At 45.1% G+C, this 143,495-nt stretch overlaps 2 protein-coding genes across 5 annotated transcripts; both read left to right on the forward strand.

Annotated features, from left to right (window-relative positions):
- Positions 1-4,037: 4,037 nt before the first annotated feature.
- On the forward strand, positions 4,038-20,228 carry HTATIP2 (HIV-1 Tat interactive protein 2). 3 transcript variants are annotated; one of them, XM_084801171.1, is made up of 6 exons: positions 4,038-4,154; positions 4,615-4,810; positions 7,045-7,152; positions 16,687-16,824; positions 18,659-18,720; positions 19,511-20,228. In XM_084801171.1, the coding sequence occupies exons 2-6, from the start codon at positions 4,616-4,618 to the stop codon at positions 19,734-19,736; spliced, it is 729 nt and encodes a 242-aa protein (XP_084657297.1). In that variant the 5' UTR covers positions 4,038-4,154; position 4,615; the 3' UTR covers positions 19,737-20,228. The 3 variants fall into 3 exon arrangements, with proteins under 3 accessions (XP_084657297.1, XP_084657298.1, XP_084657296.1); XM_084801172.1 differs by having other exon boundaries at positions 4,137-4,154; positions 4,560-4,810; XM_084801170.1 differs by lacking the exon at positions 4,038-4,154 and adding an exon at positions 4,161-4,327.
- Positions 20,229-23,919: 3,691 nt separating this feature from the next.
- On the forward strand, positions 23,920-109,719 carry PRMT3 (protein arginine methyltransferase 3). 2 transcript variants are annotated; one of them, XM_084771972.1, is made up of 16 exons: positions 23,920-24,069; positions 24,150-24,276; positions 25,484-25,566; positions 26,508-26,557; positions 27,333-27,435; positions 31,289-31,448; positions 32,699-32,840; positions 38,939-39,004; positions 45,993-46,114; positions 53,605-53,704; positions 66,824-66,902; positions 75,721-75,908; positions 77,662-77,748; positions 98,782-98,832; positions 99,024-99,111; positions 108,858-109,719. In XM_084771972.1, the coding sequence occupies exons 1-16, from the start codon at positions 24,042-24,044 to the stop codon at positions 108,965-108,967; spliced, it is 1,584 nt and encodes a 527-aa protein (XP_084628098.1). In that variant the 5' UTR covers positions 23,920-24,041; the 3' UTR covers positions 108,968-109,719. The 2 variants fall into 2 exon arrangements, with proteins under 2 accessions (XP_084628098.1, XP_084628099.1); XM_084771973.1 differs by lacking the exons at positions 98,782-98,832; positions 99,024-99,111; positions 108,858-109,719 and adding an exon at positions 90,687-91,020.
- The last annotated feature ends 33,776 nt before the right edge of the window (positions 109,720-143,495 follow it).

Here is a 143,495-nt window from a genome sequence, read left to right on the forward strand (position 1 = left end):
GGGAGGGTGTAAGAATTTCAAATAAAAAACTAGCAAAGTAGCATAAAGCTCTAAATCCTTGCTAAGAGTGTGTTCAGCAGGAAATATGATTCCACCTGTCTTTCTATCCTCCGCGTTTAGCATCCACAGGGCGGACAGAAAGCAGTTCAATGAATGCACACACTCTTTAACAGGACAACTCTTTGCTTTCTGAACCCTCCAACATTGCTTATTTACTTATTACCTACCCCACTCATACTGAAGTTACCAGACTGTAAACTCACACACATAATTGTTCCATTCATTAGCAATCCAGAGAACCAACTGTAAACTTCCTTATAAATAAAAATGAGGCCTTTTCTACCATGCTCCTATCCCAGAGAACAAACATTTCCACCTTCTCTGGCGCCCTCTGGTGGTTGGTATCTGCAATTACTCTGGAGCAGCTGAGGCAGGACTGAATCTGTTTCCTGCATACAAGGGCACCAGAGCTTACACACACTGCAGGCCCTGGAGAACTGGCTTTCCGGCCTGAACACCAGCTAGTCAGAGTCATGTCAGAACTGTGATGGCATCTGCAGCCATTTTCCTGGTTTCTCCCTCATCTGTCTGAATTTCCTTCAGCTCCTTCCTGCCTGTAAAACCTGTGAAATGAATTGTGTCTAATGTGTGTTTCTAAAAAGAATGTCTGTCCCTCCCTTCCCTCCCTCCCTTTCTCCCACCCTCTTTCTGCCTTTCCTCCCTCTGACCTCTTACCCCTCTTCAAAGGATGCTGAAAGTGTTAAATCAGTAATATATACAGTACTAAACAATACTTGGTGTGTGTTATCGCATGTTTTTTAAGTAGAAGACTAGAAGCCCAGTTCCCCTCCAGTCACCATGTGCTCACTCTCCCTAAGCATCTCTCTTTTGAGCTACTATGAGCAAATAGATCCTAAGGACATTCCCTCCTTAGTGACCTCCTTCCCATAATGACACCCCTATCTAATGACACCCCTTCATAGTGACACCCCTCCATAGTGACACCCCTCCATAGTGACACCCTTCCATAGTGACGCCCTTCCATAGTGACACCCTTCCATAGTGACACTCCTCCATAGTGACACCCCTCCTTAGTGACACTCCTCCATAGTGACACCCCTCCATAGTGACTTCTGCTTCCCTAGTGATGCCCCTCCATAGTGACTTCTGCTTCCATAGTGATGTTCTCATATAACTGAGTAGCAAACTCCTCTCAGCATCTTTAAAAGCACCTTGTCCTGGGCTGGAGAGATGGCTCAGTGGTTAAGAATTCATGATGCTCTCCTCCTAGAACATGTCAGATAGCTCATACCTGCTTGTAGCTCCAGCTCCATGGAATCTGATGCCTTCTTTTTGCTTCTTTTGGGCACCCAAACACACATGTCATATACACCAAGAGACACAAACACTTTGGAAACAGCAAACAACAACAACAACAACAACAACAAACCTTTACTGATCCCAAACTAATCAGTCAAATGTTAGCCCAGGCAGCTTTATTTTCTAAAGATTCATTTGTCATTGTTTTCCTAAAGTGACGCGCTGAAGTAGCCAGAACAGAACCCCCTACTGTGTGCTTCAGCGCCCAAGGGCAGTGGGATCACTGCTTGTGGTCATTCTGTGCTTCTGATGAGGAGGAGAATGGATACTTTGTGGGAGATCTGAGGGTTAGGTCATTGTCATCAAAACTTAACCTGTTTACAAGCAGGCTGTGGCTGAGTCTAGTCTACTGGAACAGTGGAACACAACCATGGTATTTTTATTTTTCCTTTCTGTTTACCCCTAAAGGACACCAAAGACAGATAGATACAATTTTACTAAAGTCCAACTTGGTGAGATATTGAGGAATTTTAATCCTTACCTGGCCTTCATTGCGTTTTGTCTTGCTTCCCCAAAGTGGGAAAACTTGTGAGGAAGCAAGTGATTGGCTAAGCCTAGGCCAGGTCTCCATGTGATAACACCTAACCAGCAAGTAAAGGGAAAGGCACATTTCATTTGATTTCTAGATTGAGCGATGGAGCATCAGGCTCGCAGCCCAATTCATCTTTGCTTGGTCACCACTTTCTTGGGGCTGGGAAATGGCTCAGTGGGTAAATATGCTTGCTGGCAAGCCGGAGGTCCTGAGTTTATTCACTCAAACACACATTGAGGAAGGAGAGAACTGAGTCCTGCAATGTGCCCTCTGACCTTCATACACCCAACACTCACGCGTGTGCACACACACACACACAAAACATAGATAGATAGATAGATAGATAGATAGATAGATAGATAAATGCAATTTAAAAAATATCGCAGAGTCACATCATTCTAATCTCTTTGTTTGTTTGTTTGGCTGGTTGGTTTTTGTTTTTTCAAGACAGGGTTTCACTGTGTAGCCTTGGCTGTACTAGACTCTCTCTGGAGACCAGGCTGGCCTCGAACTCACAGCGATCTACTTGCCTCTGTCTCCCCAGTGCTGGGATTAAAGGCGTGCACCACCACGCCCAGCTATTCTCTCATGCACCCAAAACCCAGAGCAGGCCCAGTCTGGATAGCTGTGTTATAACCATTGATACTGTTGTGGTTTGAAGATCAAACCATGGGATGAGGTTTGGAAACTCTTCCTGGCCCAACCATCTAGACGCAGGTGGAAGCAGGACCTGGGCAGGAAGATCAACCTGAAAATTAGTCAAAGGACCCAGCCTAACTTCTGACTTGAGGGAAGAGGATATTGTTAAGAACAAGCAGAAGAAACTTACTCCAAGTACTGCCATTTTGATTTCAGACTCCATTGAATCATAAAGAGAAACTAAGTTTATAAAGTCCCAGGCCCTAGAGGAGCCAGGGACTTGCCAATAGCGGAACAGCTTCTTGTGTAAGGAAACGGTTGTCTGAGTCTAGCCATGTCAGGGACAACCTGTAAGGAGACAGTTGTCTGAGTCCAGACAGCTCAAGGACAACATCTCCAACTTGCTGACAGGGTCATCAAACAAGTTCATGTTCCTGTCCTGAGTGATGGGAACTCCATTGCTCAACTCTTTATGTCAAAATAGGATTGGACAATGCTATGGCTCCCCCCTCTCCCCCCTCACTTTATGGCTTCAGCCTTTAAAATATGCTGCACAATATCCCTTCAAGGTTGCAGTTTAGCTCAGAGTCTGCTCTGCAACCCCCTGACTGATCGGTAGCAGCTTGATTACAATACATTTTTGTCATCTGCATTGACCTGGTATCTGAGTTATGCTGGATTTAAGTGGACCCCACAACAGATACATGTCCTTAAAGAAATAGTTTTGTCGTTCATAGTGGCTTATACGGAGCTAGGCTAGGCTTTTTGTTGTTGTTGTTAACTTTTACTTTACTGACAGATTCATGTGTTTATATATTTTGATTTACTTGCCCCAGCATTCCCTCTCCCACATCTGCTGAGAGCTTCCTTCCAGCATGTTCTCAGCTCTTGAGACAGGAGCTCATCCACTCCAGGCTGCCCTAGAACTCAGAACTCTTTGTTTCCAAGGAGGATGATCCTTCTTCCTCTACCTGCTGGTAATGACGTGCTTGTGCCACCACATCCAATTTACCTAGTGCTGGGCATGGAACCCAGAGCTCCATTCTAACTGAGCTACATGCTACCTCCCCAGCCTGAGAAGGGGCACATTTAAAACAAAATGGTTTATTTATTTTTTATTTTATGTGAGTTGGTGTTTTGCCTGCATGTATGCTTGTGTGAGGGTGCCAGATCATTTGGTGCTAGATTACAGACAGTTGTAAGCAGTCATGTGGGTGCTGAGAATTAAACTCAAGTCCTCTGGAAGAACAGTTTTAACTACTCCAGCCCCAAAGGGGCGCGTTTTTAACCTGGGGTGGATGATACCTTTCAATACATGATGGAAATTACAATTGGGGACATAGAGTCATGTCTGACATGCTTCTTAGCCGAAACCTGAAGGCTCTGTCTCCAGGCGATTTGGAAGAACCGCAGGTAAAGGGTGGGGGTTGGAAGTCTGGGTCTGGGGGTAAGCACAGCCCGGTAACTGACTGCAGCTAGCCCCGGGAGGCGCGGACCCGGCCCGGGGTGCGGCTCCGGAGCAGGGGCGGGTCCAGTGCTCAGCTCCGGCCTTCCGTGGGGGCGGGGCCACGATCACGCTGTCACCCGGAAGAGGCCAAGGCGGGTAGGCAGCCGCTGAGCTAAGGGGAGATTCCACCCTGGAGGAGAGAGGGTCGGGTAGCCGGCAGCAGGCGGAGTGATGCTCCGCCCCACGGTGCTGGGCGCTGTGGTAGCCGCGCTGGTGGCTTCAATGCTCCTGCTGCGGCGTGGGAACGTGGGGTCCGGGGATGGCCCCAGGTAACCCTGGGTAGGGAATGGAGCTGGGTCCTGAAGCTCTGCCCGGGGCAGGTCCGGTTACCATGGAGAGAGAGGGAGACACTTGGGTGCATCTGCCTGGGCACCTGTGAGGTGCTTGGTTTGGCCATCATCAGTAGCCCTGCTGTGACTCAGCACTTTGCCAGGGCTAGGACTGTGTAGAGTGAGCCAGTGTAGAGATAACAACCCTTGTCCCTCCCCCCCAACCGCCCAGGTAAAGACTGTCCCCTTGTACTTTGAGACAGTACCAGTGGGTGTTGTTTCCCCAGCATGGCGGACAAAGAGGCTCTGCCGAAGCTTCGGGAAGACTTCAAGATGCAGAATAAATCTGTCTTTATTTTGGGCGCCAGCGGGGAAACCGGCAGAGTGCTTTTAAAAGAAATCCTGAGACAGAACCTGTTTTCCAAAGTAACTCTCATTGGCCGGAGGAAGCTCGCCTTCGAGGAGGAAGCTTATAAAAATGTGGTGGGTATTTGAGCTGGGGCTAAAAAAGGAATGTAGCCGTGATCGTTTTTTTGCCGAGGGGAAGGTGTCCATGAGCAAAGGCTAACCTTTGCCAAGTGGTGGTGGAGATGGACAAATGATCAAAATTGGGCATGCTTGATCTAGAAGGAGCCCTTCTGGCAAGCCCTGGTTGTCGGCCTGTTTTTAATCCTATAGCGTTCTGCAATGCTGGTCTGGTGTCTGGAACCTAGACTGCGTTGGAGAATGGCGGTCAGAGAAAAAGCGCTGTTCATAATTCCTAGAGTACACTACTTGCTCATTTTGCTCACGTGTGTACTTCACAATATCAGCGTGGGAAAGAGTGACAAGGACAGGTGGAGTTTCTCCCAAGTAGGAATCTGCCCCGCTTGACTCCCCAGGCTTGTGTCTCTAAATGCATATTGCCTTCCTTGTAAGTTACAGCAAGTGGTAATGGCCGACTTCCATCTGGTAATAAAGCCCAAGTATTTTAAGTCGGAACTTCGTGGACGTTCTGTTCTCCAGTAAACAAGAGTTACCTACCAACTGCAGCAAATTAAACAGCGTAGTATGCTGCTGGGACCACAGTGCAATCTCCCATGGGTCCCACAGAGGGATGGTTTGCCAGGTGCGCACACTTGCAAATATATGTCCTTGGTTCCCATGGCTTCCTGGTTGTTTTGTTTAAAAAATGCCAGGTGCTTCAGAACTTTTTGCTTTGTAAGTGAGCCTTGGTGGTGTTTAGAGTCTCTTAACCAGGCTTTATTTTATTTTATTTTATTTTATTTTTTTCTTTAGTGTAGTATATACTGTGCCAGGAAAATCCTCCTGAAGGAACTAAAGGTAGTGTCCCCCACACCCAAGATTTCATTTGGACTCCTGGGGAATGGAGTCTATTGCGAGTTTGCTGGCAATCCTAAACTCTTAGGTATAGACAGCTTAGGTTTGAGGACGGTGCTGCTCTAGCTAGTATAGGCTGGCCTTGAACTTAGTTCCAGAGCCTCTGTTTCTGACAGTGTTGGGATACAGGTAAGTGCCCCCTCTCCTAGCTTGCCTAGCATGTGCCAGTTTTAGCATAGATTGGAAATACCATATAGGAAAAGAAAACGGGGCCAGGATGCAGCACTGTCAGTTGGTAGATGAACAAGGACCCTAACTGGTAGAGGTGGGTGGGTCACAAGTTCAAGGTCAGCCTCAGTTACATAGGAAGTTTAAAGCCACCCTGTCCTTTAGAAAAAGACAGAGAAAAGAGAGAGAGAGAGAAAGGGGGAGAGAAGCAAGGGAGAGAGACAGACAGACAGACAGACACTGACTAAGGAAGGAGGTGGGGAGCTGTGCAACTTCAGAGGCTGACTCAGAGTGTTTGGAAAGAGTCCTAAGAAGATGCCTCTGTCTTAGGTTCCTTCTGGCCGATTCTAATGGATTGAAGGAAAAATTACGATCCAGACATTTCAGCTGAACAAAACTGAGGCATACATGTGATCAACAAGTAGCTACAGGTTTGGAGAGATGGCTCCAAAGTTAAGAGCACTGGCTGCTCTTCCAGAGGATCTGGTTAGATTTCCACCACCCACATAGTGGCTCACAGCCATCTGTTAATTCCAGCTCCAGGGGATCCAGTGACCTCTTCTGGCCACCTCTGACACTACATATATTTGGTGCACAGACATGGATGCAGGCAGAGTCCATACACGTAAAATAAATAAAAAAATAAATAAAAGCTTGGCCACAATTGTATTATCAATAAATATCAGGTTTGAACACAGATCTTTTTTGAGATTTCAATCACCATTCTGTTTCTACATCATACCGGAATGGTTTCCTTCCTGGTAAAGTATAGATTGATTTTTTTTTTCCTTTTCCCAAAAGTGAGATACACATGACCTTGATAGTTGAAATCCAATTCACCCTACTGCATCACATGTTCTGTGGACATACTTGTGCATCACTGATTTCCAGTTCTGATGTGATTGTTTTCATTGCTTGGTACCCAACCCAGGGCCTCCTCGGATGTACCTGGCAAACACTTGGCCACTGAGTTCTATACTCAACTTCAAATTAATTGGGTTTTTGTTTTTGTTTTTGGTTGGTTGGTTGGCTGGTTTTTTTGGTAGGAAAAGGGGGATTTGGCACATTTGTTGTTATGAGCTTAGACTAATAATCATTTTTGTCATTTATTCTTTTCATCTCAAGGAGTGTTTCATCTCTCTTTTAAGTGTATGTCCTTCCTTGTCTAGAATCAAGCAGTGGTGGATTTTGAAAAGCTGGACGAATACGCTTCTGCCTTTCAAGGCCATGATGTTGGATTCTGTTGCCTGGGCACCACCAGAGCAAAAGCTGGAGCGGTGAGTAGGAAATACACCCCTTTCTCTCCTTACTGGCCAGGACTATTGTGGACCTCCTCCTTCCTCTGTTTGAAAGATTTACTTCATTTTATGAGTATGTGTATAGGGGTGTATGTCCTCATGAGTCCAGAAGGGGGCGTCGGTGTTACAGGTGTTTGTGAGCTATTTGACATGGGTACTGGGCCTTCTGCAGAAGCACTTTGAGACCTAACTGCTGAGATGTCTCTGCAGCCTCGTGGGTTCCTTCCTTGCTTACTGTTTTTCTTGGTGGGCATTGCTACTGCAGTGCTTAAATGTAAAATGTGCTTACGATTCCATCTGCTGCCCCATCTGTATTATACACCAAGCATTGCAGATAGGGTCATGGTTTCTTCATAATAGCCTCTGAGTTAAGGCCCGAATACTGCATACGTCACACATATTTATACAATCGAGCCCACGGCAGAGACTATAATCATCACAACATCCCTTGGTTAAGGTTAGCAGCCAACAGCCTCTGGGCAAAAGTAGTTGGCTCACGCTGTGGGTGGTAAGCTTTGTATTTCTTCTCATAAGAAATGGCCTGAAGCCTTTTCTCTCATGCATTTGCTCCAACCTGCTTCCAAAGCCATCCTTTAAAGCTGGGATCTAGATCGTCGGAACCCAGAGGCACGATTCAGTCAGCTCCCCTGATGACTTAGCCATCGGCAGTGACTCAACCCAGGGATGACTCAGCCCTCACTGACGCAAAACTGCTTTAATGCGCATTTTATTTTCTTTTTAACGGTGTACTAAATTGAGTCAGCCCCTACCCAGAAGCCATAGTTTACTGCATAGTTAAAAGTCATGGTTTCTAATAGACATCCTGGACAAACGTTCATATATCTTCTTCAGTTAGCTCTTGAGTATGGTTTATTCCTCAGGCAGGATTTGCTTGCTGGAGTCCACATAGCTATTAAATATGTAGGACATTGATTCTGCCGCGATGATTGTATTAACTGCTTTTTCATCACGGTGACAAGTACCTGATGAAGCAACCGAAGGAAGTTGGGGTCTATTCTGCCTCACAGCTTGAGCCCTCGGTCCAGCTCGGTGGGGAAGGCATGGTGGCTGGAACATGAGGCAGCTTACGTTGTCAGTCAGGAAACAGAAAGATGATGCCAGGGCCCAGTTCACTTTGGGACCTCAGCCCATGGAATGGTGCCACCTGCATTTGGGTTGGGGCTTTTCAGCTCAATTAACTCAATCTAGAACCACCCTACAGACATGCCAGAGGTTTGCTCCCAGGTCAGGTCAAGCTGACAATATTAACCTCTACAGTGACTTACACTAGAGGTGGTTTTTTTGTTTTGTTTTGTTTTTTTGAGATTTTATTTTTATCTTTTAAAGTAAATGTGTGTGTGTGTGTGTGTGTGTGTGTGTGTGTGTGTGTGTGTGTGTGTTCACTTTACCAGTGCTCATGGAGGCCAGAGGTATGGATCTACCTGGAACTGGACTTAGAGGCGGTTGTGAGGCTCCCGGTGTGAGTGCTAGGAATTGAACTCAGGTCCTTTGAAAACACAGTACCTGCCCTTAACCCCCGAGCCAGCTCTTCAGCCCCACTGACAGTAGTTTTTATAAACCAGTAGATTGATGTGGTTCTGAACTGTGGGTTTCTACCAGCAGGGTAGTGGTTGTGTCTCTCCTGGCTTCTTGGTGACAGAGAAGGTAATCCTATAAATGTTTCCAGCTGGGGTGGGCATTAGTTCCTGTGCAGTTCTGCACTTCCCACCTGGAAGCTCAGGGCTACACCTGGATTACCGAGAAACTCGCTTTCCCAAGCATTGCGTTTCTTCCTCTAGAAGGGGTCATGTTACTGCTCAGCTAGTGCAGTCCTTCCTGTCCTAGGTCAGACATAAGAAGCGTGTCGTGTCCTCCAAAAGCACTGAAGAACTTCTGTGTCCGGGACACTGCAGCTTCCAGCTTCAGGCTCCAGCCTGGGTTTGACGATGACTCAGCAAACGTGAACTGCTGCATTAAGCATAGAGTGAGGCAGATAGCTTAAGCTGTTGAGGGGCAGTGCTAAATGTTGCATTGGAACTGCCGTGCCAGATCGCAAGAACCCCAAAGAAGACCACCAGGACCCAATACCGATGCAATACACATGAGGGCCTTTAATTTTTCAGTTCGAACCGGACTCTGATGGTGGTATCCAGAAAGAGCCTCGAACTCTGAGCTAAGGGTAAATTTATAGGTTCCTATGCCTCCCAGCGCTCCAAAGCAGGGGAGCTCCAGCCTGGCAAGCGCCTATTGGCTGAGTAACATAAGGAGGCCTAATATCTAAAGGTGACAGGCTACAGAAAAAGGCTCCAAGATTATCCATGGCTTAGCTTTCTTTGTTCTCTTTGTTCACTACCTTGTCCAGGGAGGTGTCTAGTTTCTTATTAACCCTATCTCCGATGGGCAGGAAGGAATGTGGCCATAAAACTGGGTATCTTATCAACTCTATCTCCAGTGGGTGGAAAGGCTGTTCCTCCCTGTAGCTGGCCAGATTATCTCCTGTAGGTCTATTTCTTAACCTTTGCCCCAGGTGACCCTGAAATCTAATTTTATTTCTTCTGGTATCCCAGAACTAGTTCTAATATATATATGTATTGGGTTTTAGTTTTTGTTTTTTTTTTAAACAAGAGTGGCTCCCACCTACTTTGGAGACCACTCAGTGTCTTTTGTTTGTCTTTAAAATCAGTTTGAAAAGATAAAGGTAATTAATGAATATAGAAGGGGTAAATAGTCTCAGAAATGAGTTAGTGTTAAAGGACCAAGCCAGGGGTGGTGGTGCACACCCAGCACTCAGGAGGCAGAGGCAGAGGCAGAGGCAGGTGGATCACTGTGAGTTCAAGGACAGCCTGGTCTACAAAGTGAGTCCAGGACAGCCAGGGATACACAGAGAAACCCTGTGTCTGAAAACCAAATAAATAAATAAATAAAGTAAGTAAGTAAGTAAGTAAGTAAGTAAGTAAGTAAAGGACCAAGAGATTATTGGCAAGAAGTAAGCTGTTGCTGCCTCTAGAAAGATCTGTGTACAGGGGTGAGGGGTCGGGGTGCACATGCATGCAGGCTCATGTGTTAAGGCGCATATGTGGAGGTCAAAGGACAACTTTTGGGAGTCTCCCACCTTGCCCATGCTTCAGGCTAGCCAGCCTCTAAGCTTCCGGGATATTCTCTCATCTGCCTCCCACCTTGCCTTAGTAATACACTGAGTACCACGCCATCTGGCCTTTTTTTCTGTAGGTTCTAGATGTGGGACTCAGCTCACCAGGTCTTTTAAGGGCTGGTGTGGTGGTAAATTCCTGTGTTCCCAGCACTTGGGGTGGAAGCAGAAGGACCGAGGAGTCCAGGGCTGCATAGAAATGTGAGACTAACCTGGCGTGTGTGAGACTCTGTCGCCAAAGCAGAGAACAGAGACCTTTAAAAAAAAAAAAAAAGCTAATTTGGATTCAGCGTGATATGGTGTCCGGAGGTTGCAGCAGCTTAGTTTAAGGGGTGACAACACGGGTGGCTAGGAGTCACGGTTCAGAGGAGCTTGTGACTCTCTGGGCTCATCCGTGCTGCGCTTCTGGGTTACTAGTCCTCTTTGGAGAGTGACAAGCCAAGTAGTTAATCAGATGGATACCGCAAAGCTGATGCCAGGCCTCATATCTTTCAGCAGCTGTCCGTTACAGGGCTACACCGTCTTTTTGTCTCAACAATCTGAGTTTCCAGTAGAGAAACTTGGAAAACGCTTGGGTGTCTGTTTCAGTGCTCAGATTCTCTCAGTAGCTAGCGAGTCCCCCTATGACCCTTTGTGGGATAGTCTAAGACACCCTGCCCCCTCCCACCCCCACCCCCCAATGAAGTGACATGGGCTAAGCAGTGGCATGTGTGGTCCCACAGCTTTGCCGATGACAAGTCCAAGATCAGGGTGTTAGTGGATCGGTTCCCTGATGGAAGGGCTCTCTTTTAAGCTCCCGCCCTGCCTTCTGATGGTTGCTTTTGCACATGACATTTCCCCTATGTGCATGTGTTGGTGTTCATATTGCCTTGTTTTATGTGGACAGGAGTTGTTGGCATCGCATGAGGGGCCAGCTTGCTCAGGACAGCCTCATCATAAGGAATTCCATTTGCAACGACTCTCTCTCCAAAAGGTTATGTGCAGAGGTTCTAGAGCAAGGACTTAGACTGTCGTTTAACCCATGGATTTCCCTGTGTTCGGATTACCATCAGAGCTCATGCTAGGCAGAAGCCATAGCTTCCTTCAGTTCTTTGGAAAGCAGTTTCTTTCAGCAGTGGCTGCTGAGATGCCAGCCTTCCTTCCACACCCACAGGCCACAGCTGTGTAGCGGGTGTAATGGCTTTCTGACTTGGCCCTAACCCAGACCTGCTGGGTGAGCCCCTCTGAGGTTAGAAGCTTGGAGTCTGTTCTGCAGGTTCCTTGGGAGGGCCCGATGTAGCTGATCTTGCTTCCCTGTGGGACTTGCTTTTGGGAGGCGTGGGGTTATATTCATCTTTTACACCTACTGGTTTCCCAAGCACTGTAGTTCTAATAACCTTGCTTTTCAGCAAGCCATGTGGTCAAGTGAAGGCCACTTCACTTGGAGAACAAATGTACCTTGGAAAGCAAAAATCAAGGATGCTGCTGGAAATAATGCAGTTCCCATGTGTGCAATAGGAGAAGGATTTGATATCGAGTTTGGGTAGTTTCACCCCTTTGTGTGTTTCCCGTTAGCAGGGGACTCTAGCAGTCCAGGTTTGTGGGTACTGTCAACTTCTTGATGCTGTTAAAGTGATTAATGCAGCCACTGCAACGTTTATTAGGTAGGCATCTGTAGACTCTCATGCCTTCTGATTCCAATAATATGCTCTGATAATCCAGCCTGGGTGTTGAGTACCACTTGCATCATTTTTTTTTTTTTTGGTATGGCCTGTGAGCATGTTTTTAAATGCCTGAAAAAGTTATGCCACAGGCAACACAGTAAGTTCAACTTTTAGTGTCTTATAGGTAAAGTTTGGTAGGAACACAGCCAAGTGTGCCGCATCTCATGTGACCCATGGCTGCTTTTGTGTGGTAATAGCAGATCTGTGTTGGTGTTAGCAGAGTCCCTCACAGCCAGCGTATTTGGTCCTGTTGCTCTACAGGATAAAATCTCCATCCCTGTTGCCAAGCATGGTGGTGCACACCTACAATCCTAGCATCCGGGAGGCAGAGGCAGGTGGATCACTGTGAGTTTGAGGCCAGCCTGGTCTATAAAGTGAGTCCAGGACAGCCAGGGCTACACAGAGAAACCCTATGCGGGGGGGCGGGGGGGGGCCGCGGCGGCGGGAAGATCCCCAGCCTTGTTCTGAGTTCCATTGTTTTACTTGATTGGGGTGTGTGTGAAATTGTGAAGTCCTTGATAGTGCCAAGGACCCAGATCACAAGTCCTGTGGGATAACAGGTAGCTCTGTATCCTTGAGTATGGAGGTTGGGTCTAATGACCACACCTCCTTGGCTAGCATGGAGTTCCCTCCCACCTTCAGAGTGGCTGAAAGGAGTGCAGTGATGGGCTCAGGAGTGCCCAGTCGCGGTTTGGCGTGTGTTTCTGTGCTTTTTGTCTAAGAAAGAGCTGTCTCTCATTTCTGTGTATTATCAGCTAGAGAGGCGCCATCCAGGACACACACACACTCGCGGCATTTCAGGCGATACAGCTCTCCGCCTGTCAGCATCTGTTTTTCACTCCGATTTAGGGTTGAACTGAAAAGAGGTGAAGGATAAAGAATCCTAAGCAGAATCACAGCTTATGATTTCTGTAGTGATAGGTCTTTCTCCTCAGGAATGGCCTAGAGACCGTTGGTTGTTCCAGAATGTTCTCTGGTGCTCTCAGTGTGTATCTGTCTGGCATTAGTTAGATTGCTATGGTAAAACACCATGGCCACGGCCATTTATAGAAGGGATTATTTGGGTTTACGGTTCCAGTGTCAGAGTCCATGATAGCAGAGCAGAGGCAGCAGACTGAACCACTTGCAGGAAGCAGAGAGCCCGCTGGGAATTGTGCAAGCTTTGAAACCGCAACGCCTGCTTCCTCCAACACAGCCACATCCCAAACAGTGCCACCAACTAGAGGGGGGTGGGACACTTCTCACTCAAACTATCACACTGACTGACATGAATTGTTCTCGGCCTGTGATCCTCACGCTCGGGAGGTAGAGGCAGGAAGATCAGGACTTAGACATCACCGTTGCCTATGTAGGTGAGTTTGAGACCAGCCTGAGCTACATGAGACCCTATCTCAAGGCGACAAGAATATGACAATAAAGATGGGTTATTCTAGAACCACAGTGTTGCAGTGTTGTTAATTAGTTTTCAGACATTGGTAAAAAATGATTAGAAGATGCACTTTTGTTTGTTTGTTTTATTTTTTTCTGAGACAGGGTTTCTCGGGAACCTCTGTTTCTAGCTGTCCTGGAACTCTCTCTGTAGAGCAGTCCGGCCTCCAACTTACAGAGGTTCACCTGCCTCTGCCTCCGCCGCAGTGCTGGGACTAAAGGCGTGCACCACCACGCCTGGCGAAGATGCATTTTTGTATGTTTGGATTTTAACTGAGTCTATACTCGTGCTGGGGCCCCTGAGCACATGTCTGCCGAGATGCAATCTTTTGCGTCGTTGATCCTGGGAAAGAAGCCTACAGGTGGAAACTTAGTTCTTTACTGTACAAAGTTGCTCCATCTTTGAGTGGGACCCACTGGCTGTGGGATTTGAAGACTCACTAGCACAACAAACTAACACTCTCAGCAGAGAGGCCTGGCTCCTGTGTGGTTAGACAGTGAGGTACAGTGTTTCAGAAACATTGTCTCTAGGATACAGAATGGCCTTTGAAGTTTGTTTTTCAACTGTTTTTTTTGTTTCAGTAGTAGCGAGCAAGAACTGGAATAAGATTAAAGCCAGGTCTTTCCATGTATAAAGAGATTCTTTCTTATGGTACCCCAACCCTCCTGGCATCTCCAGCCAGTCCCAGAGACCTCACCTCAGCTTGTTTTCTGAGTCCTTGGAAGCCATTGACCTTTTTGCTTCAGCGTCTCATTCAGCGGCTAAAAGGCCACGCCGTCAGAGTGAGGGAAGTAAAATTGAAAATTTAGTGCGCTTGGAAAAGTGCGTATTTATAATGAGCTTGAGGGCTCAGAGGATTTGTGAAGTCAGTTGGGATTAACAGCCATTGATTGCTAATCAAACAATATTTAGCTTTGTCCGGAGAAGAGCTCTGGAGAAAGGTGTGGGCACCTTGTCATCAGAGCCCATTGAGTGGGGATGATGGGCTGAGGGCGGTTGGGCGGGGGGGCCACGCGTTGGTGTGGGTGCTGGTCCTTCAAGGAGCTGTTGTCAGTTGCTAGCAGGGCTGTGAAAGGAGGGACGCTGCCAGAGCCTGATGGCTGGAGTGGTATTGATACGCCGCGTCACTGATTAGTCAGCTTGAAAGCGTGCCGTGGTATTTATGTCACTTTAATTTCCATCAAACAATTGGGGGCGACAGCACTCTATTAAGGAGAGGTTGATCCAGAGCTGAAGCCAAATAAATTAGGGTGTCAGTTTAATCAAATTATCCCTCTCCTGGCCCTGGATTAAGGGGGAGAGATAGCGTCGGTCTGGAGGCTTAGGATTGGCTGAGCTGCTCGTATTTTTAAAGAAACTGCTGGAAAGAAAAAGCAATGGAATGCAGAAAGCTGTAATAATCCAAGCATTGTGCTAACACAAGACAAAATTTAGGTTACTAGCCAGCTATGCGTTCTGAATAATACCCCAGTTATTAAAATTGCTTTTAATTAGAAAAAGTGGAGGAAATAAATATAAGAAAGATCCAGTGAGGAACTTTCTCTGCAGTTTTTGGGTTTTCACTGTCTACGCTCAGTATATCTAAAATCTCCACTTAGACAAATCAAGAAATTCAACATTTTCACACTCTTTCTTTCCCTATATAAAGGTTAAGATTTGGTTTGCTTCACTTTTTTTTCCCATTTATTTATTGTGTTTGGAGACATGGTCTTGCCATGTAGCCCCCCTGGCTGGTCTGGAACCTGCTATGAAAACCAAGCCAGCCCGGAACTTGCCCTGATCTTTTTGCCTCAGCTTCCCAAGTGCTGTGACTGCAGGCGAACCCCACCCCACTTGGCTCTCCATGCACTAATTTTAAACCGCAGAAAAAGGAGTTTGAGTTGGCATATAGCTCAAGCCGGCGAGTGGGGTGTTCAGGTCTCATTGTCAAGGTATAAAACACCAAAGATGGTAGATAATGACAGTTCTTTCGTAAAGAAATGAGTTCTGGGCTGCAGAGATGGCTCTGCGGTTAAGTGCTCCTGCAGAGGACCTGGGTTCAGTTCACTTTGGGGAGTGAAAACATGCACCCTTCGATGTGGCTCCAGGGTAACTCTCTCTCCCTTCCCCCCCATTACCCTGTAGATATGTTTTGTTTTTAATTCTTAACTGGGTTTACTTTTTTATTCAGATATTTTTGGGTGAAAATACATTCTGGATTCCCATCACAGACCCTTTGATGTGCTGAATTAAGAATGAATTCTCAACACTGTCCTTCCTTGACTGAACCTTGGGCCACAGGGAGAGGGCGGGTCTCCAACCTTGTTGGTTTTTGTAGCTCAGGCTGTCTTCAGACTCACAGCAGCCCTCCCCAAACATTTAGAAAGTGTGTGTGTGTGTGTGTGTATGTGTGTGTGTGTGTGTGTTAGTGAGCAAGCCAAGCACACTTATGGAGGCCACAATTTGTAGAGCTGGTTCTTTTCTTCCACCTTTACACGGGCTTGGGGATTGAACACAGGTTCAAGGTGGCAAGCACCTTTAACCACTGAGCCATCTTACCTGGGTGGGTCCCTTTCCAACATTTTTTGATCATGCCCTTCACCAGTCTTTAAACAATTGGAAACGCCTTGCCGTAGAGCACCCAGAGAATCTTGTGAAGGCTGCCCCTGAACTGGACATCAGATTTTCCCTTTTCCCAGTGCCTGGGTGTTCCTGTGTGCTGCTTTAGAGACTCCAGCATGGGAGAGAGAGGGGAGAGAGAGGGGGAGAGGAGGGGAGGAGGAAGGAGAGGGAGAGGGAGAGAGAGGGGCTGGAGTTTGGCTCCATGGCAGAGTGTTTGCTTGTCAATGATGAGCAGAGCAATCAGTCAGTCAATCAATCAATGGATAAGTAATAAATAAATAATGAGGAAAAAGGAGGAGCACATGTTACTGAGAACAAGGTTTCCGTCTGGACCTTGCTGTTCCCTCAGCTCTCTGTGGGCCTTGCTTGCTGTTTGGGTTTCACTGCCATCCTCCTGGTATAGTGAGTTTATCTCTGCTGCTGAAGCTGCTGTGTCCATCCAGAGGAAGAGGAGACGGATCACTCTTGGAGCCCTTCCCAGGCTCTGAGGCTGGCTTTTGAGGATGGCTTTGATGCTTTTATTTAGATTCTCCAGTTCTCCTAGGCCTCCCAGCCTGCCACCCTACCCTGGAGAATCGTCTTTAACATGGGCATGGAACATTAGGAAATAACTCATGTCCTTTTGCCCCCAGGAAGGATTCGTCCGTGTTGACCGAGATTATGTGCTGAAGTCTGCAGAGCTGGCGAAAGCGGGAGGGTGCAAACATTTCAACTTGCTGTCCTCCAAGGGCGCCGATAAGTCCAGCAGTTTCTTATACTTACAAGTAAAGGTTTGTGAATGTTCTGTCTTCCGTATACGGAGGGTAATTGACAGTACCAAGTAACCGGTATAATGTTTAAGGAAAACATTAAGCAAATTATATCGAGTATTTTTCAAAGCTGCAGGGACTGTTATGGGAGAAACATACTTAGAAGGCAGGCATGGTGTGAGGATCATCTCTGATGTGTCCGCCATGAACTACTCAGTACGAGGGTGGAGTAGAGGAAACCCCAGCCTTGGATGCCTTCCCTTCCACTTTCCTTGTGGCCAGCACAAGACATGGTTCTTTTGTTGTTGTTGGTGGTGGTTTTTTGTTTTTTGTTTTTTGTTTTTTGGTTTTTTTTGCTGATTTTAACTAGAAGTTTCCCTTCCCTGATGTTGTAAATAGGGCTGTTGCTACTGCAATAGGACAGACCTGGTTCTGTGCGTCTCTGGACAGGGCCCTCTGTCGTCAGTCAGTCCACAGTGCGTGGAGGTTAGCACGCCCCAGACTCCTCAGAGTGAGATGCCTTCGCAGAAACGCATTTGCCTTTTGCTTAAATGCCTCTGTCTGAAGGGGCTTTGGTCTGGTGACCCGAGTCAAAGGCCCATGTTTCAAAGCCCTCCCCTGGGCATAGAGTCGGAGCTTTATAAATGCCAGTCATCTGTTTTGTGCTGTCCTTGCAGACGTCACTCAGGGATCCTTATTCTATATATATATTTATTTTTCCAGGCACGACACTCTGAATTCTTGGCTCCATACTTCATTGCTTTCTATGTCTAGTCCCTTCACTGCCTTGGTCTCCATACTGACTGGGCCTTGAAGAAAATGTCACATTAGTTCCCTTAGCCTCTCTGATTACATGCCTGCTTTGAAAATTCATGGATTTATCATTTAAACCTCTTCTTTTTTTTTTTTTTTTTTTAGATCTGAGTAGGGGATTGCTAATGCTCAGATTGATACAGAGGGTCATCTTCGATCCACTGGGTGGAGGCTCATCTCCTGGCTGCTATATTTTTCTGATGCATTACAGCTGCCTGTACTGTCTATAGGTGACCATGGGTCCAGAGCTCATGGGAGGAAGTGAAAGGGGTTCACCTGATGCTTCATGTACCTGCTCTGGGTCTGTCTTGACATTATTAAATGAGGGGGGCCACACCCTTAGAGAACACTCGCTGTCCCTTCCCTGGAAGCCACCAGCTGTCCACAGCTCCTAAGTTAGTGGAGAGAGTTTGTGAACCCCACCCACCACCACGCTAGAATGTTGGCGGCCCTGCCGTGAGCTGCAGGCAACCACGGCTGCTGAGTTCATGAATGCAGCGGTCCTGTCCTGTCCTGAAGACAGGGCTCGGCTCTACCCTTAACCTCTGCCTCATACAGTCTTTCTTCCCCTGCAATGATCACTGGGCCTTGGGGATTTGGGGGGTGATGTCGATGTCCCATTTGTGGTTGGGCATCCAACTGACACATTGTCCAGTAGCAGATCACTCTCATGGTGGCAGGATTAAATGGCCTCTTCGTTCCTGTCTGTCCATTGGGACTAACTAGTGAGTCTTGAGAGCTGCAGAAGCAGTTTATCTTCAAGCCCAAGTGACTCCCTCTTCCGTCCTTATCTGAGTGCATTGGTCTTAGTCAGACACTGATTTTATTTCTATTTATTTATTTATTTATTTATTTATTTACTTATTTTTGAGATAGGGTTTCTCTGTGTAGCCTTGGCTGTTCTGGACTTGCTTTGTAGACCAGGCTGGCCTTGAACTCACAGAGATTCTCCTGCCTCTGCCTCCCAAGTGCTGGGAATTAAAGGTGTGCACCATGATGCCTGGCGTTTATTTCTCTTTTTAATTTTTCTGAATTTTAACAGGGAGAAGTGGAAGCCAAGGTTGAAGAATTGAAGTTTGACCGCTTGTCAGTGTTTCGGCCGGGGTGAGTTTTATGCTGTCAGGAGTAAGTAGAGAGGCGGGCAGCTTTAGGCATCTGAGAACAGGGTTGGCTAGTGGTGAATTGCTTCTCTGAAGGACCCACCCTTCAGCTTTGAAAAAAGCTTCAGAATCATCTAGAACTTCCTGGAAGTAGTTCCTATATGCGTGCTCCTTACATATTAAATTTTATTCACTTCTTGCTTTTTTGCCTTCATATTTTTATTTTATGTGTATCACTGTTTGTTTGCATGGGATGTCTATGCAACGCATGCACACAGAAGCCAGGAAAGTGCACCAGACCCCTGGGAACTGGAGTTGTCACAGACGGTTGTGAGTGATCGTGTGGGTGCTGAGAATTGAACCCAGCTCCTTTGCATGAGCACCCAGTGTTCTTAAGCACTGAGCCATCTCTCCAGCCCTTCTTTTGTCTCTTTAAAATCCCCTTTATGCACTAAATCTAACTTTACAACCACCACATGAGCCAACTGGAAGTTGGAGGCCTGAGACAAAAGTGTCACCACTTGGGGTGGAGTGTGCTGAGGTGTCCCTCCTTGTTGGCAGTGCCACCTTCTCGATGTGCCCTCACGTGGCCTTGCTTGTGCATATGCAGGAAGTTATCTGGTGTCCTTGCTTCTTGTGAGGTCAGCAGTCCTGTCCTTATAATTACTTTCAGAACCATCTCCAAATGCATTACCTCGGGGGTTAGGCCTTCAGCTAACAGGACTCACACTGAAGTATCCCGTCAGGTCCAAACGCATATGCCATCTCTTCCTCTACTTTTCTCTGCCTTCTAGAGTCCTACTGTGTGACAGGCAAGAGTCTCGTCCAGCAGAATGGCTGGCTAGGAAGTTCTTCAGTTCCCTGCCGCACTCTTGGGCCAGTGGGCACTCTGTGCCTGTGGTGACGGTGGTTAGAGCCATGCTGAACAACCTGGTGAGTCCCGGCAGCGGACAGATGGAACTTCTGGAAAACAAGGCCATCCTTCACCTGGGGGAAGACAGTGGTGTGCCCAAGCTGTGACTGTGATGGAGGACGTTCTCAAAAAACCACAGTGCCTGTCACCAAAGCAGTCATTTTAGGTTCTATAAGAAGTCCCTGTGTAGTCCTTTGCGGTGTCCCCTCTCCTCAGCCTTACAGCCCCAGCAGGGAATGGCAGGTCTCTGCACCAGCTGTTGAGAGCCCGGCTGTTCATATAAGTCGCTTAGGGAGCTTTGGGAGGACAGGGGTGCACCACAAACCTGGGCTTTGTGGGTTGAGGACAGGGCTCTGTGGTTTTCCATGTGCACTGGAGGTCCCAGGGCCCCTGGTTGTGAGACCACCTTTGAAGCACTCCAAGAAAGACACCTGTGCAGAGAGACCTAGCGCTCTTAAGCCAGGCGAGTCTCCAAGCTGCACAGCACTGTGGTTGTGCTGCGTGTAGCTGAGTGAACACTGTGCCTGGACTGCGTGTCAACGCGGAAACTATAGAACAAGCTCCTGTAATTTGCTGAGGAATAAAAGTAAACAGACAAATTCTGGTGCTGTTTCAGTTGCTGATAATCGTGACGGTATTAGTGGGAAGGTGCATCGAAGGCCCTTGAGGGACAGCGGGATGGCGTCATGGTCCCTAACACTGCAGGTGTCTGCATAGTTTTAGGCACTCTGATAATTCTCCAGCAATCCTATAAAGTCATACTGTTGCCCTCAAATCTTTATTTTTTTCATATACATTTCTATTCTTATCCTCATACTGCAGATGGAGAATCTAAGACATCCTATTGTTAAGTGCCTTGCACAAGGGTCTAGAGCTGAAAAGATAAGGCCAGGAAAAGGCAGAGTCAGGATTAACCTTTCTCAGCCTGATCCCATTACTTGTATTTATTTTTAGTTTGTGTGTATGCCGTGTGTGTGTGTGTGTGTGTGTGTGTGTGTGTGTGTGTGTGTGTGTATGCAGGCCAGAAGAGGACATCAGATCCCCTGGACCAGGAGTTATAGATCCACCCATGTGTGTGCTAGGAACTGAACTCAGGTCCTTCTGGAAGAGCAGCAAATGTTCTTAACCATTGTGCCATCTACCTGTTATTTTAAAAGAATATCTTAATTGTTCTATTTTACCAGTAAAGACTCAGGAGCCAGATGCTGGTGTAAAATCCTGCTAGCTCAGAGAGGCAGAGAAAGCACACAGCTGATCTTCCTACTCAGTTCGTGTCCCAGTGGAAAAGGCCTAAAAGGCTCACTAGCTCAGCTCCCAGCCCAGGAGGAAAAGGCCAAAGCCCAAATTGCCAAAGGCTAAGTTGCTGAAGAGCTAAAAAGCTAAAGCTCCTTCTACTTCCACACTCTGTCTTAAATACCCCTCAACTCAAAGTCCCTCCTACTCTTTAATCTGCCAGCTGGTTTCTTGTTCTGCTTCTTGACCTATGTTTAACTTTATTAAATCCTGTGTGCAGAAAGCTCTTGGATTAAAGGTGTGTGCTAGGGCTGGCTGAACCACACCTTAACCACCTGTTTACAATAAACAGAAAGTTCTTGGATTAAAGGTGTGTGCTAGGACTCAACCACGCCCCAATAAAAGACAGGTTTTTACATTTCACACTCTCAGGGATCAAAATGGGATCAAATATCCTACAACATATTCCTAGCCCCTGCAGCTAGTTCCTTTAACTACTTTGTAAAAGTCAGGCCTGGTGGGCTGGTGCATACCTTTAATATATATCAGCACTCGAGAGGCAGAGGCAGGCGGATTTCTGTGAGTTCCAGGTCAGCCTGATCCACAAAGAGAGTTCAGGACAGCCAGGGCTGTTAAACGGAGAAACCCTATGTTGGATTTAAAAAAAAAATTAGCTCATGTTTATATTTCTAGAGGTTTCTGGTTAAATTATTGCATTATGGATGCATAAAACTTAAATTCTTGGGTTTCTCCATTGGCCCAGGCTCCTTACAATGAACTTTAGATAGTGGCTAATCTAAATTTCATGACACCAAACAGTGAAAGACTTGGTGTGGTGTGCTTTTCTATTTGTTTTGTTTTGTGACAGGATCTTGGGTAGCCCAGGCTGGCCTCAAATTCAATAAGTAGTCCAGGATGACCTCCTGGTTCTTCTGCCTCTGCCATCCAAGTGTTGGAATTACAGATGTGCCCCATAATGCCTGGTTTCTATAGTGCTGGGATTGGACCCAGGGCTTCATACATGCTAGGTAAGCAGTTTACCAATGAGCTATGTTTCCAGCCAGAGGCAAGATGCTTTAAACAGGCAGGAAAGGAAAACAGGGAGGGAAGGGTCAGCGTCCCCAGAGGAGTACCATGGTGCTGGTTCCATCCTGGGACGGGTACAATTTAACTTCTGTGCTGGGGGAACCAAGTCACTTGACTTCAGTGACTAAGTCTATTGTCCCACTTACACCTCAGGTTCTGGTGGGCACTGCTGAGTGAATACCATTCCCTATAGTACTGGTGTATGTTCTTCAAAGACAGTGGACAGTGTCACTGTTAAGACTTCCAGAGCAGACTGGGATCTTGCCTTGTGAGCTGCAAGGGGACAGAGTGGGATGCATGCCTGCCTGTAATCCTAGCATTAAGGAGGCTGAGGTAGGAGGATTGTGGTTCAAGGTCAGCCTGGACTACATAGTAAAACCCTGGACTACATAGTCAAAAACAGATGTTTTTCTTCCCTCATGGCTGGACTTGGAGGAGCCTGAATGTGTTTCCATCATAACAGTCTTGGGCTCTGAGAAGTGAAGCAGCCTTTAGGGGTACCCATAAGAATACCCTGAGCTTTATGGGCTCTGAAGGCAGCCAGACTCAGTGGCCAATTTTTAAATTACTCTCTACCATTTCTGCACATCAAACAATCTGGAGAAAATGAGTCCACACTCAGATCTCAAAGAACAAAGTGGAGTGATGTTGGAAGGCTCTATCTTCATGTCTGGGAGAGAGAAATAGTACACCTTTTGTTCTATGATGAGATGTCAGTGTCACAGAAGGTTCTGGCAGCTCACCCTCCAGACTGTCATCGCTGTCGCTGTCAACATCTGGGCATCACTCTGACTCAGCAGGTTCCTTCCACAGAGGAAAATGCACTGGAGAGAAGTTTATGCAAGGAAAGTTGCACTGGCCTGGGCAAAGCCACGCTGTACATTAATTTGTTCAGCAGGTGCTTAAGAAGATGGTGATAAATTAGTGAGCAGTCTGCTAGCCAAGGGAGTCAGTAGGTTTCCAGTGATGTTCTGGAATGTCAAGGAACTTCAGAAGGTAACATTTGATGGGTCAGGGAGGACTGGAGGGAGATCGTCTTCTGCACGTGCCAGTACCCGTACACTCATAAACTCAGCGGCTGTGGCTGTCTCCACGAGATCAAGCCAGGCAACACTCTAACATGGAGGGGCTGGGGATTCCTGAGACCACACTCCTAGCTGAGGAACTATGGACAGTCTATGCTGCCGGAAGAGGGAGTTTTCTTTAAGGACGTGGCCTCTAATTGGTTGGCCACATTCCAGTGATTGTCCCCACACCCAGAGCACATGGACTCTAGAAACTGGAATCTATGTTATTTACTAAAAAAAAAAAAATAACAAAGGCGACGGATGGGGACATTGGGGTGGATGGATCTGAGAGGAGTTAAAGGGTAGAGTGTATGAAAGTCTCAATTGATAGTAAATACTGAAAAAATAAGTGGCGACGCGAGCCATGTCCTGCTGGTGGAGGGGAAAAGGAGAAGCTGCCCACAGAAGAGCTTCAGTGATAAGCAGTACACAGGCTTGGGGAACGTTCATGGTGGGGAGTTGAGCTGAGCTAATGTCAGGCTTCATGCAGGTCTAGCTGGCCATGTCTTCAAACATGCTTCATGCATAGTCCAGCCTCGGGCTGCGGCATGGTGGCATTACCTACCCAGAATTACTGCTGCCCCCCTGACTGAGGGAATTCCATGGTTGGACACTAGGAATATTACAGAGGAAGCAGCCACTCCTAGTAGGGGGTAGGGCTTGGCCTCTTTCAACATCAACAGTGCACACCCATCTGTCAACCTAACAGGTTAATGGGGCTCCCTTGTCGTCCCTGAGTCTCTTAACCTAGCCTGCAGCGGCCACCTCGGCCGCCAGATGGCGCTGCGGCAGGTCGCGCTCAACCTTGCAAGCACTGGCTGCCTCTGCTGCGCATGCGTCCGTGCCGCAGCGGGCGGGGTAGTGTTGCGGGGTTTCTCGCCCCGCCCGCTAGGCCCACGTGACCCGGAAGTGCTCTCCCGCCGGCTGACGACCGGCGGCGTGTAGGTGGCTTCGGGTCTGCGGCGCGCCCGCGCTCGCTCCCAGCTCCGGTGCCGCGCTGTACGGGCGCGCGCTTGGTCGGCGGCCATGTGTTCGCTGGCGGCGGGGAACGGTGGTGGGTTCCCTCGCGTGGGCGGCGGGGCATGGGCAAGGGTGGGCGGGCGCGGGTCCTGGTGCTCACAGTGTGCCCCGCAGGCCACGGCGCCGAGCTGGGGCCGGAGCCCCTGGAGCTGTCCGACAGTGGAGACGACGCCGGCTGGGAGGATGAGGACTCCGAGCCCGTGCACGGCCGGCAGCATACACCCTGCCTGTTCTGTGACAGGTTCGTGCCCGCGTGGGAAGCGCGCCGCGGCGCGAGCGAGCACGTGGCGGGCTGGAGGCCCTGGTCCCCCACGTGATGGCTGATTGACAGGGGCTACTCACGTGGTCCGGGGGGGAGGGCGGAGCCGGGAGCCGTCAACCCTCCCCCCCCCCCCCCCAACCCCTCCACCCCACACACATACACACAGATAGGTACTAAACCAGACCTGGCAATACTGGAGGCTGAGGCAGGAGAGTGGCCACAAATCTCAGACCAGTGTGAGTTACCCAGCTGGACCTTTTCTCAAACAAACAAAAGCCTGAGTCCTAAGTAAGGGATGGAGCCCTCTGTTCCCATGAAAACATTGTCTGGGTGGTTTTAATCCTGTTACTCTGGTAACAGATTTTGGGAGGCCATAGTCTGGAACAGCGCTTCCCTTTCGACCATCCTATCGTTATGACCGTGCCTTCTCATGTACCATTCCGTTGAGCCATTTAAACAGTCCTAACTCACCTCTAAGACTGAGGGAGGAGTTGATGCCCTTTGTACGTAAGGGGCTACAGAACCACCAGTTTGTTCAAGGTCACGAAGCTGCCTTTTATATTCCCAGAACATACCTTCTTTTCACTTAAAGCCCTGCGACTTCTTTTCAAGAAAGTGACTTTGGATATGTGGGCTTGAAAAGGGGGTGATTGACATTGACCAGCTCTGCTGAGCCCCCAGGATCGATGCGTGGTGCTGACTGGTGGCATATTCACGTTCTTAGGTGGCACCTCATTGCAGAGGAGAAGAATGGCTGCGCACACATATTTATTGAGCGTCGTGGTGCAGTGCCCTGTGATAGGCTGCGAGGCATACAGAAGAGGAGGGCAGAGTCTGTGCTGTACATTCTTTTCGTGTCCTTCAGTGTTTAGAGGTTACACACACAAAAAAGTGTTATTCTTCACATTGTAATGCAGGTGCTGTGGGACAACCAAGGTCACTTGAATTCTGGCACTTGGGGAACGTGCCAGCTGTATCGCTGTGTGCTTTGTGTCTAAAAGCATTATGCGCCGCGCCAGTTCTCAGGGAGGAGAGAGACGCTCAAGGAGGGAACTTTTGTGACTTGAGAGAAATAAAATATATCAGAGAGAGCTTTGTTACCCAGAAATGTTTGGGTACATTCAGGGTGTTGGGCATTTTGACCTCTATGGAGACTGTGTCACGAGGCTATTGTTTGTCTCTTCAGGTTGTTCGCATCTGCCGAGGAAACGTTCTCACACTGTAAGTTGGAGCATCAATTTAATATTGATAGTATGGTCCATAAACATGGTGAGTATCTCTTAAAGACAGTTTTGCTTGTTAAGTTTAGGTTCAAATTTTATAATTTCCCAGACCCTTCCTTTTTCTTTGCCTGTGTTTTCCCCAAAGTTGATGTCAGGTGTCTTCCATATTCGTGCTCCACTTCATGTATTGAGTGAGGCAGGGTCTCTTGCCTGACACCCCCTACCCCCACCCCCAGCTCACTGACTCAGCTGGTCTAGCCAGCTTGCTTTCTGCCTCCCAAGCATTGACATTACGAGGCCATCACCTCTGCCTGGCGCTTTAAGTAGCAGTGGCGCCTAGGACTCGAAACCACACCCCCCATGCCTGTCACCTGCGTGCTCTTGTCCATTTTGCCATACAAGTCTGACAGCCTGAGTTTGCCTCCCAGAACTCACACAAAGGCAGAAGACGGCAGCCAGTCTGCAGAGTTGTTCTTTGACCTGCACATGTGCACTGTAACACATGCCCTCACACACACATCACACACCACTCCACATGCATATTATACCCCCAACATATGGTAATAGATACAATTCCTTTTTAATGAAACGGTAAAAAAAAAAAAGCACTTTAAAACTTGTTACCTATGTCTAGTTCTCAGATAAAGTATTTAAAAGCATCACAATTATAGTTTCTAATTTTGTTTTGTTTTGTTTTGTTTTTTGAGACAGGGTTTCTCTGTGTAGCCTTGGCTATCCCGGACTTGCTTTGTAGACCAGGCTGGCCTTGAACTCACAGCAGTCTACCTGCTTCTGTCTCACAAGTACTGGGGTTATAGGTGTGTACCACCACACCTGGTTCAGTTTCTAATTCTTAATACAAAATTCCAAAAAAAAAAGGTAATACTTTAGAGGTCAGAAATACCACATTGGAGGAGCTTTTACAGATAAATTAAAACAAATACATTTTATTTAAATCAGTGAATTATCTTTTCTTCTCCTACTTAGGACTTGAATTTTATGGATACATTAAACTAATCAATTTTATTAGACTTAAGGTAAGTTGGAAACCTAATAATTTTATGTGGAAATTTATGAAGTTCATTGAGACTGCCATTGTGCCGATTATTTAATAAACTATGAGCTGTTGTTTCAAATTTGGCCTTTTTCATATTGTGGGGATTGTGGACATGAGGAAAGAGAGCTACGTGAAGCCCCGGGTAGGTAGAGGAGTCCCCTACTTACTCCTGACATAGTTAACTGAGTTTAATTAGTGCTGTGCAAAAAGCAATGATCAGATCAAAGGAAAACTGTCCGTGTCTCTATAGAGTCTGATAATTTCTGCTCTGACTCCAAGTACTTTGAATGTGCTCTCGATTTTTTTTTTAAGTCACAGCTTATTCTCTTTTTAAAATTTCTATTTTATTTTATGTGTATTAATGTTTTGCCTGCATTCCTGGTGCCTTTGGGAGCCAGAGGGGGACGTTGGTTGTCTGGACCTTGGGTTGCAGATGGTTGTGAGCCACCATGTGGGTGCTGGGAATTGAACCCAGCTCTTCTGTAAGAACAGCTAGTGCTCTTAACCACTCACCCACCTCTCCATCTCACATTGTTTAGTCTTTTTTTCCCAAACATTTTGTTTTTGTCCTGTTTAAATGAATGTTTCCCGCATCAGACAATGTAAGAAGGCACCATTCAAAATGGTGGGTAAGCAGAGGCTCACCAATTTTGAGCAGACTTGAAGGTTTTTTTTGTTGTTTAAGTTCCCATGCCTTTTTAGGGAACTCTGTCGTTGCATACCGTGAATACAGTGTGCTTTATCTTCGTGCCTAGAATCCTACGGCTGAATATATGAATTCCATATACAACCCTGTGCCCTGGGAGAAAGATGAGTACCTGAAGCCAGTGTTGGAAGACGACCTGCTGCTTCAGTTTGGTAAGGTGAACCTTTTCTATCTCCTTTAGCCCGGGGCCATTTGTCACACCAAAGTGCTCTGTGAAATGGTCCTTAGTCGTCCCCCTCCAAGCAGTGATTTTGCTTTCTGTTGTTACCTGGGCGGTAAAACAGTGAATGACTCTGAAAATAACCAGTTTGTAAGTTTTAAGTTGACTGGTGTTCTGGGAGGCCTGATGAAGCTAGCCTGTGTCTTCCTGGCATGTGCTCTTTTTTTCCAGTGTGTCTGTACCGTGGATGCTACCCACCCTCTTGTTACAGTTGTAGGATTGGCTATCGCAGTACCACAGTGCTCAGGCCCACGTAACCCTTTCAGGAACCTATATTCATATACTTTGTCCTATAGCATTGTGCAGATATGTGTTGTTAATTGTTGTTAGTTTCTCTCTGTATCTAATCTATTGATTAGGCTTCATGATGCATATGCAGTATAGTAAGGAAAACACGGTTCCTAGAGGGTTCAGTTTCAGGCCCCCACTGTAGATCCACCCTTCATGGATAAGGGTTTCATCTCTGGAGACCTCAGCAGGCTGTCAGCTTTCACAGAAAGGATTCTGGGTTTGACCCCCGCAGTGCTCCCAGCCTCAACAGGGCTGCATTCTTACCGCCCTCTCGTGCCTGACAAACGTACACAGAGTAGTTTATTACAGCATTGCAGCTTATTTCAAAATATGGGAAGAAGGCCCCTCAGAAGAGAGTGGCTGAGTAAGTTGTGGGCAGCCACACTTGGCGCAGTATAGAGCAGGCATCCCTGGGAGCTCTGCAGAGTGATGGCCAGAACCCAGTGCTTCCCACTCTCCAATGGCTGCTGCTGACCGCTTCTCTTTCCCTTCCAGCTTATAAGATGCACGTCACTGAACAGTGGTGCATATTGATGTTAAATTATTACTGATTTTTGTTATAGCAGAAATTACACCAAGCTTGCCAAATAGCTTGAATTTGGAAACAAAATACAAAGTAGGGATTTGTATCAGTTTTGTGGTTGCTGTGACCAGATACCCAAAAGATGCAATTGAAAGGGGAAAAGGCTTATTGTGGCTGACCACTTGAGAGGATCTCATTCCCCACCGGCAGGGAAGGCATTGTATAAGCATCTGGTCACACTGGGGCTCCACCAGAAAGTCCATAGTGGATAGGAGGTGCGGCTTAGGGTGGGGTTGGAGAGGTGGCACAGAGCTCAAGAACTGGGTTTCCAGCACCCACATGGCCACTCACAACCAATTGTAACTCCAGGTCCAAGGGATAAGATGCCCTCTTTTGGCCTTTGCGGTAACTGCCCACATGTACAGCCTAGCTGACATACACAAGTACAAATAAAGAAAATAAACCTTATTGTCCTCTCCGTAGCCCGCTTTCTGTAATAGGTTCTACCTCCTAAGGGTTCTGCAGCCTTCTGAGCAGTGCAGCAGTTAGGGAGGAGTGTTCAACACTCAAGATGACTGCTCTCTGTGTGAATGGAGGTCAGTGACGCTGCACTGTGAGTTTCCGGTTCAGCTTGGGCTCTGGTCTCCCGGAGAGCAGTGTGTACCAATTAGCCTTTGGGTCCCAATCCTGAAGAAGTGTCCTCACAAGTATCACAACAGAACCTGAGTGGGAGCCAGGCTCTGTCCCCAGTGATGCACAGAGGAGGGCACAGTGTAGGCAGTGTCTGCTGCTTTAGACAGATCTGAAAGGTAATGAAATCTCCTGATTATTCTGGCATTTTGTAAGCCTCACTGGCTCCATCTCTGTTTGCAGGGTTAGTTCTACACTAGAAATTAATGACAAAATTAAGATTACATGGAGTTTTTTTTTTTCTTAAGCTAAGATTTTTGGCTACATCGTAGTATCAGTAATAAAATATTAGTGGCTTGCCTGGGGTGAGTTGCCTTCGGATATATAGAAGTCCTTATCTGTACTCCATCCTTAAGAAATGGCTTGTCTGCCTTATGATAAAGGTGTGATTGTGTGTAACCTTCAGGTGTTCAGGGTTGTGACCCTGTGAAAGTAGACACTGAGAAACGGCTGTTGTATTCAAGCAGATTAGCATCTAGCATTTTACCCACTATTTTTATGTGTGCTGAGAACACTTAAGCTCTGCTGTGTTAGCACATTTCACTAAGGCATTGACTGTAGTCACGTGGGTGAGGTGTTCTGAACATATTTGTCTGAAGTGAAAGCCTGCAGCCCTAGCCTAGGCAGCATAATTCTCTCTGCCTCTGTAAAGTCTGTTTTGTTGTTGTTGTTGTTTCTTTGTTTTTCCCACATAACATTTATAATCATTGTCTGGGTGTTTCACATCATGTACCCCAGTTACAAGACCTTTCCAGTCCTCCCATGTGTACTCCCTACTTGTGACCTCCCCTCCCAAAAGAAGTAAAAAAAAAAAAAAACCAACCCCCCCCCAAAAAAAAACCAACAACAAAAGCCTCAAGTCCACTTTGTGTTCTCTATGTACTCTCTGGAGCATAGTCAAACTCTCGGTGGCCTTTCCCTTAAATTGAGCCAAGCCCTTCCCTCCCACACCTCCACCAGAAGCCCTCAGGTGTGGAGAGCTGCTCTTCAGCATCCCCAGCTCACCTTTTAAGGCTTCTTTGGTAGCTTTCTTTTTCTTTGTCGTTTTTTAATGGGGTTTGGGGGTTAGGGGGTGTTAGGGGGTTAGCCTTCCTTCCTCACAGCTGTGCGTCTGCAGTCAGCCAGTATTACAGCACAAGTAGCCCTGCTCCTCCTAGTCCATGGGAGCACTAATCTGAGCCTCCACACGGTTTCTATCACCGTGGCCTCAGGTGATAGACCACTCACATCAATGTAGTCCCCAGTGGCAGCACGGCTTATAGACATCGATGTGGCTTCAGGCTGCAGCACAGACCCGGGACATCCTCATGGCCTTCGGTAGTAACAGAGGTCATGGACATCAACACAGATCCCAGCTGCAGTAAAACCACAGACCCAGATTTGTCCCTCAGTGGCAGCACGGACCTGGACATCACCATGCCCTCAGGTGGCAGGGCAGGCCACTCACATCAGTGTGGCTCCTCCCCCGCCATGGCAGCATGGTCAACAGATGTGGTGGCTTCAGGCTGCAGCACAGACCGAGAACATCTGCATGGCCCTTGGTGGTAACATGTGCCACAGACATCATCATGGCCCCACCAGGGTTCAGCTGTGCAGTTGAGGGCCTGGCTGGCTCACTTGGCTGCTGCCTCTTCTGCCTTGCAGCCACCCCCGTAAGGTCTATTAGTGAGATTTGCCTTTGCCCTTTAGTGTTGGCAATGTTTTCCTTCACACACTGCCCTCCAGACTCACTTTTGTTGTGCACAGCAGGACTACCCATGAGTGTTTGCACATGCTACTTGCCATTCTGGGGCCAAGGAAACAGGTTGAGAGGTACTTTGTTAGGGTCAATGAGCCTGTGCTGGTAAGGCAGGCATTGAGTTTTCACTGCTCCAATAGATAACTGTATGACTTTGAATTGATCACACAGCTTTTTTGAAATTTGTTTCCCCTGTGTCTGAAATAGGAATAACTATTTGCATCTCAGGTTGTTTTGAGAGCGAGATATGATATAAATGTATGCACAGTTGAACGCTTAATGGTAAACACTAGAGTTTCCTTCTCATGTTTGGTTCAGTGTATTCGTGTGTGCGCATGTTCAGTTTAGCCAGCTAATGAAAAGCAGACTATCATACACCATGAGATCAAATCGAAGGACTTGGACAGCAAGTATGTGAAAAGTGCTTTTAGTAATTTTTCTCACTTGACCATGGTAGACACATAGGCCTGTTTATTTCCAACCTGTTTGTCCCCATTGTGCTGCTGTGAGGTGGCCTAATAATGGAGGCTGTTTACCCTTTAGATGTAGAAGATCTTTCCGAGCCGGTGTCTACTCCTTTCTCATACCCCAATGGCCTCAGCGATAACACATCTGTTGTTGAGAAGTTGAGGCACATGGAGGCACGGGCACTGTCCGCCGAGGCTGCCCTGGCCCGAGCGCGGGAGGATCTTCAGAAGATGAGGTAAGTACTTGTCCAACCAGACCCTGCTTGGGTGGCTCTTTTAGCGTAGTTACTGGCAAGGACACTTGGGACACTAGGCACTCAGTGTAGGTCCTTTAGGAATGTCACAGGCACGCCGTGTTTCAGGGTGTACTGTGTGTAGCATTGCATTTTTACGTGCTTGGAGATAGTTTGCCATTGTTTTCCACATGTTCCTGTTCTCATGTCCTCTTGAGTATCTCTGCTTTTAATATTAACAGCCTTTCAGTTCTCTTGTTTCTACATGGTTTATCCACTTTACTTGTCCTAGTTTGTCATACATGGAAGGATTATTATTATTATTATTATTATTATTATTATTATTATTTTTTTTTTTTTTTTTTTTTTTTAGGTTTTGGGAAAAATACAGTGTCGAAATGTTTTTTAAAAATCCAAACTGTGACAGTAGTGTAGAATTTACCCAAAGAACCAGACAGACAGGGGCAGTTTTTTCCCACTGAGTTAGCATTCTCCAGGAGCCCTTTATATCCTGGGCAGCTTGTTGGTTAGATGTCAGTGTGGAGGTGGGCACAGACCTTCACACGCGCACGTAAGCTGTGTGACAGTACCTGCATTCCTGTCTGACGGCCAGAAAGTCTGGTGCCAGGGAGAGCAAAGTCCAGTCAGGTTCCCAGTTCTTATTTCTGCCTTTGATGCTTGGAAACTTAGTGATCCATCACCAGCTTCATTTTCTGCCCTGTTGCCCTACTCCCTTCTGTATACCTTGTGGACCACTGCCTGGGTGTGAGAGCCAGAGTGGTAGGGGTGACTAACTCAGGCCTGTTTGAAGAGCATTCAGTGTTCTTAAAATGGACAGTCAATGGGCCTCATGGATTTAGATGATAAAAAGGAGTTTTAGAACTATAGGAAAAATACATTTGAATAAAGGAGCACACCTTTAATCCCAGCACTTGGGAGGCAGAGGCAAGTGGATGGATCACTATGAGTTCAAGGCCAGCCTGGTCTACAAAGAGAGTTAGACAGAGAAACCCTGTCTCAAAAAAAAAAAAATATATATATATATATACATACATATATATATATTTTACTGCTTCACATCCAGCAGGGGGCACTGTCGGGAGCTTCAGGTAGAAAAGGATTTAAGATGCTGGGCACATTGCCCCTCCCTACCCCTCCCCTTCCATTCCCCCTCCCCTTCCTCACCCTCTAGCCTTGCCTTTTCTCATGGTCCAATAAATCTGTCTCAAGGGTGTATTTCAAATTGATTACAGACAATTTGCTCAGGACTTTGTGATGAACGTAGATGTCAGAACCTGCTCCTCCATGACTGCCATTGCAGACCTGCAGGAGGACGAGGATGGCGTCTACTTCAGCTCCTATGGGCATTATGGGATTCATGAAGAAATGCTAAAGGTTGGACAGAGCACATATGCATCAAACCTGCCAAAGGGAAACCCCAACAGAATAGGCTCTTTCCTAATAGTCAAGAGTGGTGTGTATGTGTGTGTATGTATGTATGTATGTGTGTGCGCGCGCGCGCGCGCGCGCGCACGTGTGTGTAACTGCTCCTCAGATGAAAAGATTACAGAGGTGTCAGTCCCTGAAAATCCTGTTTAAGTCCATATTCATCTTCCTTATAAAGCCACTTTTTACTTGAAATTGAACACTGAAAAAAACAGCTGCTTATGTTCTGGTCTTCCCAGAAACATCTGAGTTAAGTAGGAATTAATTGGTGCTTGTTTTTTTAACATGAAAAAGAAACTGTTTTAGTTTTTAAAATAGCAATGCTGACTTGGTTTGGGCAAGTACTTACAAAGTTTAATTTAAAATAGTTTCATAGTATTCATGGTATAACTTATAACCCACAAAATCACTGATAATATAGAAATGTTTCATAATGTAGTCAGACCTGATATTTGTATCTGTTTGGTTTTAATAGTCATAGTGGTATTGTCTATATCAGATAGAGGTTGTTTCTAACTGACCTACTGACTGTACATTTTATCACATATTATAGATTAATAGTAAGAATTTTAATTCAGCAAAACTGACTATGCCTAACAAGCATAAAAAAATAGTAGGTTGTAAAATTTATTAAAATTTTAAATGTTTATCTTTTCTTAAAATCAATCAATAAAAATCCTTTTCTAAATCCTCCCTCCAAAGACTTTCTATTTAAAGAAAGCCCAAGGACTTTAAAGCAATGTTGTGCCATTCCTAATGCTGTCACAGTTGCTGTCACCCACGTGATGATGGCATAGCACTGCAGACCATGAGTATCATCCATGAGGGAGTTTGTGTAGAAGACGTCGGTGTGCTTTGTATTTGTGGTGGAGTGCTTTCTGTAAAGGGGCTCATCTAAGCCCTGGTGATTGTTTGCAAGCTCTGTCAGCTTCGTGCTGCATGCCCTTTTGTGTATTTGCTGTGGATCTTGTGTAGCCTTTTCCAGACAGGTCATGGTCACTGAAAGTGCCTGTGGATTGGAGTGTTTCTACTGCAGTGATCAGGGAAGGCTGGTTTTCGTAAAAGGACCATTGGCCTGTGTGTCAGCAACTAGAGACTGTGGTGTCTGACCAGTGCGAGACTCCAGCTGAAAGGTTCCAGTGTCGCCTTCCCTCTGGAGTCTAGAGACTCACTTAGGCACTGCCATTAGTTGCCTCTGCCTCAGTTTCCCTTCCTGTGGTACACAGGATTGCTCCTGGAGATGTTGACTGAGTTAGGCTGTGTTTCCTGTTTCTACCAAAGCAGCTCTCAGCACAAATAAACTGTTCAGCGGTCTCCTGCGATGGAAAGCCTACCTAAATCTGACCAGTAATTTGAGATTGGGAAATCCTGAGTATAAGGCATTTTATTTTATTTTTTATTAAATGTATTTTTAAAAATTTATTCACTTTACATCCCGATCGTAGCCCCTTCCCTCATCTCCTCCCTGTCCAGGTCCACCCTTCCTCCCTCCGCCCCCACCCCTAGTCCTCAGAAAGGGGGAGCCCTCTCCTCTACCAGCTGACGCCAGCCTATCAAGTCTCCTCAGGACTGTCTGCAGCTTCATCCTCTGGGCCTGGCAAGGCCTCCCCACCAGCGGGAAGTGATTGAAGAACAGGCAACAGAGTCCATGCCGAGACAGCCTCTGCTCCCCTTCCTAGGGGACCCACATGGAGACTGAGCTGCCTATTGGCTACATCTGCGCAGGGGTCGAGGCCCTCTCTATGCCTAGTCATGGGTTGGTGCATCAGTCTCCTCAGGTGCCCCTGGGCCTAGATTTCTTGTTGATTTTTGTGGAGCTCCTGTCCCCTACCGGTCCTTCTGTTCCTTCCCTCTTCCATAAGACTCCTTGCACTCTGCCCAAAGTTTGGTTATGAGTCTCAGCATCTGCTTTGATCTCCTGTTGGGTGAAGTCTTTCAGAGGACCTCTATGGTAGGCCCAGCCTGTTCCTTCTCGTCCACTGTTTCTGGTGTATGTTCTAGTTTCCTTCTGAATGAGAATTAAGCTTCCTCCCTAGGGCCTTCCTTATTACGTAGCTTCTTTAGGTCTGTGTACTGTAGTGTGGTTATCCTGTTTTATGTGGCGAATACCCACTTGTAAATGAGTATATACCATGTTTGTCCTTTTGGGTCTGGGTTGCCTCACTCAGGATGATCTTTTCCAGATCCATCCATTTGTTTTTAGTAGCTGAGTAGTATTCCATAGTGTAAGTGTACCCTAGTTTCTTTATTTGTTCTTCAGTTGAGAGACATCTGGTTTGTTTCCAGATTCTGGCTATTATGAATAAAGCTGCTATGAACATAGTTGAGCAGATGTCCTTGTTGTATGGTGGAACATCTTTCGGGTATATGCCCAGAGTGGTATAGCTGGGTCTTGAGGTAGAGCCAATTTTCTGAGAAAGTGCCAGATTCATTTTCAAAGTGGTTGTACAAGCTTGCACTCCCACCAGCCATAGAAGAGTGTTCCCTTTCTCCACATCCTCACCAGCATAAGCTGTCACTTGAGTTTTTGATCTTAGCCATTCTGATGGGTGTATAATAGAATCTCAGAGTCATTTTGATTTGTATTTCCCTGATGACTAAGGACGCTGAGCATTTCTTTGTTTCTCAACCATTCAATATTCCTCTATTGAGAATGCTCTTCTTAGCTCTGTGCCTATTTTTAATTGGATTATTTGGTTTGTTGGTGTTTAGTTTCTTGAGTTCCTTAAATATTTTGGATATTAGCCCTCTTTTGGATATTGGGTTGGTGAAGATCTTTTCCCAGTCTGTAGGTATCACTTTGTTCTGTTGACAGTGTCCTTTGCTTTTCAGTTTCATGAGGTCCCATTTATTGATTATTGATCCTAGAACATGAGCTGTTGTTATTCTGTTCAGGAAGTTGTCTTCTGTGCCAATGAGTTCAAGGCTCTTCCCCACTTGTTCTTCTAACAGATTTAGTGTGTCTGATTTTATGTTGAGGTCTTTAATCCATTTGGACTTTAGTTTTGTGCAGGGTGATAAATACAGATCTATCTGCATTGTTCTTCATGTAGCCATCCAGTTAAACCAGCACCATTTGTTAAAAATGCTGTCTTTTTTTCCACTGCATAGCTTTGGCTTCTTTGTCAAAAATCAAGTGTGCATAGGTGTGTCGGTTTATTTCTGGGTCTTCAGTTTGCTTCTGCTGATCCACCAGTCTGTGCTATGCCAGTGCCATGCCATTTCGATTATTGTTGTTGTGTAGTACAGCTTGAGATCAGGGATGGAGATACTTCCAGATCTTTTATTGTACAGGATTGTTTTAGCTATTCTGGGATCTTTTCCCCACGGTCTGTGAAGAATTGCATTGGTATTTTGATAGGAATTGCATTGAATCTGTAGATTGCTTTTGGTAACGTGTCCATTTTTACTATGCTAATTCTTCTAATCCATGAGCATGGGAGATCTTTCCGTCACCTGCTGTCTTCTTCAATTTCTTTCTTTAGGGATGAGTTTTGTTTTGTTTTATTTTGTTTTTCATACTTTCACTTGCTTGGTTAGAGTTACACCACGATACTTTATGGTTTATGTGGCTATTGTAAATGGTGTTGTTTCCTTAATTTCTTTCTCAGCCTGTTTGCCTTTTGTAAGGCATCTTATAGACTGATTGGTAGTTTTCTTGCTTAGTTGTAGACATTGTAATTGTAATCTTATTTCTAAGGTGTGGATGAATGTAATTGTCTAAAATTTAAAGACACAGTTGACAAAGGGTGTGAGTTAAATGGACCTTAGCTAGCCCGTGCTACTTTAAAAAAGTAGCCTTTAAAAAAGGGTTGTTGGCTGTAATGCCGATCTGAGCTGTACCCCATCTGCCTGTGTTTGCTGTGGCCGTCGCTGTCTGGTTACCGTGCTATTTAATAGCATGAAGTGTGGGTGCTTATGTTGTCTCCTCGCAGCTGCAGCTGACTGAGCTTTTGTTCCCCTTGAGGTATTATGTGTGGCTATAACACTGCAGTCTGCAGCATCTCTGCGTGAGGCTTGTCTGCAGTGGTTTTGAGTGGTAGAGCTGAGCTCCTTCTCTCACCTCCACACGTGGCTCCTGTGTATCAGAGCTCTGATTTTGTTCCTTTGTGTCTGGTTGATGTGAAAGATGTCTTCCAAGGTTTATTCTGTATGCTCATGATAGTCTTTTGTGAGATTAAATCTTTAGAACTTTTGTTTGTTTTGAGGATTTTCTTTGTAGTCATTTTGTTTATTTTGAGACAGGGTCTCATGTAGGTTAGGCTGGCCTCAAACTCTCTCTGTAGCTAAGGGTGACCTTGAACTCCTGACCTTCCAGCCTCTGCTGCCATGGATCATAGGCCTGCACTGACACTGACACCCTGGCTTTTTTGTTTGTTTGTTTTTTTCAAGGCAGAGTTTCTCTGTGTAATAGCCCTGCCTGTCCTGGAACTCTTTGTAGACCAGGCTAGCCTCAAACTCACAGAACTCTACTTGCCTCTGCCTCCTCGAGTCCTGCGATTAAAGGCGTAAGCCACGACACCTGGCCTGGAAACAGTTTTCAAGGAGAATTCTTTCATAGCTTTTCTATTCATGATTGTGAGCTTTTCTAGGAAAACATCAGTTATTCAGCCAAGGCTCTGCTAGATACAGGGCTCAGTGTGTGATGAGCCTGTGAGCAACACAGATGATGAGAGAGGCCACAGCAAGGAGCACAGCTCAGGCACATAGCAGTGTGCTGGAGTAGCAGTTGGATGCTGTTGGTTAAGTTGGAGGATGGGCAGGCAGGGTGATGGTTGAGAGCCGTCCAAGCTGCTGCACCTGTGACTGATACCCACCCTGCACTGTTGTTTCTGTAGAAAGTGTACAAAATCGTGTGTATTTAAAGGGACATTTTATAGCTTTATTCTTGAGAATTTCATATGTGTGTAGAATGAAACGTAATCGTACCCACCACCACCACCACCTTTCCCCCTGTAACTTGCCCCACACCCAGCACTAATTGGACTTAGTTGGCCCCCACCCCACCTCACTTCCTACTCGAGCACCTCCCCAACCCCCAAAAACGGAAGGAATGAATTTTGAAGGAGGAGGAGGCCTTGTTGGAGGGATTTTGGAGAACCTGTCTTTTTGCTCTAAGTTTCCTGTGTGTTTTGTGGTGAAATAAGAAGACAGGTCACTGTGGTGTATGTTATTCAGGGAAAGGTAACAAGGCTACACAGACTCGGGACAGATGCAGTTGTTTGTCTAAGGCACTCTCAGCCCATAAAAGTGAGACCCACAGGGAACAGAGAGTCGACTATTTGCATTTTTTAATGTGAAACCCACGCTAGAATTTCTCACTTGGTGGCATACTCAGTTTTCCTTACTGGCTGCAGAGCCCTCCGCCACCTCATCTGCAGGCTGTGCATGTCTGACTTAGGAGTGCAGCTTGCTCACCAGCCAGCTGGAATGTGAGAACCCTGCAGGCCTGCAGTCATAGTTCACGAGAGACTCCAGAGCATGGAGACTGGTAATGTGTGCTGTGGGGCTCACATGATTTCCTTCTAGACCTCTAGGCATTCAGGCATGGTTCCCTACTGCAGACATTTCTAGAAACAAAATAGTACTATAAACCAGACTCTGATGTGGCTTGTTAGACAGACTTATTTGGTGTGGATTCATGATCCCCACGCACCTCATCTTTACACTTATCTGTTTTATTTTTTTCTGTTCCTTATTTTCGTGTCGCTGCGGTGCAGGGAGCCAGGCTCGGCTTACAGGCACCTTTGCTTAGCATTTACCATCTCCTGAGCCTGACAGTGACCGCATGTGGAAAGAGAAAAACATGCACATTTCAAGCTAATGGCTAACTCTGATCTTTCATTGATACTTTTTAAAACAAAAGCTTTTTTGTGTTGTTGTTATTTTTGTTTCTTATTGTCCTTTTAGAAAGAAAAAAAATTTAAATAGCTCAGTTTTTTGGGATAATTTAACAGTAGAAGCTAGCAGTGTATAATACAGTAGCCATAAGTTCACAGAATTCCTTTGCTCAGACTGTAAACACAGTGCCTTGCTCTCTATCCTAGGACAAAGTACGCACAGAAAGCTACAGAGATTTCATATACCAAAATCCACACATCTTCAAAGATAAGGTGAGTGAGTGGTCGTTGGTTCGTCCGTCCTATGTCATTCCTGGATAACTGACTCTGGCTTTGCTTCCCAGGAGCCTTTGATGAACTGCTGTGTAGTGCTGCATCCTTATAACCAGATGCTAATGGGGCTGCCATTCAGGGCATCTTTTATAAAGTCAAAAGTCATTCATTACAGGAATGGAGCCTAGCTAAACTTTGCCTGTCCAGTTAATCTAAATTATAGTTTTTGATTTATGGTGATTGTGTGCTTAGAATATATTGGTAAACTCCCATGGCAAAATATACTTTTAATTATTATTTCACTGTGTTGACTAGTTAAAAATTTACAATATTGACTAAAGTAAAATTTAGTCCTTTGTGAGTTTATGTCTTTATGGGACATCTTGTTTTCAGTTTTAATACTAATTTATTTAAAAGTTTTATTACGTTTTACTTATTGTTTTTCTTTTCTTTCTTTCTTTTTTTTAAAAAATGTGTTTATATAATCAGGCAGTGGTGGCACACGCCTTTAATCCCAGCACTCAGGAGGCAGAGGCAGGTGAATCGCTGTGAGTTTGAGTCCAGCCTGGTCTACAAAGCGAGTCCAGGACAGCCAGAGCTACACAGAGAAACCCTGTCTCCAAAAAAAAAAAAAAAAGTGTTTATTATATATGGTAGGATGGGCATGTATGTACCACAGAGTGCATGTGGTGATCAGAGGATGGTTCTGCCCTTCCATCATATGGATTCCAGGTTGTCAGGCTTGGCAGCAAGTGCCTTTATCTACTGAGCCATCTTGCCAGTCCTGTTTGTTTATGAGTGAGTTGTCTACACACTGCAGAGTGGAGGCCACTGCGGTGAGAGCCACTTCTCTTTCCACCCTGGGGTGTATCTGGAATGGCTTTCTAGTTTCTCTCAGCTTCTTTAAGATTTAATTTTTTTCTGTGTACATGTTGTACCCACTTGTCTGTATGTGTACCATGCGCATGCAGGTGCCTATGGCTGTGATGTGCCCATTATGGTTCTGATTTGGTTGTTGGCAGGTTATTATGTATTTATCTTCACTTTCTTCTTAACCTACTAAGCTGTGTAGAAGTGAGGAGGTCCTTGTCAATCTGGACAGTTAGGAGCCAGGGGTAGGATCTGGGCATGTGGGGAGCTGCTGTGTGCCTGCAGACGGAGTGTCCGAGTCCTTCCTGAAGGATTGCTCCTGTCTTTGAGACATCTTCTCATCTTTGTGACGTGAACGCCATAGGAATCAAAGCGGTGAGTTAGAGCTTTTCTCTCACTGCACTCTAGACTCGGCTATTTTCTCATAGTAAGGAAACACCAGCAGGGTTCAGGCACTGGTTGCCAGAGGGTTTTTAGGCTTTTGAAATCAGTATTTGCGACTATGAAGAGTCTCACTGAGTTCATGGTCCTGCTCCCAGCAGTTTTTGCTTCTCCTTTGTGGTAGTGCTGTGTTTGTGTGTGTGTGTGGGGGGGGGCTGTGGCTCGGTGATAAAGACGGCCACAAGAACAAGAGAGCTGGAGTTACCAAGTACTGTGGCGGCCCACCTGTGACCCAGGTCCCCCAGAGGTGAATCATCAGTCTCGGGGCTCAAGTGGTGGAGAGTGAGAGGAAGGCACCAGTGCCAATCTCTGGCCTCTACATACAAACATACATAATCATAAGTGCATATCTGAATACACACTCAAACACTGTATGTTTGCATTATCAACTAACTGTTGCAAACTTTATGGACTCAGTTTGTGGCATTCTTCTGTCACTGAGAGAGCCTGCCTAGGCTTGTATGAGCACCTTGCTGCTTTGTATGAAGCGGAAGTAATTAACTTTACCATTGTGATGAATTTTGCTTAGCATTTGTGGTTTCTTAAAGGTCACTTTAATGTAAAAATGTTTAGTGTCTTAAAGCATACTTGAAGGCGTGCTTTTTTGTAATTCAGAATATTAGATAGCCCATAGCTTCTGCCTACCCTTGTGCTGTGGCTGTAAGATGCAGCACCATGCATGTACGTGCATTTGATAACACATAGGACGTTGTGTGTCACCGGTGGAATGTGGGGCTATCTGTCTGCTTTACCTGTGATTTGTTTTAAGTTTCCTTCAGACAGGGAGGCTAATTGATGACTTCAAAACAGAACTGGAAACCCCCAGGCTTTGTGTTGTAGTCTAGTGCTCACAAGTCTTGCTCTCCACACTGAGCAGCACTGTGCCAGCTGGAGAGAAGGTAGGTCGAGTGGGCCTGTTAGTTTCACTGTGGCTAGCCACACATACATATGCGTTTGGTGCTATGTGCCATGGTTATGTAATTATTCATTTGCTGTTGTTTTAAAGGTCTGTGGAATGGTATGTTTTTCCTGTGTTTTGTTACATTGTTTCCTCTTTTATGTGTTACGTAGACTTCGCATTACAATACCAGCCTCTGTATCGTACTGTACAGTGCACAGTAGACATGTGTTGTTCACAGTGTTGATACGGGACTGGGGGTGGCCTGGTGGGTACACATGCAGCTGTGAGGACTGGGTGAATGAATTTGGATCTCCAGAACCCACATGAAGGGAGGAGACTCGCACAAGCTCTGGACAGTTTGCCTGGGGCACACAGTAGTAGAGAGCAAACAGATATTGTTCCAAATAAGCAGGAGGCAAGGGTTAATACCTGAGGTTGTCCTGTGACCCTTACACGCATGCTGTGGCACACACATGTTCACAGACACATGAGGACACAGGTTTTTGTTTTTGTTTTTTTGCTTTTTTTTTTAACGTGGCTGTAATTAAAAATGCCCCTTTTCTTCCTTCCTGCTCCCTCCTAATTTCCTTTCCTTTCTTAATATTATTTCAATTCTCAAAATTCCTGTGGAGGCCATATGGTAGCTCAATTAATTTAACTTTGGGTGACATTTAATCATCTTCTCACATGCTCATAATTAATTTGTTTGGAGTCCATTGAAGAAATTCTCAGTCAGGTGCCACCTTTATGCTGCTGGCTTCTATCTATAGTTAAAGATCATTATTCTATTTATTTATTTATTATTTATAAAAGAGGAAATCCTTTATCATTTTATAAAATAGCATCGATTTATTTTGTTATTCTCACCATTTTTTCTGAGTCTGTCAAGTTTTGCCTGCCTGATCACTCAGTTACCAGCTGATGTAATTAACTACTAAAGTTCAATGGTGAGTATGATTAGGCTCTGGAAGCAGATTGACCTGTGTTAGAAGCCAGTTGTGTGATTCACAGCTGTGGGGTCCTGGACCTGTTATTTTCTCTCTTTGGAGTTTGCTTTCCTCTTTTGAAAAATGAGGATTAAATAAGTGCGTGCGTGCGTGCGTGACACTCCCCAAGGCCAGAAGAGGGCATCAAGTATCTTCCTGTGTCACCACTCCCCACCTTCATCCCCCTGAGGCAGAGTCTTTCCCTGAACCTGGGACTCACACTTTACTAGCTAGGATGGAAGCCAGCAAGCCCCAGAAATCCTGTCTCCATTTAGAGCTGTGGTTACAGGCACGCCTGCAACACTTGGTGGCTGGGGTCTGAACTCCAGTCCTCATGATTGGCCAGCAAGTACTCTTAACCCCTGACCCATGTCTCTCCAGTCTGCAAACACATTAATAATTAAACTATGCTATGTATATCTTAAGCCTTTTTGTGCATTTATTTTTTATAGAAATTACTCCTTAATAACATTTCTTCTATTTTTCCAATGTCATTAAATAATAAAAAATGACAAAATTGGCTGTCTTAACTATTTTAAGTATATGAGCGAATGGTATTCAGTACAGTCAAAATGCCATGGCCCATGACACCATCCATCTTCAGAGTTGTGTTCATCTTACAGAGCTGAAACTCTACGCCTTGGTGACTCCCCACTTCTCCTCCCTTTGGCTCCTATAGCTCACTGTTCTTCCTTATCACTGTGACTATTCTAAGGGCCTTATATAAGTAGAATCATATACTTACTACCTGTCTCTTCTTACACAACATAATTGCTCCAAAGTCTTCACAATGGACTTGTCTCAGAACCCCCTTCCTTTTTAAGATTGGGTAAAGTGATTACTTTGTATGTGCACTGTTTCCCATTCATCAGTCTGTGGAGTCAGGTTACTTCCATGCTTTATCTGTTGGGGATACTGTTGCTTTTTAACATGGATGTTGAGATGCCCTTTGAGAACTGACTGTCTTTGGAAATGTGCCCAGAGGTGGCATTGCCATATCTTGTGGCAGTTGCTTGTTTAATCTTTGAGAGCTGTCACATAGGTTTTTTTAAAGTGGGTTTTCTCTCTTCCATTCCCAGCCATGCATAAGGGCTCCACTTCTGGATACACTGTTTAATTTCTGTCCTTGTAGCCATCCTAATGGGTCTGAGAGGTTCTTATAGGTCTGATGTGCATTTCCCCAATGACTGGCAGTGTGGAGTTTCTTTCCCTGATAAATTTTAATTGTTTAAATGTAAGAATGTCTGTACATCGTTTTAATGTTTCATACTAGAAATAGTCATATAGTATGTATCTATGTGAGAATACAGTTTTAATTCATGCTTGAGTAAGGTGACATGAATGGCTATAATCCTAGCACTCAGTAGGCTGAGGCAGTTTTCTTTCTTGACTCCTCCTTGGCTTTTGTTGTTGTTGTTGTTGTTGTTGTTGTTGTTGTTGTTTGTCAAGACAAGGTTTCTCTGCATAGACCATGCTGGCCTCAAACTCAGAGATCTGCCTGCCTCTGCCTTCCAAGTGCTGCAATTAAAGGCATGTGTCACTACACCTGGTTTTGTGGCCTGAGTTTTCAAGTTCAGTGCCAGACTGGCCTTCTTAAGCAATTCTAGGCCAACCTGAGCTACCTAGCAAGACCCTGTCTCAGGAAACTGAAGGTTAGAATGTAGCTCAGCGATAAGTGCTCATCTGCTCTGGGTTTGATCCCTGCTCTGGCAGAAAGAAAAAGGTGAATTCTTCGCGGTAGACTCTGGGTTATAACAGGTCTTCCCCAGGTGGTATTGGTGCTACCTTGTCCCCACATCAGCAGGCTGATGGTTGGTTTCCTCAGACACATTTGCCAAAGCCATGCGATCAAGCTTCTTGGGCCCATTCCAGCCTTTTATTTTTATTTCTAATTTAATAAATTGTATTGTAATGAGTTGTGGGAGATGCTATAGGTTTATTTAGTCCTCTCTACAAAAATAGCTTCTTTGGGAGCTTTTGCCACTGTCATGCTAGATGTAGCCATGCTACATTTATACAACGTGTTTTACTGATTTCTCTGTTTTGATATATTACATTTTATTCAGAACTTGACAAAATTATTTTATTTGTATTTTGGATTGCATATTAAAAGAAAATGCTTAGAGACTGCTGATGTTGCCTCACAGGAGGAAGGAGTGGGGAGGGTCAATGAGCTCTCACTGAGATTCCAGCCTCCCCTTCCTGTATCTTCTTGCCATTTGTGTGGTAATTCTGCTCTAAGTCACTCTGGCCTCATGGTCTGGGGAGGTGCTAGAGTATATAGAGGGAAAAAGGTTAACTGAAAGGGGGACTCCATCTGGGCAGCTGTGGGGAAGTTGCCATCCACCCGTGCTCTGTAAGTAAGCCCCATATGCTCACAGGCTCCCCAAGTTGGACTTTTGAACTATGGTTTGCCTCTGGTGTCCTCAAGGAGAGTCTGGATACCATTCTTGTCCCTCAGGAAAAGTTCTTCCACAGCAGCTGAGTCATGTTATAAATAATCTCTAACTTCTAAAGCATTTGTTTTGTTTCTGCTGTGAGAGATTGCACCCAGGGCTGGGCTTTGTGCACATTCTCCCACTGAAGTGTATCCGTGGAGCCCAGAACTCTGATATAATGTGGCTACATTGGAAAGCAGGGAGAATGGGAAACAACAGAGGATGCTGCTTGTGCTTGTACTATTGGCACACATCCTGAGTGGGTGCTCCATGGTCTTACCTCAGAGGAGATTGCCAGGGAGTGTGGGGTGGACTGGCCCTGTGGAGGTCACCCTGGTTATGTACCCGATCTTTGCATAGCACAGTCCTGTTAGTAAGTCTCGGTTCTCTAGTCATGTGGGTGAGAGGTCTTTTCCAAACTATTTACATTTTTAAAGGAGTATATCCCTTTCCCCTGCTCTAATAGTTACTCCAGTTTTTACAACATTGCAGCTTGGCATTATTTAATATTCTATTATTCATTTATTGTTCACTCTCCAAAAAGATTGTGTTAATTATTAAGATAAAGACTTGGAGAGTGAGGCATGGTTGTATATTCCTATAATTCTAGCATTTAGGAGACTGAAACAGGAGAATTGCAAGATCAAAGCTAAGCTGGGCAACAGTGACATCCTGTCTCAAAAACTATAAAGATAGAGCCTTGGCTTGCTTGGTGAGTTCTCACCAAGATCAGTACCTGGTGCTTAAAGTAGATGGGCTGTGGAATGGTGCATATTTGGGACAAATGTACAGCATTTGCAGGGGCGTCATGACAATGAAAGAGTTGGAGCACAGCATGTCTTAGGTTAGCACAGAAGGTGCTCAATGCCACCATGACAGTCTCAAGCGAAGTGTAGATTCCTCTCCCCACTCATGTCCCACCCCTTCCCTCTGGTCACCTCTCCTCAGGGACATGTTCCCTTTTGCCTTTCTAACTGTTTTTAAACTGTGTTGGATCTACTTTAATTCCTTTTGCTCAAACATGAAAGGCGTGTTTCTGCCCAAATTCAGAAATATTGAGCTGCAGTCAGACTCTAGCAATAAGCAGGGTAAAGCACCTTATATGCCTGCATAGAGTTGCTCGGTGTGTGCAAAGTGTTTCTTAATTCAGCATTGTGGGTCTAATTGCAGAAGACCCAACTGTAACGATACTAATTTAAAACAATCCATTCCATGTTTTCTGCACATGGAAATTACCATATTTGATGAATACAGTTAAACTTCTTATCAGAAGGTAATCCTATCCCAAATACTCCCATAAGAGTGCAGTGTGAAACAGAGGCCTTTTCAATAGTAGCTGTTTCATCTTCCAGGTTGTTCTGGATGTTGGGTGTGGAACTGGAATTCTCTCCATGTTTGCTGCCAAAGCTGGGGCAAAGAAGGTGATTGCAGTTGACCAGTCTGAAATCCTCTACCAGGCTATGGATATCATAAGGTAGGTGTGTAGTTAAGGCTCAATTTATAGTTAATTTTGAACTTGAAAATTTACACAGTTCCTGGTTTTTAGTAACTACCTAGTAAAAGATAGTCAGGATGTTTGTCTTTTTCTAAAAATCACCAGCACAATAAAACCTTAAGTTGTGTTGAGCTAGGCATGCTGGAGTTGCATGCTGAGTCATCCTGGCACTGTCATGGGCTTGCTTTTATGCTGCTCTGACCCAGAGTGTGCTGATTATAATATAAAAGCAGCTATTACAGAATGATATTAACACAAGACTCCACAGAGCAAATCTGTCACTGATACTTTCTTGGCAAATAGCAGTTAGATTAAAGACGAAAGCTGGTGTTTTATTTTCTGACATCCACCTTCTTCCTTTATATGAACTCTGGAATGGTTAGAAGCAAGCTGAAGTCGTGCCATTCTGCAGTTTTGTAAAGGTTTTTGTTTCCCATTTGTGTGATGCGCAGTTAAGGGCCTCACTGCCATCCTAGGGGTTCTGTAGCAGGCTTCTCAACCACTTGTGCAAACAAACACGAGCGCTACAATCCCAATGAAAAGCTGTTTGAGAAAAAAAAAACTGTTTGAGAAAAACTAACAAAACTTCATTGTTGGTACTAAGATTAAGAGTATGGAAAGGCACTTTTGTCAGGAGTTGCAGTGTGAAAAACCCTACTTCTTGAAGAAGAGACCTGGCCCCCTCTCCCCTGACCCACACCATCAAGCGAGTTTCCCAGTCCAGCTCAGTGACAGGAATCCAGCTGCCCTGAGCAAGCCCTCTGGAACAGTGAGCTGAATTAAGCTCTCCTGCAGAGCAGAGCTGGTCACGGAACTAAAACATGAATATATACATAAAAATAAGGTGGGAGTGATGGCTCAGCAGGTGAACTACCCATTCATTAGCTTGATTCTGCAATTGAATTTTGTATTCTATTGGGATGGTGGAAAAAGATAGTTTGTTCAAGTTCCCAAAGTTTTAGAAGCATGCTTGTACATGATCATGTTCACATTCATTGTATCCGAACTGCAGAGCATTTGGGCAGTGTTAAAGATTAGAAAAGTGTTTAAAATTTTTTTAGTTTAAAAAAAATTAAGTGTATGAGTGTTTTGCCTGTATGTATGTATTTATGTTATATGTATGTATGTATGTGTATTGTGTGCATACCTGGTACCTGTGGAAGCCCAAACAGAGCATTGAAGCTATGCTATAGTCAGGGACAGTTTGAGCCACTATGTGGGTGTTGGGAACTGAACCCAGGTCCTGTGGAAGAGCAGCCAGTGCTCGCACCTGCTGAGCCATCACCCCCTCCTTATTTTATGTATATGCTCAGGTTTTAGTTCCGTGACGAGCTCTGCTCTGCAGGAGAGCTAAATTCAGCTCACTGTTCCAGTGGGCATGCTCAGGGCAGCTGGATTCCTGTCACTGAGCTGGACTTGAGGCACAACACCATGGTTGAAGGGTGTGGAGAAAACTCGCTCAATGGTGTGGGTCAGGGGAGAAGGGACAAGGTCTATTCTTCAAGCTATTTCTTCTAGCTAGTCCTCACTTTTTAGTTCCATGTTTCTGTGACATTATGATGTGGATTTACCATTGGTGAAGGCTGTGCCTTCATTACCCCAGCACTTCCCAAAGCTCCACCAGCTGGCAACACAGCCTCGACAGCACAGCAGGAAGGAGGTGTCATGAAGGGTGACAGTGAAGTCTTAAGGACCAAGCAGTTGGAGTGTAGAGTGTGGTGACCCTGTGTATGCTTCCCGCCACAGTTCTTAGTGCTGTTCATTTGTTTTTGTGGGAGAATTAAAAAAATCTAATACACCGTATTGGTAAATGGGTTCATCAATCATGTATTTGAACGTTAGTTCAAATTACTTAATAACAATTTATTAACAGTGCTTAAAATGCATATTTTCCCACTTAATAAATTGCAAACATTTCTTTAGTTCTTTCTGTTCAGTTCAGAGTGAGATATAATTTAGTTATTTAATTTATGTTAAAGTTTAAAATAGTCCAACTGAAATATGTACTTATAATTTCAGAGGTCTTAATGATGGCAAGTAAACTGAAGTGTGGAAGAGGCAGTTCTTTTTTTTTGCTATTGTGGTTTTAGCTGTGCAGAGAGTAATCAGTTCAGAAAAGTAGAGTTACCTGAGGATAGCAAAGCTATTTAGCCTGCTAGATGGTCACACTACATTTACTCTCAGTTCTCTGCTGGATATACTCTGCCATTTTTCCTGTGTCTACCTGACTCGGCCATGGATGGCTAGCTCATCACTCAGACTTTGACGTAGCTGCAGTACTTCGTGAACACACAATTCAGCTCCAGCGTGAAGCGGAAGGCGCAGTCTTTCGAGCTGCTTCTGTCTGGTGTATTAAACAAGACAAGAAAAGCCTAGTGAGGGAGGATAGCCCAGCAGTCAAGCACCTGCCTAGCATCTGTGAGGCCAGGGTTTGACCCCAGCACCACAGACATAGAATAAAAAGAAAATCTCAGGGCTGTGACCTGCTGTCCTGTTAATATAAGTATCCTCTAGACTAGGACAAGAGCTCTCTCATCTTTTCATCCCTAACACCTGCAAGGCAGATTGATGGTGGACACTTAGCAAAGGCTTTGAATAGAACTGATGTAAGCTTCCTGAGATGCCTACTCCCTCAATTTCATCAGGGACATGAGGGCCTCCTATGAACACCTGTCTGGAGAGTGAGTAGATTAATGATTTCAACATCTAGGATATTACATCTTCAAAGCCAGTTAAATCGCCCTCCTACGGCCTGGAGACCTCTTTTCTGCTTGAATCTGATAATCTTTTCACCACCGTTTTTACTGTAATAGAGGCTGAGTCACTGTATTATCATTTGTGTGATTCCACAGCTATGAGCAGACCACTGGGAGTGGGAGCTCATGCAGTAGCCTTGTCCTGGGCCCACTTCTCAGCTGTGTATCCCGCCCCCCAACCCTTATCTACCACGTAGCATTTGTTTTTAATGGATTATCTTTGGTCTGATGTCCACTTATAATACTTCTGCTCTTACTATTACAGTTTTAATTTATCATTTTGGTATGTTTGGGCAACAAAAGATGGAGAAATATGTGGCTTGGTCTACTTATTTGAAAGCCCAACAATGCTGTACCTATTAGAGTATTTTCAGCTCTTGTCACTTTCAGTTTTTGTTGACATACCTGTCTATGTTCTTTTCCATGAATATTAGGACCACCTGTCATCATCTTTAAATGTCACTCACTTGATTGTGAATTCCCACTATGTTTTGTGCTCTCTACTTGTGCGTTTTCCCTTGTTTTTTTAAAATTTAAACCTCTCTGTATATCTAAATCACTGGGCAAAAGTAGATTTCAAACTTAATTGTACATTGCTTATTCTAAAGATAAATGGTTCTTCATTGTCTTTAAAGAAATCTGACTCTATTAGCCTCACCTTTCAGCTCCTGGTGTAATCTCCACACCTTGAAGGACTCTACCAACTCTTTTCTCCCGCCACAGCCAGGAAATTTAATGACTCTGGGACTCTCCCAGAGCCAGATCCACCCTAGAGATCCCGTGGCACCCTGTGCTCTTCACCATCTTGCTTTCCCTCTGACCTTCTTCCTGAGGGCACTGCTGTATGTCAGCTCTCTTGACACCACTCCTCCAGTATCTTAGCAAGGCTGCGATCGCTGCTGTGAATATAGGAAGTAAGCAGAGAGATTTGCTGTAGTGTGGTTTCCATGCTCAAACGAATAGCTCAGTGCTTACTGGGTTAGTTGAGAGAGCTGCTTAAAGAGATTTTTATTACAGGGAAATATTTCCACAGATTGAAGCTTTGCTAAAAGAGATTGGTTCATTTAGAATGCCTTTAGTCTCAAAGTAAGACGAGGTGCACTTGGATGTCTAAGTCTGTGGTCTTTCCTTAATGAGAAGTCAGCTGGTACTGAAAGGTGTGTGGAGGAATCTAAACCCATATTCCTGGGAGCGATGGACTTGTCTCTCCTGTGTATCCTTGAATCATGATCGCTCTTCGTCCACATCACAGTAGGCGATTGCTGATCCTGGCCGCAAGATCATAACTGGTCCGAGCACACAGCTGTTCACAGAGCAGGCCCTGTCTCCGCACAGCTGTTCCAAGATGTGTCTGTGTGGGTGGGTGGGTGGGGCCCTGCTCCTTTAAGAAGCATGATGTGTTTATAGCCGCGAGAGCCTTAGTATTTTAGAAAATAGCAAGCAGTGATAGTAATTTCTAAGTATACCTTTGAGAAACTCAAAACTAAGTAATTTTTCCTTTTTGTGTTTGTATGAAATACAACAGATATGAACAAATACGGACGCGCAAGTGAACAATAAAATGCATAAGCATTCATAATCAGAGGAAAATAAACATATAGTAACTGTCAGCCAGGATGAGAGCCTAACCATCATCTGCTCCGCCCCAGTCAGACAGTCTGCCGTGACTGCTCAGCTACAGACATCTTACACGTGTGCCTCACACATGTCTGTGGAATGTGAGAATCATCAGGATAGTTCCTCCTGCTGTTTTCCTAGGCGCTGCTTGGCTGTCTTCCAAAGTGGTTATGCTATCTTCTTTGGCATCAGTCCTTTGTCACAGTTCTCATTTGAAGAATCTGCAGGGTTTGTCAGTAAGTTTTGTAGGGCCCATGTAATTCCTCTTGCTCCCTTTTTTGGTTGTTGTTGTTGTTTATGTTTTTCGCCCCAAACCATATAAACAGCTCCTCTGGGTGCGCTAGTTACTGCTTTGCCCATTTTTTTAGATAGCCATGACATTATAGTCTGAATTTCACTGTAGCCTCCAGAGAACCCAACTTGTGGGTGGGAGGCCCTCTTACTCTCCCCACCTACCTACAGGCTGCTTATTGAAAGAAGCCAGGTAGGAAAGCTTGTGTTGCATATGATTTCCTTAGTATGAATCTGCAGACTAAAAATCTCATAAGTAGTGAGAGAAAGATAACTACCAGGAGTTCAAGGCCCTGTGTCACAGAGGGATAAGAGGGGAGGGAGGGAGGGAAGGAGGGAGGGAGGAAGGGAGGGAGAGAAGAAGGGAGAAAGAGAGATTTTTCGAGAATGAGCCATCAGTCTTTCACATATTGTTGACCATGGTTACCCAAGTATAAGTGTTTTCAGCAAAATGTACTTTAATAGCCTTGATGATTCTTAGGGCAGCTCTTCTTTGATGCAGGAAAAACTCCCATTTAATTAAAATGTATGTTTTCTTATTGAGAACTTGATTTAACTAGATAAAAACTTAATTTGCAGCTTCCTTCCTGATATTGTCATTTTAATTCTGTCATCTTAAATTGCAGAAAAAGGGCAGGGGTTGAAAAATACACCAAGCATATAGTAGTGTGAGTTTGGCGAAGTTACAAAAAGTTTTCTTTTTCTTTTGGTGGCTTTGTTTTTTGTGTTTGGGTTGATTTTGTTTGTTTGGTGTTTTGTAGCCAAGCTAATCTTGAACTTGTGACACTCGTCTCAGTCTCTTGAGTGCTGTGTTAACAAACATGTACCACCAGGCATGGTCTAAAAGTAGTTTATGATTGGGATAGATCTTCAGCCCCTCCTTGCCTGAGTGACTTTGCTATTATTCTGTGCCATGTTTGAGAAGTGTCTGTGCTGTTCCCAAATGTGTGTTTTCCCAGGAGCCTGTGCATGGAACAGGCCAGCTGCTGGTGTTGTCTCTTACCGAGATTACACTCGCCACTTCAGTGAGAGTAGGCAGCTGACAAGAGCTGGGAGGGCTTGGTGGTGTGGCCCCTGCCTTCCAGCTCCCTTACTGCTGTCGCTCACTAATTTCTGGAAATCCTGCCTTTGTTGTTGCTCTGTCTCCACTCTTCCTCTTTGCTTTCAAAGATACAATGACCACATAGAGGCATGTATTCTTCATAAATGCAGATTTCTCTGCAGGCTAAAGTCTTTGTTGTTGTTAATTCACTGTTACTGCCTTGTTAGTCAGAGATGTTTTGGGGCAGCCATGAGCCAACCAACACTTAAAATACCCAGGCAAAGGGACTTTAAACAGGTACTTTGTGTAACAAACTGTGTGGACATTGTGGAAAAAATATTATGCATTTTAACCAGCTTTCAGAGTCTGTTTAACAGACTAAAGCATAGGGTAAGCAAGAACTTTCTGAACAGAATTCCAGTGGCATGGGAGCCAGTCCCTGATGTCAGCAGATGGGACTGCATGAAATGTAAAAGCTTTGGCATAGCAAAGGGAACTATCAGCAGGGCCCAGAGAATGGGACACAAGCTTTGCTAGCTGTACTTCAGGTAGGGGCTAATGCCTAGAATTTACAGAGAAATCAAAACAAAACACCAAAGCAATGAAACTTCAACCAGCAAATGAGGTAATGAAGTAAGCAGGTCTCAAAAGGAGAAACACAACTGTCCAGTGATTACCTTCAGGTGTTCAACATCCCCAGGCAAACTAAAACTGCTTTTCTATACCACCTCTCCCTGGTCAGAATAGATGTCATCAAGAAATCTGACAACAAATATTGGAGAGGATGTGGGGGCAGATAAGCCCTTACATTGCTGGTAGGGGTGCAAATTAAGATAGACATTAAAAACATCAGTTTGGAGGGCCTCAGAAACCTAAGGCTGGGCCTGCCTACCATGTGGCCCAGCCGGTCAGCCCTGGGCACTTACCCTCCACAGAGCTATTTGCACTTCCATGTTTATTGCCACTCTGGTCAGCTGTCTGCAAGGAAATAGAACCAGCCTAGATGCCCATCAACAGATGAACGGAGAATGAAATGTGATATATGTCCAAAACGGAATGTTATTCAGCTATAAAGAAAAATGAAATTTACAGGAAAATGGATTGAAAATATATTAAACTAGGTGACACAAAAACCTCCTGCTTCCTCTCATGCAGATTCTAGCCTATAATGTGTAGTGTATATATGTAAACAGGTATAAGTGTGGGTATAGTATACCATTTAGAAAGGAGACCAAGAGAGCCTAATATTAGGTGATGAGGAAAGAGAATGTAAGGACATTAAGGACATTAAACTAATTTCCCCCAGTATCATCTCCATCATAGTTTTTCTTTCTTTCTGTGGTATAAGTACATAAAATTTAATTGATAGTAAATGTGTAAAACTAAATGAAGCTCCATGGCTTCAGAATGGCCAGTGTTTGGTTTGTTTGTGTTGGTTTTGGTGTTTGAGACAGGGTTTCTCTCTGTAGCCTTGGCTGTCCTGGACTCACTTTGTAGGCCAGGCTGGCCTTGAATTCACAGGTCTCTGCCTCCCCGAGTGTTGGGATTATAGACGTGCGTGGCCATGTCTGGCCAGAATGGCCATTGTTACTGTGCAGAAATTCACTGAGATGCATAGGGTTTGGGAGTGGACAAGTGTTGGAGTGGCTACGCTAATCTAGCTGTGCAGTGTCTTGTTTGTGAGTGAGGTAAAACATGGTGGTAATTCTTCATTCCATTTGTAAAGCATTTAACAGGCTAATCTAATTCATTGTAACTTTCAGACTAAATAAACTTGAAGATACCGTTATACTAATTAAAGGAAAGATTGAAGAAGTGAATCTTCCTGTGGAAAAGGTGGACGTTATTATATCAGAGTGGATGGTAAGTAAAGTAAAAAGAAATTTTTTTAATGAACATGGTAGCAGTTTTTACTCATTACATTGATAAATGACTATGGCAGCAACTTTTGGAGGCAGCTGGTTTTAGATAGTGCTGACTTTCAGCCTGTGCAGTCAGAGCAGACCTATTATTCTGCTGTCTAGGTTTATGGGGACAACTCCGAGGACCGTGTCATCCAAGTGTCTCCATCCTCCTCACTGGCCTCTCTGTGGCCCTCTGCACTGTGCAGTCGATGACTTTTCATACACTAAACGTCATTGACTTGTGTTATGTAGCTTTATATATTATGTTAAAGTTTTAAATCAAGGCAGAATATTTAAGTATATCATTAGATGATGGTAATTACTAATGGATAGGAATCATTGCTACAACTTTATGAAATCTGAAAAATGACAGATTTCCTATGACAGTTATAAAAAACTGTTCAATAAACTGTATTATATATTATCATATAATAAATCTATCAAAACAATTTTAAACCAGTTTAAACTATATTATTTTATGAACATAGTGAGAGTTCAGCAAAATAGTAATAACTTTGGGGACTTTTAAAGTGTTAGTATTTAATAGTTGGTGTCCAGTTTTAGAGCCAGAATCGCCTGGGATTGGACAAGTAGCCTTAGAGTTTATATTGTATTTTCTTCTCTATTGCAGTAGCTTTTCAGGATATTGTAGCTACTAATCTTTAGAACACATGACTGTGGTCTGGTGTGTCATTCCAGGAGACAGACCTGCAACCCTCTGGTCTTACACTGTTGGCTGTTTTGTTTTCAGCTGGCCTACTAAGGGAAGTTCTTGTGGCTGCCACCATGAGGCTAGGTGCTCTTTCCTGATCGACTCTGGTTTTTTGTTTTTTGGGCTTTTCTACCCCCCTACCCCCCCTATCCCCACCCCCCCCACACTCCACCCCACCCCCGAGACAGAGACAGGGTTTCTCTGTATAGCCTTGGCTGTCCTGGACTCGCTTTGAAACCAGGCTGGCCTTGAACTCACAGAGATCTGCCTGCCTCTACCTCCCAGAGTGCTGGGATTACAGGCGTGCGCCAGCATACCCAGCTTGATCTCTTCTGATTTAAGGGGTAGAAACTCACATATACATTATTATTGTGAAATGTTTAAGTAATATAAAATGATGAGTGTTTAGTGCATACCACAGTGTTTTCTGAAGTAATCTCACTTAGCTGTAGCCGGTGGCTCAAGACGGGCACAGATAAGACCTGTTACTTGTTGCTTTGTTTCTTTACATTTCTGTGGCTTCATTTGTGGAATTGGCTGTCTGCTAAGGCTGTCTCCATTTTGCTGTCTGCTCCTTATAGACAAATGCAGTTTGTTCCTGTGTACCCTTTTCTGAATTTTCTTTTATTCCGCTTTTATATATTTTTTGTTGCGATTATATTACATCATTTCCCCTCCCCTTCCCTCTCCAACCCGTCCCATTTATGTGAGTGTGTGTGTTCAGCCCATATAATATTACTTGTGTATATCTTTTCAGGGGTGGCCACATGGTTAGCTTTTGCATGTTTGATGACCCTTCTGTCACAGTTTATGTTGTTATAGTCTGTTGTTATTAAACCTTTTTTCTCCAGAGAGTGAGCCACAACCCACTCAGTATTGGCAGATTCTCAGCATTTATAAATAAATGATGACAGGCTCTCCTCACAAGAGAACTTGCCCTGATGGAAGTTCTGGCCCTGACACAGTTGTGTTTGCGATTCTCTGTGTGAGTGTGAAGGCAGATGGTGTGTGGCAGGTGGAGGGCATTGCTGGGAGTCATGCTGCCTGAGCCCTCGGCCTTGTTTCATCACCTCTGGGGCACGTGATGGAACCTCTCAGTGCCTCGGTTTCCTGCTCTGTGAAATGAAGAGCAGTAGTGCTCACTCCATGGGCCTCTGTGAGGATCAGACGAGCTGCTGCTTACAGATGTCTCAGATGGTTCTGGCGCATAGTAACGACTCAGGAAACAGCTGTTCGGTTTCGGACAGTAACACAGCAAGTGAATGAGTTGCTGCTAGACTGGTCTGTGAAGCATGGGATGGCTGAGTAACTGCCCAGATGGCTCTACTGGACAGCAGGCCCTGCAGAGACTGCGAGGAGTCATCCTGCTCTCCCTCCTTTCAGACAAGACTTTTGAGCCATTGAGTCACCCTAGCTTTGCCTGTTCTTGCTGACCCCTTTTAGTCCTGGAGAACTGCTGTGACCTTGACGTCCTGGGTGATGAGGACACTGGCTCCTGCCCAGTGTTTTCCATCTTCACTGCTGCTGTGTCATCTTGGAGATGTTATGATGGGACTTAGTGTTTAATTCTTAACCACAATTTAGTGTTTACTAGCAAAGCTATGTCTCAGGATGTTGGTGCCAACTGTTTTTGACTGTGGCCTCTCATGCTTCACTTTTCATTCATCTCTTAAACATGGCTGCACTCCAAGTTCTCTTTCATGTGCTCTGAAGTCCTCTCTCTCTGATTTGAACGGGAATGTCTGCTTCTTGCTTAGCTCCTGGGCAGTTTCTTGTGTCATGCCGTTTGCTGCAGAATCTTTTCAACTGTCTTGGAGAGAATTGGTTCCAGCCTGATTTCTTTCCTCTGCAGCTATTCTGTTTTCATGTCTGACTGGCTCAAAGTAGCCCTTATGTATTTGAATGTGGTGCGCCCGTGTCCAGTGTCCCTGGAGGCCATGTTCTCTGGGGCTGCAGTTGTCTGATTCTTCCTCTTAGGACATGTCTTTAGTGCATCTGCTCTGCCACAGCCTCTGCTTCCGGACCCCATGTATTGAGTGTCTGGTCTCCTGGGAGGATTTTTTTTTTTCAGTCCTTGCTCTGGGTTAGATTTTTCTCCAAGTCCTTCTGATTGTTGCTCCTTTTGTCTTATGTAGCGATGGCTAAGTCTTCCCTCCGTTCTCTTCTTTGTTTTTCAAGCCTTTTCACATCTCATCTTGTTTTACCTTCTGTCCTTGAATTCCTTTCTGGTTTCATGGTGAGTAATGTTCTGTGGTCCTTAAGTTGTGCTCCGTACCAGGCTGTGGCCTCCCTCTCTTTGCATCGCATCCTCTCACGGTTATTGTGTAGAATGATAGTAAGGAGCTGCCATGGAGTGCAGTGTAGTTGCTGTGTTTTCATTGTGTGCTTTGTTCTTTTCCACTTCTGCATAGGTGTGGCTGAGCATACTTCTCCGACGGATGAGGGGTTGGCTTTCTGACCATCTTCTCCTTACTGAGTCACTTCTCTCCAAGTAACAGTGTGGCGGTGGTGTCCGTCTAAGTGGGACACTCGAGGCCCATCTCTCTTCCCGTCCCTTTCTTTTAAATTTTGATTCCATCCAAGCATTTGAATGATTTACCTAAGATTAACGTTCATAGAATGTTGGATCACATAAAGGTAGGTAATAAATGCTGTTAAGGGCCTGATACAGGCCTAAGTTAACTTGTGTGCAGCATTCCGTACTCTCCTATCTCTGGAGTGCAGTCAGTCAGCCTTTGTAGGTACAGTTTCCTGGGAACTTTCACTCACAGCAGAACAAAGCCCCTTGTCAGTCTGATACATGGGAAGTACGGAAGGAATTTACCTTATTGACTTTGGCAGGATGTTAGATTACTGGCTTTGGCTCAGTTCTTCCAGCTACGTCAAGCATTAAATTAGGGCTTTGCATATCCCTGAGGTTGATTTGTGCTTGAAAGTCCTTCGAAGTGGGTGGAGTGAGGAGAAAGTGTTGGACCGACAGGTAGGAGGTGTTTGGGGGAGCTACTGAAGGCGCTGCATGCTTGGCTGCCCTTGCTGTTTGGGGCAGTTTCTTGCAGTCCTCACCTGAGCTGCACCCCATGTGTCTTCACCAGGTTTAGTAAATACCATTAGGATAGAAGCTGATTGGTTCCTCTTATTATATATTTGTTGTATTTTGAAGATCTTCTAACTATCATACTGCTAGTTCACATTTTCTATCACCTTGAAATCCTCTCTCTCTCTCTCTCTCTCTCTCTCTCTCTCTCTCTCTCTCTCTCTCTGTCTGTGTGTGTGTGTGTGTGTATGTGTGTGTGTGTGTATGTTATGGAATCACTTTAGTGTATTTATGGTTCTGTAGCAAAGTAATTGAGGTTAAGTAATTTATACATATAGACAATAAAAATTTCCAAAAATTCATAGTTTTCCAAGCTGGAATTCAAGGTCAAGGTTCTGGTAGGTTCTGTGTCTGGTCAGGGTCTGGTGTCTGCTGCCAAGATAGTACTCTAGGGGATGGACACTGGCTTCATATACATGAGTACAGAAAGGGGCAAGTCCATATCAGAAGTAGCCACTGCTCCCCATATTATGGCACCCACATGGAGACTGTGCTGCTTATTGACTACATCCGAGTAGGGCTCTAGGTCCTCTCCATGCACGGTCCTTGGTTGGTGCATCGGTCTCTGTAGGCACCCCTAGGCCCAGATTTGTTGGCTCTGTTAGTCTCCTTGTGGAGCTCCTGTCCCATCTAGGTCCTTCTATCCCCCAGTTCTTCCATAAGACTCCCTGCACTCTGCCCCAAAGTTTGGCAGTGAGACTCAGCATCTGCTTCGTGGAGTCTTTCAGAGGACCTCTGTGATAGGTTCCTGTCCTGTTACTTCTCTTTAACTGCTTCCAATGTCTAGTCTATTTGTCCTTCTGAGTGATAACTAAGCATTCTCCCTGTGGTCCTCCTTGTTATTTAGTTTCTTTAGGTCTGTGTATTGTAGTGTGGTTATCCTGTATTATGTGGTTAATATCTGCTTATAAGTGAGTATATCCCGTGTGTGTCTTTCTGGATCTGAGTTACTTTACACAGGATGATCTTTGCTAGTTCCATCCATTTGCCTGCAAATTTCAAGATTTCCTTGTTTTTAATAGCTGAGTAGTATTCCATTGTGTAAATGTGCCACAATTTCTTTATCTGTTCTTTGGTTAAGGGACATCGAGGTTATTTACAGATTCTGGCTGTTGCAAATAAGGGTGCTATGAACATAGTTGACCAGATGTCCTTGTTGTATGGTGGAGCATCTTTCGTGTATATGTCCAAGCTGCCAGCTAATACTTTGATTGTTCTCATAAATGTGGACTACCCAGCTGAGCACTGGTGGCGCATGCCTTTAATCCCAACACTCAGGAGGCAGAGGCACCTGGATTGCTGTGAGTTTGAGGTAAGCCAGGTCTACAAAGCGAGTCTAGGACAGCCAAGGCTACACAGAGAAACCCTGTCTTGAAAAGCTCCCCCCCCCAAAAAAAAGTGGACTACCCAGTTATAATTAATGATTCCCTTGGTTTGCTGTGGAGACTCTTGCTTTGGACTTACATTACATTCTTCGGGCATGAGAGCTAAGTCTGGAATAAGTGTGTGTGTTCTGGGATCTTGAGATACTGCTGTTCCTGTTTTTTTGTTTTGTTTTGTTTAATTAATTTATTTAGATTACAACTCAATTGTCCTCCCATCACTCATATCCTCCCGTTCCTCCTACCCTCCCACCCCACCCTGTTACTCTCCCTTAGGTCCATGCCTGAGGAGGATCTCCTCCCCCACTTTATAGTCGCAGGCTAACAAGTCTTATCTTGGTAGCCTGCCTATTCTTTCTTTGAGTGCCACCAGGGTTCCCCACTAAGGGGAAGTTGTCAAATATGGGGCACCAGAGCTTATGTCAGAGTTAGTCCCTGCTTTCCACATAATTGTGGAGGATGTCCTGTCCATTGGCTAGATCAGAGTAGGGGTTCGATGTTTACTACTTGTATTGTCCTTGGTTAGTGCAATAGTTTGAGCAGACACTCCTGGGCCCTGATCTACCCGTTATGATGTTCTTCTTGTAGGTGTCTACGATCCTCTGGATCCTTCTGTTTTCCCATCTCCTATATTTCTCTTACCTAGAGTCCCTGTAGGATGTCCTCACATCTGTCCCAATCTCCTGGTAAGTGAAGACATTCATGGGACATGCCTTTTAGGCTAGTGTGCAATTATAAGTGAGTATATACCATGTGAGTCTTTCTGCTTCTGGGTTAACTCACTCAGAATGATGGTTTCTAATTCCTTCCATTTGTCCACAAATTTCTGGATTTCCTTGGATTTTTTAGCTGAGTAGTATTGTACCACAATTTCTTTATCCATTCTTCAAATGAGGAACATTTAGGTTGTTTCCAGGTTCTGGCTATTATGAATAAGGCTGCTATGAACATGATTGAGCATATGTCCTTGTTGTGTGGTGGAGCATTTTCTGGGTATATTCCAAGGAATGGAATAGCTGGGTCTTGAGGAAGCCCTATTCCCATTTTTCTGAGAAAGTGCCAGATAGATTTCCAAAGTGGTTGTACCAGTTTGCATTCCCACCAGCAATGAAGGAGTGTTCCTCTTTCTCCACATCCTCGCCAGCATGTGGTGTCACTTGAATTTTTGATCTTAGCCATTCTGATGGGTGTAAGATGGAATCTCATAGTTGTTTTGATTTGCATTTCTCGGATGACCCAACATCTGACAAAGGTCTAATTGCTCTTCCTGTTTTTAGTTTCCTAAAACACTGCCACAGTGGAAGGACAGGGTCTTGTACTCCCATCTAGTGGGAGAAAATTTTTTAAACTTTAAAGCTTTCCAGACTGAGAAGAGCAAGTAGAGTATGGGCATCTTGCTCTCCAGAAGCACGTGACATTAGAGAGTAAGCAGTGTGTGGTCAGGGGTTGATGGAAAGGCCTTGGTGTTACAGGACAGTGGCCAGGCAGTGATCAGATAAATAGGAAACAGTAGTTCCTCTGACAAATGTTTGTTTTACATGTGTATAATTTTACCATCTTTTGACTACATGATATCATAAAAATACTAAAAATTTTATCCTTCATCTTTCCCTGCCACTCCATGACTCATCCCCATTTCCCACTAGAATCTGTGATACCCTCGCGAAGTGTGTATGTCTCCAACCTATGGCATGCTCATTCCTTTAACATTGACTGGGAGGCAGAATAAAGTGCAGGGCGCTGCCTTCCAGACCCATGCTGTGTTCAGTGCTCGCCACACTCTTCTATACATCTCCTTTAAACCTAATGCTTCATTCTACTAACTGCTGGAGCTACAGCCTTCACATTTATTCTTTCAAACTGTTTCCCTGTGGCTTCTGCTGTGAAGGGCTGTTGAACGTCACGTGTCAAGAGAGCCTATGGGCACCTGCTATTGATCTCATTGCCTTTGTGGTGAGGGTACAGCCTCTGCTGTCGTTCCCCATGTGTCTGCCATGCCGACTGTCCCTCCCTGGGGTAGGGTTTTTTTTTTTTTTTTTCTCTTTTGAGACAGTGTTTCTCTGTAGCATTGGCTGTCCTGTACTCACTCGGTAGATCTGCCTGCCTCTGCCTCCCAAGTGCTGGGACTAAAAGCGTGTGCCACCATACCTGGCTTGTTCCCTAGTCTTTAAATGGAGTATGATGTAAGTATCATTTGAATAACATTGATTGCTGTTAATATTTACCCCTTTAAGTTTATGTTCAGTCAACTACTGAGGATTCTTATTCCTTTTTATGTCTGTAGGTTTTGTTTCCACTATTATGCAATTATCAGATGCTCATTTATCAGAGTGGTTCTGTGCTGTGATAAAGGTTGGCTTCTTCCCATGATGCAGTGCTCTTTGTTCCTGATCATAGTTTTGGTTCTTTAGTCTTACTGGATGTTTAATTTAATCATTAATGAATCATGAGCATGTTAGGAGTCTGGTTCCTGTTTTCAGGAGTGAGTCTGCATCCCTGGTTTAATTCCGTGTGTCCTTTTGTGGCTCTTAAGTTTTAAAGGGCAAATGCAGTATTTAATTTTATAAAGTAAATTTCAGTCTTGAAAGAAGAATGCCCCATGAGCATCATAGGAGGCAATATCAGGTATAATCCTTCCAGATGGTGCCCTACAGGTGAGGCAGCAGCCTGTGAAATTGTACTCTGAATTGCACTGCAGATGAGTGGGGCGTTAGGAGCAAAGCTTTCTCGTATCAGTAATAAACGACTTGGTTCAGGACCAAGGAAGGTAAAGACTGTTTAGTCACATGGGAGGCCTTTTAGTAGAATCAAGTTCAGCAAACTGGAAAGTTAAGAGGAAGGACAGCAGCTGTTAACAGTTCACACACTATCTTCATCCACTCACCTTTAATGAGCTACATTAACTAATTTTTCTTAGAGCCATCCATTAGTTCTACATATGATCTGCATGTCATGTAATCTTCCACAGCACTGTTTCAGTTGCCCACTAAGACGCTGCTCAGCAGTATTCTGATTCACATACAGTAAAGATCTGATCCCATCCGACGTGTTCTCTGGGAAGTTTTTCACTTCAGAATACCTGCATCCTGTAGTACCCATGTCATCTTAATGCAAGCGTGCAGTCCACCAGGCAGGCAAATCAAATGGAAATGCAGCCCTTGGCCTCCGTCATCAGACCAGGTCGCCTTCTGCCTTAGTTCAGTCACTGTTTGTATGACCGGATTTTCTTTCAGGTCTCAAGCTGGTACCATTGCTAAGCCTGTTTCTTTAGGTGATGGCAGTGGCGTGTATTCTGAGAGATAATTGTCAGCACCATTACTACTACTCAGTAGATTTGGTCTTAAAAACGAAACTATCACTTTAGATAACTAGTTTTATTTTGTTCGTGGACATTTTAAAAGCAAGTGTCCTTCATTTTACCAGTGTGGATATGCATGCATACATACTGTTGCTCATTTAGAACCTGCTGCTCCAGACAGTGGGGACTGTGTGGTGTGGGCTGTGTGCCTGCACTTCTTGGAGCTTACATTGTAGAGCCATTTATGATTGGCTGAGAAGAAATAACGAAATTGATGTGGATACAGGACAAGGAAGAGCATGCATAGCAACATCAGAAAAATCTACCAGGAGAACCAGTGACCAGTGAAATTGTCAAGCTCTGAGTGTTCGGTAGTATGATAAAGCTCTCAGCTGTGACATGTATGATCTGTTTTTTTTCTATTTTTTACATATACATTTATATTATTACACATATATACAGTAAACTACCTACAGCAAGAAGAACCATCATACAACCAAGAATTATATATATATTACATTCTTAGTGTTTTGGCTATTTGTATTTGGCAGCTTTGAAGAAAACATCTTTCCTATCTTGGTGAGTCTAAAATTCTGAATTTAAATTAATATCTATCATATTTCATCATTATCAACCTAAAGCATCTATCTAGACCTAAAAACATCTTAACCCCTAAACAATTAAGCTTAATTGTAAAACTAAACCATCTGGTCTTCAGCCCTATCAGAGACTTGAGAAGGAATAAAATTAATTATGTGAGTATACAGGGGGTGCAGATTAGCAGCTTCCCAAATAAGAAGATGACAGAGACAGTTTGCTGTCTGAGCATCACCCAAAACTCTGTAATGTTGGAGCATCATCTTCAGCCTCCTGATAGACATATTTGTGAGGCAGGAACTATTGAAGCTTGATTACCCTGTCTTGGCAGTTTGGCGGTCAACTCTGCCTGCTTCCAAGCTTGCCCATTTTTAGGCAGAATCTTGTCTGTGGTAGAAACAAGGACATTTTGCCCATTGGCTTGTTTGCCACATTTGAAGCCATCTCCATAAGGAGATTCTTTGATGCTCATCATCCTCTTTGAGGTAGGCTAGGTGTTACCAGGAATTAACCTGTCTCATTGTCAGTGAATCTTTAAAATAATAAAAACATTTTTAAATGCCATATTCTGGGGGCTGGAGAGATGGCTCAGAGGTTAAGAGCACTGTCTGCTCTTCCAAAGGTCCTGAGTTCAATTCCCAGCAACCACATGGTGGCTCACAACCATCTATAGTGAGATCTGGTGCCCTCTTCTGGCATGCAGGCATATATGAAGGTGAAACACTGTATACTTAAATAAATAAATCTTAAAAATAAATAAATAAATAAATGCCATATTCTGTATGTCTCTGAGACTTTTGAAGACCTTATCTAACTATTTTACCTTATCTTTCTATAGAATCATATCTATCTGTTGTACCTAAGATGTATATTCTTGTGATAAAAATAGATTAGTAATTGATATGACCATGATTTGATCAACTAACAATTAACTTGTATAACTTATTTATCCAAAACAGCCTTCAATAGCACTTTCAAAGTATTGGAAGTAATGGTCTGTTGTTTAAGGGGGATGTTTTCCCATTGACTGGCTGACTCCCCTTTGTTTTGTGCGTGTGTGTGTGTGTGTGTGTGTGTGTGTGTGTGTGTGTTGATATTTCTTCATATAGTCTCTGTCCTTGCTGTCCTGTAGTTCACTTTGTAGACCAGGATGGCCTAAAACTCACAGAGATTCTCTTGAGTGCTAGGATTAAAGGTGCATGCCATCACACCCAGCCAACTCCCTCTTCCTTGACTTTAAAGTAATAGAAGCGTATATGGGGGCAGAATCTTGCATTAGAATAGAAAACCTGATCAGAGAGGGCCACAAACAGAGGAAGACAGGTGGAGATGGGAAGAACTGACTTCTTGTAGCTGCCTGCTTCTGTCCCTGCAGAGCCCATCACCACTGACTTTGTCAGACACGTTGGTCTCCATGGGCGCCAGGTGCTATGCCTAGTCCTGCATATGAAGCAATGGAAGTGCTGGCTGTTTTGCTTTTGGAAGTCTCTGACCAGTAACAAGTGGGTGGAAACTGGGGAGCAGAGATCCGGCATCTATGGAGGGTGTTTGTACATGAGTAGTTACACCCCTTGGTTACTCTAGGGTAGATCCTCAGAGTTGTGATTAGAACAGATTATGATGGTATGAGAAAATCATTTTTATTGTGCTTAAAAATTGTATTTCTTAGTTATAAGCTATGAAGACATTTTGAGGGTTTTGCTTCATTTTGTTTTTTTGTTTAGTTAGGCTAAATGAATAATTCAAGAAAAATGCATTCTGAGGGTATTAGGTAGTTTTATGTCAACTTGACACTAGAGTCCTTTTAAGAGAAGGCACCTAAATTGAGAAAATGCCCCCACCAGATTGGCCCGTGGACAAGCCCATGAGGCCCTTGTCTTAATAGATGACTGATGGGGAGGGCCCAGCTCATTGTGAGTAGTATACCCATAGGCAGGTGGTCCAGAGTTGGAAGTCAAGCTCTGTGTGTGGGTGGTTTCCCTGCATGTCTGTCTGTGCGCCACAGGTGTGACTGAAGCCAGAAGAGGGCATTGGATCCCCTGAAACTGGAGTTGCAGATGGTTGTGAGCACCATGTAGGTCCTAGGAATTGAGCTCAGGTCTCTGGAATAGCAGTTAGTGCCCTTAACCATTGAGACATCTCTCCAGGCCTTTCATTCTTTTTTTCTTTTCTTCCTTCCTGTTCTTCTCCCCCCCCCCCCACCCCTTACTTTTAAAATTTGGCTTTTGGTTTTTCAAGACATAGTTTCTCTGTGTAGCCCAGGCTGTCCTAGAACTCACTCTATAGACCAGGCTGGCCTCAAACTCAGATTTCTGCCTTCCAAGTGCTGGGATTAAAGATGTGCACCACCCAAGGCCAACCTTCGGTGATCTTTCTGTCCATTGGGTAAGCAGATGTCTCACTTTTAATAATTCCTTGGCACAAATTATGATTCACTTCCCCATTTATATCCCATTTATAATCATTACTGTATGTGGCTCTATATGAACTTGTAAGTATTCACAGTAGACTCCTGTACATGCTCTGTTCCCTGAACATAGGTGCTAGAGTTTAAGATTTAGCATATGACTGACAGACTTATCCAGAAGTTTCCACCTAAGCCTTAGTTTCATGGTGTGAGCACATTTGCAACTCAGTGTGGCTGCCTGGATATTTTATTCTTACTGGTGAGTTAGTTTATTGGGAGGAGGTTGACCCAAGGCAGAGGCAGTCATCAGAGCCATGTTTCCTGTGAGGTCAGTCTGGGTTTCTCACCTATGGGGATGATTCTGAGTTTGCTGCCTTCTTTATTCTGTTTGTTCATGTGGTTAAAGAATACTATGTTTATCTCACCAGGAAATAATGTGTGCACAGAACAAAGGAGCAGATGAGAAACAGCTTGCATTAGGGGGCTGGTGTGAGGTGCAGCTGGCACTCCCCCTGATGCTGAGGGATGTATGTGGCTCTGGAGGGGGAGGAGTAGCTGATGAGGGTGTGGCTGTCTGGAAGTATGTACTGTGTAGTGTACTAATAGAATATGCTGTGTTTAGGACCCCAAGACTGGCTCCTTTCCCTGTGTACTCCATTACCCTTCCCCTGGGAAGGGTTCCCTGTTGTCCCCTAAAATATGGTTGAACTGGGGTCCTGCCCCTTGAGCTGAATTCCATACAGCACTGTTTCGTGAAGATGCCGGCGTGTGGCAAGTAGCAGACAAACTGCAGTGGAGAAATGTGACACTTGCTCAGAGAATGGACAGCCTGCCTGTTCTATCAAGAACACTATTATGCCAGTGTGCCCTGTGAACCTCTCTGATGAATGAATGTTTCTCCTGCTCCTTGATTTAAAAAACAAAAACAAAAACAAACACAAAAAAACCAACTTAGCAATTTCAAACGTGAACACACTAGTTAGATCTGTCTACCCCTCCCACATCCCTCTCCCAGTCTCAGGCCCCCCAGTCCACCACTGAGTCCAGGTCCTACTGCTCCCAAGGAAAGCTCTCTGGACAGTGAATGCTTTGGGAACTAACACTTATCCCAGGGTTCTCTGCGTCAGTCATTGGTCAGGTGGCACTTTGTGATGGGCTGTCCTGTGCATGCCAGGCAGCATCTTGTGGCTCTGCCCAGTGGCTGCCAGTACTGTTTCCACCCAGAGTGTCCAGTGTGACAGGTCCTCACAGGAGACAAAGTCCATCAGGACCACTACTCGCAGTTAACCGTGCAACATTCTGGGGAGCTGCAGGGCTGATGAAGTTTCTGCCTAAATTTCTCTTTCATTGGGAAGAAGCAGTAGACCGAAAAGTGGAACTGCAGGTGCAGGTCCTGTACTTGCTACTGTGAGAACCAGATGGGGCCAGTTCACATGCCAAGCCTGCCTTGCCAGTGCTTACTATACAGAACTCTCTATACATACAGCAGCTGGCAGAGTTGCACAGCTGAGCAGGGAGTACTTGTTGAAGGGACTGTTGGTTGCTCCGAATGGCCATTCCTGATGCCCATCTTTTCCTCTCTATGCAGGGCTATTTTCTTCTTTTTGAGTCGATGTTGGATTCTGTTCTTTATGCAAAGAGCAAGTACTTGGCAAGAGGAGGCTCGGGTAAGTATGACATTTCAGTTTTAATCTGATTTCAACATGGTACAACCAAATGAATTTTTGAATTTCAAGCACACTGTTCATGGCTCAGAGTATTGCCATTGGAAGGAGCCTTGCTTACTTAAGATATGGGAACTCCAAGGCCACGATTTCTTAGGACATCTTTTACTAGAAGGTGTTTTTTTGTTTGCTTGTTTAATAAAAACATAAGGACTATGTTTGGGAAGCTTTTAATATTCAAATTAAAATGCTCCCAAAACATCTTTTTATATTTTAATCTTTGTGTCATTTAGTCCCTGTTTTCCTTACTTGATCTTAACCAAAGGCCAACAGCGTGTTTCATACCAAGCTGGGGACTATTTGCTTTAATGACAAATTTTCCTTACCTCACTAACTTACACTCTTCTCTACTCTGTGATTTAGTTCAGTGTCTAGAAAGGTTTTAAGCCCCTCCCACTTGTAAGTCTACTGTGAGCAGAGCCCTGTCACCTTAGAGCCCTTTGCCCATGTCTGGTTTTTTCCATGTCTCGTTCTGGTTGTACCCTGGGGGCAATGTGTGCCTCCAGGTCTTGTGCTTAGAGGACTGCTGTTTTAAAGAACAGGGCTTATGTTTATTCTGAAGAAATGCATGGTTTCTTGAACAAATGTGTTGAGTGTTTATGTATGGAATCCTGGTGCCCCCTCCCACCTGCTTCTCTTGCTCCTCTCTGCTCTTCCTTGCCCCTCCCTGCTCCCAGAGCTCCGCAGTCAGCAGAGCTGACGAGTGCTGCCCCAAGGAGATGAGTACAGGCACCTGTTAGAGTAGGTGCACTGGGCCTTGCTCAGGCCCCCTGCCCTAAGTACCTGTCAGCTGCATGGGTGGTTACAGCACTGTTAAAAGTCTTCAGGCCAAACCAGGAGTGCTAGGACAGGTCCTCCAGACAGTGGGACACTCTAGTAGCTGTGTTCCTCTTTTTCGGGGTACACTCGTTTATTCCCTTCATCTACTTCAAACTAGTTCTTGTCCTCTGTGAACCTGGCTAGAATTTTAGGTGATTTACCCTGAAACAGTTGCATATCTGTGATTACTGTGGTCTTTGTTGTGACGGAAGGAAATAATATCACTTGATGATTCTCTGGTGGCCATTCCCCTTGCTTTTGTTACACATAGTCCTCACTACAGCACTTTGAGATGTGGGGAAAAGTCTCAAAAGATGTCCAGGAAGCTGATGTCATTGAGTGGCCAAGCCTGTATTTCTTTTTCTTTTCTGCTTTTGAACTTCTGTTTCCCTGACCTAATCAGTATTCATGTTCTTTCCACTAAACCTTGTTTCCCTATTAAAATGCATTCAAAACATCTGATTCTTGCTGTGGGGTTCTAGGGAACGCCCCCCCATACCTCCCCAGTGGTGTCCATTGATCTCACTGAAGAACTGACAGCAGCTAATGCATTTAAATCGAGTGCTCAGTGAGATTCATTAGGCCCCCACAGCCATGGGACTGTGGCAGCTGGAGGGAGGAAAGGGAGGTTAATGATTCTAGCTCAGTCCGTATTTTTATATAACTGATTAACATTAGGATCATCTGAGGGTGTTGTCAGTAGAATCAGCATTTAGCTGCCTGAGCAGTGCTGTGGAATGCTATTTAATATAATTAGGAGAAAAAAGAAACAAAATACGAGCAATGTGAAATGAACAGATATTGCTGTCAGATGCTCATGTGCATTGTAAAGTTTTACTTTATGTTTTTCTGAAGGGAATCCTTACCAAGCAATCAGTAATGTAAAAATCTCAGAAAGAATGATTGCACTACAGAAGGGGGCATCGGTGTATTGTAGGCCCATGTGAACATAATGGGGTCCATGGTGTAAATCTGAGTTCATCTCTCTCCTCCTCTCTCCTGTGAAGAAGATTTCAATCGTTGTAAAGATGTACTAACTTCTTTAATAGAGAAAATGAATGCCAGAAGATGTCAGCTCACTCAAACTTACTGTAAACTATGGTGAAATCCAAACCCACTAACAATTGTTAAAGGTAGATGAAAACTTGTATGTTTCCCCTTTTTTGATGTTAAAAATTATACCATAGAATTTCTAAGTTTGTACGGCTGTCTGCACCAAGGCCTGTTTTAAATTTAAGCTGATTATGAAACTATATGGAAAACTAAACAGAAATGACAAGAAACCACCAAAATGGCAAGGCCCTGGGGTGGCAGAGACGGGGTGCCATGTACCAAAGTGCATCCTGAGGCCCAGGCATTGCTAGTTCCTGTGTGGGAGACAAGCTGAAGAGAATAGGAAATCTGGTTATAGCCACAGTTGTAACACTCAGCCTTTACAATGCAGGAAATTATTAATAGCAAGGTAAAAGATAATTTTATTTAAATTTTTAACAAAGCCAACTAGGGTAGCTTACACCTGTGACCCCAGCACTTGGGTGTTGGAAGCAGGAAGATCAGGAGATGAAGGCCAACCTCAGTATCTACTGAATTCCAAGCTAGCTCAGGCAACATAAGGCTTTTCATTAAAAGGGCGGGGTGGGGGGGGGGTGCAGAGGGATAAAATAAAGAAAGGGTCAGCTGGATTCCGTGGTAAATTTGTAGTCCCAGCACTTAGAAGGCCGAGGCAAGGAGAATGCTTAGGCCCAGAAGTTCAAGATCAGCTTGGGCAACATAGTAAAACCTTAAACAACCCTTCCCCAAACAGCTTACCCTAGACACTAAATTGAATGTTGTAACTTACCAATGAATCAGATAGAGTGCAAACACATTAGCGTGAGGGAAGAGGGGTTCTCTAAACTTAAGTTTGGAAGCCCTAAAAGCATGATATGTACAGCTGATAGCATGTGTAAATCCCATGTGACAGACCATACAAAGGCAAAATAGGGAATCCATGCAGCTCCTGCTGTCAGCATAATTTCTAACTCCTGGGTGGATCTGCCCAGTAAGTAGCTGGCAAAGCCAAAGGAACACTGGACAAAGAGATGAATGACAGCTCACAGAGAAGAGTGGGGACACTGGAAGGTGCTGCCTCTGTCACATTGCACACATGCCTAAGTGAAGGACACTTTACTTGAGGTCACACAGGCTCTTCCTACTTCTTTCTCGAAGTTTTAGTATTTTCACTCAGTGTTATGATTCCCTTCAAGATCACACCACCTTTATCACACCAGAGAAAGAGAAGGAAAGAGGTGGGATGGAGAGGGGGAGACACGAGAGAGTTAGAGCACAAATAGCTCCATGTAGGGTGTAGTCTCTCTCCACTTTACTTTTGCGATGTGGTCTCTCACTGAAGCTTTGGCCTCCACTTTACTTTAAAAAGACTTGGAGTTAAGATGGGATCTGATGCATAGAGCAGCTAGAGTAACCAGCCTCTCTGCATGGTACTCCTAATCTGTGAGCTGTCCTTGTGCGTGCAGCACTCTGTGTTGTTTTTCAGCTGCCTGCTGGTAGGAGAGAACATACAAATGCTTCTTTAAAATATAAAATAAAAGGTTTATGCCCTATGATTTTGCTGAGCCTGGTGGTTATTTCTAAAAGGATTTCCTGTGTAAACAATCACTCGTTTGCAAAGAGTTTTAATACTACCCTTCTGTACCTATGCTTTCTTTTCTTAACTGTAACCCTTTGATAAAAACACGAAATGGAATGTCCTTTCAAATACAAATGGCTAAATGAGGAGTTAGAGCTTGACTAAGCATGAGATGTGAACCTGCTTTCAAAGATCCTCTGTAAGATAGCTACTAATTACAACAGGGCGAAGCGAGTCAGTTTCGGTACGGAAGCCCATCCACCCGCTGTGGGAAATCAAAGCTGACATGCTCGGGAGCAGAAGAGATTGAGATTGTATTCTGTTAATAGCATGTAGAAGTAATTCTCCTGGAATTTGCTCAAAATCATCTATCATTGCTAAAATCATTTTTAACAGAAGAAGGTTGAGAAGCTGTTGATGGCAGCATCTTTCCTCATTCTCAAGATGGATTTTTTTTTCTACTTGACATTACACTGCCCTGGACTGTGAAGCAAGTTCTGTCCTAAGAACCCCACTACATTTCGGGCACTTCCAGGCTTTTATCCAGTTCTGAGTAGGAGGGCTAGCAGCCTGTTTCAGCTCCCTGCTTCTGATTGAGTTTACAGGGACCAACAGTCACGAAGGGCCTTTGTTAAAATATGGATACCCGGGCTTCCTGGAAGAGACCTCTGAACACAGTCCAGAGGCAGAGACCTGCTCTTAAGAGTTTCTTTTCAATGCTCCCCTTAAGAGCAATGAGGAGAGAGGACTTGTTGCAAGAAACGGAAATCATCCTAGTCAGTGGGAAAAGGACTTATTAAAGGGCAGGACTGCTACAAAGTGTGAAAACTGGGAAGTGATGCAGCCGGAAACAGTGCTCGGCGGGACCCACAGTCTTCAGAGCGGAGGCTGTTACCTAGGGCTGACACGTTACACTGCATAGGCACGTGGAGATGACACTGTCACCTTTGCCAGAGCCTCACCGACCAGCCTGACCTGCAGTGGGCTGAAGAAAGCCAGCTTCTGCCACGTGTCTGAGGGGCAGCAGAGCAGAGCCCAGGAGCACAGCCCTGCCTCTGACCTACACACATCAGAAACTACCTCACAAGCATCCTTCCCTCCATGCTTCCCGTTCTCCCAGCCCCTGCGCAGTTCCCTTTTTACCTGCTGTTTTTGTCCCGTCTGTCACTCAGCGAAGTGAGCAAGCCCACACATTTCTGCTTGGCTCTCTTAGTTCTATTAGTAGTTACAATGTGCTTGCCCTTTCTGACATGTGCTCTTCTGACATGTGCTCATTTGCTTCAGAAGGGCAGAGCACTCCCCTTTGAAGAACAAGGCAGTGGGCTGGCATGCAGTGGGCAGTGCCTAGTGTCTGGGGCAGACCTCAAGGCTTGCATGGCTGGCTGGCTGGCCCTCTTCTTAGCTATGAGGACTGCTCCTTTTGGCGTTACTTACCTCCCTACCCTGAGTCTCCTTTCTAGTACAGTGGAGATTATAGGCCAGCTGTAGAAAATTATCTCAAAGTCTAGACAGAGGCTCTTGGTATGAAGTTTTTACAATATGTATTAAGTTTCATGTGTTCTTGCTGGAAACAAGAACAGAATTGTGCCTTAAACAGTGGTGAAATGGGTTTGAACATGACACCTTCATCTAGCACATTCAGTGTCTCATACACACACACACACACACACACACACACACACACACACACACACACACACACGACATCACACAAGAAGTTTCAGGGCTTAAAGGTTTCCCCATACTGTTTCTATACTTAACTATCCTCTTGATCTTCACAACTTAACACCACATTTGTTATTTTGGTAAAAAGGTTTTTTTTTCCCTTTATAAATATCCTAATAATATTATTTGCTTTTTTCAGTACATAGTATTTCAAAGCATATACCAACTGCATATTGAGTCTATGTAAAGCAATGGAGCTGATCACTGTTTATAAAGTAGTATGGAGGAATAGGCCCAGTTCCCAAATGAATATTAGTTTCTGAGTTACTCTTTCACTATAAATTGGCAGGTGTTACAGAGATTTGACTCCTGTGTGCTCATGTTTCCTGAGAGCTGTGTTCTCGTAGGCCTCCATCTCATCCTTTAGGGCCCGGAAGTCTGTGAGGCCTTCCCTAGGGATAAAGGAGTTCCCATCTTGGTCTGCTCACCTCATGAGCCGTTCCAGTGACAGATGAATTCTGGGCAGTGAATCGAGAAGGACACAGATGTCAAAGCCATGGGTTTATAAATGGCCTGGTAACTGGCTGCTTTTATCCAATCAGCACTTGGCCAATTTCACCTACAGGCAGGCATAATTACTCAATTATAGCTTCTATCTGACCAAAAAAAAAAAAAAGGATGTGACAAATGTGTGAGAATGTGAAGGTAAAGGGCTAGTGGGGTTCTGGCAGGTGGCCCAAGATTTAGGCAGCTGTGCTAAGGTGCATACTGAACCCCATTGACCTCCAGCACCCGTTACAAATCTTTATGAATATTCATGTCTTTCTGAAAAATGAAAAAAAAATCATTTCTAAGTTCCAAAATAAAAAACAAGAATTTTTATACTTTTGAATCATAGTTAGCTTGAAGTTGTGCCTCAACACTTGAAAAACGAAAAAAAAAATCTGCTCTTGATTTTTTTTCTCTACTCATAGCTTGCAGTCTGTTATGAAGGTGCCATCTTTGTTCTCCATGGTGTCCCTAGCATACTACACAGCTTGATGGAGAGACAGATTGGCAGCTTTTGGTAGAAGTCCAGGTTGTATTTTCAGAGGGACAGGCCACATTCCTGCCCTCTCTCTAGCTCTGGCACTGTAGCGCAGTGCAGCTGTCTGTCCATGATAGGTAAGCATGCTAGTGCAGTATGTTTACGACCCATGCAGCAGACTGGATTGATGCTGTGGTTTGCCAAACCCAATGATGGCATTTCAAAACAAAGCCCAAAACCTCAGTGAGGGCTTTTAATCAAGCTCTGAGGTAGAGCCCTGTGAACTACATTAAATCATGTGACTATGCATGTCATGTATAGTGCTTCAGTATGTTTAGTTCCCATGAACTATAGGAGCAGTGGTACTCCTAACAGCCACAGCCAACAACAACCTGGGTCAATCGCACCTTCACCATCTTCCCTTTTTTCCTCTGGCAGGATTTCTGGGGCTGACCCACACTGCCTGTCTTGTGGACATGGTTCTATTGAGCACAGCCATTCTCTCTGCTTTCATAATAATGACAGAAAGTGGTCATTTCAACAACAAAAACAAAACCACAAATGGCTTCCAAAACCTAAAGTGGTGACTTTACAAAAGATCTTTGCTGACCTGACTGTGCCTTATTGTGGTCCTCGGGCCATAATGCAGAAAGCTGCAACTGTGGCGCAAAGGCCCATAGAAGGCATGAGAAGCTAGCCAGGTATCCATGCTGCCTCAAGATCCGTTTTTGTCTTCATTGTTCGCACGTTAAGGATGCAGCTCAGACTAACTGAAGTGCCCATGGCTGGTCTGTTGTTCCTCAGCATCCCAGGAGTAAAGTAGTTTCTTTAAGGAATTTACATTCCTCAGATGGAGCCAGCCAGAGAGCTGGCCCTGAGAGGATGGCCCTGAGCCCTGGGCCCCAGGTAGCAGCACAGCCATGTGCATGGCCTCTGGGGAGTGATTGCAGAAGCTGGACTGTGAGGCAGCGTTAGGGCCTGCGTCCTGCTTTGATGCAGATCTTACCTTTATTTTAAAGATAACTTAGAGCTATTGTCTTTGAATAATATAGTTTCTAAGGATGAGGTAGAGGGCAAACTGATTTTTTTTTCCTTTCTTTCTTTCTTTTTTTTTTTTTTTTGATTCATGAATTCCCTAGAAGTTGATCCTTGAGCTATGCACAGGAAAGGTTAATTTCCATGTTCTCACAAGAAAGAGAAGCTGTGTGCTGTTTTGGCATAAAGACCTTTATTATCCCACAGCGTATCTTCTAGTTCTTCCAGACCATTCCTGCTGCTCCTTCAGTGCCCTCCCTCTTGGCTCTCTTCCTTCTCTGCTTCTTACTCAGGCCTCTTTGCTGCTTCTCTTGTGCCTTAAGTTCTGACCCCAGTGACACATCTGGTGCTGGGTCTCACAGGCATCGCTGTATGCTTCTATTTGCCTGCTCAGGGTCTTCAGTTTTGTATCTTAGACCCAGGTAATTCCACATCTTATATTTCATCTCCTCATCGGTGCCCAAAGCAACACACTCATTTCCTCCTGGGTCTGCCCATGTGACGCCCTTTTACAGTTGACAGTCTGTTCACCTGCTAAAGCCAAGCACTGTTCCTGACGCCTCCTCATCTCAGCCAGACATTCCTGAGTGCCACTTCCCAACTGTCCTCCAGTTCCATTTCCTCTTCATGCCATACCCCAGCCTGGATTTCGCCACCCGAATCATTACATGTTTCTGAACCTGTCTATTTTCTTCTCAATCATTCTTTACATAGCACTTCAAGTGGTTGTTCTAAAACCAAAGTCTGATCCCAGTGCTACCCTAGGTAAAATGAGTTACCATTCTTATAACAAAGCCCAGTTCTCTACAGCGCTTTACAGAAGCCCTTTCGAGCCTGTGTCTCTGCCTGTTCGTTAGGATACAAGTGTGATTCCTTAATGATGATGGATGCACACTCTGACTCTGCTAGAGCACTCTTTCTCTAGAGCTGGTTTCCATTCTTACATGGAAGAGCCTGCTTCCCCTGCCGTGGAATTTGTTGATCTTGCTGGGTGATCCACAATACCCTGTGCTTTCTCTTTTGAGGCCAGTCTGAGCTACCTGAGATCCTGTCTATCCATAAATAGATAAATACAAGTTTCTTGGGGGTAGGAGTTTGAATCCACAGTCTTTAATTTAGACTGGCACATACTTAATGATCATTTTATATTAAAGTGTAGTGTGAGTGGCTCCTCAACCTGCCCATAAAACTCCAGTGTGATTTTCCCCTGTGGTGCTACATACTTTTCCAGATAGTTTGTCTCTTTCTGTGTACTTTAGGGGAATATATGAAATAACAATTTAGAAGGCTGTTTTTAAGCTGTCATATTTTAAGTTTTAGTACTTGTATACTATTAAAAGTTCAAGGTTGTTTTAGTAATTTAAATAGGGGCCCATGTTTGGGATGCTGACTTTATGACTTGATTATAGGCACCGGGTAACTCAGTTGTCTCTGTTTTCATTGATCTCTCCTTGCTAGTAGTCCATGCAGATAGGTTTGGCATGTACAGTTAGCCATTTAAACTATATTTATATATATGTAATATATATAATATAATATATATATATTAAACAATGCTATAGATATTGGCATTTCCTTTATTCTAGTCTACCCTGACATTTGCACCATCAGCCTTGTGGCTGTGAGTGACATGAGCAAGCACGCTGATAGAATTGCCTTCTGGGATGACGTCTATGGCTTCAACATGTCCTGCATGAAGAAAGCAGTTATTCCAGAAGCTGTTGTGGAAGTTGTAGATCATAAGACTCTCATTTCAGACCCTTGCGGTATCAAGGTAGGTGTGTGGCGTTCCGTCTGTGTCTGTGGGGCTTCATGGTAGGGCTCCTGCACATGCCGCAACCCGTAGATGTGCAGAAAAGCCTTCTGCAAAATGAGGAAGTGTCTGTATGTGGCTTGCGTGCATGCATCCTTGCATACACTTTAGATTTTCACTTACTTCACTTATTGCACAGTGAGTGCTGTTCAAGTGGTAGACTACTGTTTAGGGCATTTGAGAGGCTGGACATCTGCACCTGTTCAGTTCAGGTGGGAAAAAAAATGTAACATTTTGGAGTCCACAGTTGCCTGAATGCAAGGACATGGGGTCGCAGTAGAGGATGTCGGCCTGCTGACTTTCCACGTGGGGCTCCTCTGATTTTAATTTAGTCTAAAACAGGGTCAAACTTGTTTCTAGGCCAACATTGCTTAGAATCACTTCTCTTTACTTCATTTCTCAGCCTTCAGATCCAAGTCCTGGAGCTGGCTGGATCCCTTACATGTCGTCTGGGCTCCTGAAGGCTGGAGGCCTGCATCTGCAGTGCTGGCACCTGCCTCACCACAGCCTGGCGTCGTTACTCCCATCTTACACTCCACAGTTGAACTCATTACTCGGATTTATTCCAGCCTCGTTAGATTAATTACCATGAACTTACCTGACACTGCATGGCAGCTTGTTGAAGTAGCCTTGTTATGTCCTTCTGTGCAAGTTAACCTATGAATTTACTGTGACTGTGATTTTACATGGGCTCTCCATAGCTTGGCAGTGAGGAGTCACACGTAATGGAGTGTGTGAAGATTTCAGCTGTGGGTTTCTGGCAGTGTCTCCTTCCTCAACCAGCCTCTGGGTGCCCTGGTGCCCTGCTGCAGAGAGCCATGTGGAGCTGTTACGAGTCCAAGTGGAGAACAGTTACAGCCACCATGGCTGTTCTGCAGAGCAGGAGGAGCATAGAGGGAGGGCGTGCCGGGCTCTCTTCTCTGGTGCCCTCTGCTTGATGCTAAAACTACTGTGAATAGTTGATGTGTAGCTGGTCTAGGACCAAAAATCTGAAGTCTTTAGTGCATGCCCTGAGATTGCTATCCAGCTTGCCTTTTCAGCAGCATTTGCTTTTCCACCCATTTGTCCTGCACTTAAAAGCCCCCACACTGTAACTTTCTTTAAACCATTTCTTCAACTGTCTTAAAGAGGGTAGTGTCCCAGACTGTGGCTCTCAATCCTATCACTTGCCACCCGTTTCCTAAGTGACTTGGAGAGCTGGAGCCAGAGCATAGGACAAAGAAAGAAATGCGCTGTTTATTTCCAAGATGAATCCTCAGTTCTGCTGCTTGATTTGAATTATTGTGGCTTTTCCTTTTATCTAACAGACAACTTTAAGTACATTCACCAGCATGTGTTTTCAAGTTACCATTTCTTCTCGGGAGATAAATGTCATAACCTAAAACCTCACAGGGGTGGGTGGTGTGCAAGGTGATCCTGGCTCAAGCACAGAACACTGGGGTTTAAATGTGGAAGTCTTCAGTGTGTCAGCAAATCTAGTGACAGATCAGAGTGTGAGTTCGTAGATATTAGTGCTTACAGGAAGTCAAAGTAGAAAACACCAACTTGATTTAAAGAAACATTCACCTACTGTTAATACTCCGTTAGCTTGGGAAGAATCCTCAGATTTGTGTGCGATTAGTACCCAGGAAACACTGGTTTGCAGGTGTCTTGCATTAGCCAGGCTTTGCTATTCCTGTCACTGATCTTTTTCTTTCTCCTTTCTGATGGGAAGCATATAGATTGCCACACCACGTCGATCTCAGACTTGGAGTTTTCTTCAGATTTTACCCTGAGGACCACAAAGACAGCCATGTGCACGGTAAGCTGCCCCTTCCCACTTCCATGGGTCTTGCTGGCAGTGCAGTTGATTGGCAGGGTAATGAATTAATTACCAGGCTGTGATAAATGAAAACAGCTATTGCCATTGACAGTCTGGCTTTGCCTTTGCTATCACTGCACAGCTCTGCTTAATAGATGAGTAGACCTCAGGAAAGTCCCTGCAGCTGGGTGTGGTGGAGAGTGCCGGCTGCCTCAGCCCACAGGAGGCGAAGGACAGCCCTGTCTTTTCCAGTTAGTCTAGTTGGTAGACAGCTGAGGGCAGCTTTGATTTTTTTTTTCTTTCCATTATACTCAGTGGAGAACATTTGACTTACTTTCAAAAACAAAAATTCTTACCCTGTGCCTCCTGGTAGGTCCCCACACCCAATTTAGATGTGCTTAAGGGCTCACCCTGGCACAGGAAAAAAGACACGGCCTTTGAAATGATAGGCAGATCCAAATACACATTTGGCCTGGGATAAAGATTTGTCTGCTTATCAAGGTGAAGTCTTACTGTGTCGCCTAGTTCTGTCTCTGTATGGACGGCATGCTTGTGTGGAGGAGTCCAGGCCATGTTAAGCCCGTGTTAAGCTGTCAGGGAATTTTGAGAAGTTTCAACTGAGAGGCAGATATTCCTATGTAGTGCTGAATGTTAATGCCTCTGAGAATTTTCTAAGATGATGATTTTATGATACCGTGCATCTTCCCATGATGATAGGAAGAGTGAGACAGTCCTTGAGCACATGTGCAATGAGCACTCTGTCACTCAGTTGTCATACTCATTAGCTTGGCTTGGTCTAGGATGTTGCATAGGACGAGGAATAGGAACTGCTGTCATGTTTCACATGCACAAAATGATCTTCCTTTTCCCTGACCCCTAAAATCCTTGTTAGTGGGATTGTCCAAGTCATCAAAAGAACGTGAAGAAGCCTTAACAAATATGACGGTAGAGGTGTGCAGGCAGCCAGACTGTGCATGCATCTGAGAAGTGTGAAATGTGTTGCATTCTAGACATGGTAAGCCAGTTAGTCTAGCAGCTGTTGAGGGGAGAATCTATGTGTGGTCCATACAGAGATGGAGATAGATTTAGCTGAAGAAGTAGGCCATGCATCGCTCCCTTGCAGCAAATACAAAGTAAGTCCTGGGCTAGAGAGATGGCTCATATGGTGAAAGGTTCAATCTTCAGGATGTACATAACAGTGAAAGGGGAGAATAGGAAAATTGTCCCCTGACTTGTCCATACATAATAATAAGAAGGTCCTTTAAAAACAAACAAACAAGCAAACAAACTTTTGAGTTTTAAAATTCTGTCTCTTGGAGAGGACTGAGACCTCTGGTTAAGCACTGGCATTTCCAACAAACCCGTTCCTTCATAACATGCTCGCTTGACCAGGAGCCTGACATGAGTAGGATACTTCCACCCAATGCTCCTAACAAGCTTTGTCATCTGAAGCCTGCCTCACCTCTTTGGGTCTGTTCCACCTCTCTTCAGCCTGGAGCTATTGTATAAATGGTCTCTGAGGCTGCTTCTGAATAGATAGATCAGTCCCTGTGCTCATGAAAAATAATCCAGCACAGACATAGTTCAGAGGATGGGTGTCTGAGTAGAATTTGTCGTGATGGGTGGTGCTGGTGATAGGCAGAGCCAGAGATAGGCAGAGCCGGTGATCGCCTGAGCTGATGACGGGCAGTGCCCATGATGGGCAGAGCTAGTGATGGGCAGTGCCTGTGATGGGCAGTGCCAGTGATGGGCAGATCCAGTGACAGACAGTGCTGGTGATGGGCTGAGCTGATGATGGGCAGAGCTAGTGATGGGCAGTGCCAATGACAGGCAGACTCAGTAACAGGCAGAGCCAATGAGCTGGTGACAGACCTAATGATGGGCAGTGCTGGTGACCAGCAGAGTTAGTGATGGTATAGGTGGGGGGCTGAGGAGCAGCCTCGGGACAAGAGCAGGAGCTTGTTTCTTGTTATTTTTAAGTAAAGGGAACAATGTCTGTAGATTTGAATTGAGAAGTATAAGCTTCCGAAAAGCTAAATGCCTTTCTTGTTCTGAAATACATAGTGACAAGGTGGACAGTTTCTAAGGAATTAAGCGTGTTTAAATAATATGCACAATCCCTTTTCTCCTAATGAGATTCCAAATTTGTGGCCTAATTAAAAAACTAGAGAAAATGAGTTTTTCAAAATAAGAAGAACATCCTTTGGATTTAATTTCCACAGCATGTGTGCTGCGGGCTGATAGGGCTTCTCGAGGTGGGTAGAATCTTCCATGAGTGGACACCTTTTCTTTGCCCAAACATACACATACAGCATGGACATTTCGAAGCCAATTTAGTTTACTAGAGTTTGTTGGCTAAAAAGCTAAAATAGTTTCACCTTGTGAATTCTACGTTTTTGTTGTTTGTGTGTGTGTGTGTTTCTTTTTTATTCTCTTTGTATGATGGGGGTGTCTGTGTGATTGCCAGAGAAGGACATTAAGTGTCTTCCTCAGTCACCTGCCTCCCTGTTGCCTTGAGACAACTAAAGCAGAAACTCAAACTCTAAGCTAGGTTGCCTCACTCCCCAGTGCTACTGAAAAAGGTACAAAGCCGTGAGTAGGTTTCTTCATGGTGCTAGGGCCTCACCTTAGATCTCATGCTTATCCAGCAAGTGTGGTTTCTGCTGAGCACCTCTCCAGTCCCATTTGTGTTTTCTAGTTTGTCTGTAATGTTACTTGTGTAACTGTATGATTTCTTACTGTGCCAGGCGCAATTACAGTGCAGTTTCTGTAAACCCCTCACCAGTAGAGAAAGCATATCAGCAGGGCATGGTGCCATGTGCTGCTAATCCCAGCACTTAGGAGACTGAGGCAGGGGTTTTACAGCAAGATTGAAACCAGCTTAGCCTGGTATGAGGTCTGCCTCAAACAAACAAAAAACATTTTTTTTTAAAAGTTCCACTTTAAAAATGTTTTGTCTCCTTAATTGCATTTTTTTAAAAAAGATTTATTTATGTGTATAATATATTTATATATGTGTGAGTGCTCTGCCTCATGCACACCAGAAGAGGACATCAGATCCCAATACAGCCACCATGTGGTTGTTGGGACTTGAACTCAGGACCTCTGGAAGAGTATTCAAATGTTCTTAATCATCAAGCCATCTCTCTCTCTAGCTCTCCTTTAACCACATTTACAATCATTTTTAAAGTCTATATTTAGACCTCTCTGAATCAGCACTATGTTTCTCTTGCTTTTCTTCTTATAATTATGAGTTTTCCTATTTGATTTCATACTTCATACAATTATTAACTGACTAGAAAAGTGGCTACATGGTTAAGAGTACTTAAAACTCCTGCAGACTACCTGTAACTCCAATTCCAGGAGATCCAACACCCTTTTCTGGCATCTTTGGGCACCCACTCACACCTGACATACACATGTGCAAATACCCCACACATGCACATACATAAAAACATTTTTTTTAAACTTTTTTTTTTTATTGATTCTTTGTGAATTTCACATCATGCACCCCAATCTGACTCACTTCCCCTCCCCTCATACCTGCCCTCCACCCTTGCAACCACACCTCCCAACAGGAAGAAAACATCTTGTGGAAGCTGTGGTGTGTTCTGGTCTATCCCACAGTGCACTCTTTTGTCCACACATCTTTGCTTGCAGATGTTTTTGGCAAGGACTCATTAGTCTGGTATGAGGCCTCTGGCTTTTGCTACTCTATCAATACTGGCACCTAACGGGGACTCCTCTCCAGTATCCTGATGTCACCCTGTGTCATGGAGCTTCTGTAGGTTTGGATCTGGAGTATTGGCCTCTTTATGCACCCCAGCAGTTCATAAATGGGGTAGATATTGGGGTGGGCCAATTCAAAGCTCTGCATCTGGGCCTGAAGAGGTATCTGCATTGATCAGCCTGCTGGCTCTCCCACTCTTACACCCTCCGGGCCAGCTCACTAGCAAACCCTGCAACCAGGGCCAGCTCTTCCCTGCTACCCAGGCAAGGTGCAGGGCCTGCTCTCCCAAGTGCTGCAGAAGGTGAGGGCAGGGCTAGTTCTCCCACTCTCATGACCTCAGGGCCAGCTCTCTCACTTGCCTAGGTGGTGAGGGACAAGGGAGGGGAAGATGGCCTCTCTCCCTTGTCTGAACCACTGCACAGTGAGGCAGGGATGGCTGTCCTGTTCTTACGGCCTCAGGCTGGCTAACCTGCAATGCCCACATCCAGAGCTAGCTCTGCTCTGCTGCCTAGGTGAGGTTCAGGTCCTGCTCTCTTGATTCCTGCAGCAGGTAAGGAGAGTAAGGACAGCTCTCCTGCCTGCAATAGGCAGCATGGGGTGAGGGTAGGGAAGGGCATCTCTCCTCACCCACGCTGCTGCACAGCAGACAAGTTGCAGAATCAGCTCTCCCACGCTCACGCCTTCAGGGCTAGCTCACCAGTGACCCTGCCATCAGGGTCATCTCTACTGTGCTGTCCAGGTGAGGGGCAGGGAGTGCTGCAGTATAAGGGGCAGGGACAGCTCTTCATATCTCCTACCCATAGCAGGTGGCAAGGGCAAAAAAAAGGGAGGAGATGTCTCCCTAGATGATGCCAATACACACCAAACGAGGCAGGGCCAGCTCTCCTGTGCTCATGACCTCGGGGCAAGCTCACCTGCCACCTCCATATCCAGAGCCAGCTCTGCTATGCTGCCCAGGCAAGGTGCAGGACCCACTCTCCCAATTGCTGCAGTAGGTGAGGGGCAGGGACATCTCTCTGGTCTGTCATAGGTGGCTGTGGATGAGGGCATTTCTCCCTCGCCTATGTCACTGCACAGCAGACATGTGACGGGGCCAGCTTTCTTACATTCATGACCCCAGGACTGCCACCAGGGGCATCTGTACTGTGCTGCCCAGGGGAGGTGCAGGACCCACTTTCCCCAAGTGCTGCAGCTGGTGATGGGCAGGGACAGCTCTTTCTGCTCTTATGACTCCTGGGCCCCGTCTTCCACCTGCTGCAGGTGGTGAGGGCAAAAGGGAGAGGAGGGTATCTCTGGGGGCCTGCTTTCCTGAGCACTGCAGCTGGCTAGGGGTGGGGTTAGCTTTCCTCTCAACTCCAGGGCTGGCTCTCCCATGATGTCAGGTAAGGGGTAGGGCCAGTTCTGCCCAGCCCTCAGACATCAACATGTCCCTGGACAGCAGCCTAGCTCAGGGATGTCCGCCTGATAGATAATAGACCCCTGGCTGCTATAGGGCAATGGACCCAAATCTGGCCCCTGGTGGCAGCACAGGCCAGGACCCCACCATGGTCCCAGGTGGCATCACCAACTACTCATATCAGAATGTCCTCACTACCCTCAAGTCTCCAGCTCTGCCTCTCTTCATTGTGCCCACATCCTTCTGTTTCTGTTTCTCTTCCATTTGTTTACCACTTATTTGCTCCTCTTAGTGGTGCCCAGGGTCTCAGAGGGTCTGGGGTCATCTCAGGAGTGCTCTGTCCCATTCATGCACTGTGGCACTGGACAGGGGTCATCTGGCATGGCCTGCACAGCATTGGACTGATGGTCGTCTCAGGACCGCTCCTCTCCTGGGCTAGTCTGAGGAGCCCCTTGAAATTTGTTTTGGGTTCAGTTCTGCCTGGGGCCCATGGTTCTTCTAGTCTCCTCCCAACTCCCAGCCCTGAGAGCTGTCCAGGTGGTCATCTCAGGCTTGGTTTTGTTTTTTGTTTTTTGTTTTCAGGGACTGTTAAGCTACTAATCACTCAGATGTTCACAGTCAGAACACTAAGCGTGGACACAGCCTCTCAAAAAATTTAAGTGAAAAAAAATTATGGTAATTATTATAAAATAGGATATGGCCAGGTTCACAGTTTGCTCTGTAAGAGGACCACTACCCTGACTGTAGAGTGAGAGAAAAGTCCCTCTCAGGACTGGACTGTTGTGGAGTTGGTAGGCAGGGTAAGTGGTGAGCTTCAAATTGCTCCCTGAAGCCTAAGCACTGCTTGTTTCTCACTCTCACTTAGTCACTTAGGCCCACGTGGACCACGAGCTTGCAGTTGCCCTGTATCGCCTTCTCAAGTACCAGAAGTACAGGAGTGTGTGACCACACCCAGCCGCCCTCTGTCCTGGCTACTTAATAAACAGTCTCTAAAGACCCAAATAAAGGTCTGTTACTAACTCCTGTCTTGGAAGAGCTTGTGGAACATGGAAAGTAGATTGGTGAAGGCCTCCCGCTGGTGGCAGTGAATCGTGGTAACGGACAGTCCTGGGGGTCTGAGTACTGCTGGAACTGCACAGCTTCACCCTGTGCCTCACGGGGCAGTGAGGACTTGTTTACAGAAGACACACAGGCTCTGCCTCTGGGCTTCTCCAGATTTCCCAAGAGACCGAGGCCTGGGCTGCTGTCTCCCAGTGTCCACAGTATCTTTCCTCAGCTCCCAAGCCAGTGTTGGTCTGTTTCTGTGCATATGGAAACACTCCTCTCTAGAAACAGTTTAGACTTAGCATCCAAGATTACTTCCTGGCTTGCCTATTAGTTTATTTCAGACATATATAATATGCCATGTAAATTCATTTTCTGAAGAGGTTGCCCTTTTAATATGTGTTTTGTTTCATTAACTGTCCAAGCAAAAACATTCTTGTTTCTTGGTTAAAGTTCAAGGTCATCATTACTGGTATCGGCCTCTGCTTCCCACCACAAGTGACTTGTTCTTTTCCCACTTCTCAAAGCGGTGCTGAGGGCTTCACAGGGCTGTGGCCCCCGAGGCTCGGGCTCAGCACGTGGGGGAGGCTGCCTGGAGGAAATCTTGCACTGGACTCTCCTCAGCTGCCATCTTAATGAAAGCTGATGGGTCGGTGTGGCTAGGCAGAGTGAAAGGTCTAGGGTTTCAGTTTTAAAGTTAAAAGTAAATGAAAGAACATGAAGCAGAGCCAAAACTCAACGTTACTTCTTAGTTCCGTTCTGTCCTCTCCATGGTGTGCCTGATGATAAGTGGCTGGAAGCTTGTTTTAAGAGCACAAGTTTTGACCTTGGTGCTGAGTCAAGACAGGCCTTCAAGCTGTTCAGCCTTCTAAGGCAAATGGCACTGCTATGAGAACAAAACTTTAAAATGTGTGCAATCAAACCTCAGTGATTCCGTAGTCAGAGTTCTTTATTTTGTTTTATTTTTAATCAAGCTTTCTATTTTTCTAATGACATAAGGAAGGAGCCCGTTTCTTTGTGATTGTTCTTCAAATCTTCTTTCAGGGCGTTTGACAAATCTGACGGTGGTAACCCGCTAATTCCAAACTCATTCCCTGGTAGTAAATCAGCACTTGGCACTCCGTGGTATAGGCTGACCTAGTTTTGACCTTGGCAGAGCTAATCAGTGAAACAAACTAATTATTAAAACACATCTGTGCTGCTTAGAAATAGTCCGATTTGTCTTGAACTTGCGTCATAGACTTCAGTGAGACAGCTGGCAGATGTTGTAATAGGATGCCTTAAGGAAAGTTTATGTTGTGGGGGAGAGTGGCTCTCACGGACTCCTCTGCAGCTGGTGTTAGGTCTCCTCGTCAGGATGACCATGCCATCCATCTAGATCGAGCCTGCGCCTGTTCTCTGCTCCTTCTGCGTCCCCCTCATTTGCTCCCCAGAGTCACTACAGGCTACTGACCTGTGCTGAGAGCTGGAAGCATTGGGGTATGTAGTAAGCTGAGCATTGGAGTAGTTCTATGTTCACAGCCATTACCAGCGAGTCAGGTATGGAGCTTACGGCATGGATATTAGGTAGCACCAAAGAACTGCTGAGAATTTGGTAGACTGTGATACGGGCACTGTCATTACCAGCGTGTTCTGTTTAGAGACACATGCCGTGAGACCCTCGCACGAGAAGGGAAAAGAATGTGTAGAAGTATCTTGCCAAATACTAGTTGGTGCTGGGTGCTAGATGCTAGAAGGTTCTATAATAATATTTGTGTTAGGTTTTTATAGCAGAGTGTGTTCTCAGTGTCCCTTATGCTGTGCCCAGCAGCATTCTGAGAAACATGGATGACAAATCAAAGGCAGAGGAGAAAGCTATTTGGGTTTTCATTTGGTTTTTGTTTGTTTTTAAAATCACATTTATCTAGTCTCACGAGAGGTCAGAGAACAGCTTTTTTATAAAAAAAAAAAGCCGATTCTTTTCCACCATGAGGCTTCTGGGGATTGGGCTCAGGTCATCAGTCTTGACCAAAGGCACCTATACCCATTGAGCCGTCTCACCAGCCCAGAAAGGCCTGTTTCTATAAACTCATCAACCTCCTCAAGGCATGAAAGGCTCATAGGTCACAGTGCACGTGCATTCCTATGCATGGTAAGAATATTTATTGCAGCCTTCTTGTTGGCCCAAACCGCACTTAACAGAACTTAGGGTAAGTAAATGTGATGAGAGCATAGCAATGAAGAAAATACATGTGGACACAGCATGCAGAGTCTCACAAGTGTAACGTTCACTTCAGAACAGAGGGAACACCCAGGAGAAAGTTGAGTTTCAGGCTAAGTTAACATGCTTTTTAACATCAGGGGACTTGGTGAAAAGGTAGTGGGGGAGAAGTCCACAGTCAGAGAGTGGGTCTATTTGATCAGTGTATGTTGTACACATGTATGGAAATAGCTTCTGTTCCACCCCACTAATATGTACAGGTAATGTGCTAACTTTTAGGAAAGCAGTCTAGCTTGGCTAGAATGTGTAGACCTTGCGTTTACATGGTGGAGGGCCTTCCAGATCATCTGCTGCATTGTGCTTTCCTCTTAATGCAATTAGAAGTGATTAAAATGCTCTATCAGCCACGTGATGTGGTCGGAGTGGCACTTGGAATATGGCGCTTTGCTGGAGTATGGAGCTAAAGGGACCAGAGTGTGTGCAGGCAGCTGGTGGGTCGGCTAGCCCATTAGCATAGCCAAGACCATGATTGACATGGGCAGTTTAGAAGTGAGGTGATAGGCTAGTGAACATACCCAGGAACTAACTAGAGATGAAACCATGAGGACGAAATCGGTACTGGGGAAGAAGGAAGGGCAGCATAAGCCACAGAATTGGAAGGTATAAAGTTTCAGAGACAGGTTCCTCAGGCAAAGCATGAAGGACGGACTGCAGCATTCTGTGATGAAAATGGGAGAACAGACTGAGAGAGGCAAGGATCTGATGCTTAGATGTTGATATGTGCCCTTTGACCTGTGAAAGTGCTTTTGTGTAGCCTGCCAAGTGAGGCTGTGTCCCTTCTGGTCCCAATTCATGAGTTAAATCATAGCCATTTTATGGAAAGATACTTTTGAAAGTGTTTCTCAAATGATGTCGACACTGTTTGACCTAGATTGTAAATATTGCTATTGACAGGTGTGTTTTTAATGTATGTTGCTTCCTAAGGTTTTTGCGTTCTGAAAGGTTCTTACTGACAAGTCTATTAAGGCAACACCATGTGCAGTTATGCAACAGGTTGACCAACTGCACATTCAAGTAGCAGAGTCCCCAGGAACAGGAGCTACCGAGTGTAGTTGATTCCTTATATCTCACATGCTTCTCCATCAGAGCATCTTACTAAACTGTGCTTGCTTGTGGTCTTGAAGTCTTGAGAAGGAGCCAGGAGAACGGTGCTCACCTGTGACCCTAACCCTCCAGTACCCCGTACTGTGCACTGCGCAAGCCCCTCACTTATTCTGCAGTTCCACTGTTCAAGCCACTCACTTCATCTCCGCGTGCACATTTTCTCCTGAAACACTGTGACGAGCAAATCTTAATTTTTCAAAGGTTAGGTATGTTTCCTACATCGTGTTAGCTTTATCATGTGTGGTTTTTTTACTACAATGTTGGGAGGAATAGCCCACAGCATTTAAATCACTGTTTATGCATCATCAGAAAGTGCAGAAGTCCACAAAGCAGGTTGCTCTGGAGCTGAGAGTGACTTGTCAATGGAATCAAGGTAGAGTTCTTCTCAAAGTCAGATTTGCAGACTGAAGAACTGGCACCCCTGGCTACAGAGCCCGAGACAGAGCTGTACTGTTAGAGGCTTCGCAGCATCATTTGTTCTGAAACAGCCTGTTGAGAACTATGCTGGGTTACTTGGACTCCAGATGGGACAGGGTCAGGTCGTCTAGATGGAGCAGGGTCATGCTAGGGCTCAGTAGTGTCAGATGGTCACACAGGCTCAAGCACAGTGTAAGGGTGGGGTGTTTATTAAATAGCCAGTAGTAACAGGCTCTATCTTAATGCTGTCAAAAGGCCGCTCCCCTGCCTCTGTCACAGGCCACCTACAGGCATTGTTGGGTTGTGATGATAAGAGACTCTGACTAGATGTTTTCCTCTTTGACAGAGGCTCTTACCCCTGGAGGGATGACCTGCGAGAAAATAACATTACCATTCAGTTCCTTTTGATAGAAACTGTTGTGAATATTGACCCTCAAATCCGACAATGCTATACTACTCCTGATGTTTCCAGACTCTCACGTGAATGTGGGCATTGACAGGAGCATCAGTCTTTATGGAAAGATGAGTCAAGGATTGAAGACTAAATTTCTGTTGTATAATTCAGATAAACCACAGTGTAGTTTATTTTTATAGAAGTGAATCAGTCCATCTTTCTGTTCTCAGGGGAATTACAGTGATGCTGTGATACTGGGCAGACCTTCAGTTTTTTTCCCATTTCGGGTCCATTTTCTCAGAACTTTCCATCTCAGAAGCAGCGGCGACAGCACTTAGCCCCTCTGAGGCACTATGACAGCACACATGCACACAGGCTCTACTGTGCCTTGCACATGGTATTTCCTTACACCTTCCTGCTGGGCTACATTTGCTGGTCTTCAGATGGGGTCTCGCTATATTGTCCACGCTAGCCCCAAGTTCACTAAGAAGACTAATTTTGAAGTCACAATCCTCCTGCCTCAACCCTCTGAGTGCTGAGTTTATTCTGTGCCGTCTTATGCAGCTCATAGTCTATTTTCAAAGAAAGAATTGTTGAGGTTTATTTCATTTTTAACATATCAGTTTGCGTATAGGGATTTAGGTCTTTGTTGCCTCATAGATGGTATTTGCTCTTCCATCCTGATTAAATGGTAAATAATTTGCCCTTAGTACAATGGAAACTAATCTTCCTAGGCAAATGTATGTAAAGAAAATTCTAAATCTAGAATGGTGGTATGCACCTTTAATCTCAGGAGGCAGAGGCAGATGTATCTCTCTGAGTTCAAGGCTAGCCTGGTCTACCTAGTAAGACAGACAGACAGACAGACAGACAGACAGGAGGGGAAAGAGGAGGGAATGTCAGTCTTTGTCTATCTGTTTGAATATTTTTGGTAGTTTCTGTTTGTAAGCATCTACAACAGTCACATCTACTTCCTTTCTGTAACGCTTTGGGTTGTTGGAGATGATGATGGTCCAGAGTCTGGCTGTGTAGTCCAGGCTGGCCTCATGCAGTCCCCTTGCCTCAGCCTCCTGGGTAGGCAGGAGCCATGATACCTGGTTTGTGTTGGTTTTAGGCTCAGCTTTCTACTCTGTCAGTTATATTGTTGGATACAGTATTTCCTACCACTCATCGTATTTTCTACCATTTGAGGAGCTGGGCATGGAATGTGGGGCCCTTGCATGGATAGTGTTTGGACAACATTGAAGAGTACCATGAAAAATCTAACAGTCATGAGAACCTGATGATGTAGGAGGGAGGAGAAGGAAACAGAAGCCTAGAGAAGCAGTGAGCTGTGAGACTAAAGGCAGGCACAAGCAGAACATTCTTTCAGGGCACTTTCATTCAAACAGCATGTGCTGAATACTGACGCTGTATACTTGTTCTTGTGCCACAAAGGAAAATGTACCTCCTGTCCCCAAGATGTTCCCCCAGGAGAGGCAACAGCATCATATTCTAGAATGGAAATTGATAATAGGCTCATAAAGAATACCACTCATGGCTGACACAGCCATGTCATTGTCCTTATGCAAGACTTTGGCAATACTGCATGCATGATGTTTGCTGTGGTGACTGTGTGCTACGATTCTTTGGTCTAGATGTCGGATTGCTTCTATGAATTAATTCGCATTGATAATCGTTTTAAATATAAAGATATAAGGTTATATGAAAATCAAAGCCTGGTTTCTTCCCAAGTGCTGGGAGGACCTGAGCATACCTCAGTTTATCAGTGACAGCTAGGTCACAGTCAGTGAGCCAGAGTGAAACTGCCATTGGCCCTGAGCACACCAGGCTGTGCTACCTCATAGCATCATAACCACAGAGTTAGTCAGCATTTCCAAGTGCTGGAGCTTAGGCAGCTCAGGGGACAGCTGGGCACAGAAGGAGGGGTCTCTGCTCTATCTACAGCTGAGCCAGCAGACTCTGAGCACGGTGAGTGCTCATGCATGGAGTAGCGACAGTCAGTGGTGGATCACAGTCTACCTGGTGGTGAGGGAAGGCTGTGTAGGCAGAGACAGTCACCAGTGAGGAGTTAGTGTAGAGATGGGGTTCAGACAGAGGCCTCAAGTAGGGAAAAGCAACACGATGAAGAATCTGCTTCTTGTGCAGAGACTTATGCAGAAGACCCCCAATCTGAGAATAACACAAAAAGGGTGCACGCGCGCGCACTTGCACACACACACAAACACACACACACACACACACACACACACACGTCTATCCAAGTCTCACAAGAAGAAAACCCAAACAGACTGGCTAGGGATGTGGCTCGGTTAGAGTGCCTGGATAGCATACAAGGAGGCCTGGGTCCATCCTGTATACCCAGGCTGTGATCTCAGTGCTTGGGCGGTGGAGACAGAAGAATCAAAAATCCAAAGTCAGCCCTGCTACATAGTGAGTCCAAGGCAAGCCGAGGGTATGTGAGACCCTGTCACAGAGAGGCGGGGAAGAAAGCAAGGGTGATGGAGAGAGGCACTGTCACCTTAGGAAGTAGCTGAGCAGCTTCCTGTTGCCCGCTTGTCTTAGCAAATAAAAGGGCTACTTGTCTTTACAGTGGACTCCTGAGAGACTGATACCAAGAACAGGACGGAGCAGAGCCCCAGAGAACTGTCAGAACTGCAGCCAGCCTCACAGCCCTGAATGACTGGGGATCTGATGCCTAGCAGTGCTTTAGGATGATATTGAGTTGTGAGTTCCTCGGGGCATATCCGAAATAAATTAAAAAATATTTCTAGAAGATTGCTGTTAGATGCCTAAAATTATTTCTACTGACAGGTTTTTTTTTTTTTAAATTCAATATATAGAACATAATTTAAGGCAGTCCATTGATTTAAAATGATAGACAGCATGAGCCAAGAGCCGGGTGAAATAGGGATAAAATCAGCTCTACCTGCCACAGGAACTAGTTAGTCCAAATAGACATTAAATTAATTAGACTTGGCATGTTGAGGAGGAAAAGATTTGAAGCATTTAAAAAGTAAGATACCCAATGTGAAAAAGAACCAGGCATTCTAAAGCTCAATAGAGTACAAGTTTAAAGCAGATCTGCATATGGCAGTGTTGAAAGGATCTGTGCGCTGGGCTTCACACCAAGAGAAAATAACTCAGAAGATACAAGGACAAGGGCAAGACACGTCCTCACCACCATTCTCTATTGTTACGATGAAATAACCCTGACAAACACGCTTTATTAACAGCAATTACTCTCAGTAACTAAAATGCGGGGAGAATGAGTAACAGTCAGGAAAACAATGCAGAAAGCCAGAGGTGATGCTGTACTCTCAGAGGATCAGGAGTTCAAGGCTATCCTGAAATACAGGGGACTCTGGCTCAAAAAATGAAGAAACGATAAAGCGGGTAAGGTGGTGCACGGCTGTAATCCCAACACTCAGAGAGGCAGAGGCAGGCAGATAGCTGTGAGTTCGAGGCCAGCCTGATCTACAAAGCGAGTCCAGGACAGCCAAGGCTACACAGAGAAACCAGGTCTCAAAACAACCCCCACCCCCACCCCTGCTCCAGAAAAGTGCAGATCAAGCCCACAGGCACTGTGCTTAGGGGAGGAAGCCAGAGACAGCATGTCGTGCTGTGTGAATCCTTCCATGTGGGTAGTTCCCAGCAGGCAAGTGTAGGCATGGTTTGTGCAGAGAAAAGAGGGGTTCTAGAGTGGAGATTCTACTCGACTCTGACTGCAGTGAGGAACAGGAGTCTACACTTATGTAAATAGGTAGCTTTCATGTTATATGAAGTCTGTCCCAATTAAAAGGGAAGAAGAAACCCTAGACCCTTTCTCAAAAATATTCACAACCCAAAGCAGAATTTTCAAAACGTTCAGTGGGGCTTGGTGGGACATGGAGACTGTGCCTACAGGCAGCAGGTAGACATCTCAGTGCGGTAATAGAACCCAGAAAGAAAATCCTGGCGCTTGGGAGGGTGAAGCAGGAGTATTGTGAGTACCAGGCTAGCCTGGGCTACAGAGCCTTGCTTATTAAAAAAAGAAAAGAAAAGAAAAGATAGGAAGAAATAAAAGGCACTCCAACAAATAACTTATTGACCCTTGTATAATACTAAAAAAGAATGAACCAACCCTAAACTCTTCCCAACAAAGTCTTTTAAGAATTAAACTGAAGGGCTGGAAAGGTGGCTCAGAGGTTAAGAGCACTGACTGTTCTTCCAGAGGTCCTGAGTTCAATTCCCAGTAACTTCATGGTGGCTCACAACCATCTATAATGTGATTTGATGCCCTCTTCTGGCATGCAGGTGTACATGCAGGCATAATAAATATTAAAAAAGGAAAGAATTAAATTGAAGTGGCATATGCTTCAAAACCTGGGCTGTATACTGAATTCATGGCCAGCCCAAGACCTAGAAACATCCTTTCTCAAACCATAACCAAAAGCTCACAAGAATAAATTTGCAAAAAATATTATATATATTTTCATAAAACCAAAAATCAACTCAAAAGAAAGAGCATTTGTCCTAGGAAGCCTCTGCTAGAGTATATTTTAGTGACAAAGTGACCTATGGAGGCCAGGTGCAGACAGTGATGAGGGTGACGGAAGCAGCATGGATGTCCGTCCGGTGTGTGCCCAGCAGCCCAGTGTGTCGTTCACCTAAGAAGCCTGCTGTGTTGCTGAGAAACCTCACAGCGCGCAGTTGTCTGCTGGCCCAGGCTGGGAAAATGCTTTATGCAGTTCCCCATCTAAAGCCTTTCTTTCTAAGGCTCAGTCAACTCAGGGTAACGGAAAGAGCGTGAGAAGCCATTCTGAGAAGCATAGTCACGTGCCCTTTATGCTAGCAGTACAGACCAGCTCAGGGAACACTAGCCAGACACAAAGGACCAAATGATTTATGATCCTATTTCTCTTGTCATGTGAGCTCGAGAAGCTAGCCTGCACCCTTGAAAAACAGAGCAGTCGTGTCTTTTGGTGCAGGGATGCCTAGGTAGGGCTGGCTTCGTGTGCAAGAGCATCTACTAGGGTGCTGACATTTTCTGTTTGGTTTTTGAGACAGTCTCATTTGTAGCTCTGGCTGACCTGGAACTCACAGTCTGCCCCTCTAGCTAGCTTACAGAGACCCACCTGCCTCTGCCTCCCAGGAGCTAGGATTAAAGGCATGCACTGGCTGTTTCCTGTTTCTTAATTAGAATATAAATTTCACAATTGTAGTGGTTGGAAAGCCCATGTATTATGCACGTGAGTGCACTTTTCTGCATGCACACAATGCAGTAAGAGATTTTTTAAGCCAAGCATGGTGGCATAAATCTGTAACCCCAACATATTTAAGATGGAGGTGGGAGGATCAGGAGCTTAGTGGGTTTGAGATGAGCTGGGCTGTGTGAAATTCCGTTCTCTAAGAACCAAATAGTAGTATTTTTAAAGGTAAAAAATATATAAAATAATAACTTGTTTATAGGCCAGAAGAAATGTACAATTAGGAATATTAAGATAACATATTACTGATACTTGTGTTTAGCTGCTCAGGAGGCTGGAGCAGGAGTACCCAAGTCCACTTTAGGAAACACAGCAAGATTTTTTTTCTCTCCGAAAGCAAACTCCATTTTAGACTCTGAAGAGATGATTTAGTTTACTCCTAAAATCATCTTAATAAGCAATTTGAAATCAGAAGAACATGATCTAAACCTGGAAAGGCCTTCCAGCCGTTATCTGGGGATAAGTCAGCGTTGTAGCGAGCTTTTGCAGAAAGAGGTCTTTCAGGCATTGTGTGTGTTTTCCTGTCTCCCATGTTGTTCAGTCCGTCTGGCATTGCCCCTCGGGGGTTGCACGGCACTTAGCATGCATTGTCCCCTAGAGGGACCACAACAGCAAACAGAGATGCAAATTCACTCTTGGGATAAAACAGAAATTAATTGAAGAAGAAAGAGTCTATAATTTAAGGCATAGTTAGCCTTGGGAGGGAGCTGTAGCTCTCACATTTGCTGATTTCTATGCCAGCCATCACAGCACCGGTGTCTGCTCAGCCACCGTGTCGCCTGAGTTTGTGTTTTCGTGTGTTTATGTATTATGATATAAGCTCTAACACCTCCCCCTGCGTTATCTGCTGCTTGCTTCAGACCCTTCATCTGTTGGCGTTTAAATTCAGTGTTGAGATTTTGAAAGAAATACTCCACAGCAGATGAATTGCGCTTTTGCTGCGGAGATCCTGCCGCATGGATTACAAGCTCTGTTTCTCTATGCTTGAATAAACTCCATCAAAAGCACATTATCCCCCACGTCTGTGGCCAGCTGCCTAATTGTATCTGCTGTAACCACACGCTGGTGGAACATGATACCAAAGAGGAACAGAAATGATGAATTACCCCCTGCAGGTGATAGTGATCATGATGATTTTTAATTTCCTTCTTCCTCATACAGTCTAGACTGATTTCATTTCATTGGCTGCCATCTTCTTCCATGCACACATGAGTGTCCCCTTTGTAAAAAGACCCACCACACTGACACACATGAAAAAGTCATTTGTTTAATTCTAAGTCATTATTCCTCAAATGTTTGAATGTAAAATGAACTGTTTACTTTTATGCAAAGTAAACAAGCAAAAATGTGTCTTAAAACTTTTTTAAGGTGATTGTTTATAACTGCTTTGTGTTATTCTCTTCCTCTGTGACACCCACAAGAGACATGGGCAGCTCCTTCTGAAGTGCTATTCTGATACTCGGGAGTGTTCTGCACAATAAGACCACACACTGACTTTACATTCCCATGTCCCTCAAATACCAGAGTCAAAAGATTCCTTGCAATGTCAAGAGAATGTCCTAGAAATCACTGGGCAGCCTCTACTTTCATGCTGTCCTGTCATCATTTCCACCCCAGCCTTTACTGTGGTGGTTATTGATGGACGCCTGCTGTCCCTCGTTAGCCTCCCAGCCTTACAGCTAAAGGTCCTCTGACTGATACAGCTTTGCAGATTAGCCAGCTACCTTGATTTTCATATCTTTTTCCGCACAAGTCCCCAGTGCTGCCCACAAGATGCCTAAGGGAAATGTGCTCTGCGCCTGCCTCCTGAGCCACCTGATCTCGCTGAGTGCTCACCAAGCTCAGCTCCAGTCACTTACTACTGTTCCTAGAGGTCACTGTTGGCAGTTCTCTGTGGTGGCGGTTGATTCTTGTGTTTGAGTGGCATCCAAGGGAGAGTATAGTTCATTGAAATTAGCATTTGCAGGGAGATGTGCTGGTGCACGTCTCATCATTCAGGAGGCAGAGGCAGGAGGATCTTTTAAGTTTGAGGCTAGCCTGGTCTACAGAGTGAGTTCCAGGAGAGCCAAGGCTACACAGAGAAACTTGTGTGGAAAAACAGAACAAAAAAGAAAGAAATTAGCACTCAGAAGATCTAAGACATGGTGATAGCAACAGGATTGTGGAACTGTAGTTGACAAGATGGTTTTTTCTCAGCCCACCTGACATTTGATTGAAAGCTGCACTCTGCCAAATGGCTCTGCAGAAATACAAGCTCCAGCCATAGTTCAGCTGGCTTCTAACTCTATTCCAGGTGGGTCTTCTCTTTCTCTAGAGTAACTTATCTAGTTGTCCCCTGAGTGCCTGAAGCCGTGGACAGTGCCCAAATCCATGTATTACATGTACTGTCCTACACATACATGCAGCAGCAATAAAACAGGACAATTGTAACACTACAGTAAGTTACTTTAAATTTGTGATTATTTCTAGAATGTTTTATTTACTATTTTTAGACTATAGTTGACCTTGAGTAACTGAAACTAAAAAGTAAGTAGATAAAACAAGATAAGGACAGATTACTAAATAGCCAATAAGAAGACAGGCTAAGGATATTCTAGACCTTTCTGTATCTAAGAACAAAATATACTCCCAGCTCTTTGGCTGAATCAGGAGGAGCACGTGTTCAGGGCTAGCCTGAGTTACATGGTGAGACCCTGTCTCAAATAGGAGCCCAGAAACCCCTCTTCTTAGGCTTTCCAGAGCCTGTGTGTTCTGTATTTTCAGTCTTGGGAAAGCTCACTAAGGAGCAGGCTGTCTGTAGATACTGTTCATCTTCTCCTAAGTCCCCTCGTATCTCTGTGGTCTCGGTCTCCAAGTCTGATGGAGGAAATCGGAGTGGGTGGGGAGACTTCCAAGTGCTGTTCAACAAAACAGCATAAACAGTTTTGTTTTGTTACCCAAACTCATCAGTATTTCTTTCACAGTTTGGGGTGGGGGTTGGGTAGAATGTGCCTTTTTTTTTTTTTTTAAAGCTAAAATTCATAGATGATAGCTTGGGGTTAGAAGACAGCTCTAAGGCATCTTTGTACTTTCAGATCTCTCTAGCCCAGCATCCTGTTGTCATTGCCAGCTGTGCTGCTGGGTGTGAGCCACTCTCCTGGCACATGGATGCATCCATCAGCCTCCTTCTTGAGGTTTTTAGTGAGGATTCTATTGTGTGGGCATGGTTGGTTTACTCTTTAGCCATCAGCATTTGACTCAGTTCCTGGTCCTCTCTCCCTTTCCAGGGGAAATTTGTACCTGGTCATTTTCTTTCTTTTCTAAAATAAGCTAGCCTTAAAAAGAAACACCACCAACAAACAAACAAACAAACAAACAAACAAAAAATGGTAATAAATCACTTGATTTTTTTTAAAAAATTAGCTTTCTTTATCACTATTCATTTCTTTTGGTGAATAATTAATATACGAAGAACACCGATTTAGCCAGTTATGCTAACTACATAAGGCTAGCTATGTTTAAGAGCTTAAGGGACTAAAAGTGTATATAAAAATGTTTGAGAGCTATATAAAATGGTGCTGGGTGAAAATTCTAGAAATTTGAGCTCTGCCCCTGCCCTCCTCTTAAACAGACTGAAACCTAATAGGCCGTGTGGTCAGCATGAGAAGTGGTGGACTCCAGTGTCTCCTCATCACCACCCAGCATGTCTGTAGTGCTGCTGGGGGCCAGGCACCAAGAGAGCACATCCAACTCCATCTACAAAGGTGCCATAGGGATTTGTTACAGAAGCTCATCGTCGCCTCGTGGCTCTCTGAGATGGTCTGTGTCTGAGAACCTCTGCTTTGTGGTTCTGTTTGGCAGAAGTATCAAGAGTATTCCTACCTCTTGGTGTGTAAAATGTAATGAACTTCAAGGTTACATATTGGATTTGCTCTGGACTCAGTGTGAATTAGCCCTCCAAGATCAATAAAATTCTACGTTCTTTGCAAAAGCACCAGAGCACGCAAATTGGCCTGATGGTGAATTTTCAATAATCAATGCCTTGTTTTTAGCACTTTGTAAGCTTAATTTAATGCTGGTTTTGAAAACAGATTAAGTCCACCTAATCCATTATGAAGGAAAAAAGAATGGTAACATTTAAAGGTGGAATTGGGCTGCAGAGATGTTTCGGCGGTTAGTAGCATGGCTAGCCTCACCAAGGACTCAGGTTCGGTTCCCAGCATGACATTCTGCAGCTCACAACCCACTGTAACTCCATCTAGGGGGATCTGTGCCCTCTTCTGGTGCCATAGGCATCAGGCCCACATTGAAATGACTCGGGTGAGGCCGTCCTGGTCTGACTCTGTTTTCTGTTTGCTTAGACAGCTCCCAGCCTCCTAACTTCTGCCCCCCACAGTCACAGCCACCATGGCAGCACATTTGAGATTTCCATGGTGTTGACTGTAGTCCAGATATATTAACAATTGGCAAGATGTGTCTAAAATAACTACCATCCTCTGCCAGGAATGAGCATTTCGGTTACTGTGATCCTCATTGAACTTCGATGCGTCTGGGTGGATTTTGCCTTTGGAAATGCTGTGTCCCTGAGCTTGGGCACCAAGAGACTTTTCAGAGGTTCAAGCCACCTTGGTCTGACCATCAATTAAAAGACTGAACACTTTCAATTGGCTTAATCAATGTGGTTGTCAATAATTAGCTCATGTGACTTGTTACCATATGGTGCTCATACATGCAATCACATATGCGCATAAAACAAAAATACATCTTTTTTCAAGGGTGAAATATGTTTATCTGAATGTGTTAATTTTTTCTGGAGACTCTCTTGTATTGTCCCAGTAACCCTTAGAGTTAATGTTAATTTTTTTCATATGTGTAAGAATATTTTCGTAAAGAATTTTATGTGAGTACTGTTACTTATGCTCATTATATTTTTAGAAAAAAAATAGTTAATGTTTAAAAGTTGCATCTACTAATTCCATAACAAAATTATTGTAATTTGCTTTAAAGTGGGGTGAGCTAGATGAGAAGAAATTAGACGTTATATAAAAGAATGCTTCTATAACTTCAGCCAAAGGGGAGCTGTGACCTCATAGACCAGGGTTTTGGGAGTCATTTCCGGTCTGGATGTGACTGGTGCCTCTGCCCTTTCCCTGCCTGCCCTCACCGTAGATGTCTGAAGTCTGCGGGGAGCTGGAGGGTGCTGGATGGCTGCCCTCGCTGTCTGCCAGCATTGACTGTTTGATTAGCCTGATTACCTTATTACACTGTTCTAAGGGGAAAAGCCAATTATATTCTTCATTTCACGTACACCATCTTTTCCTGGAAAACTAGTGCGGAGTTGTGTGTGAGGTGTCTAGTCTTCGAGATAGTTAAGTTAAGTCTTAAAAGGCTGAATGGTTCATGGTTACATCGGGTAATTAGTTTAATGATCAATAATATTGCTTCATTTTTAAATTATAGGCAGTTGCTGGGTACTTTGATATATATTTTGAGAAGAATTGCCACAATAGGGTAAGTACCATGAGTTATTCATAAAGATTAATTATGTGGAGTACTGTGTTTGATTTGTGCCCCAAGGTGTTTGATCAGAAACATTTTGCTGTTGTAAGCAATTGCAGCTTGTATTCGATGTAGTAGATTAATGTACCATGATATTAAAAACCGTGTACTTCATCAGATACTTCTGAACTTTCCCAATGCAGGTCGTGTTCTCTACGGGCCCCCAGAGCACCAAGACACACTGGAAACAGACACTGTTTCTGCTGGAAAAGCCATTTCCAGTTAAAGCAGGTGAGAAAGCAAGCAAAGGCAAAACATTGCCTCCATTCTGGGGGAATGGTGGTCATTCACATGTAGTTTATTTAGAAGAACTTAGCAGATGCTGAGGTTGGAGGTCTCAGAGCTACCCACCTCCATGTGTTTAAAGTATCTTAGTATTCACTTCCAGACATATTTTAGGGCCTAGAAAGATAGCTCAGCTGTCAGTAGCACTTGCTGCTCTCCAGTGGACCCAGTTTCATATCCTAGCTCCCATTATATTTGGTGCTCACACCACCTTTAACTCCAATACCCGTGGATCCAGCTTTCTCTTCTGACCTCCGCACACATACATAGTATACCGACAGGCAGACACACAGACACATACTAGTTTAAAAATCCATGTTAAGAAAAATTTCTAATTTTAAGTCTTGTGAAGTTTAGTGCTTGTTTGGTTTATTTGTTTTGCTCTGTTTTTAGGTGCTAGAGATTAAACCTATTGAATGTCTGATCTTCACACATGCTAGGCAAGCATTCAACCATAGCCCACTCTTAATTCTAATTTTTACCTTCTAAAATAAATTAAAAATATTATGTATGTCAAAACTGCCACAAAATAATTCAGAAAAATTTTAAGATTTACTTTTATTATTTTATGTGTATATGAGACTTTGTTTGCATGTATTTATGTGTGCTACATATATGCATATGCCTGTTGGAGCCCCTGGAACTGGAGTTACAGATGGTTGTGAGCCACCATACGGGTACTGGGACCCAAGTCCTCTGCAAGAGCAGCAAATGTTCTTAACTGCTGAGCCATCTCTCTAGCCTCCAAAAGATGTTTCTTTAGTGTATAACCAGTAAATGATAGTATGCAGATATGACCAAGAGAAAATGTTTTATTTCCTAAGTGGCTAAACCACTGTCAGCAATAATATATGAGATTTATTCAATAGTTACTGCTCTCAGGGCAGCTCTGTATAGAGAATTCTAGTAGAGGAAAAGAAGTGTCTGTGCTGAAGCTGGTAGCTGTCTTCCTAAGTGTTGTAACTTAACTTCCTACATATTTGTATATAAATAGTTAGGCCTTTAAGCTTCACATAAGTATGATATTGGAGGAGTCTTTTACAGCCCCAGTTTCTCTCATTTTGTTTCTGAATGTGTTTACATACATTATTTATTTGGCACACATTTGTTACTGTTTTTGAGACAAGGTCTCACTCTGCAGTCCAAGTTGGCCTCAAGCTCAGAGCAATGCTCCTGTCTTAGCTTTTTACATGCTGGCTGTTCTAGCTTTTCTTCAATCTAGCTGCCATTTACTTATCTTTTCTTTACCATCATTCAGTTTGTTTTTGCTTTTCTCATTTCTACAAGCCACTGTAAAGATTTCTGTGACCATGTGCTGAGAGACTGTTCAGCACACACCCAGGAAAGGTAGAGGAGCGGACATCCAGACCTGACAGTGTCCAGCAGCGGGAGCGGGAGCTCTGCTGTCATAGATGGGAGATGGCTCAGGACACTTGTTCAGACTTTGGATTAGCAGGCTGCAATGTCAGAGATACTTAAGGCTGCTTTTAAAATTGAGGAATCTGTGTTCCCGTGTTAGGATTTGATAAAGCCGAGCAGAGGCTGCATATTGCCATTATGCTGTGCTCTGTATTCTCCTGATTGTTGACGCTCTGAGATGGCTTTGATTTCACTGTTGCTGCATACATTGAATGGAGATGCAGATGAGGCTGCACCTTGTATGCAGCTCTCACCCCAGGTTTCAGTGCTGCCTGGAAATGAGACTTTGATAATGTTATTGTCTCTGAAGAAAGCTGAAGCATAGCACAACTCACCCGAGACTAACACATGCCACTCTCAATGCAGCTTCGCTTTCATTTTTGTAGCTCATGTTGGCCTTGCATGGAAACTTGAAGGAATTTCCTGTTGTAGCCAGCTTGCCATCTTAACACTAGGACTTTAAGAGTAGCTAGCCCTGCCCCCGTCGTGTATTCTAGATTTGAGGGAGGAGGAAGATAGCCTTTAAGCTTGCTCCTCCAAATTCTCTTTTCTAATTGCAACAAAATGCTTGATAACAGGTAAAAGTTTGGAATTCTGCCTACTTTTCTAGTAATCCCTAAAATGACTGGCCCATGCTTTTCCTAGTCTTATGAAGCAGGTGTGTGATGCTAAGGCTGCCTTATAAGCCCCACCAGCTTAACACGTTTTTATCCCCTGTTGTGGTAATGAATAGAAACTAGTTCGTTGTAGGGCAGAGGTCTAAAGAGAACAAGCTGATCAGACAAAAATTCTGATTCTGCATAGAAGGCTGATGGGAGAGCACATAGGATAGGACAGACAGACAGACAGATCAACACTGCAATTCACCAAGACCCCAGCAGTTCTCAGAGGTTGTAGGCTTCAGTGTTATCTTTCTTTCTGAGACGGGTTTTTCTCTGTAGCCCCGGCTATCTTCGAAGTTGCTTTGTAGGCCAGGCCGGCCTCCTAGAGATCTACCTGCTCCTGCTGGGATTAAAGGCAGGTGCCACCACTGCCTAGCATTCAGTAGGGATTCAAGAAAACCATCTCTTTGTGGTGGCAATGTGTTGTCCCAAGCACAAGGGTTACCTGCATGCACCTAGCAAAGTTGAAATGAGCCTCAGATGCCTGGACTGCAGGAAGGACAGTGAGCTCGAGGGAAATGAGGAAAGCCGGCACTCTACATAAAGTCCTCCATAACTGGCATTTGATCAGATACCAAAAGCAGAAAAACAGGAGCTCATAAAGATCCAGGGGCGCCAGAATTACCAGAGAAGCACCTTGAGATAAGTCTGTTGTCTTTGAGAAGAGGTGGAGGTGGAGGTGGAGATAGAGGTGTCATAGTGGAAGGCTGTGGGGTTTATCAGGACAGGTCATCAAACTTGACAGTCAGTGAAAGTGCTATAAAAATGAGCTACTTGTTGGCAAATGCCCGGAGGAGAGGTGTGGGTGTTTAGGGTCATCCTCTGCTTCATAGTGAGTTCAAAGTCAGCCTGAGCTATGTGAGACTGCCTTGAACAAGATCCTTCTCGGATAGATAAGTAGATAATATACTAATAGATAGATGCTTGGTAATAAACTGATAGATATAGATGATTGATAAATGTCAAAATGAGGAGATTTAGCAAACAGGCATTGAGTTTCTCACTGTGCAGGGAATTCTAAGCGCCTGTCCTCAGTGTGATCACAGGAGTCCCTGAGAGAAGCAGGGAGAAGAGGCATGGGAAGAAAATACTTCCGACATAATGGCCAAACCACAGACTGAAGAAAGCTATTAAAACTCATGTAAGGTAAACACATACACAAAACAAATAGCTTAAGTTGCTGCTGATCAACAGATTAAAAAAAACCTTTATGAGCCAGATCATAGATCTTAATCTGCACATGTGCACAGACACATACAAACTATGATAAACACCTGTGTCCATATACACATGCTAAATAATAAATAAATAAAGTTTTAAATTGTGGGACCTATACAGTTAGAACTACAGAACAAGCCAGGCGTAGTGGCACACTCCTTTAATTGCAGCACTTGAAGGCAGAGGCAGGCAGATCTATGTGAGTCATAAGGACAGCCTGTTCTACAAAACAAATCCAGGACAGCCAGGGCTCTGTTACACAGAAAAATCATGTCTTGAAAAGCCAAAAATAAAAATAAAAAAATAAAAACAACAACAACAATACCCCAAAACAAAACAAAACTACAGCAGAACGTTACTGAGAAAAATTAAATCCTAAATGAACAGAGAGGTGCGCTGTATGGTTGATGCATTCTCTGGACTATGCACAGAGTAACATTACACTCGGGACTGTAGATGCAACTTGTTTTTTAACAAAAACTTTTATTACATTTTATTTTATTTGTATATATAATGTACATGTGACATAGTGCTCATGTGGCAGTCAGAGGGCTTAGGGAGTTAGTTCCCTCAGTGCACAGTGTGGGTCTCAGAATTGAGTTCAAGTCTTCAGGCTTAGTGGCTGTGCCTTTAGCTGCTGAACCATACAGATGTAAGTGTAAAGGCTTTAAACTGTGAAACACATGGCCAACCCATCATTTTTTGAGACTTATGGAGTGGCAGGGTTATGAAAGGGAATGTTGGCAAGGCTCTGAACTCTATGTATTGCCAAGTTTTCAACTCCTCATTGGACAGTTTTCGTCTGGATAAAATTCAGACTTCTCCAAAAGCTGTTTATAAAGAAATCTTGTCTTTCATCTTTCCCAGCTCCTCTTTTCAGAGCCCCCAGCCTAGCTCATGCTCCAGCTACATTTTCTGGTTCCGGGGGCTTGGGAATCAAACCCAGAGCTCCACAGATGCCTTAGCAAGTGCTCTGCATCTCTGTAGCTGTTAGTGCTCAGTTCTTAGCTCACTGTCCTGTTCCCTTAAGAACTTCCTTGGACTTGCTTAAGATACGGTTTCTACATATGCGGCTGTTGTGGCTTCTCTGTGTGAGTTCCACATCAGCTCAGCAACTTTTGACTCTTACTGGTTGTCCTCAGTCAATGGCTTTCTACGCTGTTCAACTTGTGCATACATCTGCTGCTACATCCCCTTACGCTGTGTTGCATTCTAATGGCATAAGTGTGTGTCCAATTCTTCAGTCACAGAGGGTGGCACCATGCCAAGGCGCTTAACTCACTGCTGTGTGGCCATCTTGCCAGCGCCAGTGTGCTTGGAGATGTTACTGTTTACTGTGTTGCTGAACTTGAGCAGGCTGCTTGGATTTTTATCTTGTGTGGCCGAAAAGAATGCTCTATGTGTGATTTTATGCTCATTACATGGCAGGATGTTTAAGTGAAATTAGAGCCAAGAGTCCATTTGGGAAAGTTTACAATATATGAATTTTTGGTACCCACGATATAACATGGAAGATGTTTGTTTGTTTGTTTGGAGCAGTGTCTCAAGTAGCTCATTCTGGCCTTGAACTCAGTGTGTATCTTAGGATGGCCTTGAACTTCTGATCCTTTTGCCTCCTGAGTGCTGAGATTACAGGTGTGTACCACCATCCCTCAAGTAACATGTTGTAAGCATAGCCATGCACTTATTCTGTGTAGACTGTTCCTCTGTGCATATGTGTGTGTGTGTCCATGCTTATATCTTCAACAATGGCCAATGACGTTTGGTAAACTAGATTTACTCCCTGTGAGGGTCAACTGAATACTTAGAAAGAAACAAGATAGCTGGACCTGGTGGCTTACACTAAGGGGGCAGGGGCAGGTGGATCTTTGAGTGAAAAGCTAGCCTGAGCCAGACAGTGGTGGTGCACACCTTTAATCCCAGCATTTGGGAGGCACAGGCTGGTGGATCGCTGTGAGTTCGAGGCCAGCCTGGTCTACATAATGAGTCCAGGACAGTCAAGGCTACAGAGAGAAACACTGTCTTGAAAAACCAAAAAAAAAAAAAAAAAAAAAAAAAAAAAGCTAGCCACGTCTACATAGAGAGGTCCAGCCCAGTCAGGGCAGTACAGTGAGACCCTGGATCCAATTTTAATAGAAAAGAAAAACAAAAAGACAAAGAAAGATGTGAATAAAGAATTTCTCCAATTAAGAATGTATAAAATAAGAATTCAGAGTTCACTTGGCTAAGGAACAAAATCCAATAGGTTTTTGTTTGTTTTATTTACAAACTAGTTCTGAAAATAAGTGCAAATAAACTCACTTCAGAATTTGGGGTTCTTCCAGCTTGGTAGGAGACCTGCCTCCAAGATGGAGGGTTTAGTTGCAGAAGACTTCCTTTCAATATGTGGTGTTCCTTTGCCTCTGAAAATAGTGCATAGTTTTGTTACACAGCTTACACAACAATTCTATGTCAAAGATCCTGATCTGTCTCATGTTTACATTTTAAAATATGATTGTGACCAGGGTGTTTTGTTACACACACAGTGAGCTTGCTCAGGGTTTTACACACACAGTGAGCTTGCTGGAGCTGTTTCTCTATAGACCGGGAGCTTGCTATGCACACTCCTAGCAACATCAGTTATTTATATCTGCCTGACACTGACTAATTACTCTTATCTAGCCTGCTGTGCCAGCCACTGCTTTGGCACTTTAGTTAGGCATGGACAATTGAAGGGGCTCAGCAGTATGAATTATGTGTTTACCACTGTGACCCTTCACACTATTTAATTAACTTCAGTAAGTGTGGATTGCACCCTAATCTTTGAAATTACTGCTGTGGAAGAGAGATCTTTTGTTTTATTTTCAAACATGAGAACAGCCACAGTGTCTGCTTTATATTTAAAGCAATTCTTGTTTTATGGTCCTACCATTGTTGTGAGTTCTTGCCACTGTTTGTTTCAAATAAAGTCAGCTATTTCAGCCGTTCTATTGGGTGCCTAATTTTATCTGTACTTTCTTTGTTGTCATTGTGTCTTTGAGACAGCCTCACTCTATGGTCCAGTATCTGCTGCCTCAGTCTGAGTGCTGGGATTCTGGCTAGGTCACTGCCCAGCTTTCTGTTTGTATATGTAATTTGTATTTGTCTGATTACTAATGGCATTTTGCATTTGTTTTTGGAATTTGTATCTTCTGTGAGGATTTGGATTTGTTTGAGACAGTCTCACATGCATCCTGGATGGCTGGACCAGGCTGGCTTTGAACTTGCCACCCTCCTGCCCCTGCCCCTGCCCCTGCCCCTGCTTCTGGTCAATAGGAAAGTACTGTCACATCCTGCCCTTTTGTTCAATTTCTAGGGGGATTATCTGTTGTCATTAAGTTGTAAGAATTGTTTATGTAAATGGAAATAACTTCTTTATCAGATTGCTAATACCTTCACCCCAACTCCTGCCATGTCTTTCCAAAGAATAGAATTTTTAATGAGTTTTAGCATGCCAGTCATTGGCATATGCTTTGAGTACAGATCCTAAAACTTCAGCTGATTCCAACAAGGATGTTGTATTTCTTCTGGAACATTCACTCTTGCTCTCTACATTTAGGTCTATAATCTATTTTGTGTTCATTTTAAGAGTTAGTAATTCATCTTTTCAGTTGTTCCATCTTCTTTTCTTGACAGAACTGTCCTTTTCCCATTTAATTACTTTGGCTCCTTTGTCAAAAGTTAATGGGCCATATGCATATGGGTCTCTTTCTGAGTGCACACTTTGTTCTGTTATCTTTGTGTCTGTCCTTAAGCCAGGAGGACACTGTCTGTATAAGATGCTGAGTCCTCTTACTTCTTCACATTCTGTTACATATAAAGTTTAAAGGCATCTAAATTTCTGATCATAAGCCCCACTGATGTGTTGACAAGGATGCGTTGAGTTCATCAATCCATGGGGAAAATGTGGGCCACACAGGGCTGAGTCCATCCCCTGTGCATGTCTCCTCACTAATTTCCATCTTTAGCAGTGTTTAATGGTTTTATGTAGATACCTACATAAGTTCCATTTTCTATCATGTACCAAAACAAGTCTATTTAATTTACCATGAAGTGGCCTTTCCTTCCCAGTTTTAGAATCAATAAATGATAAATTTTGACCAAGTTTATTGGCATAAAACAAAAATTACGACTATAAAAGGAGATGACTCAGTTGGTAGAATGCCTGCCCTGCAAGCATGAGCACCCAGGTGTGGTAGCATGTATGCCCATAATCCTGGTGCCAATGAGACAGAAACTGCTGGATCCCTGATGCTCACTGGTCAACCAGTCTACTAGCCCATTTGTGAGCTCCAGGTGTAGTGAGAGATTACCTATCTCAAGGAAATGATAAAGTTGGGCCAGGAGTCAAGGCACATGCTTTTAATCCCAACATTGGAGTTGAGGGAAGGAGCCAGAAGCAGGTGGATCTCTATGACTTCACTGCCACCCAGGGCCGTGAGATCCTGTCTCAAGAAACAAAAATAAATGGACCTGACAACTAATAGCTTCCAGGAGAGGGACAGTCAGTGGTTTTTTTTTAGCCCCTGGTAAGTAGGCCATACTCCATATAATCATACACACACCTAAAGATATATGTGCAGCACAAATTGAACTTGATGGGGTTTTTAAACAGAAAAGGTGGGCATTATGGAACACTCCTTTAATCCTAGTACTCAGGGGGCAAAACAGGTAGATCTCTGTTAATTCAAGGGCAGCCTGGTTTACATAATGAGTTCGAGGAGTCTGTCTGAAAAATAACAGCAACAAAAGGACACACAGCTGGTTAGGAAGGGAAGGGAGAATGGTTCTGGGGAGCTGGGCTAAAGGGGTGAATACAGTCAAAGCGTAGTTTATGAAACTTCTGAAGAACTAATAAAACACTTTAAAATTTTAAATGGGGAAGACACTGCTGTTGACCTCTAGTCTCCATACATACAAGTTCATTTTAAAGGGATCCATATAAAAATTGTTGGTAAGAACAGTCAACAGCATTACCATATATTCTAAATTTCAGATTCCCTTAGATCTAGTGAGGATAGTAATGCCTTTGTTTCTTCTCTAAATTAATGCCATAACTTAAGTATAATTTATTATAATTATACAGTTTATAATTTAGATACTGATGCCATTACAGAAAGCTTTGACAGGGTAGTGTAGTGTATTAGCCATAACAGCTACTTTCAGGTAGCTGGGAGGCATTGCCATGCTGCAGAGGAGCACACACCTGAGAATCAGGTGGCCTCATTGATTCAGTCCTGGTTTTTGGCTCTGGGTAGGCAGCTCAGTGGTAAAGCATGGCCGACCACATGCAAAGCTCTAGGGTTAGCCTCAGTACTGGAAAAACAAAACAGCATAAACCTACTTTCCCACCGACTAGAGTGTGGCCTTGGGGACAGGACTGGCCTTCTGAATGTCATCTGAAAAGGATGGGCAGTGTGCTTACTTCACGGCTGTGTTGTAGCCATTAAAGGCAGGAGACCCTGCGAACACCCTCCGATAGTCCAGTGCAGAGGACACGTTAGACAGGCATCCCATCAGCTGTGTGCCAGCGATTAAGCTGAGGTTGGTGGAGTGTCTGAGGCCATCTGACTAGGAACTACGAATCATGGTTACGCCTGTGTTCATGAACATGGCAGCTTGAGGTAGTTTTATTTCATTTCTTAATGATATCAAGAAAGGGCTGAATGTGTTGGCTCACATGTGCAGGGCCAGCCTTGGCTATACAGTGAGTTCCAGGTTAGCCCTGGGTTATAGAGTGTCTCCAGTAGTAACAACCACATCCTAGAGGAGTATATAAGGTATCAGAGCCACAGGCACACATGAACTTACACATAAACCTGTAAGTCACATTTAGGATTTGCCAGGCCACGCTGTTTCCTCCATTGGTCTACCTGTGAGTCTTGCCTAACTGCAAAGACACATGGAGTTTATGAGTAATGAAACCATCATATTCCAAGAGCTGCTCTGTTTGAGTCCTGTATTAGAGTGGGGGAGTAGATTAGTGAAGCGCTTTTCTTTTTAAATGTGGTATACATTCAGTGTCCATCCATGCTTCGAAGCTGTGCCTAGGGTGTGATGTGATCTTATTTCATCAGGGATGCTGAGGGTACCACTTTCAGCCCTCCTTTGTTGCTTTGAGTAACTGCAGAAGATAAGCAAGGTTAAATGAGGTTTTGCGCTGGAAAGGCACACAGATATTCCTTTGAGTCCTCAGGAAAGCCTGGCTGATTTGTGTTCACAGTTGCACCTCTGTGTGTTCTTCCTGTTCACAGTGGCAGGACACTGAAGGCCACCAGCCATGTCATGTGCCTCCATGATCACAGAAAAAGAGAACCACAGGGTGTTGTGTTCCTGCTAGCCTGTTTTCACAGTGTGCTGTGCCTTTCTTTGTAGGTGAAGCCTTGAAAGGAAAGATCACAGTTCACAAGAATAAGAAGGATCCTCGTTCCCTCATTGTGACCCTGACCTTGAACAGTTCAACCCAGACTTACGGTCTACAGTGACCATCCTGGTCTCCAGCTGCCACAAAGCCTGAAGCACATCCAAGTCTGTAAAGTGGGGCAGGGTAGTCAGCGGGAGGGGCAGGCTCACAGGGCTGTGGCACAGCTGGTCCTGGCCCTGCAGCTCCTGGGAGAGCTCCTGGAGGACTCTGCCTCCTATTCCTTCTGCTCCTGGGGATCCTAGTCACAGAGGCCGCGTGGCCAGATTAGCTGAGTCTCTCCTGCTAGAGTGAGAGTCATTTAAATTGGCTTACTTTTGGAACAGTAATAGTGCTCTATTGTTTTTTTAATGTAAGTTTCTTACTATAAATTTTGTTTTTAATAACAAGCAGCACAAAGCAGAACTTTATTGTAGATTTCCTTTCTGGAGGAACAGTTTTTAGTTACACTCTTTGCTGTAATATCAGGATATCTCAAGACTAGGGAGCCAGTGGATGGGACAAAGCAGCGGCTCCTGCAGATACTGTGTGCAGAGGCTGAGCTGCAGTCCTTTCCAGCCCACATGCAGCTCTCAGCTTACCTCCTCAGTGTTCTCTGGCCATAGAGTAGCATTGCTGGGAAGTCTAACTTCAGTGCTTGGCCTAGGTGTGACAGACTGCTCCTCAGGATGGGGTAGATGTATGCCTCGCTAAAGTGCTGCCTCTTCAGACCTGGTCTGTGTGCCAAGGTCACGTATGCATCTGCTAGTACTGTAAACTCATGTTATTCAGGTTGGAAAATATTCAATAAAATGTATAACTCTTGAAAAATGGAAAGTCTCTTTATCACACTGAATCCTGTTGTGAAGTTGTAAGCCTTTAACAAGTTTTTCAAGAAAACAGTGGCTTCAGCAGGCCAGCCAGGCAGATCTCAGTGCGGTCTTAGTCTCCTTCCTTAGCTGGGCTCCCCTTCGAGGAGACGCCAGTTTATGTTACTGCACCTCAAGTGTTCAGGTCAGTGCCTCAGCAAGTGGAGGTGACAGCACTGTCGTCATTGTTCACTGAGGAGCTCTTCCCAGGAGCACAGAATGAATGACCAGCCTCAGCAGGCTGGCTCCTACCCAGCGCGAGGGTAAGAAGATCGCAACAGGAAAGAACTGGACTTGCGTGGATGAGAGAAACCCACCAAATTTTGTATTCTGTTGTGTTTTGTTTTGCAATATTGAGTTTTAACCCAGGGCGTCACACATAATAGGGAAATACTACTAAGCTATGCCACGGCCGCCTTTTCCTGTTTTTCTTTCAGTGAACAAACATTCTTTACTATTTAAAAAATATTTCTCAAAAATCATCCCTCTTGCCAAGCATGGTGGTGCCCGCCTTTAATCCTGTCTCTCAGGAGGCAGAGGCAGGTGGACCTATGAGCTTGAGGCCAGTCTGATTACTTAATGAGGCTGGCTTCAGGCTGGGGGTTTTGTAGCAAAGGATAAGGAAGCGGAAAGGGATATCATTAGGGGCAGCCTTGGGGAGTTCACCCTTTTCCATAGACAAGCTGGTTTTGAGACTGGGGTTTGTTGGCTCTTTTTGCAACCACTGGGTGTCTAGGTTTTTGCTGTTGGGTGTTTTGTTTTGTTGAATCTCCTGTTGGCCAGGCCTACTTTTCAACTTGCTCGGAAGCCAAGAATGACAGTGAACTTTTGATCCTCTTGCACTCTACTCCCAAGGAGCCTGTTTGTTTTCTTTTCACTTTCCTGGGATTAACCTATGTACCCTACTTGTCCCTGTGTCCTTAGGGTGGGAGAACAAGGTTCTCAAGTGAAGTTAGGTATGTATGATCAGTCTCAGGGCCAGTAGTCCCTCTAGAAAGAGGAAAGGAGTGTGACAGAACTGCCAAGAGCTTTTAGCCAGAGAAATAGCAAGGCGTGTCAGCCATGCATCACATTATCTTGGGGCCTAGGCCTAAGTCATTTGCAAAGACCGAAGCTGTGGCTCACAGATTTCCTCTGTACTTGCTGTCTTGTAGGGAGAGCAGCTTGTGACGAGAGGCAGGTCAAGGACTGCCCAGTGCATACTCAGCGTGGCCTGCTTTGCTTCTCTGCCCTTAGGACTGATCCCTTCTTTATTTGAGCTTCCTGCCGTTGCCTTTGCACCCCCTCATGTCAGAGTTTGGTAATTGAGATGCAGCCAATCTTACTTCCCAGCCCCCGTGACAGAAGGCTCCCAGCTCCCTACCTGCTGTGTAATTCGTTGTGGACCTTCAGGTTTGTGAGAGCAACAGGTTAACTCAATGATGCTGCTCAGGGACCATGTTTCCTCAGTTGAGACTGAGGTAAAATCTGGGTGAAGTAAATTGAGGTAAGGTTTATAATCTGTGTAGAAAAGCTACTTAGGAAAGGAATAAATGTATTTTTAGTGGCAGCCATGAGAGAACAGCTCCCTCCTAGGACTCATGACTGGTCACGGCAGAGAAGGCAGGCACAGCAGGACAGAGGTTAGGACTTGGCTTTTCAAAGTCGAAAGCATGGAGGGAGTGAAGCAAGTGGAGGGGCCGCAGATGGAGGGCTGACTGGAAGGTAGCTTTTAAATTTGTCTGCTTTAACCGTGTTCACTGCTGTGTTGGAAGGAATTTAGGAAACTGCAACTTTGTAGCTGATTATCCTCAGTCTAGAAAGCTGTAGGAGGATCAGCAGACCCTGGGTAGCCGAGTGCTAAGCATAGTAACACCTATCTGTGATCCAAGCGCTCAAACACCGAGGCAGGTAAAGCCATCTGGGCTATGTAATGTTACAGCTTGATATACCCCCAAGGCTGGTGTTAGTCTTTGGTCCCAGCTGGCATGGCTATTTTGTGATGTTGTAGACACTTCGGGTGGGACTGGATCTGGGAGTAGAGATCTCTGACAACAGGCCCACGCAGAGATCCTGTCTGGGGCGCCCTTTCTTGGAGCCAGGTCCTTGCAGAGGCTCCCTACAAGCACAAAGGATTATTTGCTGAGCCTTTGAAGCCATGAGCCAAAAAAAAAAAAAAAAACAATTGCTAGGCGAAGCTTTGTGGTACATGCCTTTATTTGCAGCACTCAGGTGGGAGGCAGATGCAGGCAGATGTCTTATGAATTGCAAGCCAGCCTGTTCTCCATAGCAAGTTCCAAGCCTGCTAGGGCTGCAGAAAGAGAGAGAGAGAGAGACGCTGTGTCAGAGAGAGAAAAACAAACAACTTAATTCCCTGATTTTTATCAGAATAAGGAGAAAAGTTACTACACATCGTAAAACCATCTCACCAAACCAAACGTGTCAAGAGAAGTATTAAAAGCTGGGGGTATCACAACTCCACCACGGACTACAAGCTGGTTCAGCAAATGAATGACGTCAGAGCCTTAAGGAACTCAGGAGTGTTACTGACCTCCAGGTCTCTCACAGGGGCCCCAGGATCTTATGTCATGTCAGCAGTGCTGCCACTGAGGGACCCTGGCCGTCCTGCTCTTCTGTTTATTGATGTCTCAGACACTTGAGGCAGGATATTAGTGTGTCCTTGCCCGCCTGCCAGCAGGGCCATTGTCAGCTTGAAGGTTCGTCTGGTTCTTAACCTCGTCGTAATTTTGAGTGTCTCCTTGCTTTAAAGTGAGCCTTTCCAAGCAAAATGATAAATAAGCAGCTTCAAAATATCTCTACAATTCGGTTTGACCTCACTAATACATTTTTCATATGTTGTCTGAGCATCTTGGCTGAAAGGAAGCAATTCATTGTAGCTGAATAATAAAAATGTTCTGTCACTGAGTCCATGTGGTTATTGAAAGCTAACAGGAAAGATGGCAACTAAGTTAACAGTGTATTCTCTGAATGGAATATTCAGGTCTCCATGGCAACATGGGAGCCTTGCCATGGGAATGTTGAACCACAAGGTAACTTGGGATAAGCTCAATTTACTTACCTATTCACTTAAGATTTTTATTTATTCATTGTATGTATATGGTTTTTGTCTGAATGTATGTCTTTGTGCCTCTTGCATGTCTGGTACCCAAGGGACCAGAAGGAGAGCATCAGATCCTGAAAATGGAGTTATGAGTGGTTGTGAGTCACCATGTTTGTACTGGGAATGGAACTGAGTCCTCAGGAAGAGCAGTCAGTGCTCTTAACTGCTGGGCCAGGCTTCTAGCCCCTAGCACACATTTTTAAAAGGCTACCTATGCCAAAATGTTAAAAAACAAACAAACAAAAACCCAAAACAACAACAAAACAATTACTTGCCCAAGTGTTTGCATCATGAGGTATTCCTTATTAATCTCACTTTCTGTGGAGTGATATAAATTTCATCTTTTTTTTTTTCTTCTTCTGAGAAGCTGTTGTATGAGCTTTTCCTGGGGCAAAAGAGGCTCCAACAGCCGACTGAAAAAAAAAAGGCTACCACATCAAGATTGGTGAACCAATGACTTTAAGTGGGGCTACCTACAGGAGCATGGGCAAATTACTAGTGGCTACTCTACCTAACAAAATCTTTTACACTTCTGAGCACATACCCAAAAGATGCTCCACCATACAACAAAGGCATTTGCTCAACTATGTTCATAGCAGCTTTATTGATAAAAGTCAGAGTCTGGAAACAACATAAATGTCTCTCAACTGAAGATTGGATAAAGAAACTGTGGTACATTTATACAATAGAAGACTACTCAACTATCAAAAACAAGGAAATCTTGAAATTTGCTGGCCAATGGATGGAACTAGAAATGATCATCCTGAAAGAGGTAACCTGGACCCAGAAAGACAGGCAAAGTATATACTCACTTATAACTGAATATTAGCCCAACATAGATGTCCTCTTAGAGATTCCACCTAGCAGGGGATCAGGACAGATACTGGGACTCGAAGCAAGCAGAGAACCCAGACCCCCTGTTCAGATGTAGCCAATGGACAGCTACGAGGGGGGAGTGGGGGACTGTCTCTGACATGAACTCTGATGCCCACGATTTGATCACTGCCCCTTGTTGGAGAGGCCCTGTGGGAACACAGAGGAAACGGGTGCAGGCTGTCCAGATGAGACCTGATAGGCTGTGGTCAGACGGAGAGGATCACACCTGTGAGAGGTCTAGGGAAGAGGGCAAAGGTGGGAACAGGAATTTATGAGCAAGGGGATTACAATTGAATAAATTATAATGATACTTTCTCTCAGCAACCAATAACCACCTGAATATCCTGGGGGAGAGGAGGCCCCAGGATGATATGTTAATATCTCCAGGCTGTACAAGTTCTCACTGAAGCTGAGAGAGTTCATGAGGGCAGAATTCTAAAATCTTTGGAAGTAGTTTTGCATAGTATTGATAGAAGTGAACCTATATATACCAGTCACCCATCAACTAGAATGTGGAAGCCCAAGAACTCATTGATTCTCCAAGTGTAGTAAACACACTCCCGGTGATACCTTCCCATAATACTCCCAAACCTTGCAGGCCGTGCAGGAGAACAAAGCTACCACTGGCAGAATGAGAGGATAGCTTGCCTTTTATACAGTTTGCAGCTGCATTGGTGGTACAAAGAACCATGGGGGAGTCACAGTTTCCAAAGGATGGCTATTTTACCGCATTATGTGATCTCTTTAATTATATTTTAAGTATTGGCATCTTTGTGTGTGTGTGTGTGTGTGTGTGTGTGTGTGTGTGTGTGTGTGTGTGTGTGTGTGTATTGTGGAGGGGAGGAAGCTGTATGCCACAGCACACATGTGACGATCTGATGCCAGTTGCTACATGGTCTCAATATATTCTGAGCTGGGCGTGATGGCACATGTGTATAATCCTAGGACTTGGGAGGCAGAGGCCAGTGGATCTTGTTAAGTTCAAAGACAGCCTGTTATAAAGTTCCAGACCAACCAGAGCTACCCAGTTGAGACCCTGTCTCAAAACACAACACACACACACACACACACACACACACACACACACACACACACACACACACATACATTCTGCATCATATTAACACAGTGCCTCTGCCACACGCTACAGTACAGTGTTCATCTCCAGGGAAAGCACCTGTGCTGCCACCTTGGCATTGTAAATCCATCTGTCTTTTGCAATGCATCATCGTTCTTACTTGAGCGGGTGACTCACAAACCATGACAAGTGAAGCAGGATGAAGGGTTTCTTACTAGTGAATGGTTAAGACTCAGGAAGCTAAAGTTAGAATTTTGGAAAACAAGTATCCAGCCTGTGGGCTCCCGGCTCCCAGTTTTTGTCTTGTGCAGGTAACCACAGACAGCTGCAGCAACGGCCTGAGTGCAATGGCTGTGGTGCCCTGAACACTGTTAGGCAGCCCGCTGAAGACGGAGCTGCTACTTACGTTTCCAGGCCCGTCCTCTGTGCTCCCCATGGCTGTAATGGCTGTCTCATGTCACTTACCAGCCTGTCTTTTACTTCCTTTCTCCAGTAGGATAAGAGCTCCAGGAAAATGGAGGATTGTCCATTTTGAGATTAGTGGTAATACTGATATGATTTTAATACTGGATAATAAAGTATGTCCGAATTGAGAGGTCTACATAGCTCAGTGGACTATTAACACACACACACACACACACACACACACACACACACACACGGATAATGTTACAAATGCCCATTCAAAGGGCATGATAAACCCCTGAGGTTTCAAGTTATATACCAAACATTTGATGGTGCAGTTTAAGATTCCACATTGCAGCTGACCTATAAGAAACTACTGTGTATTAGGTTTTGATGAGGCCATTTTTCATAGACTTCAACCAGAACGGCTTGCCCTTAGCTGACTGAATGCAGATGCCGCTAGGAGGTTTGAGCTGTATTCTGTGAGATTTGTAACAGAGAGAGAGATACCGCTGCTCTTACTAGATGTTGCGTTTGAAAAATAAAGCTATTTTTATAACTTATTTCTGTTACCATCTACGTGCTTATTGTTTTAACTAGTAAGCACAAAATTTTCTATTAGGAAACAACAAAAAGCCCTCACACCACAAGGGCCTGAGCTTGTACATCAAGCTGGAGGCTCCTATAGTTTGCTTATGCACCTATACTACAGAACTGGCTGATTCTTTCAAAATGTAGATGAGGTAGATTTTAGAAATGGCAACAGCGGATCCTATCGTATTAAACTAGTTGCCCAGATTGAAAACTATACCCTTAAATGATCTGATTATTTCTTATTGAAATGTTTAAGAAGCTGAACGTGGTGGCCAGGCAGGGCCTGCAATCCAAGTACTCAGGACGCTGAAGAGAATTAGCAGAGAACTGGAGGCCAGCCTGGGCTCCATAGCAAGACCCTGTCTCCAAACAACAATCCAGGTGTGCTCACTTATGAGTCAGTAGGTAAAGAAAAGGGTGAAATCATGACTGACTCAGCAAAACCACAGCATACTGTATAGAACAGTTCTGGTAATTAGAAATACTTTAATTCAGTTCTGAGCAGGTAATAGGAATTGTTTGAAGTACATATCTTCCCATCTCTGTTAAGCTCCTGTGGGCCAGGGAGTGTGTAAAACATGGCCGCCGAGCTCTTCATTAGCATTCATCTCCATGTAGCCCTGCTGGGATCCCTAATAGGATTCTTCCCACGAACCTTTGCTCGTGGGCTCCTCTGCAGTTCTGCAGGCTGTGGCTTAATGATCCTGCCTTTTCCTTAAATAGACAAAGGTACTGCTGAGGCAATTCAAAATGCTGCTGCGTGCCCTGCCATTTTGTGAGATTTTGATGGTATCTGGAATATGCTGAGGCAGGAGGATCACAGTGACCACTTAGCCTGGGAAATGCAGGCAGGGCTGGTCCGTTCTCACCGCCTGGAAGGCCATTTACCTTAGTAAAGGGGAAAGGGTGAGGACCTTCTGGAAGAAAGTAGGAAACCTCAAACTGCCTCTTTCAGACTGAGACCCTGAGACAACGTAATGCTTAGGAACTGAAGAATTGATTTAATTTTATGTGTATTTGCTTTTCATTTTATGGATTGAAGTGGGGGCTTGCGGTGTAGCCCAGGCTGGCCTCAACTGAAACCAGCCCTCTGATTCAGTTCCTGATTGCTATGTTTTGTTCTCCCTTTTATTTTGGTTGTTTACTTGGCACAGGGTCTCACTCTGTAGCCCAGGCTAGACTTGGACTGGAAGTGATCCTCCTGCCTCAGCCTCTATCCTTGACTTATATATAAAATGTTTTAACCAACAGTTAAGGCCTAGCAAGTTCCATGCCCTTGGTTTGACCCCCCCCCCCAGTACCATAAAATAATACTCAGTTATGGGAATAAGAATAGTAATGGACACTGGGCGGGGGTGGCACATGCCTGTAATCCCAACACTCAGGGAGGCAGAGTCAGGTGGATCGCTGTGAGTTCGAGGCTAGCCTGGTCTACAAAGTAAGTCAAGGACAGCCAAGGCTACACAGAGAGATCCTCTCTCAAACACAAACAAACAAACAAAATAATAGTATTGGATACTAGGAAGGATGGGATAGAGTAAGTAAATTCTCTGTCATAAGAAAAAAATCATAGTTCACTTTTAAAATGGTGTGTCAGAGACACAGTTTAGCGGTGTAAGAAATGAACACAGAAAGATGAAATAAGTTATTTGACAAGTAAGGTTGGTTCTGGGAGAGAAGTGGGATTGAAGACGGTGGGGGCACAGGCATCTTTGGTTGTGAGAGAAGGCTTCGGTCTATAACCCAGGTTGACCTGGGACTCACTGTGTAGCCCAGGCTAGTGTCAAACTCACAGCAATTGTCCTGCCTCAGCCTCCAGAGTGCAGGATTGCAGGTGTGAGCCACCATACCCCACTACGCATGTCTATGCATCATGATCAGATTTTGTTTTGTGTTTTTGCAGATTAGAACCAGCCTGCGTACGGCGTAGATAATAAGTGCAAACTTGAGCCATAGCTAGCTGGACCTGACCTGCCTATCTGACAGTGGAGCTGCACTGCATGAACAAGCCGGAGCCGGATCTGACCCATGCCACTCTGGTCTGGTAGGGTGGTCCCAGCTGTGGCTGCTGGCCTTGTTGAGACAAGAATGATGGCAGCAGAGAAGCAGAGCTGCCAACTGTTCTAGTGTGTGGCCTTTCTTCAAAGATTTGTATGCCACCCATCATAATGAGGAGATCCCCCTCAGTCACAGCCATAGGGGAGGGGAGTAAGGGGAAAATGGGAGGAAGGGAGGAATGGGAGGATACAAGGGGTGGGATAATAATTGAGATGTAATATGAATGAATTAATAAAATATATTTTTTAAAAAGATTTGTATGCCAGACAAGAACTCGCAGAGAGCATTATAAAGTGAGGCTTTGTTGCTAAGATTTCTTCATCCTCTGGGTGACCTGGGAAGTGGCCCTGTTCCTGCTGAGTTACCCTGAGGAGGACTATAGTCACCAAACAGCTCTGGGCTGGCGGTGCTGCAGTCCTGTCTCTGCTGCAGCCCCATGTGTCCAAGCACTGCGTGGCCACTGCCTGTAACACTACATCCTCGGTGGTCACTTCTGCTTTTCCAGACAGGACCTCACTTGGTAGCCGTGGCCAGTCTGCAACTCATTTTATTGACCATGCTGGCCTTGAACTTGTGGTGACTCTACCTCACCCTCCCGAGTGTTGGAAATACTGGTGAGTGCCACCTATGCCTGGCTAAGATTTTATGTGTGGCTTTTGGTTTGTTCTGAGATTATACCCAGCTTCTAAGTTGTTTCTTTAGAACCCAGCGTTCAGCCCCTTCCTGAGAAGTGCTGAGTAAAGAAATATGTTCCTCTCCTCTCTTGTTCCCGCTGTCATGTGATAGTGCTCAGCATCTTGCGGCTTGTGTATTCCTTAGGATGCAGTCAGGGAAGCACTGCATTTAGAGAAAGGCCAGTGAGGTTATTAAAATCCCCTGCTCCAGAGCTGGACCAGAGCTCAGTCTCATCCTGGCTGCACATTTTCCCGCTTGTGGCTCCTTCCTGCCTCAGTTTTCTCTGACCTAGAAATAACAGGAGTCCGCCCAAGCAAGGTGAGCCTTGTGTGCGTGTGAGGTGCAGTGCAGGGCACCGGGAAAGTGCCATGAACACAGTGACCGTTGATGTTTCCCCTTCAGCCTTCAGCATGACCACTCGAGTCTCCCAAACTCTGTCTCCTATCATATTGCACCAGGAAGGTGACCGGATGCAAAGAGCTCCTGATGTCCCCACTGAGCTAAAGCATTTCCAGCCACTAGAAAGGTTGAGAATTTGCCATTTTCTTTCCAGAACCTGCCAGCAGGGAAACTGGTTTCTGACGTGTGTGCATTTAAATTAAAGTTCCTTAAATAGAACGCAGTTAGCTGTCCCATGGCTATAGAGGACTTCCTTGTGGCATCAGGAATGACAGAGCTTTTGAGGCCAGCCTCTTTTCCTCTGCGTCAGCATCACCAGAAGCAGGATTCGTCACCCTTCACAGAAGACTGGCCTGGGTTCCGACCTGCCCCAGCCACCTCATAGCCCTGACTCTCCCCAGGCCAGCGAAGGGCATGAAACGCTGGGTGCTCTGCTTCTTGCTGGTCTAGTCAGCTTGTAGCAGAGGAGATGGGGCTGAGGAGCTGGGGATGAGAAACCAGCTGCCTCCTACCTTTGTGAAAGTTAGGTCTTATTAGGGAAAACAAGGGTGAGTTAGAAGGTAAGAATGAAGAAAAGAAGAAGGAGAAGAAGAAGAAGAAGAAGAAGAAGAAGAAGAAGAAGAAGAAGAAGAAGAAAAGGAAATAAACAATATTTTGATCTTGGGCTGGATAGTTAAATTTGAGACACTGTCTCAAAAATATAATGAAAATTAGTTGTTTCAATTTCACTAGACATTCAGAACACTTAACAAACATCAAGGCATGCTTAACCTGTCAGGAGGGGCAAAGATGGTTTTAAGTAATAAAATCCAGTGTTGGCTGAAGTGTGAGGAATCAGTCTAACGTGGTCTTGCATGGCTGTTACAGCTCTGCCGTCTTCTTCTTCTTCTTCTTCTTCTTTTTTTTTTTTAATTTTCAAATGGTATTTATTTTGTACCAATTTAAGTAATCACATTCCTATTTACTGTGCCCATTTCAAAGGCTATCTCTGTAGCAACATGGTTTGCTTTTGGCTTTTGAAGTATTGTAAGGACCCTATTTACATGTATAAATTTATCAGAGAGTGGCTTCCATGTTGGGTTCCCTAGTTTTTTCACATCTTTGGAAGGGAGTATACACCCAAATCACTAAAGCAGGGAAAACAACCTCAAGTTTGCTCAATCTGTTGGTTTACTTTAGTGTTCAGCAACCTTCTCAGCAGTCTCCAGAGGCAGTATTTACTGTGAGCATTTCCCATGAGTATGCAGAATTAGAAAACTAAAAAGCATATTTAAATTCTGCAGTCTTCTTGAGCCGTGTTAAAGAGGAAGTGTCGCTGTTTAAAATGCACATGTTGTTTGATATGGGTGGCTGACTTGAGAAATATCTCTGAGCAGGTGATCAGTCAAGTTAGCCAGGGTGTATATCCAAAGAGCTCCAACAGCTGGTAATAATAAAATATTGGAATGGAAAACAGAAGTAGAGGCAAGACTAATCCCAATAATAAAAATTTTTTAAATGAAGTCTCAACTAATCATCCATGTGGTAGAATGAGCTGTTGGTCTCAGTATTTGAGACAGAGTTTTTCTATGTTGCTCAGGCTCATCTCAAACTCCTCAGCTACAGTATCCTCCATCTCACCCTCTGAAGTAGGTGGGGCCCCAGGGATACCTACCTCATGGCTTCATCTCAGTACCTCATCCCAGTCTACTCACATTTGTTTCTTATAAGTAAAGTTCGCTTCTGCATCCCTTGACCTTGGACTAAGCATGTGATGTCCTTTGGCTGGTTGTTATGGAAGTCTGGCCAGAGTGTAACCAATATCCCTTTGTAATGATGGAGCAAGAGTTGTCAGACTCTCCAGAGGCTGGAGAGATGGCTCAGTGGCTTAAGAGCACTGGCTATTCTTCCAGAGGACCCAAGTTCAACTCCCAATGCCCACATGGTAGCTCACAACTGTCTGTAACTCCTGTTCTAAGGGATCTGACACCCTCACACAGACATACAAGTGGGCAAAATGCCAATTTACATAAAATATAAATAAATTATTATTAGAAAAAAAAAAAGAATTGTCAGATCCTCACCTGAGACTCTGGCCACCCCTTCCCATTTGTGTCCTTCCCCCAGATACCTGTGCTTGTGGCAGTGCTAGAGTCTTTAGGTGGTGGGAGTTCACTGCAGATGGGGATCCCATTGGTGCAGCCTTCACAGGCCACCACCCATGCTGGAGGAGACTGGTAGTGACTTGAGTCTTCCTTGCTCCAGTAAGTGATCCCAGTGAGCCCACTTCAGTGTCGCCAGTGTCCTCTCTCCTTGGTGAGCATGTGTCTGTCCGCATCATCCCAGGAAAGTCACATGATACAAATGCTGTTAGGCAGACAGGACCAGACCATAAGGAACATTTACCGCCTTTGAGTCCCTACTGTATTTCCTGTAAGAATGGCATGGCCCTGTGCTTCCTTGGCTCCAGGAAGGGTGAGCTACCCAAGAGAGACTGAAGCTTGCCACACTACTGTTGAGTGGCTGGCTGTAAGCTGAGCACATATCCAGATGGGGCTATCCCAGCTCAGCCAAACCCCAGCCAACTTACAGGTGCCATATGGATAGTATATGCCCAGTCGGAGTTTAGGGGCCCTTGGTTATGCAGCAGGGGCTACTGACACAATCCTCCAGCTGAAGATACCTTATACCACACTAAGCAACTGTTTAAATGGTCAAAGTGGCTTCAGAAGACAAGCTGCCTACGTAGGATTACACATAGCGCCATGGGCGCTCAGACATATGGAAGGATAAACTGCTGTGGGTGCTCACGCAAAACGAGAACCAGGGAAATACTGGGTTCTTCGTCCTGTACTCTTAGGTACAGCAGGGTAACCAGTCTAGAATAAAGAGCTCCTCAGCTAGAGAGTAGAGGAGCCCAGAGGACAGGCGGGCAGGTAGAAGGCTGGAGTGCAGGCCCAGTGTGTAAAGAGGCAGGCAGTGATGGGGGTGGGTTGAGTGCTGGCTGAGGTCACTGTGCACTAGTTCTGGGTCCTCCCCGCAAATATACAGCATCATCTCAACTTGGCCTCCTTGGAGGAAATCCCCAAGATTCAGTGGGAACAGTTTGCTGTGACATGGCTGACTCCAGAGAGCATCTTCTTGCCAGTGTGCACATCCATTCCCATTGCGTGGCACTGAGCAGAGCCATGTGGGGCTGACAGAAAGCGCCGGATTCGGGATTGCAGCGTCTGAGCTCATACAGGAAGGACTGGATGAAGGTCGAGCAGAGAGCAGCATCATAGCACAGGAGATATAGAGTGCAGATTCAGCCAGAACCAGGTCACGTGCTTGATCAGCCCTGGGAGCTGAGTCATTGTGTCCCAGCTGCTAGACATTTCCAACCTGGCTTTGTCCTGCCACGGAAGCAAATAGGCACCTGCTTCACTGCCGTGAGAGGGTCCGCTTGGTACCTGGAGTCATCAGGCAGGGACTACCAGAATTTAATGATCATGTGCCCACTTTGAAAATTAAATGCAAATGCGTACTAAGAGCTGAAACCTGGGTTTCTCATTGGGGAGGTTGAAGGGAGCCTGTACTCTTACATCAGACACCTACTCAACCCACCCTTTTGAGAACAGCAAGGGGTCAGCAGCAGAGGCACACCCAAGGAACACTCTGCAGGACAGCAGCAGGCTTGTGCCTAGAGATGAGTAAAAGTGACAAGTCCAGAAGGCCACCAGGCTTTCAGACCAGGAAAAATATGGATAAGTGTGATGAAGACCCCTTCAGCGGGAATTCATTCGTCAGAAATGTGTTAAGTCAGAGATGCAAAAACCAGCGTCTGGCAGGTGTTTTCTAGGCTGCTCTCCCTCTCCCCCCCTCCCCTCCCTCTCCCCCCTCCCCTCCCTCTCCCCCTCTCCCTCTCCTTCTCCCTCTCCCATCTGCCGCGCGCGCGCGCGCGCACACACACACACACACACACACACACACACACACACACACACCAGGAATGTTCAACCTTCCTATTTGTATTCAAGAAATAAAAAGTGAAAACCAGAAACTCTCGCTGTAGTTTAGGCCTGGCCCTGCAGTTAGCACTGTGCAAACCGATGTCAGAGCAGTGGCAGCAACGTGAGCCGAGTCAGGCTGGGCGTCCAGCCCCCAGGGAGCAGAGCCTGTCGGGACACTTGACCTGGATGATCCAGTGATTTATGGCATAGGAATTTTGCTCCTTGTGGGCTGGGAAAAATGGAAGCTGCCAGATATCATTTGCTAGTACATTTCATACATTTAAAATAAGATAAATATAGGCCTTTCAGATGCTAGTGCGGTGGCACAGCAGTTAAGAGAACTTGGCTGCTCTTGTGGAGGAACCGGTTTGATTCCCAGCGCCCATGTGGTGGTTCACAACCATCCATAACTTCAGTTCCAGGGGCTCTGCTTCCCTCTTTTAACCTCTGAGGGCACCAAGCATCCACATACATACATACATACATACATACATACATATGTACATACATGCATATGTACATACATGCATACATATATACATACGTACGTACATACATACATACATACATACATATGTGCATACATACATACATGCATACATACATACATACATACATGCAAGCAAAACACCAGAGAATTAAAATGAATCAGTCACTTCTTAAAATTTATTGTTATCGCCTTTAAATTGTGGTTTGCTATTGTGCATGTGTGGGCACGTATACACTCATAATGTAGGAGGCACACGCGGTGTGGCACGTCGTGTGTGGAGACCAGAGCACAGTTCCACTGAGTCCATTCTGTGCCCCCACCATTACGTGGGTGCTGGGGATTGAACTCAGTTCTCCAAGTCTGCACAGCAAGCACTCAGCCATCTTGCCAATCCTGTTTACTCAGGGTTTTTTTGAGACATGCCCAAAATATAGTTTGGGCCAGTCTATAACTTTCTACATAGACCAGAGTGGACTTTCCATTGTCATGATATTCCTGTCTCTGCCTCTTCCAAAAAGGCATTTTATGTTTCTTAACATTCCCCAAGCAACACATAGCATCTTGCCCTTCTCACAAGTTAAAACAGTACCAGTGAGATGGACACTCTTCAGTACCAGCCCATGGCCCTGCATCATTAATTCAGTGATGGCTTTGGGTTGTCTTCTACTGAGGTTTCTGCGACAGCGGACTTGTTCCGTTGAGATGCTCTGTCACTCCATCATTTGTCATTTTCCACTCCCAGATGCGCCTTACAGAATTTTCTGTCAGTTCGTAGTTCTACCGTGTTTTTCTTAATCCTTTCACATATTGTTGTCTAATAGACTAACAAGGCTTGTTTATAGGCAGAGGCTCTCTCCTCTTTCTCAGTTTACTTTTGAGTGATGATAAACACTGGCTTATAGGTCCCTCCTTTGAGTGCCTCTTGTCTCCACGCCCCATCCAAGTGCTCCCAGCTAATCAACCCACTGAGTGACAACAAGTCTATCATGGATAGTTAGCTTTTGAGCGCCAGCACTCTCACACCTCCCATTTCCTGTCCCAGACATAGCTAACCTATTGGAGGTATGGGGCAGTGGACACCCTAGGGACCACAGTTGACCGATGGGAAACTTGGCTGTTGGCCTCTCCTATATTTCTTGGGATCCTTGGGCCAGCTCACCAGCCACATTAGCCTTTATGCTTGTTAGCCTTTGTGTACTTTGCTCTGGTACATTCTCTCTCCCTTCTCCCCGCCCCCCCCCCCCATACTCCTAAGCACCATCTTCTGTGGAATCCTAGAGCACCCAGAAGAGCCACACTAGGGCATAGAGAGAATTGTCCCTCCTCCTGCCATCTTTTGTTTCCTTGAAGCAGACTGTTCATGCCCCAAGGACTCACTCAGGACGCCTCCCCCCCCCCCTGCCGCCATGAAACCACTCCACCAACCCCTGAGGGCTCAGACACAAGTCTATGAACCAAAGCTGGGGACAAAGAGTTGAGCAGACGTCTCAATGACAGCCAAATGGCACTTTTCATTAGGGTGACCAACGTGAATTCAAGTGCCACACACTTCTGAATCCACTCCAAACTCCGGTAGCTGAGTCCCTTGGTATGTATGGATGATAAAAGCTTCCGTGAAGGTTATAGAAACCCGTGTCTGCTTCAGGAAGGATCATTTCCAGTGGCCTGAGCTGGCGTTGCCATTCATTCTTCAGAACTCCACCCTACATCTCTCGAGGGCACCCCGGGCAGATTGGGAGCCTTTTGATATTCTGAAGGTGCCCGTATAGGACAATAACTCCTTCCCTCCTATGCTGTAGCCATTCATAGTATTGATGCTCCCGTGAGACCAGTTGAATGTTGAGAACAAGCTGCCTGGCTTGTCTTTAAATTCCCAACTCATAGCCTGGATGCCTAGGCAGTAAGCAGATGTCTCTTGAGGGAATAAATGAAGGAACGAGACAGTCCCTGAAGTGGAACCGTTACTGCTGGATGGACTCATAGCCAACTGGCTCAGGCTGAGAATGGCACCTTCAGACACAGGCTGATCTCGCTCAGAGGAGGATCTGAGCCAGGTGTGGAAGTGAAGAGAGAGAGAGAGAGACAGACAGACAGACAGACAGACAGACAGACAGAGACAGAGAGACAGAGACAGAGACAGAGACACACACACACAGAGAGAGAGACAGAGAGAGAGAGACAGAGAGAAAGAGAGAGAGAGAGAGAGAGAGAGAGAGAGAGAGACAGAGAGAGAGAGAGAGAGACAGAGAGACAGAGAGACAGAGAGACAGAGAGAGACAGAGAGAGACAGAGAGACAGAGAGAGAGACAGAGAGAGAGAGACAGAGAGAGGCTACCAGAGGTTAGGGAGGGGTGGGCAATGGGGGGAGTGTACGAGTTTACTTTTTCTGTTGCTGTGATAAAAACACTCTTGACTAATTTATGGGAGGGAAAGGGTTTTATTTTTGTTTGTTTGTTTGTTGTTGTTGTTGTTTGTTTTGTTATAGGCATCTTCCATTGAGAAAAGTCAGGGCAGGAACTCAAGCAGAAACCAAAGCAGAGACCATAAGAGGAATTCTGCATGCTGGCTTGCTACCCAGCGCTTGCTCAGCCTGCTTTCCTGTACCACCCAGGCCCACCTGTCTAGGGGCAGTACCACCCACAATGGCCTGGGCCCTCCCAATCCAATCACTACTTAAGAAAATGCCCCCACAGGCTTGCCTACAGTCCAGTCTAGAGGAGGAAGTTTTTCCAGCTGAGGGACCCTCTTCCAACGTGGCTCTAGTTTATGTCTAGTTAACAAGAAAACTAACCAGCACAGGTGAACAGCATGTGTCCAAAGTGACAAGAGTAGCAAGGTCTGGACATTTCACAGAGACCAGGACTATATAGTCTATACTAATGAAGGCTGTCCTCTAAGTAAGTACAAGATAGGATTTTACACGTCTACAATAAACGGTGAGTCCATAAGGGAGTTGAAGTGATATGTTAGTTACATAATAGTACATCGCAGCACACCCCGTAAGTTCCTATCATTATGAAAATGCACGTTCTGGCTGGACGCTGTGCTTCCTCTCGAACAGCCACTTCATGAAAACACTACGTCACTGCTGGGCCTCCCTCCAGAGCCCTGGGTCTCAAGCTTCCTGGTGCTGAGACCCTCATGTGGTGACCCGCAGCCATAAAATTATTTTCATTGTTACCTCAAAACTGCAATGTTGCTAATGTTATGAATCGTAAGGTAAAAAAAAAAAATCTGTGTTTTCTGATGGTCTTAGGCAACCCCTGTGAAAGAGATGAGAGCCGCTGCTCTAGAGCATCGATGTCCAGGGAATAAGTGAGTGAGATACATATGTGTTCTCTGTATCTCCTCCTTGGAGACGTTTCTTGACTTGACTTTCTCCAAGGCAAGGAGCTAATAATGTCCCACCCTCCTCCCAACAGAGCAGGGCGAAGGGGTGTGTTGTTGCAGACACAAACACCTCCATGGAAGCATACCACAGACAGGTGAGTGGCTTCCCAGAGGGACAGGCTAGTGAGATGCAACCACTGGACAGAAACTGTCAGGCAGAGTGTAGAGGCACTTTTCTTTTGATCAGTTGCATTTGTAAAAAGGTGGTCCGTGACCTCTAAGAGGAATGTAAGGCAAAATCCACTGCAAATCCCACAGCCCTGAGCTGCTGCTACTTGCAGGCATGTCTGTGTGCACACACCTGTGTGCACGCATCATGCTATATTCAGCCACAGGGCGTGGTAACCCGAATGGTGAGGATATTAACATGTCAGAGCTTGTTTTTCTCTACATGGTGAGCTGAGTGGCAAGCTCGCTGTATCAGTCACTTGTGCTCACTCTGTTCCTCTGTTCACTGTGTCCTTGTCTCATAGCCCTCGGGACATCATCTGTGTTCTAGAAAACAGGAAAAAAGCAAAGTGAAAGTTAAGGGGAAGGCATGATGTTCTCAAGGAAGCATCTATTTGGCTATTTCCCACTGATACGTCATTGGCCTAAATTAGGTGACAAAGCCATGTCCCGTTGTAAGAGACTTGGAAAGTGTTCTTGTGCTCAGAGCTATGTGCCCAGATAAAGCCCCTGTTGCCCTGAAAGAAGAGAAGAGTGGCTGGCTAGGGACCACTGGAGTCTCTGCCGCATTGTGGATGCTCCTGTGTAACAGGAGCACAGACACCATGTGATAAAGGGATAAAGACAGGAGCTCTGCAGGTCTATGGTAGGATTCTGCTTCGCACTTCTTCATTGACGCCCTTATCTATAAACCAGGTTCAGAATGGAACAAGCCGCCTCATAGGATTCCTTCAGGGATCCAATGAGCTGATATACATGAAGGGGTCAGGATGATGCCTGACGGGCGTTAAGACCTCAGGAGAATGAGCTGGGACATTTGTGGCTTTCATATCTTGTGGGATTATATATGTATATGTGTGTGTGCATGCACACATGTATACATATACATACACATGCTATAAACATGTAATCTTAAGAAAGAACTAAGGGCTGGGCGTGGTGGTGAATGCCTTTAATCCCAGCACTCAGGAGGCAGAGGCAGGCAGGGAGTTCGAGGCCAGCCTGGTCTACAAAGTGAGTCCAGGACAGTCAAGGCTACACAGAGAGACCTTATCTCAAAAGAACCAAAATAATAATAATAATGATGATGAAGAAAGAAAGAATGAACTCAGGAGACAAAATTCCAGAATTTGAATCCCAACTAAAAAGTAAAATAAAAAGAAACACAATTTCAGCCTTTTAGAAAAGTACATTTATTTATTTGGGGTGGGGCCTTTATATCTGCTATGACAGACATGTAGTGTCCAGAGACAACTTGCAGATGTTGGTTCCCCCTTTCATTGTGTGGGTCCCAGGGATCAAACTTGGGTCATCAGGCTTAGCAACAAGAACCTTTGCTTGCTGAGCCACGTCAGAGGCCCCAAATTTCAGCCTCTCTTTCAGTGTAACTAGTCCACCAACCAGTCCAGCTGGTCAGTTATTGGGGGGCCGAGGGGGGTCGCAACCTGTGGTTAAAGATATGGGCGAGAGAGACGCAGGGCTCAAGCGAACAGTAGCTTGTCAAGAGCCGTTTATTGAGGGTGGAGGCAGGCTTTTTAAAACCTGCTTTAGGGAGGGCGGGGGTACGCAAGGAGAGTAGTGGAAAAGTACAAAATCTTCTGGGGTTGAGCCCCGGGAACATTTGCAAGGGGAGGGGTCTTCCTGGGTGAGACAAAGTAGGATGTCTCTGTGGTTATCTCAGGATCGGATCGCTCTCGTCTCAGGACTAAGGACTAAGCCGGATGCCTTGCATGCCTAATGAGTGGCCCAGCAGGATGTTTGCTGCAGATGCTGAATGGGTGGGGGTTGGCCACAGGCCGTTTGGTCCCTGGCATCCACGTGTCATAGCACATCTCCAAACTTGAGCCAAGAGCTTCCACTGGGGAAGCCTTCCATTTAACCAGCAATATTTAAGCAACTTCTGGGGGTTAAGCCTTATTGCTGGATGCTGAGGAGGGTCCAAAGAGAAAGAAATAAGGCCGGGTGTGGTGGCGCACGCCTTTAATCCCAACACTCAGGAGGCAGAGGCAGGCTGATCACTGTGAGTTTTCGAGGCCAGCCTGGTCTACAGAGCGAGTCCAGGACAGCCAAGGCTAACAGAGAGACTGTCTCAAAAAACAAAACAAAACAAAACAAAAAAAAAAAAAAACAAAAAAGAAAGAAAGAAAGAAAACATGTGCCATGGCGAGGAAGGAAATGACTGCTAGGATTGGTGACAAGTTTCAGGATGCTGAGTGCCAATGACAGAGGCTTGATGTGGGGTGGGTGTCTGTGAAGGCCACTGTAAGAAGGTGCTGATTCACCTGAATTCATGGTCCGGAGCAGATGGGTAGGGAGGACTAGAGAGGAAAAGTGTGTCTGGGGAGAGGGAGTGTGGGGGAGAGTGCAGGGTGTGAGATCAAAAGCACACATCCAGGGCAGTGCCCTTAGGTCCAATCCTAGGCTATTGCCACTTCTGTGCCTGAGAAGGGCCTCTCCGGGATTACGCCAAGCTCCCCGCAGCTCTTAAATCTTTGCTGGAGGAGGGGTCCCTGGTCAGCAGCATAGCGCCCTCATCTCCTCCCTGTGTGCCTCCCTCCTCACATCCAATATCTATGATGACTCCAAGGAGACCATGCTGGGCAAGGACCCTAGCTCAGGCCGTGGAGAGCTGACTGCCACTAGTGGAAAAGATTTTCAATTAATGTCCTGCAGATAAAGACATTCCATTAGCTACAAGTCAGTTGGTGCCCTGTGGAGAAACAGGGTGACCTGTGGGGTCACGGAGATGAAGTCCAGAAAACAGCAGTCACTGGACATCAGCTGTAGGCTGAGAAATATCCCAAGCCTTTTCCCCCTCAGTCCTCACCACTGGTGAGGAAATGCCTGACCAAAGGACCTCAAGGAAGGCTTTGTGTTGGCTCAGGAGTTGAGAACCCATCATGGTGGGGCAAGTCCTGGAGGGCAGGAACATGAGGTAGCTGGTCACTTGTCCACAGTCAGGAAGCAGAGAGAGAGAGAGGTGAAGGCTGCCCCTCGGCATCCCCCTTTTATTCCACGACCTCACCCTATGGAATGGTGCTGCAATAATTAGGGTGGGTCTTCCTACCTCAGCCCAGCCTAGAAATGCCCTCACAGACAAGGCCATGTCCTGGGTGAGTCTAGATCCTGTCAGTATTCCCACCTTACCTTCTACTGTCCAACACTCCGTGAGTCGAATGTTCTAGATAATAAGGAGACAAGAGATTCCAAGAGCTCTCTACCAAATGGTCAGGCCTCTGAGCACAAAGCCCTGATCATTTACCCCATGTTGCTCAGACTGCTGGAAAAGCCTGAGAGCTTGCCGCCTGGGTCCTTGAGACTGAGGAAGGTGCCCTCCTGTGCAGGAATATGTGCTTTCGCTCAGCAGAGAGATGAAATTGTAGAAATGTCAATTCAGCCAAGTGTGGAGACCATTAAGCTGCAGGGAGCTCTCAACATCTTCAGTATTTCACAGCAGCCCCGAGTTCCCGGAATACAGAGAGCACCAGCACCCATCCTTTAAAAGGGGGATGAAATCACTAGCTCACCACAGTGCCTAAGCATCTTTCCATTCGCCTTCAATTACCTCGGTCCCCAGTTACATCATTGCTAGTGAGATGATTAACAAAATCATGGTGATGTCAGCGGCAGTGAATTAAATGGGAATAAAAGGAGCCAGTTCCTGTTCAATTTCCCACTTCAGGGATGACGCCTGTGGTCTTTCGCTTTCTACTAAGATCCTCACATGGAAGTAAATGTGCCTGATCGAAAGCTGAACATGTATGTGGCGGCGAGCTCTGGGATCCAAGTATGGGGTCACTTCCCCATCCCGGGATGAGTTACCATGGCTGGTGTCATCGGAGATGGATGTCCTCCATCAGGAGTTCTGATCAATCATGGAAATAGAGGCAGACACCTTCCAGGACTGACTTCCGCCACAGACGATGACATCCCCCCTCGCCAGCAAACCAAGTGGAAAATTGGATTTGAAGAACAGGGCTTCCATCACTACCCAGAAGCTCTGTGGTGTCTGTGTACCAACTACGACAGATCAGCACAGCCCCCAAGGGATACCGCCAACCCATGTGACAAGGAGTGGACAAGGCAGCCAGGCTCCAATTCGTGTCATGGACTGGTTCTTCTTATGCCAGAAACCCTTGATTGGAATTTCCGTGACAACTGTTACTTTTTCTAATAGGAGACCCTACAAGGAGAATGAGTGAACCCTGCTTTTAAAACCCAGCCTTGCCTCTGATTATCTGGGATCTCGGGTGTGTTACTGAGCTCCAGTTTCCTCATAACGGTGATGATGGCCTTGTTCCTAAGGTGACGATGAGAGTGGGGAGGGGAATCCTTCTGAAAACTGCCAGGCTGCTCACTCGGGAAATTGGAACTGTGCTTATTACTGGACACAAATTAAAGTTGATTCTATTTCAGGGTAAATATAAATTAGGTGCTCTAATTCTAATTGGATGCTTAGATTCCGTGTGTGTGTGTGTGTGTGTGTGTGTGTGTGTGTGTGTGTGTGTGTGGTGTTGTGTGCACATAACCATGAAAAGCCCCATACTAAAGAGATGGGCGTGAATCCTAGCACCGACAGAAAGAGAGACTAGTGGCTCTCGTTACACTCCTGTGTTGTGCCTAGGAGGCCCCTCATCACATCAGAAAGCTGGAACCCATTGTTTTCTTTTTCTATTAATTAAATTTGTTTTTGACAAGCACACAACCATCCACCTACACCTCTACCTCTCTTCTGCCCTTGTCTACCTTCTCATCTCCCCACAAATCCCTCACGGCCCCCCGACACTCACCAGGGCCATCTGTGTGACTGTGCATTTGGAGCCCTCTGTCAGTTGGGGCGGGGAGCACAGCAGAGGGCGCACAACTAAAGAGACTGGTAACCCCTCTCTCAGAATCTACCACTAGCCAGTATTTCAGAAGTAAAGGGTGGGGCCTGAGAGCCCGCCCCCTTCCTTGACTGACTGTTGATTGGACCAGTGTTGTGTGGGCTTGGTAACTACCAACTACCAACAGTTAATGGTTCCTGTAACTGTGTGTCTAGGGAATGGCTTTTCCCAGACCTCCCCCTCATCTTCTCCTCTCACACACTTCCCACCCTTTCCTCCCCAGTGTTGGCTGAGCCTAGAACAAGTGACAACACCTTATTTTTTTGAGACAGGGTCTTTCACTATACCTGAAGCTGAGTTTTTCTAGGCTAGCTAGCTACCCTGCCTGGCTTCCACGTGTCAGGATTCAAACCCATGCCCTCATTTGTACCTCAAGAGCTCTTATCCGCCGAGTTATCTCCTCAGCCCCTGGACTCCGTTTGTTTTTGTTTTGTTTTATTTAAAAAGGAAAAAAAACAAAACAAACAAACAAAAAAACAACCCGTGACTTGAGACCTGCTTTAGTCTCGAAATAATAGGTTACGTGAAGTCGAGTTTGTTTTTAGAAGTTACTTATCTGCTATTCGTTAGTGACATGGTATACTTCAATTCTTAGCTTCATGAGGTTTCGATTTTCTTGCTATTCTATGAACTAGTCTGAGCTGAATATGACTGTAGAATACTCAGAAGAAATATGGAAACAGATTTTTGTCCTAATCATGAATTAGAAAATGTGCTTTTGGACACACAAACCAAATGCACAAAAAATAAAAGAGAAGATGGACACTTTGGACTTTACTAGAATTTAAACTTGATACTCTAAAGGACACCATCAAGAAAGGTAAAGGGTGGGATAGGGAGGCTGGAGAGATGGCTCTGGTGCTAAGTATACTTGCTGTTCTTGGAGAGGACCTGACTTCGATTCCTACCTTGATTCCATGGTGGTTCACAACAACATAACTCCAGTTCCAAGGGATGCAATGCCCTCTTCTGACCTCAGTGTGCTGAATGTACATACATGTAGGCAAGACGCTCACACATAAAGCAAAATGAATACATCTAATAAATACAGTTTTAAGAGCAAGTTAAACGGCAGCTGCCCATGGAGGCACATGCCTGTGATCCCAGCACTGAGGAGGCGGAGGCCAAGGAATTTTGGCAAGACCAATCTGGCCCATGGAGTGAGACGCCATGTGTCATAGGGGGGAAAAACAAATAAATAAAGGACATGGCAGTGTAGTCCACTAATCCCAGTATTTGGATGATGGAGACAGAAGAGACAGGAGTTCAAGGCTGTGCTTGGCTACATAGTGAGTTCATAGCCAATCTAGGATGTATGAGAACTTGCCTCAGAAAAACCAGCTACAGGACAACCTCCAGAATGGCAGAAAATGCAAGTCCCTTACAGTATTTCTAATTACTTTCTACCACAGCATGGCGGCTGTGGGGGAACTTGAGACTCCCACATGTTGCTAGGCCATGTGTGAACCTGCCAGGATGAAATAAATTTCTTTGTATTCTAAACTTAAATTAATAAGTAACAAAAGATAAAAGGCAGTCTGGATCGGTGTGATAGCCCCTCCCTCTTTCCCCTCCCCCTTTAACCCTTCGATGAAGCTAACTGCCACCACCCACTGGCTTCCTGCTCCGTGGCCATGCCAGAACTGCACACAGAGGCCACGTAGGACCTTTAAACTAAATTTGCTGCAAGTTGTTCTTTTTCAACAGGAGTCAAATCTCACTGGCCTATTATAAAAGCCATTTGATTTCCAGTTCAGCTCCCATGCACACAAATGGGGAGCTGAGTGCTTTGTAACCTCTGAGGCTTGGTGGGGCCCTGCTCTGTGCATTTCCCATGAAGACTGTGAGGCTCAGAAGGTTACAGACACCAGAGATGGCGGGACCTCTGCAGGCCTGTCCACACATCTGCCTGGAGGCAAGCATGCTTCGTCAGCTGTGAGCAAATAGCAGTGGTAGAAACCACCACAGCATTTCTTATTTTGTTTTTTTTTTAAGAGCAGGGCTGTGATCACTTCATTTTTTTCAGAGCCCTGAATTAAGCCTTTCCGGATGTCCAGGCAGGCACTCACTGCCATTTATTTGCAAGGCACATGTTCCTGGCTTCTGGGGGCGAGATGCGTTCCTCTTATCTAAGCCAGGCTGACTGGGGTTTTTTCTCTGTTTGTAACTGTGTGAAATCCGGCATTCTCCCAGCGGGCTGCTGGAGCTCTCAATGGTTCTACACCTGAGATATTTGCTGCAAGGAGCCCATTAGCCAAATGCCTAAGGCTTGCTGCTTGTTTTCCAGCTTGCTTTGTTTTCCTTCGGACATAATGCTTTGTTTGCAACGCAGTAATTGTTCCACGGCCGGTGATTCCTCCGTCACAAACAGGAATGTGAATCGGAATGTTCAGGCTGGGGGGAGATGACAAATGTCAGTCAGCAGGCTGCTCCTGATGTCAAAGCCACACTGCGACACCTCTGCAGACCTTGCCCATCCTGCCCACACTGCCTTCCCAGCCCTGCTGCTACTCTTAAGTGGGGGATCCCAAGTGCAAACCTGAACTCAGTGGAGACTGAGAAGCCCAAACAGGTGCTTTTAAATTGGGGCCTCAGCCTGGCCTTGGAACTTACCACGAGGGCACAGCAGGCCCAGGGCCCTAGCCGTGAACAAGAGCTGTCCTGTTTCACAGGGGACTTGAATCTCTAGGTGGATGCTCAACTGGACGCAGGAACCCCACGAGCTGTTTGGTGGGAGGAACAGTTGATAACAAATGAACCCAAAGGTACGTCCTAGAGTGACAGGAGTGTTTGGGAAGCAGCCTGAGTGACAGTTGCCCAAGTCCATCACAGCCACCCCCGCCTCAGAATTGGTTAAGCACTTAGCTGGTTTGACGAGCCTTTGTTCTGGGGATTGGACACATGTTAACCCGGCGGTTGCTTCTGACTGAACAAGTCTGTGGCATTTGCGCCATCATTTTAATGGTGCTGTGTCTCGGATGTGTCATCACTGAGACAGGAGTGAGTAACGGTGCCAGGCAGGCTGGGATTGAGGGTGAGTCATGCAATTGCACCTGCTAGGGCTGAACATCTCGCACATGGTAGAAATAAAATTCAGAGATTCTGATATCCTCTTCCCTGGGCACCAAAAAGACAAGGGAACGTGAAGTAGTTGCAATCACAGCCCTGCTAAGATTAGTCAGAGGAGACCCCAGAGTTGGGTAGCCTTGAGCTGGCCCTCAACAGAGAAAAGCCAACAACTTCCTGGGAGAGAATGATGCAAAAACACGAATGGGAAAGAGATGAAGCACCTCAGCCAGATGCGGTGGTGCGTGCCTAGAACCCCAGGACTCAAGATGCTGAGGCAGGTGTGTTGAAGTGCAAGGTCATCTTCAGCTACACAGTGAGTTTGAGACCAGCCTAGGCTACAGGTGACCTGGCCAAGGGAAAAGAGAGGCATGGAGAGGGAGAGGGAGGAGATGGAGTCCTGTAGAAAGCTAGTTTCCAGAGCCAGAAAACTATGAACAAGCTCCCTCCCGACACCCGTTTGAGTATCTGTGAGGCCACATGAAAGTTGCACAGTGTAGTTTGTTCTCTAATTAGGGACTCTCCTGTGCCATCAAGACAGTTAACCACGCCGGGTGCAGTGGCACAGGCCTGTAATCCCGGCTATTGGAAGGCAGAGGCAGGCAGATCTCTGTGAGTTCCAGGCCAGCCTGTTCTACAAAGCGAGTCCAGGATAACCAGGGCTACACAGAGAAACCTTGTCTCAAAACACAAAACTGAACAAAACAAGACAGCTAACCATCACACCCCCAACCTGCTAAGTCCCAGAAGCAACCCCAAGTCACTGTTGTAATGGAAACAGCCCTGTAGAGTTCAGGTCACCCACAGGAAGTGATCTCTTCCATTCCAAACTCTTTCCGGCTGTCTAGCATCACACTGAGGGGACCCAGGCCGCCCCGGGGGCTGAGACCTGCCCAGCGAAGCATCGAGTGCTTAACTAGATTGAGTGAGGTTATCCTACATCATGTGATCTTGGCCCCGAAAGGACTTTCTACTCTTCCTTTCTCTTTTTCTGGACCACTTCATTCTGATCCCAAGCTTGTACTCAGTGCCATTCAGCGTTCTGGAAAATGCTGCTGATGGAGAGAGAGGACAGAGATTGTTGGTGCTGGAAGCCGCTGTTGGGAGACTGAGGAAGTCGGGAATGTCTGTTGCAATGAGTCTCAGTTTTGAAGGTGGGCTGTCTGGGTCCTATGATTCACTAAGTTAGGCTGCAGTTCCAGCCTCTCTTTCCACAAGAGATGTGGGGCAATCAGTAGTTCAAAGCCATCTTTGGATATATAGTAATTAAGAGTCAGCCTGAGCTATAAGAGACCCTATGTCAAAAAGTTAGATATAAATAAACAATACTGGAGCCCACAATAATGGCCTACCATTTATTTATTTATTTATTTATTTATTTATTTATTTATTTATTTATTTTCGAGACAAGGTTTCTCTGTTTAGTGCTGCCTATCTTGGAACTCACTTTGTAGACCAGGCTGTCCTTGAACTCACCGAGATCCGCCTGTCTCTGCCTCCGGAGTGCTGGGGATTAAAGGCATACACCATCATGGCTCGGCGGCTACCTTGTTTTAATAACAACTATATAGACTTCTTTGATAGTATGAGTGGATTTCTTAAAACATTTTTAATTAATTTATATATTGATGTGTGTACCTGCACACAGGGGTCAGTGGCCACTTGCAGTGGTCAGTTGACTCCTTCTACCTTGTGGATCTTGGAGATCTGGGCTTAGGTCTTCAGGCCTGGTGGCAAATCACTTAACCTTTTCATCCACCTGGCTGGTCCCTGATGTGTTTTAGTTACAAGGTGGTTTATGCATTCACAGTTCTGCTACAGCAAATTCATGACTCAACGCTGAGTATTTGAAGTCAAGGTGTCTTGGATCACCAAGAGTGTGGTTTTGTTTTCTTACTGTGATTTGTTGGCATGCCTGCTTAGGACTAGAGAGAGAGCATCAGGGGCCATTTCCTAACAAGGGCCATCCTGCTAGACACACTGCTCTCAACTCAGTCCTTCTGTCTTCCTCCCGAGTTCTATTCTGGATAGCTAGCACACTCGATGATGACCTCTGCTTTGGGCAGAGACCCTCCCCAGTTGGAATGAGGCAGCTTTGCTCTATGCTTTTCCAGAGTCCCAGGTGGGCAATGCCTTGTTTCCTGGTACCTTGCAATGACCGTCAAGTGGCCTTGTTTGAACAGTAGTCTTTTCTGGAGGGAAAGGAGAAGGAGCCACACAGACCAGATGGATCTAAATTGAACACATTCTCAGTGCTTAATTTCCCTAATGCAGAGCACAAACAGCCTTCTGGGAATAGTTCCCCAGCAGTGTCTGCAGTCTTAACCACTCACAGCCATTAACCATATTGAGTCTCAGGGGGCTCTGCTCCCCGGCACCTCCCCGGAACCCAGCCAGAGCCACCATTTACCCTAGTAAGTGTCCTGTAAGTAGCACTAACCAATCTTCCTAATATAAGCCGACCACAACGCTGTGCTCAGCAGAGCTTCAATGTGTAGATGTTGATGAGAGAAACAAAGAGCCAACACAGCCCTTCAGAGGCATGTGCTTGCTCCCTCTCCAATTAAGATGTCCATTCCTTGGTGTCCCCTACGGTTAGTGGTCCTATCCATTAACAATCATGGGGTCACAAAAGATCAATATGAAGGTGGAATTCTCAGGCATCATTCCCTTTTCTCAACCTTTCTCCAATCAAGTCTCCTCTGTGACTTTTTCTCAATTTGTTTGAGACAGGGTCTTAGTATCTATACACGGCTAGTCTTGAACTGGTGATCCTTCTGTCTCAGCCTCCCAAGCTCTGGAGCATAGGCTCGTGCTACTGTTCCTGACCATGGTAGGTCTTGTATGAATTCTGACATTGACATACAGGCAAAACATACATAAAATGAATAAATCTAATTTAAAATAAAATTTTATTCTTTTTATTTTTATATATTTTATATATACATTTATATCATTACACATATATACAGTGAACTACCTACAGCAAGAAGAACCACAAAACAATCAGGAATTATATATATGTTACATTCATAGTGTTTTGGCTATTTGTATTTGGCAGCCTTGAGGAAAACAACTTTCCTATCTTGGTGAGTCTAAAATTCTGAATGTAAATCAATATCTAACATGTCTAATCTATATCAACTTGAAACATCTATCTAGACCTAAAAATATCTTAACCCCTAAGCAACTAAGCTTAGTTGTAAAACTAAACTATCCGGTCTTCAATACCACCAGAGAGTTGAGAAGAAATAAAATTAATTACCTGAGTAAATAGGAAGTACAGGTTAACAGCTTCCAAAATGAAAAAAAAATGGCAGAACCAGTTTGCTGCTGAATAGTCACCCAAAACTCTCTATAACGTTGGCTCATCATTTTCAGCATTCTGTCCCAGTATATCTGACAGACATATTTGTGAGGCAGGAACTATTGAGGACTTGCGTACCCTGTCTTGACAGAGTTTGGCCATCGACTCTTTTTAGGCAGAATTCTCTCTGGGTTAGAAACAAGGACATTTTGCCCATTGGCTTGTTTACCACATTTGAAGCCATCTCCATAAGGACGTTCTTTGATGCTCATCATCTTCTTTGTGGTAGGATGGGCATTGCCAGTAGTTAAAAGAAATTTTAAAAAGAGTAGAAATACCAGAACCAGGGCTGGGGATATACCTCAGTTGGTCAAATGTTTGCCTACTGGCTGGAAGCCCTGGCTTCATTCCCCCGGTACCAGTTGAACAACACTGGGTGTGGAAACACACACCTACGATCCCAGGATTCAGGTCATGAAGGGGAAAGGATCAGAAGTTCAAGGTCATTCTTGGCTGCTTCCTGAATTTTTGGCTGGCCTGGGCTACTTGAGACTCCTGCCAGGAGGAAAGAGGAAAATGAAGTAGGAAGAGGAATAGGAGAAGGAGAAAGGAAAAGGAGGGAGAAGAAATAAAGAAGAAAGAGAGAAAAGAAAGAAAGAAACCCCAGGATGGGAACCAAATCCACCCTCACACGGTGATGTGTTAAAACAAAGCAAAACAAAACAAAACACAAAAAACTGGTGCATGGCTGGCAAGGCGTCTCAGCAGACAAAGGCTTTTGCTTGAAAGCCCAATGACCTGAATTCAACTTTCCAAATCCAGTTAAAACTGGAAGAAAAGAACTAACTCTCGTAGTTACCCTCTGGCACACTACTGTTGTATAGTGCACTCACACATATTCATGTTACACACTGTAAGGCTTGTGGTGAAGAGGAATGCCAGGAACAAAGAACATACATCCTGGTAAACTGCATGAGGCTGGCAACTGTCTTGTACTTGTGTTCTTTGTAGAGTGACTTTTTAATTATTCCATCAGGAAGGGGAATCTGGGCCCCAAGATGGCTCAGCAGGTAAGGGCACCAACTGTCAAGACTGATGACCTGAGTCCAATCCTTAGGGCCCATGCAGTGGAAGCAGAGAGCCAGCTCCCCCAAGCTGCCCTCTTATCACCACAAGTGGCCTTCACTTGCCCCCATATGCGTGTATATGCATGCACACACACAAAATAAAAAAAAATAATGTTTCATTTTAAAAGTGTGGACTGTGCATTTGAACCCCTTCCTTTTAGACTGCTGTGCCTTCTTTGGCCAGTAGAACGGGATGGAAACAAGGTAGTTGCAACCCTAGTCTCAATCCTAGACCTTGGATATTTCCTCCTTCTCATTTCCTTGTCACCACCATAAGATCTGGGATGCCCCACCGGAAGGTGCACAAACAAGAGGAATGGTGGCAAAGAGCCAATAGCCAGCTGCTCCTCATTTTCAAGGGTCAGCCCCACATCACTAGACTGCAGTTTACGGAAGATGGCTGTGGAAATCTACCTGAAACCAGGAGCACCACTTACCTGAGCTCAGCCCAAGTGGCCAGCCTGAAGAATTTGAGCTAAATAGGACACTGTTGTTTCTAACCACCAACTCTTAGGCTGGTCTGCTCTACAGAAATAGCTAAACAGATACAAAAACCCAATGAGCAGCCTGGCCACGGAGGAGCAGGGAGCTGATGGCTGCAGGACAAGGCAGTACTTTAAATAGATTGAAAGAATATTTTATTTACGTATTTAGTGAAGAATTGTACAATGCTTTGCCTTAAAACAAATATTGGATAGCATTTCAATTGCCATTTTTTGACACCTACTGATAGTAACAAGCTCAGTGGAGGGGATGGTGTGCAGTCACAGGGGAAAACGTAGTGACACCAGGAAGAAACCAAAGCTCAACCTTCCTTAGAGGTCAAGAAATGATGGAAGCCAGGTGTAGTGGTACATGCCTTTCATCCCAATTCTGTGGGAGGCAGAGGCAGGCGAATCTCTGTGAGTTCTAGGCCAGCCTGGCCGAGAAAGAGAGTCTAGGACAGCCAAGGCTACAAGAGAAACTTTGTCTCAAAAACCACCTGTAAAGAGGAAGGAAGGAATAAAGGAAGGAAGGAAGGAAGGAAGGAAGGAAGGAAGAAAGAAATAATCGTGTTTGTTAGAGTCAGGAAGACAAACAGGAGAAATAACCAAGAGGCTAGGTAGACAACTCAATGAAGCAGTGCACACTGTTGCAGATATTGAGGGCAGGGACAGCGGATTTTTACCATAAGCCAATGGAGCTTCTGTACACACAGCCTCGGATTCACAGATTCAACGGACAGTGGTGGGAAGGACCACACACTCTGTATAAACACACCGCAGCAAGCTTTAGCGTTTTGGTTTTTTCCCTGTGTGAGTGTCATGGGGCACGCTTCTCTCCTGGTACCAGGAGGCTTTAAGCCACAGCTTCCATTCAGCCATGTGATTGAGAGATTAAAAAAAAAAAAAAACCAGCCTGTCCACAATGTGCTATGTTTCTAAGCTGGTATATTTGATCACTGATCTGCGTTAAATGCACTTGACTTCCAATATTTTCAACTTACATGTTTATTAGGAGTGTAAGTCCATTCTGGGTTGAAGTGTGTGATGGATACATGTACATATACATATGCATATATAACAGGCATAAATACAATTCAAACTTAAAAAAGTAGATTTCTGTCGTGGTTGTTGTCAGCTTCGTACATGTGTGATTAGGTAGACCTTCATTCTGGTCTAGCAGGTGCCCCTGGTTGCCTACTCAAAAATCTACTCTTTTTTTTTTTTTTTTCCATCTCTGACAAAATCTTGGAGACCTCTGGTCTCAAGGAAGGAAGGCACAAGTCCTCCTTGTCTGACGATGGGTGTATAGCCCAGTGTTCCTTGTAAAGGGAACGCTGTGAGGAGCCTTGCCCTCCTCCCAAAAGGACAGTGTATAAGTGAAACCCTTTCACCCCAGGTTCCCCTCGCTTTCGTCTGCAGGGGTTGGTTGTGCAGAGAAGTCAGAAAAGAGAAACAGCTGCTGCCCAGGGCTCTGATTTCTTAGCGCCTACCTAGGCCCACTGCTAGCAATCACTTGATGGCACTAACTGAACGATAACCCATTGCATGGCAGGCTTCTCTGTGGGCTGGGCACAGCTCTCCCTGCCTGTCTCGCAGAGGCACAGGGCCTAAAAGCACCATATCTGAAGACAACCCTGCCAGTTCATAGCCCAGCTCTACTATTCCACTATGTTACCTACAATCTCCGCCACCCTACCCCACCCCATGCATGTAGGGAGTGGCACACATGCATGCGGAAGCTGGACGAAGACACTATTGTGGGAGGTCTAATGTATTTTGATGCTAATTACTGCTTGCTGTCTCTATGACCCACCTTTTAATTAATCAAAAGTCATCCCACCTGTGCAGGGCAGAGAAGATAGAGGCGTGGCTAAGGGTCCCAAGGAGAGAGAGAGGGATTCTGGGAAGAGGAAGAAAGACTGCCACAAGGAGGAAGGAGAGAGACCTGAAGGGAAGATAGGAGGCCGCCATGGGTTAGATGGAAGAGAAACATGTGGCAGGCGTGGATGGAGATCCGGCCCAGATGAAGGACATTAGCAGGTATTTGGGATTATGGATGGGAGGTAGCTTGGTAGAAGTTATTAGAAGCAGATGGCATGGGATTGGGCCAGGGATCCCATACCTGCCCCATTATGGGAAGTAGTTTAGAGGACTAATGTCTGCCCCAGGTTAACTAAGGCTATTTTAAAATATAACAAGTGTCTGTGTCTTAATTGATCACTAGCCTGGGCATACTGATAATACAGATCATTTAAAAACAATAGACATCAGGTGCCCTCCTCTATCAACTCCTATAAGACAGATTCTCTTTGAATCACCGGCAAACCTGGCCATTCTCTTGCCCCTGCCCTCTACAGTGCCAAGGCCACAGGCCCGCTCACAGCCGCTTGCAGGCTTTTGTGTGAGCACTGGCTTGAACTCAGGTCCTCGTGCTTAAACAGGAAGTGCTGTCCCTGGTGCACGGAGTCTCCTCTTCATTTTTGAACCAGCAATAGGGAGAGTACTACCAACCTTCTCTGCCTTAAATGAGTTAATGCGTGTTAGTGTACTTTGCACCTGACTCCCGACAATCAGTCAATTACTGTTTGCAGCCAACACTAACTTCATTATGGTCTTATCACAGTAGCCTAATAGTTCTCCCTGGTAGATCATAAACTTAATGCATCTCTCTGCTTTATTGCTGTGTCCCCTGGAATACGTGGTTCAGATACGGCCTGGTAAATGTTTGTTGAATAAATAAACACTATCAACAGCATGAGGCATACATGCACGGCAAACAGTGTCCCAACTGGAATGGATTTCATTCACGGTTAAAGACCTACAACTTGATGAGTTCTAGAGGGCTACTGTAGGAAAACAAAACAAGAAAAATCCCTCCACTGTTGGCTCTAAGGACAAAGCGAAACACCAATGTGCTCATAAACTCCAAGGCTAGAAATCTTCATTTGATGTCAAGAAAAACAAAACAAAACAAAACCCCACCAGGCTAGCTAGGTGATATTCAATGTCAAGTCAATGCCAATGGTCCATAGACCTCAGCCTGGCCCAAATCTGGCCTTGTGAAGTCCCTGGTAAAAGACAGGACATGTGGGAGAAGAGTAAGTCAGAATATGCCAGGCCCCATCAGGGTCATCGCCTTCCCCCGCCCCACCCCCGCCCCAGCCCCGCCCCAGCATCTCCCACATTGCATTACTTTGTGCCAGGCTTTTTCAGCAGGACTCCGGCTACCTGGTCCTCATCCCTCACTCGTTTGGAACCTCATGCTGTAGTTATCCCTTGTAGCATCTGTGGGCGTGGAAGTTGGAAGAGAAGCCTGCCCAAGAATGATTGCATGTAAGTGTTTTCTGGTGAGTCGTGCAGTTCCGTTCCATCATGTCTGACAGGTGGGAACGGGGAAAGACGCGCCTGCATTTTTAGTCTTCTGCCATTGATCCTCAGGATAATTTACTTTCTTATCTCCTTCTTTGCCTTCACCTTGAGCAATTATGGCGCCTCTCTCTGCAGACACTTAGTAATTGGAAAACTGGTTTACAAATCTGGTAACTTTTTCTTCCCTAAAGTTTTTTTCCCCTTATCACCCAGAAAAGAGAGAGAAAGATATGAGGAAGAATAAGAAGCCTTCATTTCAGTGAGTTTTAAAGGATGGAAACTGAATATAACAACTTTCAG

Source organism: Acomys minous, assembly GCF_964271855.1.
Source record: "Acomys minous genome assembly, chromosome: 2".
In the NCBI taxonomy this organism is placed as follows: domain Eukaryota; kingdom Metazoa; phylum Chordata; class Mammalia; order Rodentia; family Muridae; genus Acomys; species Acomys minous.

Coding starts and splice junctions, on each gene's coding strand:
- PRMT3 (XM_084771972.1), top strand. CDS start 24,042: ATGTGTTCGCTGGCGGCGGGGAACGGTG. Junction 26,558..27,332: donor TCAATTTTATTAGACTTAAG/GTAAGTTGGAAA, acceptor CTTCGTGCCTAG/AATCCTACGGCTGAATATAT. Junction 46,115..53,604: donor CAGGCTATGGATATCATAAG/GTAGGTGTGTAG, acceptor TGTAACTTTCAG/ACTAAATAAACTTGAAGATA.
- HTATIP2 (XM_084801170.1), top strand. CDS start 4,230: ATGCTCCGCCCCACGGTGCTGGGCGCTGTGGTAGCCGCGCTGGTGGCT. Junction 7,153..16,686: donor CCAGAGCAAAAGCTGGAGCG/GTGAGTAGGAAA, acceptor TTTTGCCCCCAG/GAAGGATTCGTCCGTGTTGA. Junction 18,721..19,510: donor TTGTCAGTGTTTCGGCCGGG/GTGAGTTTTATG, acceptor TCTGCCTTCTAG/AGTCCTACTGTGTGACAGGC.